The 132,393-nt window shown below is 57.1% G+C and overlaps 6 protein-coding genes across 8 annotated transcripts; 1 reads left to right on the forward strand and 5 right to left on the reverse strand.

The window, feature by feature from the left end:
• Positions 1 to 10,373: 10,373 nt before the first annotated feature.
• On the reverse strand, positions 10,374 to 35,858 carry RPAP3 (RNA polymerase II associated protein 3). The gene is made up of 17 exons (XM_058655918.1): positions 35,491 to 35,858; positions 35,075 to 35,230; positions 33,360 to 33,500; positions 31,038 to 31,160; positions 30,003 to 30,130; positions 25,986 to 26,107; positions 24,795 to 24,865; positions 24,494 to 24,616; positions 22,485 to 22,612; positions 19,346 to 19,467; positions 18,895 to 18,965; positions 18,688 to 18,789; positions 15,454 to 15,686; positions 14,266 to 14,452; positions 13,174 to 13,271; positions 11,803 to 11,903; positions 10,374 to 10,669 (listed from the first exon to the last, which is right to left on the reverse strand). The coding sequence occupies exons 1-17, from the start codon at positions 35,674 to 35,676 to the stop codon at positions 10,584 to 10,586; spliced, it is 2,178 nt and encodes a 725-aa protein (XP_058511901.1). The 5' UTR covers positions 35,677 to 35,858; the 3' UTR covers positions 10,374 to 10,583.
• A 2,011-nt stretch (positions 35,859 to 37,869) lies between these two features.
• ENDOU (endonuclease, poly(U) specific) lies at positions 37,870 to 46,414 on the reverse strand. The gene is made up of 8 exons (XM_058655907.1): positions 45,789 to 46,414; positions 41,231 to 41,368; positions 40,955 to 41,126; positions 40,622 to 40,821; positions 39,599 to 39,712; positions 39,110 to 39,216; positions 38,844 to 38,986; positions 37,870 to 38,043 (listed from the first exon to the last, which is right to left on the reverse strand). The coding sequence occupies exons 1-8, from the start codon at positions 46,198 to 46,200 to the stop codon at positions 37,923 to 37,925; spliced, it is 1,407 nt and encodes a 468-aa protein (XP_058511890.1). The 5' UTR covers positions 46,201 to 46,414; the 3' UTR covers positions 37,870 to 37,922.
• A 4,567-nt stretch (positions 46,415 to 50,981) lies between these two features.
• RAPGEF3 (Rap guanine nucleotide exchange factor 3) lies at positions 50,982 to 63,973 on the reverse strand. 2 transcript variants are annotated; one of them, XM_058656098.1, is made up of 27 exons: positions 63,341 to 63,973; positions 60,259 to 60,312; positions 60,083 to 60,189; positions 59,880 to 60,001; positions 59,624 to 59,792; positions 59,177 to 59,261; positions 58,992 to 59,052; positions 58,841 to 58,917; positions 58,608 to 58,754; positions 58,330 to 58,442; positions 58,079 to 58,167; positions 57,878 to 57,956; positions 57,172 to 57,322; positions 57,018 to 57,100; positions 56,575 to 56,614; positions 56,046 to 56,127; positions 55,791 to 55,937; positions 54,759 to 54,856; positions 54,406 to 54,531; positions 54,148 to 54,329; positions 53,969 to 54,059; positions 53,827 to 53,877; positions 53,169 to 53,256; positions 52,908 to 52,972; positions 52,724 to 52,778; positions 52,562 to 52,614; positions 50,982 to 51,340 (listed from the first exon to the last, which is right to left on the reverse strand). In XM_058656098.1, exons 1-27 carry the CDS (start codon positions 63,419 to 63,421, stop codon positions 51,323 to 51,325), a joined length of 2,514 nt encoding a protein of 837 aa, XP_058512081.1. In that variant the 5' UTR covers positions 63,422 to 63,973; the 3' UTR covers positions 50,982 to 51,322. The 2 variants fall into 2 exon arrangements, with proteins under 2 accessions (XP_058512081.1, XP_004597930.2); XM_004597873.2 differs by having other exon boundaries at positions 52,562 to 52,633; positions 63,341 to 63,971.
• Positions 63,974 to 69,909: 5,936 nt separating this feature from the next.
• Positions 69,910 to 74,145, forward strand: SLC48A1 (solute carrier family 48 member 1). The gene is made up of 3 exons (XM_004597860.2): positions 69,910 to 70,114; positions 72,978 to 73,145; positions 73,502 to 74,145. The coding sequence occupies exons 1-3, from the start codon at positions 69,979 to 69,981 to the stop codon at positions 73,636 to 73,638; spliced, it is 441 nt and encodes a 146-aa protein (XP_004597917.2). The 5' UTR covers positions 69,910 to 69,978; the 3' UTR covers positions 73,639 to 74,145.
• HDAC7 (histone deacetylase 7) lies at positions 74,135 to 92,479 on the reverse strand. Of its 2 annotated transcripts, none has more exons than XM_058656097.1 (27): positions 92,359 to 92,479; positions 84,386 to 84,433; positions 83,847 to 84,029; positions 82,790 to 82,980; positions 82,624 to 82,699; positions 82,423 to 82,537; positions 82,110 to 82,225; positions 81,913 to 82,038; positions 81,544 to 81,635; positions 81,342 to 81,452; positions 81,081 to 81,174; positions 80,836 to 80,993; positions 80,575 to 80,748; positions 79,729 to 79,972; positions 79,337 to 79,470; positions 79,131 to 79,251; positions 79,001 to 79,050; positions 78,027 to 78,134; positions 77,521 to 77,576; positions 77,343 to 77,430; positions 76,965 to 77,084; positions 76,757 to 76,854; positions 75,775 to 75,893; positions 75,425 to 75,558; positions 75,270 to 75,354; positions 74,776 to 74,911; positions 74,135 to 74,689 (listed from the first exon to the last, which is right to left on the reverse strand). In XM_058656097.1, exons 3-27 carry the CDS (start codon positions 83,899 to 83,901, stop codon positions 74,644 to 74,646), a joined length of 2,847 nt encoding a protein of 948 aa, XP_058512080.1. In that variant the 5' UTR covers positions 83,902 to 84,029; positions 84,386 to 84,433; positions 92,359 to 92,479; the 3' UTR covers positions 74,135 to 74,643. The 2 variants fall into 2 exon arrangements, with proteins under 2 accessions (XP_058512080.1, XP_058512079.1); XM_058656096.1 differs by having other exon boundaries at positions 81,081 to 81,261; positions 92,359 to 92,476.
• Positions 92,480 to 102,563: 10,084 nt separating this feature from the next.
• VDR (vitamin D receptor) lies at positions 102,564 to 114,581 on the reverse strand. The gene is made up of 9 exons (XM_058656104.1): positions 114,374 to 114,581; positions 113,780 to 113,927; positions 109,689 to 109,819; positions 107,201 to 107,385; positions 107,009 to 107,117; positions 106,504 to 106,675; positions 104,031 to 104,182; positions 103,820 to 103,936; positions 102,564 to 103,195 (listed from the first exon to the last, which is right to left on the reverse strand). Exons 2-9 carry the CDS (start codon positions 113,923 to 113,925, stop codon positions 102,936 to 102,938), a joined length of 1,272 nt encoding a protein of 423 aa, XP_058512087.1. The 5' UTR covers positions 113,926 to 113,927; positions 114,374 to 114,581; the 3' UTR covers positions 102,564 to 102,935.
• Between the last annotated feature and the right edge of the window lie 17,812 nt (positions 114,582 to 132,393).

Raw genomic sequence — 132,393 nt, forward strand, 5'->3', positions numbered from 1 at the left:
AGCCCTGGCTCCCCGCCTGGGAAGCCAAAGCAGACGCCAGTCCTGCACAGCAGCAGTTCCCTGGGTCTCCCACTGCTGCCATTCGCTGTCCCTGCAGGGTGCCAGGCCTGATCCGTGGGCCTCCTGGGTCGCCCCCGGGCCTGAGCTCTGCTCTGTTCCCATCCCTCCTGTCATCAGCCGTGCCATGGTGGAAGAGCTGTGGCCCCTGTGACCCTCAGGACCCACAGCTCCGGGCGAAACACCCCAGTGCATCTGAGGGACATCCTAGGACAAAAAACAGACACTTTTCCCTCAGACACCAGCGCCACTGAGCCCAGCACTGGTACTCGCCGCACACGTCTTCTCACAGCGTCACAGAGCCCACTACAAGCATGCAGGCCAAGATAGAAAACCTGGAGTGCACAGTCCCTGGTGCCCACCCCCTTACCTCCTTCTGGATCTGGATTGTATCCCTGGGGGCCAGAGAGAAGCTTAGCACTGGCTGGGCACTGTGAAGAGCTGTCAACCCCCAGGCACTGTGAAAAACGCTGAGGAGTCAGATGGGATGGTAGGCAGTTAGGGTCTGTAAGGAGTTATTCCAATATCCTTCCCTGGACCCGGTGCCATTCCTTCTTCCTCACAGCTCATGCAGTTCGCGCCGGCCTAGCTATCCGCCAATCGGATGTAACCTGGCATTCCACCTGAATCCCACCTCCCAATCTTCCAGCCCCCTCCCCAACTCCGCCCACTCGCCAATCATCCCTAGGCATTCACCTGCAGGCGCCAATCCCCTGGGGGCCTGGCCTCAATCCCTCCCAATTCCCACCCCCTACACCTGGCAGACAAAAAGGCCCCCCCAGGTGCAGCTCGCTCTCTTATCCATCTCTTATCCCTCCTTCTCTGCTCTCTCTCTCTCCTCTCCCCTTTTCTCCTCCTGATTTTCACCACCTCTACCCGTTCCTGCCCCGTTGGAATAAACCTCCTAAGATACCTCGTTGCGTCTGGTGATTTCAGCTCACGGTAAAGAACCAGGTTGTGGGAATTAGCTATGCGTAATATCGTAACATCCTATGGACTAGAACTCTCCAATCTTTTTAACTAACAGGGTCCCTGGTAAAATTATCCTTTAAAATGTAAAATTGGGGCCCGGCGGCGTGGCCTAGTGGCTAAAGTCCTCGCCTTGAACGTGCCAGGATCCCATATGGTTGCCGGTTCTAATCCCGGCAGCTCCACTTCCTCTCTGTCTCTCCTCCTCTCTGTATATCTGACTTTGTAATAAAAATAAAATAAATCTAAAAATAAAATATTGAATAAACCACCTTTTTAAAAAAAATAAAATAAATAAACTTAATTGTGAAATGTTCGTTCAGCTATTCGCTGTCCTCTACCGCAAGCAAAATACAGAAAGCAAAGAAAAAGCAGATTAAATCCCTCTGTCCTTCCAATCCCAAATGTTCCCTTTCATTAACAATGGGGGAGAAGTACGATTTTTATATTTTTGAAAAGTAACTTCACCAGAGACAAGAGACCGTAACTGCCTGCTATCCTGTCTGACTCCTCACACACTGTCACTACAACAGGAGTCCTCTTTTTTCCTTTGCTAAATAAATCCTGCTTTGCAAACTAGAGCTGTCTATGTTAGGGTTAAGGTTGCTGCCGTGTTTCACGCCGAATTCCCTACAACAAAAGAACTGGCCGGGCTGGGCTGGAGACTCCTGACTATCCAGCACATTCTGGGGCAGGTCCCAGGCCCTGAGGCGGGCAAGTGTCCTGAATGTCCAGTGATGTCCCAGGCAGACCCCAAGGGCTGTGGCATGTTGTGTGTAAACAAGCAGAAAGAACTCCTGGGTGGTCTTAGAGGACGACCAAGAAGCTTCCCAGATGCCTGGCTAATGGTCAACCTGGAAGACAGCTCTCCCTTCTACAAGCTCTGAGCAAGGGAGTCTAGGCACTTCAGCTGCACCCCAACAGGTTCAGGAAAGCACTGGTCTGTGATGGCCACCTTATTAGGAGGGCTGAACTCTGGACAGACTGGTGAGCACCACCCTCAGTGAAAAACCCCAACCATTTGTTCATGGCTCATTGCTGCTAAGAAACTGTATAAGCTTGCAAGCTAAAAGGCCTATGTAACCTTCAGCAGCCTATGTGACCTTTAGCACTGATGGGCCCCGATTCTTATAAGTCTGGTGGGTGCTTCCCTTAGTTGCTGGAGGCATGGGCTGTCCAGCCGAGACAGGTAGGGAATGTGTGGTATTTCCCCTCACCTTGCAGGCTGTTGTGAATTGCCCCTTTTCAAGCTATTGTGGACTGCCCCTATATAAACCCTATGAATATTCTGTTTGGGGTCACACTCTGGGTAAGGGGTTTTGGTCTGGTCAGTTGGTCAGGCAGCTGCCTATCAACCAAGAACCCAGGCTCAGATGTGCTGAGCTTGAATAAACCATCCTTGTGTGCTTGGATCCACTTCAGACTCCCAGTGATTTCTGGGGATCTCAAAATTTGGGCACCACAACAGCTCATGCAGGGTTCCTGCCAGGGACTCCATGTGGCTGAGTTCTACAGGGGGATGACACATGCCGTCAGGACCCCAGCCTTCCTTCAACAGAAGGCTGCCAGCTCCCCCGGGGGGGCGTCTTGGCATAAGCCTGAGGCTACCTTGGTAACCTCATTGCCATCAGTTGGCAGTGGGGACACAGGAGCTCACCTCAAACAAGAGAAAGATTCCTTCACCCCAGGAGGCCCCTGAGGAACTGGGGACATGGTCAACTGCCTTAACAGTGTAGTTCAGTCATCTCTGAAGCCAGTTAATGATGAGGCGTCTTATAAGAACAGGAGAGCATGTGTTTCCAGCACAGCGTTATCTGGAAACACTGGCCACTCACGCCTGTGAGCCCCCGGACAGCAGGGGGCGCTGTGGTCATTCTGACAGCCCTCCCAGGAACTGCATCCAGACTAAATGTTTCCAAGGCGTACTTACTGATGCATATCTAAAGAGGGTGCACTTAACACTCATGTCTGGAGCCCCTATTTGACACAGGACCCTTCATATACAGGAAAAAGGAGAGCAGAAGCTGCCCTGAGGTGGCTTGAGCCGTGGAGACCAGGTGCCCCAACACGGCAGACAGCAGCCCATTGCCATGATGGAAGTGCTAGGGTGTGGTTTCCACCTTCCTGCAGTTGTGACATCTCAGCATCAGAGAGGATGGTGTTTAATGTAGAACATTTTCTCACAGAAAATGGTTTGAAAGATGATAATACTGCCTGCATAGGTACAAAAAAACATAATGGAAAAACCTGCCATTCAGTCTTGAATGAATATACCTACCAAGACCTTGTCAGATAAAACTGGAACACTCACTTAAGAATTCAGGGGGCCAGCACTGTGGCCTAGCACAGCAGGTTTAGCTGCCACTTACAGTCAGAGCCCTGGATGCTTCACTTCCCATCCAGCTTCCTGACAGCACAACTGGAAAAGCAGAGGATGGGCCAAGTGCTTGGGCCCCTACACTAGTGCAGAAGACCTGGCTGGAGTTCCTGGCTGCTGGCCTCGATCTGGCCCAAACCTGGGAGGTGAACCAGTGATGGAAGGCCTCTCACCTCTGTTTTTATTATTGTTATTATTTAAGGTTTATTTATTTTTATTGCAAAGTCAGAAGATCTTCCATCCAATGATTCACTCCCCAAGTGACTGCAACAGCCGGAGCTGAGCCAATCCGAAGCCAGGAGCCCGGAGCTCTTCCAGGTCTCCCATGTGGGTGCAGGGTTCCAAGGCTTTGGGTCATCCTCCACTGCTTTCCCAGGCCATAAGTAGGAGGCTAGCTGGAAAGTGGAGCTGCCAGGACATGAACCATTGCCCATATGGGATCCTGGAGCGTTCAAGGCAAGGATTTGGTCAGTAGGCCACGGCACCTGTCCCTCCCTCTGCTTTTAAAATAAATTAATTGAGAGTTCAGGTAAGTCTGAGCAGTGGTATGGCACAGGTGTCTGGGTGCCCCAGCAATGTGGCTGTGGCTGGGAGTACCTGTGCCGGCCCAGACTTCCTGCTGGGGATCCTAGCTCCCCATGCAATGCTGTTTGGTGGAGCCTCCTGGGCTTGTGGTTCTGGCCTGGATGCAAGCTCTGGGGCCTTGGGGGTATGGAATTACTGCCTAGGGACATCCATGGATAAGACAATATGCATAGGTGAGGAATGAATCCTAAGAGACGCCCAAGGACAGGGTCACTGTACTTGCAGGTAAGCAAGGGGACTGAGACCTGGTAGTTTGGAGGGGAGAGACCTCAAGATATTTTGGGGTCAGACTGGTGCATCAGCCCACATGAAAAGTCCTGGGTTGCCTATGCCAATCTCAGAGTTAACTGAGGAAGACATTGAGAAAATGGGGCACAGAGAATCCATAAGACTCATTTTAAAGATTCTGATCAACAATGAGAAGCTCATGCAAGAGTTCAAAGAATTTAAGGAAGCAATAAAGCAAATCAAGGCTGGTATATCAGAAATTAAGAACACAGTAGAGCAAATTAAGAGTACAATGGAGAGTCTCCAAAATAGAATGAAGCAAGCAGAAAAAAGAATCTCAGAATTGGAAGGTATTTCCTGTCACCAGGGGGAAGCAAACAAAAAGCTGGAAGCAGAGCTGGATCAGGCCAAAAAAAGTATTCAAGAATTGAAAGACACTATTAAGAGGCCAAATATAAGAGTTATGGGAGTCCCAGAAGGTGCAGAAAGAGAAGCTGAGTTTGCAAATGTATTTAATGAAATAATAAAGGAAAATTTCCCTAATCTAGAGGAAGAATTGGGAAACAAGTTCCAGGAGGGGCACAGAACTCCCAACAGACTTGACCAAAAACGATCTTCACCACAACATATGATCATCAAGCTCTCTTCAATTGAACATAAGGAAAAGATCCTTAAATGTGCACGTGAAAAAAATCAATTGACATATAAAGGAAAGCCAATTAAGCTCACAGGAGATCTCTCACAGGAAACTCTACAGGCAAGAAGAGAATGGAGTGACATATTCCAGATTCTAAAAGAAAAAAATTTTCGGCCCAGGATAACATATCCAGCAAAGCTTTCTTTTGTCTTTGAAAATGAAATAAAATTCTTCCACAGTAAAGAAAAGCTAAAAGAATTTGCCTCTTCCAAACCTGCCCTACAAATGAAACTTCAAGATGTTCTCTTGGCAGAGAAGAGGAATAGCACCTCCCAAAACCAAAGACAAACGGGAAGAACATACCAGTAAAATGACAACAGAAGACTAAACCAATGAACAACCCATTGCTAAAATGACAGGACCAACGTAACACCCATGTATATTAAACTCTGAATGTAAATGGCTTAAGCTTAATCAAACATCATAGAGTAGTACACTGGATTAAAAAACAAAACCCATCTGCTTATTGTCTGGAGGAGACACACTTCAACAAAGATTAGCGGAAACTATATCACATGGGTTTTGTTATTCTCTGTTAGTTTCATCTCTTTAAAACACTTCCTTCGGATTAAATCATTCAATGACTCGTAGATCACACGGCAGCATCATTTCCTTCAAGAAGGTTCTTGATTTTCATTTCTTCAGCTACACATTAGTCATTTAATAGCATGTTATTTAACTTCTTGGTGCTGTTAATTTCTTTTTTCTTCCTGTTGTTGATTTTGTTTTGTGCCTCTTCATTTAAGGGGATGTATAGTAGCTGTGTAATGGAGACTGTCATATCTACTAACATGTCATTTAACTTCAGGCATTGTAAATTTCTATTTGTTGATTTTGTATCATGACTTTTCATTTAAGGGGATGTACAGTAGTTGTGTAATGGAGACTGTCATATCTAGTAACATGTCATTTAACTTCATGGCATTGTAAATTTCCTCTTTTCTTTCTATTGTTGATTCTGAAACATGACTTTTCATTTAAGGGGATGTACAGTAGCTGTGAAATGGAGACTAACATTCCAATGTGAGGATGTAGTGTGGTATGCATTTCTGCTTCCAGACAAAAATGGACTTACAATGAAACTGTTTACTATATCTTGACAATAGGATTCTGGACTCTCTGCCATTGTCCAGGCCCGCAATGATGGACATATGACTGAGTATGAAGAACTATATGTTAGTAATGATATAGAGGAACTGGTGGGGGGAGGGAACTGGGGAGGGGATAAGGGAATATGAAAGTGTACTATAAAATAATAAGAATAATAATAAAATATATTAAAAAAAAAAAGTCCTGGGTTGGGCACGGAACAAGGCTGACCACCACACTCAAGCGCACACGCAAGCTATGGCTGAGGGCCTGCCTGGCTGGGAGAGCACAGTGAGTGTTGGCGCAGGGGATGGGTCACATTAGACTAGGCCATGACACCAACCAGCATGCAAGAGAACCAGGTCTGGGAGTGGATTCTGGGGGGATATGTGGGCCCAACCCTATGGAACTACAAGTCCCGCTGGTTAGCTTGAGAGTTGGGAATAGTGATGGGCTGAAATAGACATGACCGATGTCAACTCATCAATACTGGTACTAGACTGGGAACAAACAAGGCAGGTCCAGGCTGCAATACCCACATGAGCACCTTGAAACAGGGTGTGGGGTGGAGTGGGCCGGGCCACAGAAGCTCATACAAAGGCTGGAATGGATGAGGCAGGCCATGTTGGGTAAGGGCCAAGCACCCACTGACATGTGTGAGACCTAGGTCTAGGAGTGGCCCAAGTGGGGGAACCTGGAAAACGCCCTAGTGGGTTATAGCTCCCACTGATGAGTATGTGTTTCAGGCCTGCGTGTTGGGCAGGCTGGGCAGGGTAACTCCAACCATTAGCAACTGTGTCAGTTGGTTTTGGAAGGGGGTGGACCAGGTGGGCTGAGCAAACCATACCATAGCCCACTGGCAAGTGCATAAAACAGGATGGAGTGCAGATCAGTCCGGGCTAGGTCGCCACACCTACTGGTTTGCATGATAGCAGACTTAACAGGGTTAGGTTACAGCACCTGCCAATAAAGAGAAGGGACTGGGGGCAGGCTGGCCCAGACCAGGCTGCAGCAACCCAAGGCAAAGGCCAAGACAGGGGAGGGAGTATGCTAAGCTGGGTCAGAGCAACCACTGGCACATGCGAGATCAGTGGCTGGAATCAGGTCTGGTTGGGGAGCTAAACGGAAGTCTTGGCTGGGTTGTGGATCGCACTGGTGAGCATGGGAGCCAGAGAAGGGGATGTAGTCTGGTCTGGATATGGATTCAGTCTCCCTTGGTATGGGTGTGGACTGGGTCTGGGGTGTGCCAGGCTAGGCTAGACTCCAGCACCCATTGGAGCTCGTGAGAGGAAGGGTGTATTGTATGATGGGTTGGGCTAGGTCTCTGTCCCTGCTGAGCCATGTGTGAGCTATGTCTGGGTATGGAGTGACCCTATGGACAGTAGGGTTGGGTGAGCATGAGAAACAGGACGGGGGCAGAGTTGCACCTGCCAGCATATGTGTGGGCTGGATAGTGGGACTGTTGGGTTGAATTAGGCTTCAGTGCCCACTGACATGTACAAGAGTTGAATGGGATGTGGGCCAATCAGAACCAATCTGTACATATTGGCAAGCTCAGGAACCAGGCAGGTGGTGGGCCTGGTGGGGGTTATTCTGAGCCCAAGAACATGGCCCACAGGCAAGGCTGATGTCATAAGCTCAGTGGCAGTGGACAAGGGGCATCAAGCAGTGAAGAAAAGGAGTGGAGCCCCTCAGGTTCCCCCCACACCTCCATGGGCAGGGCATGGCTGGAGAGGGGCTTGTGGCCTCTACTGGCAGGATCACCGCCCTGTCAAATCATGTGACCTATTAGGCCTACCAGTATCCTATACCTGTGAAACAAACTCTGGACTTTGACAGAACTACCCTCTGGGGCAGCAGTGAGATGACGGGTCAGGGCCCCGGGGACACCTACACTGCACACCAGTGAGCAGGCTGGAGTCCAGCTATTCCGTTTCTAGCCCAACCCTGCTTAGGCACCTTGGCAGGCAGTAGGTGACAGCGCAAGTACTTGGCTCCCAGCCACCAATATGGGAGATCTGGATTGGGTTGTAGGCTCCTGGCTTCCCCCTACCCAGCCCCAGCTATTGCATGCACATGGAGAACGAATGAGGGATCTCTCTGCCTCTCAAAAAAGTAAGGAAAACTTTAATACGTAGATATTAACGTCAAAAAAGGGCATAGTCTTTGGGGCCGCATGCGTGGTAGATGCCAGGTCCGTGAATCCTCAGGGGGGAAGGGGGCCTGGCAGGGCCTGAGTTGTCTGGTCGTGTCCTTGGGCCCACCTGCAAAAACTTGTCCTCCTCAGTGGAAAAGATGGGAGCAGTGGACAGCAGGCCTGGATACACAGAGGATATGGCAGTTGATTGGAGTCTGTAGGGGAAATCTGGTTCCATAGCAGAGGGAAACAGAGCAGAATGGACAACTACCCCAGTCAAATGATGACAGCAAAAATCTGGGCAAATGGAGATTCTAAGGTTGACTGTGTCAGCCAATGGACCTTGGAAGGGTTCCTTAATCCTTCTACTGGCAAGATCGACAGCATTTTAGGACCCTTGAAACGTGTACCACATTGGAACCCTGGGTTGAAGTCAGGAGGCCATTCCCCATCACTGGGTACTGGAGCACTTGGGAGGTTGGGTAAAGCTTCTCCCCCCAGGCACAAGAAAAAGAAACATAAAATTTGCAAACAGTTACACCCACTTTCTCCTTACCCTTGATTCTTTCCACCCTAATCAACAATGTAAACATCATCAAAAATAAAGATTAAAAAAAAAAGGAGGGGCACAGGCCAATGGTTGGCCAGGAGTTTAGCTCTGGGATGCAGGGTCCAGCAGAGCTCAGGGCCAGAACACTGCTTAGGCTTGGGCTTCTTTGGAACTTGGGCATCTCAACACAACCAGTCTCCACTCTGACTCCCTGACCTGGGGGCCTGAGAGGCTGAGTGACATGACACAGTCATGTGGTCACAGTCCCTTCTGCACCAGGCCAAGGAGCTGACAGCTGCCTGGCAGTGGATGGACCAGAAGTCAAGCCACCAAGTCATTTACATATGGATACAAGAGACAGCAAATGGCCCCAGAGGTGCCATCGAGCAGGGGACCAGCAAAGCCAGAGGCCATACATACCAGTTGGATGTGACTACCTATGGATGCCTAGCCAAAGGAATGGTGTGCTCAGTGCTGGGGACACCTGGCAAGCCTGAAACTGGACATGAGAGAACCAGCACTGTGGTCCCCAACAGCCCATCCTGAGCATACCCTCAGGGCCACTTCCTTTCTGTCCCTGTACCTCTCAGGAACCATCCATTCCAAGGCCTCACCTGAAGACTGTTCATTCCAAACCCAAACCACTACCCCATGGACCATGAGTCCAACAGGTCCCAAGGGGACCTCCTCACAGCTCTGTCACCCACGCCACTTCCCACTTCCACAAGTGGTACCAGTATTTCCAATGTGATGGATGCAGACAACATAGTCCAAAGTGCAGTGGGTTTCACTAACACCTTTGGCTTGCTCAAAATGTGCTAGCTTGCTACTTACCCAGTGTAATTCCTGTGTTGAATACAGCTGAACCCCTACTATTTGCACAGGGCTATGTCAGGCCCTGCATGGGAACTGCGATGAATAGTCCCAACCCCACGTGGAGACACTACAAATGCCACAGCAGCACAAACATGTGATCCACATACCTCATGTAAAGCGTCTAGCTTCACTTGGGACAGCCTGTGAAAAACACCCTTGTAGCATCAGAATGCAAGGATATTGGACTTGTCCCCACGTTCAAAGCCTCCTCCTAGCACACACACCAAGAAGACGCAGCCCACACGCACACACGCTCTGAGTGAATCATGCAGTGACATTCAAAGGTTTAACAGAGAACCCTTCCCACCTGCCTAACTCCTGTTCAAGGACACCTTCGGTCACCTGCTCACCACGGCAGCATGATCACAGGGGCACAAAACTGGACAATTTTAAAAATAAATAAATAAGGGCCCGGTGGCGTGGCCTAGCAGCTAAAGTCCTCGCCTTGAACGCACCGGGATCCCATATGGGCGCCGGTTCTAATCCCGGCAGCTCCACTTCCCATCCAGCTCCCTGCTTGTGGCCTGGGAAAGCAGTCGAGGACGGCCCAAAGCTTTGGGACCCTGCACCCGCGTGGGAGACCTTGAAGAGGTTCCTGGTTCCAGGCATCGGATCGGCTGAGCACCGGCCGTTGCGGCTCACTTGGGGAGTAAATCATCGGACAGAGGATCTTCCTGTCTCTCCTCCTCTCTGTATATCTGACCTTGTAATAAAAATAAATAAATCTTTAAAAATAAATAAACAAAATCTTTTAAATGGGTCACTGGAAAACACCTGAAATGATTTACAAAATATGAATTCTTAAAAATACACTTCACTGCAAACATTTTTATTTCCAGAAAAATATATTAAATAGTTCTCTTGAATACACTAGTCACAAGTCAAACGATAATCACATTAGTTAACCAGCTTATTCCAAAGACAGTCCTTTTTGGTTTATTTTCGTAAAAAGTAAAACACTTTATTTTCCATAAACTATCCATTAAATTCACAAACAGTGACGCCCGCCACAGGATGCTCAGCCCCCATACCTCTTCCTGAGGTCTTCAAGGGGTCGTCCCCCCAGCCCTGCTCCATCCACGTGACAGAGCAGTGCACGCACAGCTGGAAAAGAAGGGAAATGCTCCACTTTCCTCTTGTCACACAAACTACGACACAGCTGAAGGGAGCAACACGACTCTGGGGTAGAGACGCTCTGTGCCCAGCGCAGCAGCAAGCCCCATGAATGCTGCAGCACAGCCTCCTGCTAGGCAGCCCACCAACTCACCACCATATTTTCCTCTGGAAGAAATACTGTCTAATACTGTAAACTGAAGGTTGGCAACAGGAGCTACAAACCATGCTGGAGATGGATTTTTGTATTCTATAACATTACTGACCACGTTCCTGTCCCTGCTGAGGGGGGATCCTCACATAGATGTTCTAAGGGGACAAACACAAGGTTGTGCTAAGATGTAAAAACTAACAAGGACCCCCTGTACAGGCCCAGCACCTGCTCCTGCTGCTGAGACCCCAGGATCCACCTCCTTGCTCTGTTCTCTCCACCCAGCTGCCCATCCTCCCTGGGGCCCTGGCTCAGATGGACACTCTTCCCCGCTCTCCTTCACCTGACTGACATGGGCACTTCTTTGAGATTGGGCTACAAGGAAACCACCTCTCGGGCAGGAGATGTCTCCTGGCCATTGGCAGCATCCTCCACAGGTTCAAACTCAGGGCTCAGCTTCCTGCCATCCGAATCACCTTTCCCTTTACGAAACATGAGGGACACTCACATCCACACCTTCTAATAGCTTCAAGTTCACTGTGCAGTGGCACAGAAGGGTAAGTCACTGTCTGCAACCCAACAGGCCATGTGAGCCCTGGTTCAAGCCCTGGCTTCTCCTGCCAGGAAGGCATCAGAAGAGAGCTCAGGCACATAGCCCCAGCCAGTAGCATGGGGACCAAATGAATGTCCTGGCTGCCTTGGCCTGGCCCAGCCCTGGCTGTCTCTGCTGTAACAGCAGATGGAAGATCTTCTGTCCCGTTCTCCCCATCTCTCTGCCTCTCTCTATAACACTTTCAAATAAATATTTAAAATAATTAAAAATTTTATTGTGCTTAACTGCAACTCTAACTTGATTCTAATTAGCTAATTACAGATACTTTGTATGTAGTAAAAAGTGAGTGACTGCTACAATATCTTCAATGAAAGAACACACAATGAATAGCCCTGAGAAAGCTCTTTTCTTGTAACTTACTCCTTTTCTCTGGTTCTGACATAAACATCACTGCCATCTCAAACCTCTTCAATTCAGAAAGTCTCTGTAAGACTTCAAAGATGAGCGATGGTTTCTCTTTCCTGAAAAGATCCAAGAATTAAAACAAATGATCACAAACAAGTAGCTCACTTAAGTGTATTCACTGACACTGTATTTCTGACCACACATAATTAAGATCTCATTACCTTTCTTCGCAAGATCCTGTCTATGAACAAGGTGATCTGAGGAGAGCTCACACTGGACCAACTTGGTGAGGAGACTTAACAACCAGCCCAGTCACTGAGACAGGGCACCCCACCCAGTGAGATCTCATACCCACCCAATTCAGTTGGCGCTAACAGCACTCACACTGAACCAGGTCAGTGAAGATTTTCACAGTCAATGAAGGTGATCCCCCACCCAAGACGAGCCAGCGCTCCCGGCCACCACGGCCATCCAGTCCTCAGTTTGGAGCTCAGCACAGAAGCTTGCTGTACTTCAAAACAAACCACTCCCATACACAACTTTTCTCTAGGAAAAACTTGGCAGGTTATTTGTCATCTCATTTAATTTTCTCTTTTTGCTGTCTGTATCCATCATCTCTGCAACAGTAGAATTTACTAGAAAGCTAGTTCTATCATCTGCAGGTTACTACTACATCAAGGAGAATAATGCTTGCATCACTGGAAAGGCTATCCCAACATGCCAGTTCAAGTGGCGTATTACTAATCCCAACAGCCAAAACCGGGAACATTTTTAATTCCATGACATCATAGTAGAAAATTACAGGATAAAACTTTGATTTGGAGCTGGCATTGTGGCACAGCAAGCAGAGCTAGCCCATGTGATGCCAGCATCTCCTATAGGTACCTGTTTTGGTCCAGGCTGTCCTTCTCCCTATCCAGCTCCCTATTAACGTGCCTGACAGCCATGGAAGATAGCCCAAGTCCTTGAGCCCCTGCATCCACACTGAAGACCTGGAGCAAGCTCCTGGCTCCCAGCTCTGGTCTGGTCTGGCCTTGTCCTCGCCATCTGAACTGTTTGGACAGTGAACTTGTAGGTGGAATATCTCTCTATATGTATCTGTCTCTCTCCTCTCTCTGTGACTCTACATTTTAAATAAATGAAATAAATCTGTAGGGAAAAAATCTCTCATGAACAAAATTATTAGAACCAATGCATGAAGTTTTCTTGAGGCTACATGTATAAAATGCACATGACATAGACCTGGATTTTGTGTTTAGAATCAGGCGCCATCTCACCAGATCTGGTCACGTATATACCAACAGTCCCAAGTCCACATGCAATATGCCAGTCCTAAGCACTTCATATATAGGCATTCAAGCCAGATAACCCCAGAAGTCAACTTACTCAATGTAGAAATCATGCAGAATCCTAATGATCTGGTTGAACACATCTGGTTCCAGGTTCTTCTGAAACAACTTAGGATACAGGGATGGCTCAATTTGCTTGGGAAAAATACAGAAGATAAATTATGCCAGTGCTCACATATTTTAATTACACAGTTGCTAAGGAGAAAGCTCAAGAGTAACCCCACTGAGAGGCACTAGAGTTCTAAAGGGACAAACACAAGGTTGTGCTAAGATGTAAAAACTAACAAGGACCCCCTGTGCAGGCCCAGCACCTGCTCCTGCTGCTGAGACCCCAGGATCCACCTCCTTGCTCTGTTCTCTCCACCCAGCTGCCCATCCTCCCTGGGGCCCTGGCTCAGATGGACACTCTTCCCCGCTCTCCTTCACCTGACTGACATGGGCACTTCTTTGAGATTGGGCTACAAGGAAACCACCTCTCGGGCAGGAGATGTCTCCTGGCCATTGGCAGCATCCTCCACAGGTTCAAACTCAGGGCTCAGCTTCCTGTGTTATCTGGATCATCTTGACTATGCCTCACCTTCCCCTCTATGAAGTATGAGGACTCCGTGTCAGAGTGGCCACCAGGGAGGTACAAGAGACGGGGCACTGCGTCAGATGGGCCACCAGGAGCCACTCCACCCCCAGGAAAGACACCACCACCTGAGATAGGGACCTGTGAGCACCTCTGAGACAGACTTGAAAATACAGAACTACACAGAGGAATGTAGTTGAAGTCAACTGTGTAGCACCATCATCGTAAGGGAGTGCTATTGTCTTTAAACTCGGAAACACTGTGCTAATCCGCTATTTGCTGAATTTCCTAAGATGAGATTCAACCCACTCATATTGAGGAAGCGAACTCGCCGTGCTTCGGCTTCCTGTCCCCAACTTGAAGGGGATGACACTTACGTCAAATGCAGCTCATATCTGCCTGTTCCCAGAGTGCTGAGTTTTGCCAGAGGTCAGGGTGATGTACACGTTGGATTAAAAGTGCCTGCACGAACCAACCCCAGACACGGCCAACAGAGCACTGTGACTACACAGTGATGAAGAAGTCCTGATCTCTTCATGACAGCAGTCTGCCCCTTACCTTCAAGTATTGGTACAGTGCATCTGGACAAGTTCTCAGTCTCCTGAAATCGGATTCAAGCTGAAAAGAGTTTGCAGGAACCGGAGGGAGAGCAGTCGTGGTCAAGTGAGGAGGCGCTGGCCCCACCTCTGCAGCCGACTTCTCCGTGGAAGGCTGCTGTCCACCTGGCCTCAGCCTGGCCTGTGGGCTGCAACAGGTCACAGGCATCAGTCACTTGGAGATCTCCCATCAATCACGCTATTACTACCGCACTACTGACTTGGCTCATACAGTACTCAATCATCTCAGCTAATAATATCTACACGTTATTATTCACACAGATCATGTCCTTACCGGCTAGGCTGGGCACTCTCACTGTGGGGTGTTGGGCAAGGCCCCCTTCGGGACACAGCAGCCCCGGGCTATACCAAAAAGCAAGCCTGCCTTCCACAATTCTGAATCCTCATGGTTCCAAGATGCTCCAGAAAGGAAGCAGCGCTTCTGACTTCAAACAGCCTGTCCAGTCACAATCCACCCGTCACTTTATGTAAACCTACTCCTGAAGTTCACAGTCTAAACACCAAAAATGTGGCTACATTTAGTGGCTGGCAATGTAAGAATATATCAAAACCTAAAACCCATTCATCTATGTCTTCTATATTATTCTAAACAGTGAAACATTTACATTAAATTCTAGAAAAGAAAATGAACAAATCCAACTTGTTCAAACCTTCATGAAGTTCCCCACAGTAATTACAAGTGCAGAAAGAACCTGAGCCAGGAAGCTCACATAAGGGCAGTGTTCCTTCCCTCAGCCTGATGACCTCATGTACTGCACCATTCACTGCACCATGTCCACTCAATGCACCGCGTCCACTCACATGGTATGTCCATTCACTGCACCACATCCACTCACATGGTACGTCCACTCATTGCACCACATCCACTCACCACAATCCACTCACGTGGCAGCATGTCCACTCACTGCACAACGTCCACACACTGCACCATGTCCACTCAAGCAGCAGTATGTCTGCTCATTACACCATAATCCACTCACCATACCACAATCCACTCACACGAGCATGTCCACTCACACAGCAGTATGTCCACTCACTGCACAATGTCCACGCACTGCACCATGTCCACTCACTGCATAACGTCCACACACTGCACCACGTCCACTCACACAGCAGTATGTCTACTCACTGCAGGCCCGAGGTGTCACTTGTTTCTTCGATTTTCAACACTTTTGCTCTTGGTGTGTCACTGATGGCCAAAGCATCCTCCTGGCTTGAATTATCTTGTGTGGTGCTCGCAGCAGCTTCTGTGCTGGCTAGTTCAGCAGGATCACTCCTTATGGCAGTGGTGGCTGTGCTGTTGGCCCCAAGCAACGTGTCTACATTTCCAGTTTCTTCAATAACAATCTTCCTGAGTTGTTTCTAAATCAATCAGAGTCGGTTCTTCAATCAGCACACAGAAGAACCACAATATGGTGTTGTAGCGGACACACCACTTACAAAGGAATCCAACATAATGTTAATTAGGGCAGAGTCTGTGTAGACACCAAAAGCCACCAGGCATTGGCACAGCACTAAGTGCTAAGGAAATGGGAAGAGCGGCCCAGCACCAGGGAAGGCTACACAGACAGCACGCAGCTCAGTGAGAAGAGTGGATAGGGTGAAGCCTGCTTGTGTGTCGTACCCAATAGTCAGCACTTGCTCAGATGCAATAAAGCAAAGAAAGAAACCCAAAACGGCCCAACCAGAAAACATAGGGGCTGACAGAGGGGGAGCAGGGGTGCAGCTGTGATGAAAACAGCACAGGCCACCATGCTGGGCCTGGCTCCTGACTCCAGCTTTCTACTGGGAGGTGGAAGTGAGGCCCAGGGATCACCCTGGGCCTAATGGGACATCTAGATTGAGTTCAAGGCCACCCCTCTCCCAACCCTGACTTTTCCAGGCACCTTAGAGTGAACCAACACAGACAATTCTGTGTGACCACCCTCCCTCACTGTCGCTCTTGCTCTCTCACTCTTAATTCAAAAAACAAAACCTAATAGCCTTCTCTAAATATATAAAAAGCAGCTCAATAAAACCCTAAGGTTACAGATTGATCAATGTCTATAGTATTAATAAAAGATAACCATCAAAGGTTTTCAACTGATTATATGTCATCTAGTGTTCACTTGGATCACTGTAAGCATTTTCAACATTTTCACCTTATATTCAAGACACTCTCTTATGGAATAAAACGTAACATTCTTCATTATCACTATCAGTGCCAGATGCATAGAACTACACTGAGGATCTATGCCCTACCAAGGTACAGAAGATAAACAAGGAAGATAGTGCCTTCTTAAATGTAAATATTAACAGCAACTTCCGCAGAACAGAAAATGGAAGTTTGCATTCTCTACTGTTGTGTTTGAAACTTGATAAGGTTTATTAATCTATTTGACAGAATTAAGAGAAAGAGAGATGGTCCATCTGCTGGTTTACTCTCTAGATAGCTACACATGCTTGGCCTGGCAGGATGAAGGCAGCAGCCCAAGTGTTTGTATCACACTTTGCTACCTTCCTAGGCATACTAACAGGCAGCTGAACGGAAAGTGGAGTTGTTGGTACTCCAAACTGGGTTTGATACGGGATGCTGGCATCACAGGTAGCAACTAAACCCGCTCCACCACAATGCTGGCCCTGAAATTCAGCTCTTGAAAACAAACAAACAAAAACTTTTCTCTTTAAACTGCTTGTTACAACTGCATATTTAAATTTATACAAAAAACTTACTTCTGACATATATATTAAATTCAATAATTGGGCCCAGTGTGATGGCTCAATGACTAAATCCTCACCTTACAAACGCCTGGATCCCATATGGGCACTAGTGTGTGTCCTAGCTGCTCCACTTACTTTCCAGCTCCCTGTTTATGGCCTGGGAAAGTAGTAGGAGACGGCCCAAAGCCTCAGCACCCTGTAGCCACTTGGGCGACTCAGAAGCTGCTCCTGGCTCCTGACTTCAGATCGGCTCAGCTCTGGCTTTGGGGCCATTTGAGGAATGTACCAGTGAATGGAAGATCTTTCTCTCTGTCCCTTCTGCTTTCAGTAAATTTGATCTGTGTTTCCAATAAAGATAAATCAATCTTTTTTAAGAAAAATCAATAGTTAAAGGAGACATCTATTAAAGCAGCTAAGACCAGAATTATCAGTAAGCTTTGTAGCTTTGTACAAGAATCCAGTGAGCAGGTGTATTTGAAGAAAAGGCAATTAAGCAGAGACCTTTGCTTTTTTTGGGAAGCAAATCTGCAACAGTTTTGTACCCAGATATGGACCTGGATTGGCCAAGTGTTGGTATAAAAAATGCACAATGATTGCTGATAAACAGTGACATTCACCAAATCAATGTGGTCCTATCTGAGACCAAAACCTTGAGCAGGGACCACACTGGGCACTACCATCAAGATGGCACCCAGAACGTCCCATTCCACCTGGAGGTGCCCAGATGCTGAGGACGTGGGCCCCTGGCTGAGGCCTAGCTGTCACAGGCATTCGGCCATCACACCCAGTGGAAATGTGTGCTCTCTTTCTGCTTTTCAAATAAAGTGAAAATGAAAAAGCAAAAACTTGGCAAAATTAAACTGAATTTTGTCATTGACAGCGGACATGTCAATTGAGGGATCGAAAGGCTGAGGGGAGGCAGTGCAGGGCTGGGGTTACAGGTGCTACCAGGCACCAATACCACCACAGAAAGAAAAGATGGAACAGAAGCTCACGTCACTCCCTTTTGAAAAGGAACAGAAGCTCACGTCACTCCCTTTTCATAAGTTTGACTCAAAAGTGTAGGCTCTAATTTTAGCCATTGCAAGAAAACAAACAGGAAGAAGGACCAAGTAGAAAGGTGTTTTGACATGCATAAATAGAAAAACAAGGTAAATGAAATAAAATGGAACACTGAGCCAACAATCTTGACAAGTTTCCTGCAGTGCCCCCAAAGGGTCTCGCCCCCTGGGCACACAGGAATCTGGCTTGGCTTCCCCTGAGACCAGGAGACCTCAGCACCCTGACGGAAGAGGAAATGAACAGTTTCACCAGAAATCACTATAGCCTTCATGCACATTACTTCCTTCGGGATAAACAAATCTGTGAGTTACTCTCAATTTAAAGATTTCAGGGGCTCAGGTGAAGCCTCATGGCTCTGGACCAGGTGACCCACAGGCAGACAAAGGCCCTCCTCCTTCACTCTGAGGCTCATGCTGCTAACCTCAACACAGACCAAGGCTCACAGACAAAGCTGCAGAAGCTGCTCCACAGCACACACAGCTGACTGCCCCTGGCTGTCCCTCGTGCTGTAACCAGGGACTCCACAGCCCTGAAGAAAGCTTTGTGGTTTCCAATGCCATGAGCATGACACAGGGTAGGGATAAAACAAACCACCACTCACAGAGGCTCCAGGCTGTGGTGGCTTCCCAGCGGGCTTCACCTCGTTCTGCCTCTGTGTCGACTCAAGGAAAACCTCATCCCACAGTCCTTTCTCAATCAATTCCTGGGAAATTAACACATAATCACAGAGATCAAAACACTCTCAAGTTAATAAAAGAAAATGCTTCAGAAATGCCTCATTTTCACCCTGTTGTGAAAGAAGCCTTACCTTTTTGATTCTGGAAAGTTCAGTCACCGCTTGCTTATTTCCAGGTTCCAGGAGTAAAACAGTTTCAAAATCTAAAGTGAGAATACATAAAGAACTGAATCATGTGATGGAGGGGAAAATGCATCAGGTGTCTTCCTCAGAGACCAGCAGAGAAGGAGACAAGGCCCGATGAGCCAAGGGCACCTCCGCTGCTCCCCACGGCATCCACGGTCCCCTCTGCAGCCCACTTCACATACGACACAAAGGAGGCCCCGTTACCCTGTCATCCTGCCCTTCCTCATCTTTCCCTTCTCAGCTGTAATTCAAATCCTCCATCAGTTTCTGGGGCCGAGTCTGAGGGTGCCCTGGTGACGCCCCGGGCAGCAAGCACACTGCTCTGGGCTAGGAGGCCCCGGGACCAGAACACTTCATGCACTCTGGGCCAAGCCGAGTGCCACCACAAGGGTCTTACCCTGCCTGGCTTCACTTAGCTTTCCCAAAAGGGTCCGTGCTGTTCCTCTTCTGGCAAAAGCTTTGGAGTACGAGCCGTCCAAGGAGATGGCGCATGTGCAGTCTTCTTCAGCCTCTCGGAATCTATTGAACAAGGCAAAATGCCGCTTGCAGAGACTTCATGCTAACTGATTAATAATATTTTTTAGATTTTTTATTTATTTGAAAGGCAGATTTACAGAAAGAGAAGAGACTGATTTTCCATTCACTTTCCACTCCACAAACACCAGCCACTGACCAGAGCTAGACATTGGAGCCAGGAACTCCATCAAGGTCTCCCCTGTGTGTGCAGGGGTCCAAGGACTTGAGTCATCTCCTGCTGCTTTCCCAAGCACATTAGCAGAGAGCTGGTTTGGAGCAGCCAGTGTCCATACAGGAAGCTGGCACCATAGGTGGAAGTTTAACCTTCCACACCACTGATTACTGGCCTCAAAATTACTCATCTAAAAAGCATATACAGGCCCAGCTCATGGCTCAATGGCTAAATCCTCATCTTGCAAGCACTGCACTTCCATGTGAGTGCCAATTTCTGGCTATTCCATGTCCCATCCAGCTCCCTGCTTGTGGCCTACAACAGTAGTGAAGAAAGGCCAAAAGCCATAGGACCATGCACCTATGTGGGAGACCCAGAGAGACTCCCAGCTTTGGACTGGCTTAGCTCCAGTTGTTGCAGCCACTTGGGGAGTGAACCAACAGATGGAAGATCTTTGTTTTTCCTCTCCATAAATCCGATCTGCCTTTCCAGTAAGTAAAGAAAGAAGTCTTTAAAAAGCATATATAGGGGCCCGGTGGCATGGCCTAGCGGCTAAAGTCCTCGCCTTGAACGTCCCGGGATCCCATATGGGCGCCAGTTCTAATCCTGGCAGCTCCACTTGCCATCCAGCTCCCTGCTTGTGGCCTGGGAAAGTAGTCGAGGACGGCCCAAAGCTTTGGGACCCTGCACCCATGTGGGAGACCAGCAAGAGGTTCCTGGCTCCTGGCTGCGGATCGGCTGAGCACCGGCCGTTGCGGCTCACTTGGGGAGTGAATCATCAGACGGAAGATCTTCCTCTCTGTCTCTCCTCCTCTCTGTATATCTGACTTTGTAATAAAATAAAATCTTTAAAAAAAAGCATATATAAGTCACACCATATCTGGATTTGATGAGCAATTCCAGCCCTGACTGAGCTTCCTGCCAAGGCAAACCTGGAAGGCAGCAGTCATGGCTTGCGTGTGCCCAGGGTGGCCAGCGCTGTGATACAACTTGTAAAGCTTCCGCCTACAACACCTCACGTGGGCGCTGGTTCATATCCCAGCTGCTCCACTTTTGATCCAGCCTACTGCTAGTGCTGGGAAAGCTGCAGACAATGGCTCACACACGTGGGTCATGCCTACAGCCTCAGCTGTTGCAACCATCTGGGGAGCAAACCAGTGGATGGAAGAGCCCTCTCTCTTTCTCTTTGTAACTTTTTTTTTTTAAGATTTATTTATTTTTATTGGAAAGGCAAATATACAGAGAGGAGCAGAGACAGAGAGGAAGATCATCCGTCGGATGGATGGTTCACTCCCCAAGCAGCTGCAACAGCTGGAGCTGAGTCAATCTGAAGCCAGGAGCCAGGAGCTCTTCCGGGTCTCCCAAGCAGGTGCAGGATTCCCAAGGCTTTGGGCCGTCCTCGACTGCTTTCCCAGGCCACAAACAGGGAGCTAGATGGGAAGTGGGGCCGCCGGGATTAGAACCGGCGCCCATGTGGGATCCCGGCGTGTGCAAGGCGAAGACTTTAACCACTACACTATCGCTCTGGGCCCTCTGTAACTGTTTATAAAGAAACAAATCCTTGCGCTCAGCACAGCAGCTTAATGGCTAAAGCCCTTGCCTTGCATAACCCAGGATCCTCTATGGGAACCTAGTTTGTATCCTGGCTGATTCGTTTCCCATCCAGTTCCTTGCTTGTGGCCTGGGAAAGCAGCTGAGGACGGCCAAAGCCTTGGGACTCTGTGCCCATATGGGAGACCCAAAAGAAGCTCTTGACTTCATGCTTTGGAACAGCTCAGCTCTGGCCATTGTGGCCACTTGGAGAGCGAATCAGTGGATGGAAGATCTTTCTCTCTGTCTCTCCTTCACTCTGTAAATCTGACTTTCCAATAAATATAAATACATTTTAAAAAATATATAAAAAGTTACGATTCTTTTACTTTAAAGTATATTTTGCATAGTGTATCGATACAATTGTCAACTATCAAGATAAAATTAACATAATAAATTAGATCTCTCAGATGTGACTATGATCTTTCACTTACAAGAGGGTATTATTTTGTCACTAGTGACACCAAAGAACTCAAGTTTTATGATGCTAAGTCAATGCACATTTCTTGGCCAGGACAAGTCAAACTTTTCATTATCTAGAAAGGGCTGACATGATCTTGACTCTGAAAATCAAGAAGAATGTGTCCGTATTTCATGACACCATAACTGAGGCTAAATACATAACACAGAGAGTCCCGAATCTCATCCACTGGGAGATGCGAAAATGTGGATGAGAAAAAGTGACCATCAAAGTTTCACTGGCTCTAAATGAAACGTTAGCTTTCTTTGTGCACATATCAGGTAGTAAAAGCAGTTTTAGAAGCACCAAACAGCCCATCATGTATCTGTCTACAGTCACCTAACCCACCATGTGTCAGCCTGTGTCTACACTCACCTAGCCCACCGAGTGTCCTGTCTATAATCACCTAATCCACTCTGTGTCTGCCTGTGACTGCAGTTGTCCAGTTAACTGCTGGCAGCACTGCTCCTCCAGAGTCAGTCACCATGATGTCGAGGAGTTAGGGTGTCTTGCACCACACAGCAGACCTTGCCATCTGCCGATATCCCTTCAAACGCGGCCAGTCACAGACGCTTGCTGATCAACACCTTGTATCTGTGCTGAACATCATCTCAAGGCATCCTTATTCAAACCTTCATTCCACATGCCTTTAAACAATTTTTTAACTTGCCTACATTTTAATTATTGCTTCTATTTTGTAGTGTTAAAGGAAAAGGAAACATATGTCAATACCAGTTAACATGCCATTTATAGCACATTTTCATCTTAAAACAGCATTAAGCTATCACGGATACTCACTTCCGTATCTTCAGGTAAGCCATTGCCCTGTTGGCAGGGAGAAGGGCATTCGTGCTGTCGGCTGCCATTCCTTGGGTATAGCATTCAATAGCCCTTTCATATCTCCCCTCTTTGAAAAATATATTCCCCTATCAAATTAAAGTGTAGCATGGAAAGGAATAAAAAAAAAAATTAAATGAATTCAAATCTTCAACACTCCAAGTACATCCATTAGAATCAGATAGCAAGTCAAGCACACAGCACAATCCATGAGACGTGGCTTAGAATGTGCGAGTTCAGGTTACTGCTTGTTCGCTCCAGTGCAAACTACTCTCCTGCTCGTAGTTCTTAATATTATACTAAATGGACAAACACATTTCATAAAGGCTCAGTTAATACACATCTAGTTTCACTAGAAGCTGCACACAAGAATTTCACAACTCAAATAACTTCTGTGAAGAACACAGTAAAGCACTACAAAGCACTCCCCAGCCCCTTCAGTTACACCCACACACCTAAATGTAGAATAAATTTAACTACTAGACTTTGTAGTTCACATTGCATTTTCACATCATTAAAATTAGTTATATATCACAACCAAAATTCCTTAAGGATTTAATAAGGCATTCTCTGTGAGCTCAAGTGCTATAAACATGTTACATTCAACCTCAATTGAGGATCTGTAAAGGAACTTGCATCAGAAGCAGTGCAGTGTGAGTTCATGAGAAAGTACACTGAAGGAGAAACTGCAATTTACTTGCGTGTTAAACTCATTTGTATATCAAACATATGCAAAAATCTGCCAACATTATTCTGTTTCCTAAACTTAAATGTCTCCATAATTATGGAATTTTTTAGAAACCCATTGGGCCCAGCACGGTGACCTAGTGGTTAAAGTCCTCACCTTGAACATGCCAGGATCACACATGAGCTCCGGTTTAATTCAGGCAGCCCCACTTCCCATCCAGCTCCCTGCTTGTGGCCTGGGAAAGCAGCTGAGGATGGCCAAAGCCTTGGGACCCTGCACCCGCGTGGGAGGCCTGGAACAGGCTCCTGGCTCCTGGCTCCTTGCTTTGGATTGGCTCAGTTCAAGCTGCTACGGCCGCTTGGGGAGCGAATCAGCGACTGAAGATCTTCCTCTCTGTCTCTCCTCTTCTCTATAAATCTGACTGTCCAATAAAAATAAATCTTTAAAAAAAAATCCCTGTGGCAGGGCCTGGCGTGACAGCCTAGTGGCTAAACCTTCTCCCTGCATGCATTGGGATCCCTTGTGGGCACTAGTGGTGGCTCCACTTTCCATCTAGTTCCCTGCTTATGACCTGGAAAAGCAGTAGAGGATAGCCCAGAACCTAGGGCCTGCAAATGTGTAGAAGACCTGAAAAAGCTCCTGCTCCGGACTGGCTCAGCTCCAGTCATTGCAGCCCCTTGGGAAGTAAACCAGTGGATGGAGGGTCTTTGTCTCTCCTTCTCTCTGCATATCTACCTTTAGAAAAAAAAAAAAAAAGCCCAGCACCATGGCTTAGCAGCTAAAGTCCTCGCCTTGAATGTGCCATATGGATCCCATATGGGCACCGGTTCTAATCCCAGCAGTTCCACTTCCCATCCTGCTCCTTGTCTGTGGCCTAGGAAAGCAGCTAAGGAAGGTCCAAAGCCTTAGGACCCTGCACCCGTGTGGGAGACCCAGAGGAGTTCCTGGCCCCTGGCTCCAGGCTCCAGAACAGTGGAGCTCGGCTATTACAGCTGCTTGGGGAGTGAACCATCAGAGGGAAGATCTTCCTCTCTGACTCTCCTCCTCTGTATATGTATATCTGATTTTGCAATAAAAATAAATACATATTGAAAAAAAATAAATAAAAAGAAATCCATATGACAGGTCCCTGATTACTCAAATTTTGAGTTAGCTGGCTTCAGAGGTCTCCATGAGTTTCACTTCCAGCTCCTACTGAAGAACGGGATGTGTGAGAGAATACAGAAACCTCAGTCACTGAGCAAGCAACAGCAAAGCAGCACTGTCTAGAGCCGAGGATTACCAGGTCCTTCTGCGCCATGGCCTGCTGCCGCTTCTGTTCTTCCGTGGCTGCTCCCTCTCCCTCGGGGGGCCTCTTCTCCATGGCGACTCCAGCAGGCTGTGAGCTGCCTTCAGACTGAAAGGTCTAGTAAACAGGGAGGATCAGCTCAGGGTCTTCATGCCACACTGCCTCAACTCACAAAATCATTTAGTAAAACTACAATTAAAATCGTATCATCTGCGTACCAAAAAATCAGTGCACAAACTCAGCAATAAGCTCTACTTTGTCAAATAAAGTATCTTACATAATACCTACAGCTTACCTGATTAATCTTCCTCAGTTCATTTGTTGCTTCAAAGTGACCTGGTTCCAATTCTAACACTTTCTCATAATCTAAGTAAAACAGAAAAGTATTTCTGAAAGCTATTCAGAAACCTACATGTATCACTGAGCCTATAGAACTGTACTCCTTATTAAATCCTGAGTAATCACAAAATGATCACTTTTATGTGCAACTGACAGGCAGTTGTCCTACAGCAAGAGGAGGTGGGGGAGGTCCACCACCAGGCCTCTCCCAGGACAGACAAACCCAGGGACAAGCTTCCTCCCTGAGTCCCCCAGAAGACATCTGCCATCTTGAGCCACACCCGCTAAAGCCACAAAGCAGCACAGCACAGCCAGACATCAGCTTTTGGCACACATTCTGATTCACGCTATGCCATCTATTTTATGAAACAAGAGGATTCACAATAAGCACAATCAGTTAGGAGTTCTGCTCAGGCTGCCTCATAGCAGTGACATGACCTTTTATTACAAGACACTGGCCCCACACGGGCACAGGGTCAAGACGAAGTAGAATCACGAGCCTGACGGGGAAGCCTTTCACTCCTCGCAACAGTCTTGCCCTCATCAACATGCTTGGGTTCAACCAAGGGTGCCAGTCCTGGGTCCCTGCCCCCAGTGCCGACAGCGGCACGAGGTCCCAGTCCTGGGTCCCTGCCCCCAGTGCCGACAACTGCACGAGGTCCCAGTCCTGGGTCCCTGCCCCCAGTGCCGACAGCGGCACGAGGTCCCAGTCCTGGGTCCCTGCCCCCAGTGCCGACAGCGGCACGAGGTCCCAGTCCTAGGTCCCTGCCCCCAGTGCCGACAGCGGCACGAGGTCCCAGTCCTAGGTCCCTGCCCCCAGTGCCGACAGCTGCACGAGGTCCCAACTCCAGCGTTAGCTCTAGCCCAGCACCATCTGTCACAAGCCAGAGATGCAGGAGACGCCTCTTCTTCTCTGCATCTCAAATGAATTGAAATTGAAAACAAAACAAAACAAAAAACGCAGAGCTGAATTTCCATTAGCAATATAACATCTATTGTTAAACCATCAAGATATTTTCACATTGTAAAACTGAGCCCTGTTAAACAGAGCTCTCTGAAGGATGCCCTGAGATCACTCAGTTTTCCGCAATCATCACTAAAGCTGCTCAGGATCTTTCAGGTAAAGATGATCTGAACACAGTACTACCTGCTTTGGCACCCTCCATGTTCTGCAAAGCGGCCCGAGCAGCAGCCCGTCTGGCATATGCCTTTGCGTAGCTTCGATTTAAGGCAATCGCTAAATTACAATCAGACTCAGCAACAGCAAACCTGCAATTAAAAATCAAAGCAAACCAAATTTATTAAAACTTTTTATTTAAAACCAAAGCTTCAAAATGTGTTTCTGACTTCTGACATCCTCAAAAGGTCTCCCAAATGAAGGTGTGTCCACTTCCCTTATTAAATGAAGTCTGTGAAGCCGGCACTTTTTAGTTTTCCCTGAAAGGGCAGATTTACAGAGAGGGAAAAAGGGAGAGATCTCTCCCACTCACTGATTGGCTTCCCATGGCTACAACAGTCAGAGCTGGGCCAGTCTGCTGCCAGGAGTCAGGAGATTTTTCCGGGTCTCTCATGTGAGTGCAACACGCCAAGGCCTTGGGTCATCCTGCACTGCTTTCCCAGGCCAAAAGCAGAGAGCTGAATTGGAAATGGAGCAGCAAGACATGAACTTGGCATACTGTTACTGCAGATGGAGGCTTAACACCGCACCACAGTGCCAGCCCCTCAAGCTGTAAGTCACGATTATGGTAGGCTAGCAGCCTTCCTTTTAATGCAAGGATTAAGAAGGGCCTTCTCAGTACCATAAGTCTTCACCAATGCAATCTCACTGGAAAAAAATAGAGTTAAAAAAATGGAAACCAACAAGACTGACATTCTCAGAAGCATCTATGGCCCATGCAGAAAACTAAGAAAATAAAAACCAAAAGACAGGCCTAAAAAACAATGAAGTTTGGCAAAGTGGCTGATTTTCCACAGGCCAACAAAGAACTCATACAGGCTCAAACAGAAAGTGACGTATTGACAAAGACTCTGAGGAAGACGAAGGTGGGAACCTCTCCCACAAACCCACACTGAGACACAAGACTACCTCTCCAAGACAACAGGCAAGTTCAGTACAACTCTGGTCCAAATCTTGATGGGGTACTTAAAGGAATTAGCAAAGAGGAATTTCCACTGATGAGGCAAACACCCAGGACATTCCCCAAGAGCAGCAAGGGAAGGAGTGTGCCCTGCCCCAAATTTAAAATAAATAAATAAAAGGTGTTTAACCTGATCAATACCTGGAGAAATGCAAATGAAGATACGATGAGTCACCCACTGCACAGGCATGAGGCTGTATGGGAAGGGAATGGCACAGGCATCCCATGCACCATTCATGGGCGCCCAGACTTACACAGCTGCTCAGCACCCACCCCATCAGTATGGACACCCAGCCCCGAGACACACACACACACACACTCTCACACAGAATGCTCCAGCATCACTGCCTGAGGTAAGAAAAAAAGGGTGGGGAAAGAGGAGAAGGAGCAAGGAGCCATCCAGTGAGTCACAACAGCAGAACAAATACCGAACAGTGTACGACAATGAAAATGAGACCCGCAGCCAATGAGTCCTGCACTAGTATTCAGAGAAACGGGCAAGCCTCAAGGGCCACAGAGCACGACAGATGTAAAGCTCAGTGAGGCAGCAACGTCCGGGATACGTTATGTAGGAGACACACGTGACGATCCTTCCTGTACTCAAACAGATGGTCACTGTGCTGCAGTGGGCACTGGGACAGTAAGTTAAGCTGTCCCTTGGAACGCCACACTCCACATTAGATGTACCTGGGAGTGTAACGAAGTCGAAGTCCTGGTCCTGGTACTTGGGTTGCTGACTTTCACTGGCAAGAGAGCGCCAGTGCACCCCGCTCCTACCTTCAGCCTGGCAAGACCTGGCTGTGGCTGGCACCAGCAAACAGATCTCTCTCTCCTTCTAAATCAGTCTTCAAAAAACAAAAGCAGACGGTAAACTAGAAGGCAGGCCTGGGACAGGTATGTCAAGGAGCATGATGGTAGCTTCAAAACTAACAATCATTCTTCCTAACTCATCCTGAGGAATCTTCCAAACTTCATGGAAAGTGTGTGCTATGAAGAAACTACGTGTGGATTTCAGTTTTTGCAATCAACTATTCCGTCTTGCATGAACTCATGAAGAACACACCACACAATTTAGATATCAAATACTACATGATGTACACATTCCCCTAGCTTGTGAAGATATCAGTAGCATAAAGCTCGCCACTTCAACTGTCAAGCCTCAAACACCACCATCGTCTGTATTTTTAAACAGGCCCAACAGTGACAAGGCCTTCTTGTTGGCATTCACCTTTTCAAGAGTTTTTGACAGCTCACGTGACTCAGTCACTTAAGTGTAACACCACACTGATGTCTTCAACATTAAATACACACTTAAAGAGTCAATCTGACTTAACGTAAATGCCAACAATTTTTTTATGTTGTCTTGATTATACTGTATTTTCATAAATTTATTTATTTGGCAGACAGACAGTTCAAGAATTAGACAGAGAAGACTTTGTTCTCATCAAGTGGTTCATTTGTCAAATGCCTACGACAGCCAGGGTCCTGCACTAGTATTCAGAGAAATGAGTGTGGCCAAGAGGCAGGAACTCAAGTGCACAGTCAGAGCCCAACCACATGCCCATGGCCTACAGCAGCAGAAAGCTGGAACTGGGAGCTAGAATCAGAATCTTAATCATTAGGCCAAGCACTCATCCCTGGAACACAGCTTACATTTACCAGGATGGGGCCCAGGGTACTGGCCTAGTGGCTAAAGTCCTCACCTTGAATGTGCCGGGATTCCATATGGGCGCCAGTTCTAATCCCGGTGGCTCCACGTCCCATCCAGCTCCCTGTCTCTGACCTGGGAAAGCAGTCGAAGGCGGCCCAAAGCCTTGGGACCCTGCACCCGTGTGGGAGACCTGGAGAAAGTTCCTGGCTCCTGGCTTCGGATTGGCGGAGCACCTGCCATTGAGCTCACTTGGGGTGTGAATCATAGGACGAAAGATCTTCCTCTGTCTCTCCTCCTCTCTGTATATCTGACTTTGCAATAAAAATAAATTAATTAAAAAAAAAAAACTAAATCTTTAAAGAAAATTTACCAGAATGAAAATGAACTAGATTATATAGTAAATAAAAAGTTTTCAAAGTAACGGAAGGAAATTAACTGCCATACATTTTATTCCACAAACTCTTTCCTTCTGTGACCTGGGTCTGAGGACTCCTGAGTAAAGTGAGGGATGGGGCACAGCTTGCGCATCGAGGGCCACAGTGGCGGCCAGGAACTACAGTACAGCAGATAAAGCAGCCAACCCAGGCACTAGTTCCAATATGGGTGCTGCCTCAAGTCCTGGCTGCTTCACTTCCCATCCAGTTCCCAACTAATGACCTGGGATAGCAGCAGATGACCCAAGTGCTTGGGTCCCTGTACCCCGTGTCAGAGACTTCAGAAGAAGTGCCTGGCTTCTGGCCTTGAACTAGCCCAGTTAAAAATATTGAGGCCATTTGGGGAGTGGACCAGCATATAGAAGATTTCTCTCACTCTGTCTCTCTCTGTCTCTCTCTGTCTCTGTCTCTCTCTCTCTCTCTGTATCTCTGGCTTTCAATATAAAGACTTAAAAAAAAAAGGTTCACAATGGCAAAGGTAATTTCACGAAAGGGAGTAGCTAGAAAAAGTTGAATAGAAATGCAACATGTCGATCTGTTCCAGACACTTTTCTATGAAAGAGCCGAGTCAGGCCCCACAGCTGCAGCGGCAGATGCTGAGCTGGCCCACAGCTGCAGCGGCAGATGCTGAGCTGGCCCACAGCTGCAGCGGCAGATGCTGAGTTGGCCCACAGCTGCAGCGGCAGATGCTGAGTTGGCCCACAGCTGCAGCGGCAGATGCTGAGTTGGCCCACAGCTGCAGTGGCAGATGCTGAGTAGGCCCACAGCTGCAGCAGCAGATGCTGAGTTGGCCCACAGCTGCTGAGTTGGCCCACAGCTGCAGTAGCAGATGCTGAGTAGGCCCACAGCTGCAGTAGCAGATGCTGAGTTGGCCCACAGCTGCAGCAGCAGATGCTGAGTTGGCCCACAGCTGCAGCAGCCACCTGCTGGCAACGCCTTACTTTTTCAGCCTGAGGTGCGCTGATGCTCTGTTCGTCGGTAACACAGGATTGTACGGGTCAGCATCCATGCCTTTCGTGTAGCATTCAATTGCCTCATCATATTTTCCTTGCTTGAAGTATTTATTGCCCTGAAAGAAAATCAAAACGGTCTTTTCAATAATGTGTATATATTTTCATCTACTCAAACCAGGAGTAACCAGCAGTAACAGGAGACACGGACAGCCCGAGCTGCAGCTGAGCCCACCCAGCCACAATGTCTGCCCTTCACAGACCTTTGCTGTACATCATTCTGTGGGTGGTAGCCACAGCCCTGGCAGAAAACAAGTAAAACACATCGAGAGGAGGTTTGACCTGAAGAGAGCTAAGCCTTCTAGAAAGCAATGGAACAGATCTGCCTCACCATGTGCAATGTTCCAGGATTCCCAGAGACTGTCTGAGACAAAAAGGACAGCACCTCGCCAGAGACGAGTGGGGCGGGGTGGAGCACAGCACATACACCTGAGACTCCTGGCAGGAGAGCCATGCACTGGCCATCTGCGAAGTCCCTCAGGACTCCAGGACCAGGGCCAGAATTGTGTATACAACAAGCCAGGGACAGTGCCACAGTGCCCAGAGATTCAGTTACACTCTTAGTCACCTCACAGCGTGGACGGTAGAGGGACAGGAGGGTCAGGAACTGCTCACGGACCTGAGCCTAGCTTGCCTGCCTCTGGAATGGACATCCTGATGATGTGCAAGACAGTTTAGGACTGGGTGGCTATATCCTCACGTGCTCATCAAGAGACTGGGACTCTGCAAGTGCAATGAAAGGGAGACCTCACTAGCCGTCCTGCAAGCTCAGGTGTCTAATGGGCAGTTTCAGCCACTAACACCCCGGCACACGGCCCCTCCTGGCTCCACACTGGCAAGGTACTACGGCTGTAACATCTTCCCCAGGTCCCTTCTCTGGGATGGATTCCTCTAGCGAGTTTACCTCATGTCCCATCTGCCTCCCTCTTCCCTGGCCTGGCTGTGGAGTCTACCCCACCACAGTACCTTGTCCTTCAGAATAAGAGCCTTCTGTGAGTCCACGCGGATCCCGTCTTCCTCCGACTCGGACTCCTGAGACCCAGAACCATGGGTGCTGTCCTCCTTGTCCAGCTCCTCGAGGATGCTGTCCTGAGGCCATGGGCAGAGCAGGGCACACAGTGACTCGACCAGCAGGACAGGAACTTAGACAACTGTAGTTTATAGACCTTCAGGCCACTATACCTAGAGGGGCCTGCACTATAGCACAGCAAGTAAAGGGGTGCCCTGGGATGCCAGTGCCCCATACAGGCACCAGCTTGTGTCTTGGTTGCTATAGTTTCCATCCAGGTTCCAGCTAATGGGGCTTGGAAAGCAGTGCAAGATGGCCTAAGTGCTTGGTCCCTGCACCCACATGACAAAGCTCCTGACCCCTGGCTCGAGACTTTCCTCTGGCCCTATTCTGGCCACTGTGGCCACGTGGGGAATGAACCAGATGATGAAAGAGTGGTCGCTCTCTCTAATGTTGCCTTTCAAATAAATAATTCTTAAAAAAAAAAAAAAAAAATCACACCCAGAGGAAAGTGTAAATGACTTGCAGACTCTGACTCCAAGCCAGAGCAGGCTGCATCACTCTCTCCCTACCTGTGGGCAGCGGGGTGCTGAGGCTTCACACCACAAGTCCCACCCCAGAGCACCCCAGCACCAAGCCCTAAGGCTCATGGCCTCACCGCCCAGGGGCAGCGGCAGTGACCGACACTCTCCACAAGGAGACCAAAATGGAAGCCAGATAATTCCTATGTGTCCAACTCAGGAACCCAGGTGGTGTGGCCACCATGGACCCCAGACCACAGCTGCTGGCAACAAAAAGCTTCTCACTTCAGTCTCCAGAGCTCCACTCTCTGACTACAAGCCTCTTTCAGGGTAATAAGTAACTCACAGAAGCCACTGGTGTCTAAGATCATATGCTGTCAAACATACTGAAAGCTCAGGCCAGCACTGAGGCACAGTTGGTTAAGCCACTGCTATAGCAACAACATCCCATACTGAAGCACTGGTTCAAGTACCAGCTGATGTCCTTTCATACCATCTCCCTGCAAATGCACCTGGGAAAGCAGCAGAAGATGGCCCGAGGGGCAAGCGCAGTGGCCTAGCACCTAAGTCCTTGCCTTGTACATGCGGGGATCCCTTATGGGTGCCGATTCTAATCCTGGCGGCCCCACTTCCCATCCAGCTCCCTGTCTGTGGCCTGGGAAAGCAGTCAAGAACGGCCCAAAGCCTTGAGACCCTGCACCCACATGGGAGACCCAGAAGAGTTCCTGGCTCCTGGCTTCAGATCAGGGCAGCACAGGCCGTTGTGGTCACTTGGGGAGTGAATCATCAGATGGAAGATCTTCCTCTCTGTATATCTGACTTTCCAATAAAAATAAATAAATCTTAAAAAAAAAAAGAAGAAAAAAGATGGCCCGCGTGCTTGGACCCCTGCACCCATGTGGGACCCTGAGGGAGTGCTGGACTCCTGCTCTCGGCTGGACCTACAGAGAGCAAGCTCGATCTTCCTCTTTCCTTATCTCTGTCACCCCAACTAGCCAATAAATAAATCTTAGAAAAGGGGAAAAAAAAAAAAGAGAGAGAGAGCACGTTCCAGGAAGATATATTTTTAAACACCATTTTCCTTTTTATAGGCAAGTACACACAAGCAATGGACGTGCTGTGACATGTCAGCACACTCACTCCAGGACAGCTGGGCAGGTGTACCAACAGCAGTGAGGGGACAACTGCAGACAATGCTTAGCCTGAGCAAGTGACAGAGCACAGACCACGGGGCCACAGGTGTCCCATCACAGCTGCTGGACAGCAGCCATGTCTAGAGCTCAGAGCGGCCTGTTTGCCCGACCACTCAACCCAGCCCAGCATCAACACAAGCACATTCTCTTGGCAATCGCTCCACAGGTATCCCTGAAGTAACTGGGGACGGACAGCAGGGAACCCTTCCAGGGTTCTGGAAGCAATGCCCACGGCCCACGTCACCGTGTGACAGAATAGATGAACCTCTTGACACATGGTCCCAACCCTCACTCCTGTCCTGTGTCAGAGCAAGATGCAGCCCTGCAGAGACTATGGCACAGATCCACCCCTCAGAGACCCCTTCTGTGGAAAGAGAGGAAGCCACCCTGACTGCGCGCTGTCCCACCACCAGGAAACATCTCCTCCTCTGCTGCCTCACTGAGAGCAAACTCAGCAGGATGAAACAGTGTATATATAACAGGGAGGCTGTAAAATATTCCCCCAATTCTCCAAACCCCAAGAAATTTCTATCCAAGAGCTGAGACAGGAAGGGCACCAACTCACCACGTCTAGCTTTGCCCATGCCTCGTAATCATAAGATTTTATCCTGTTTTTTGTGTTTTCCTCTTTAATTCTTTTGGAAGATTCTTTAGCTTTCACTTTCTTCTTTCTTCTAAAATTCCCATTTCGAATAGGAGGCAAATTCTAGGAGAAAAAGGAATGTGGTTTTCAGCATTCTGCACTATTTTTTGTATAACTAATGATGTTTAAAATTGTCACCAATTTATATTTTTAAGAAGCAATTTTTAACTTGATGCCTAAGAATATCAATTTTTCATCTGCCATTGTAACAATTGCAGCTTAAGAAAAATGTCTATGAGAGGCTAGTGCTTTGGTGCAGTGGGTTACACAGTGGTACCAGTTCAAGTCCTTGCTGCTCCACTTGGGAAAGCAGAGGAGGATGCCCCAAGTGCTTCGGCCCCTGTACCCACGCAGGAGACCCAGATGGAGTTCCTGGCTCCTGGCCTCAGCTAAGCCCAGCCTCAGCCTTCACAACCATTTGGAGAGGGAATCCACAAATGGAAGATACCACTCACACTCTACCTAACTGCCTTACAATTAAATCAATTAATTAAAAAGGAAAAATGTTGAATATTGTTTGTTCATAAGAAAATATTATCTAGAAATTCAAACTATAACTTTAATTTGCAATCCTAAATTCAAACCTCAAAAACTACCTAACCCTCATACAAAGATGCCTGAGCACAAAGTAAGCGGACTTCCCACTGTGACGCCGCCTCGGCTGGGGCGAGGTCTGCCTGGCAGGGCAGAGGCCCGAATAGCACAGTGGAGCAGCTGGCCCCTGCTTCCTGCCGTCCCCAACGCCAAGAGGCAAGCAGCAGGGACAGCCCCTCCACCTGGGCGACCTCAGCTCCAGACCTGGCCCTACTCCGCCTGCATGGAGTGAGTGTGTGCACTCTCTCTAGTAAATAAACACTTTACAAGGTAAAAAGGTGTTTTCTACAAAAAACCTGAAATAAAAAATTTTTAAATTTCACAGAAATGTAATTAAAAGATAAGCTTATTTTGTGATAAAACAAATTTGAAATTCATGCACACAAGGGGTGTTCAAAAAGTTCACGTAAAAAAAAAAGGGCCCGGCACGGTAGCCTAGCAGCTAAAGTCCTCGCCTTGAACATGCCAGGATCCCATATGGGCACCACTTCTAATCCCGGCAGCTCCACTTCCCATCCAGCTCCCTGCTTGTGGCCTGGGAAAGTAGTCGAGGACAGCCCAAGGCTTTGGGACTCTGCACCCTTGTGGGAGACCCGGAAGAGGGTCCTGGCTCCTGGCTTCTGATCGGCGCAGCACTGGCCATTGTGCTCACTTGGAGAATGAATCATCAGACAGAAGATCTTCCTCTCTGTCTCTCCTCCTCTCTGTATATCTGACTTTGCAATAAAAATAAATAAATCTTTATAAAAAAAAAAAGTTCATGTAAAATGCATATTACATAAATACTATGCATGGATTCTAAAATAACCTGATCCTGTAATTTCATTTTCCCCTGAACTTCCTGAAGTACTTGTCTATGTAAACATCTAAACACATGCCATACGTATTACACGATGTATCAGTTTACCTTTAAACACAACCACAAAGCCATCCTTTCAGCCACATCATAGTACTGTCAGCGCAATTATCACAAAGACCAACTCAGAAGGAGACTCTCCCAACTCTGACGTTCTCACACCGTCACCGTCCCTTGCATCACTCACCTCTTCAGGAACACCACTCTGTCTTCGGAGTTCCAAATCCTTTTGCTTGATGTCTTTTTCCCAGTTCTCTAAATCCCTCACAAAGTCTTGCAGCTCTTCTGCATTTTGTTTCACCTGCAGCTGTAATTCCACGGCTTTACTTGATGTCATTATGACCTACAGGTTGTGAACAACCCATTCCCGATGAGAAAGAGGTTGCAGACAATCCTCAACTGGCAAAGAAGCCACACCCTCCCAAACCCAACATAAAATGAAGACACCGTAAGTTCAAAATGTGCGTGATACCCCAAACCCACTCCATCCCCTAGCTCAGAGCAGCACATGCGCTACAGAGGCTGGGTCCCCCAGCATGTTCCACCAGCAATGAGTGGTCAGAGCAGGGAGCCGGCCCAGAAAACACCAGGTGCAGTTCCCACTGAGATGTGCTCAGCCACCAGCCACAGCATCCACGAGTGGCCCCAGGGCAGCCAGCTGCTGCCCACCAGAGCCAGTGTGGGCATCTGACTGCCTGCTCTACCTCTGGCAGGTGAAGGTAGCACAAGGCCTGAGGCAGCAGAGGGGGAAAGGCAAACCCTCGCGACCACCCGCTCTGCGGGCAGCATGGGGCCACTCCAGCAAGGCCGGCAACAAGTCCCTTCTCTCCTGGCCACACACACCAGCGTAGCCGGGCTGCTTGTCCAGGCTGAGCCAGGGGCTGCTGCAGGGTAAGGGGTCACGGGCCACGAGACCCACCCCTATCCCTGACTCGTAAAGGTGACAGAAAAGGATCAAGTGACCAATCAGAGCAAGGACTCGGGAGCCTGGTCAGATGAGCGACACCAGCAAACAACTCCAAAGGGCACGTGAGCCGAGCCGAGGTGGAGGATGGGATCTGAACCCATGGTGCCCGCGGGGCGCACAGAGTCCACAAGGAGAGCCGGACGGGCCAGTCCCTCCTGGAAGCCAGAGGAGGCTCTCCATACACCACGGGCCGAGGCCGGGGTCAACCCATACCCACTCCAAGGGAACGGGGCCCGGGGTCACCCCACACCCTCTCCGGGGGAACGGGGGCCGGGGTCACCCCACACCCTCTCCGGGGGAACGGGGGCCGGGGTCACCTCACACCCTCTCTCCGGGGAACGGGGGCCGGGGTCACCCCACACCTCCAGGGGCTGGTGGCGGGGTCACCTCACACCCTCTCCAGAGGAACGGGGGCTCGGGCAAAGGCCTGCTCAGCCCCTCGGCCGCCCTCACCTCACCGCGGCGCGTCGCACATGCTCGCGTCACACTTAACGCGTCGCAGTCGCCGCCGTCGCACTCGTGTCGTCACTCCCGCCGCGACTTCACCCTTACAAGTCTGCGCGCGCGCTTGCGTATAACGTCCGTCCGGGATCCGTCTCCGGGGCGGCCGGGTGATTGGCACCTCCGAGCGGTTCCCGGGCTCCCGGTGCTCCGCTGTCTCAGCAGCGGAGCCGGCGGAGCCCTCACTGAGTCGTGCTCCTGGTGGAGCTGAGCTGGCCCCTCTTTCCACTTAGTGGTCCCACTCAGGGGCGCCGGCTGCTCCGCTTCCTGTCCACCTCCATGGCCTGGCCCAGTACACACACCTCACTGGGGGAGTGAGCCAGTGGATGGAAGAGCTCTGTGATCTCCCCAAATTCCACTCTCCTGAGCCCCTCCCTGGGACCTCACAGCCACGCAGGGTGCGGAGAGTCGGGGTGGTTTGTTCCCACTGAGAGTAAACCCCAATCGTCCTGGCACACTCATCTTGGCGAGCCAGTCCTGGTGGTTTAGATGTGCCACACTGAGGGCGGGCCGAGAAGCATGCCTGCTGCTGGCTGCAGCAGTCGGATGCTACAGGTAATGCTATGAGTGCATAGCACCTGTGCAGGAAAGGGGGTGTCCACCTCGTGAGAGTGGCCTCTTGGGGGAGGGGAGGGTGATGCACTGAGCAGAGAGAGCTTGGGCCCAGACACCAGCCCTGTGTGAGCTCCCGCAGCCACGGGGCCCACCTCCCCGTGACACTGTCAGGGAACACACACCAGTGCGGGCTCCCTGTTTGTTCACTCTTCACTCTACAGCTGGAAGCACCCCTAGGCACCGGTTGAGGGGCCACCAGCCACAATTGCCCCCTCCACACATACCTGGCTGCTGCTCCTGGCCACACGGAGCAGCTCCCTGAGGGAGCCAGCTGTCCCCACACCCACACCCAAGCCTGAGAAGCAGAGACCCTGGGCAGAAGCATCAGCCCAACTCCAGGAAGAGAGAGACGTGGCTCAGGTTCCCCTTCGTGTCTTTAATTGGCAATTCAACCCTGAAAATGGTTGTTCCAGGCTGGCCCTATGGGACAGCACCTGTTCTCTTGTGAGGTGGCGCTGAGCCAGCGCTTCACTGTTCCCCACCCAAAGGGCTGCCCCTGGAGAAGCCCGATTGGACGTGTCAGTGTCAGCTGACACTGCTTGTGCTTCCCATGAGGGGACGATGACTTGGGGCAGGAATGCCCACCGGTGGAAACTTCCAGATTAGGTGCAGGGGTTGGGGGCGGGGGGAGCTGTCCACAGGACAGCCCTCAGAGTGAATCAGCATTCCCAGGGCCTGGCTAGAAGACACTGGTCCCAGCCCCACCCGCAGGGTGACCTGGGCCTCTTCCCCGGAGCTAGGAGGACATGTGCCAGCTCCAGTGTCACCAGGCCCAGGCGGGGGCAGATCTCTCCCTAGAGAGTGGGTTCTCAAGCCCTGGCTCCCAGCTGTGGGCTGTGACTCCCCTTATGGGGTCTCCTGGTCAGGGAGGGATGCCTGTCACGGGTTGGGGTCAGTTCTGGCCACAGGCCAGTGCACCTCAGGCTGGCAAGCTGCCTGCCTGCCTGCCTTCCTACTGCATGGAGGACACGATGTAGGCTGTGGCGATGTACTTCCTGCCGTTGCTGTAGGTACTCTTGTCCCAGGTGTATGTCTGGATGGCCAAGGGGTGTCCACCCAGGCTTAGCTGGCACCTGTGGGAAAGACCACGTGGTCACGGGGACACCCTTGCCCTATCTGGGTCCCATAAGCTGCCCAGCACAACAGCACTGACTTGTACAGGGCCAGACCTGTTCCTTCTCTTCCGTTCTCCCAAAGAACACTGCTACCCTCTCATCCATAGGAGCATTCTGCAGCCCTGGAACCCCCAGTATCAGAGCTGAGACACCCCCAGGTGAAACAGGACCTCAGGGCTTTGGAGCAGCAGGAGGAGCAGAGTCTCCTCCAGAGGCTCCAGGCTCGGTGGGGCTCGAGGTCCCTGAGGGTCCCCCACACAGACCCAGGGCCCAGCAGACATGCTGAACGCCCCAGCAAGCTCCGAGTGACCCCAGGTCCCAGGGAGGGTTTCACTTGGTGGAAGCTATTACTCAGCAGCGGCTTAGGATATCAAATCCCATATGGGAGTGCTCAGGTAGAGCCCCAGCGAATCTACTTCTCAGCCAGCACCCTGCTCATGTGCCTGGGAGGCAGTGGAGGGATGGAGCAAGAACCAGGGTCCCTGCCACCCATGTGGGAACTCCTGGCTCCAGGTTTCAGCCGGGTTCAGCTCTGGCTACTGTAGGCATTTGGAGGAGTGTAAACCGGCAGGTAGAAAAGCTCTTTATGTTTCTCCCTCTCTCTGTCACTCTACCTTTCAAATAACAAAACAAATCTTTAAAATCAAAGATTTCCCTTGTGGGGGGAAGCAGGAAATGTTTCTGAAGCTGGTAGATTGACCCTGAGGCCAGTGAGTGCCCCACTCTACCCCAGCTGCCTCCCCAGTCAGGCTGCTCACTCTCGGCCTGGCCTGGCGATGAAGCACAGTGAGTACAACGCAAACTCGAACTCAGGGCTGCTGCCGATGAAAGCCGAGCCAACTTCCTTATAGAAGCCATCCCAGCTGAACTGCAGGGCCAGTACATCTGGGTATGAATTCCACTGTGAAGAGAGGGCAGCAGATGGGTTGCAAGGCTTCCTGCAGGTGCCTTGGGAGGAAGGCAACCCTCTGGCCCCTGCTTGGTGCAGAGAAGACAGGACGGGGGCAGTGGGCCCGGCACTCACAGGCCCATCGTACACGTAGCTGAAGTAGTCAACCAGGCCCTCCTTCTCCTGCAGGTAGAAGCGGATCCAGTTATGGAAACCTGTGACCTTGCCTTTCTTGATTTCACCTGTAAGATCCAGGCGGGTGACCCGGCTGTCCCAGCCTCTCATGGCCCCATACCCTTTAGTTATGGCCTCAGAAGGGTTCCTTCCCTGGCTACCTGCCCCGGTGGCCACTGGGGGATCCTCCTGGCTCTGTCTCAGGGTCTAACCAAGGAGGGACTCAGGGGCAGGACTATAAGCAAGAGGCCACAGATGTGGCCAGGCTGCCTTGAGGCAGATGGCTATCCCAGAGGAACCCATATGTGGGTCTGCCCTGCTCGCCCTCTGAGTTCCTCAGGACAGGCCAGCCTGAAGAATGGCCTCTCAGACCCACCATCATGTCTCAACATGCTCTGAGCAGCCCGGGTCCCCACCCCTCCACCAGGGTCCTCTGGGGCAGGGGCCCACCCGAGAAGACGTGCTCAAAGCCGCTGGAATCCCGTTCCTCGCCACTACGAGAGTACAGCCCGAACCACATGTTGTGCAGGTCATCCACCAGCTCCTGCTCCGAGTCATAGCGGTCTATGGGGAACATGGGACCTTGTACAGGGGAGGCAGAGCTGGGGCCCTCACCAAGAGACGCTGGGTCCAGCCCCCCATGTGTCCAGCCTCCCTTGCAGCAATGGTCATTGGAACCTGCCATGCCAGGCCTTGATACAGAGGCTGAGGACTGAGCAGAGGAAACAGAAGACAGTGGGCAGCCAGAGGACTGGCTCAACAAGCCCAGCATGACGGAGAAGCTTGGGATGTTGCACCCCAAACCTGTCCCCAAGCAGGTGTGTGTTGAGAACCAGATCCCCAATACTGCGATGTTGAGAGGAGACCTCTGGGTCATGATGGGGCCACAAGGGCCTCAGTAAGGGGCCGCTTCCCACCCTGCGCCTGGACCAGGCCCCGTCCTGGCCCGTCGACCAGTCTCATTGTTTTCTGCCAGCTGGACACCAGGGGGCAGCTGAGGACTGTGCTGTGCCTGCAGCATCCCAGGTGCAGCCTTGGCTCTGCCTAGAGTGGTGTGCACCAGTTGCCAGCGCACCCAGCAAGACGCCCTAGCTAGAATGCAGCAGCTCTGGGCAGAGGGCCCTGGATGAAGCCCAGGTGCCTGGAGCTTGGGAGGACATCTGCAGGACCTGACAACAAACCCAGCCACCCTCCCTGGATTTTCTGTTGTTGCCGATTCCCCAGCAACCAGCCCCTCCCTAGACAGTAGGGAGCAGGATGTGGGCTCCATGCTCTGTGCCCTGAGTAGGGTAGGCACAGGGCCTTGCCAGAAAGCCCCAGCCTGAGGCCAGAGGCGAAGCCTGATGACCAGGAGGTGGGGTGGTTTCCACGCCACCAATCTTTCCCTGTGGGCTCCCACACCTGCCCCATGCCCACGCTACCTGGTGTGCCTACTATGCCCGCCTGCCCATTGTGCCCAGCACGCATGCTCACTCTGCTGCAGCAGGAAGTCATAGAGCTCTCTCATGATAGCCGTCTTCATGACCTCACGCAGGAAGGCCTGCTGCTCGGCCAGCTGCTGGGCGCCCATATGCTCCCTGTGGCCAGTGGCTGGCTGGTAGTTATTGAGCAGCTGGATGAAGGCTGCATATGTGGGCTTGGAGAACAGCTCCTCATTGACATAGTTGAAGAGCCTGGGGTGGGTGGAAGGGACCCACTAAGGCCCTCCCTATGGGGTGTCAGGGATGGGTGGTGTGCACCTCACTATGGAAGTTCAGCCCCCCCAACCCCTGCCAGGCCTGCCAGATGTGGGGAGGGGTGGCTCACGGCTCAGGGCAACGGTCTACGCGGTCCCCAGTCTCCGAGGGTGAGATGCAGATCTGGCTGTTGAGCACAATGTCTTCCTTGCGTGCCTTGTTGGTATCGGCCCTGTAGATTCGCTCTGAGATGCTCCGCAGCTCCTCCCGAGAAATGGCATCGCTGCTGCGAGAGAAGCCCTCTGGGGGCATGGCAGGGGCAGGGTCTCAGCCTCCACAGGCCCGTGGCTTGCCACACCCTGGAGGTGCTGCAGGCTAGAAAGCCCTGGGTCTTGGCCTGACTGACCATGGGCCTCACACAGGCGCTGGAAATCCTCACAGCAGTTTCTGAAGTGCGGGCAGCGGGCATCGCAGTGGCAGGGCTGGTGTCTGTCGAAGGCTTCCCGGCAGCGACCCTGGCAGGAGCCAGGAGCTGCATACAAGCCTGAGGGCAGAAGTGTGTGTGGGCCCCAGAACCTGGGCAACGTCCACTAGGAAAGCCCTCCCGATGCCCACACCAGCTCCCAGCCCTGCCACAGCTGGCTGGGCCCCTCCAGGCCCTCAGCATCACCCCCACGCTGTGGCTGAGGAGCAAGCTCACTGCTGGCCGCGGCCGTGCCTGACTTTTCCCCCGGTCCTACAGTTGGCTGTGGCTCCTCAGTGTCCTCTCCACCTGAAGACAAGAAGCAAAGCCACAGTTGAGCTCTCTGAGGGCTTCAGCCCTGTGTATAGGCCTCCATCAGGACACACCAGGAACAACCAGAAGGCATAGGATTCAGGAGGAGACCTGTTGGCAGAAGGCAGATGGCTGGCCACCACCTAGGGGGTGCCCTGCTCTCCAAGCAGTCAGTGGGTGGAGGGTCCCAAGGCACTCCCCACAGCAGGGCCTTCCTGTGGGGGCTCCTGGCCAGAGGCAGAGCAGATTGTCAGGGCAAAGGGCTATTCCTGAGAAACCATATGGGGAAGATACGCCCTTTGCTGGCCCTGAGCAGAGAGGGCCAGCAGCAGGGAGAGAAAGGAGTGCCCGCCGAGTGAGAGTCCCTGCCCCCTCACACAGTGCAGGAACACCCTGCCACCCAAGGGAACAGCGGGGCAATAGCCAGCTCTACTCTGCCCATGTCGCTGCTGCCACCATGGCTGTCCCAGCGTACAGCAGCCTTCCACTCCTGTGGTGCCCTATATAGTGCTTCTAAGGGGAAGGGGTTTCCAACTGTGAAGCTCAGGCATAGGAAGTGAAACACACCAGCCTGGATATACCACCAGCCTGGTGGTCTGAGAGGCCCTGGTGAGGCTGTGTCTGCTTGCTGGGCTGTCCATGGGAATATCTGCCTGCCCTGGGGCGTCCTGCCTCCCATGGGGAGCCCTGCTGCCCATGGCGAGCTCTGCCACCCGTGGGCAGCCCTGCGGGCCCGGGCATGTTCTGTGCAGCTCTGGAGAGCCCACCAGGGTAAGGTACTGCTTCTCTCAGCAGACCCAGACCACCCCAGGTGAAGCTTGGCATGGGGCACAGGTGGCACTACTCCAGCTTGCCCCACAGCCACTGCCCTTGTGCCCATATGGCCTCAGTGACTAGGCTGGGCCAAACCATGGGGTTTGGCAGTGACACCATAAAGCTGTGTGTCACAAAATAAAAGCTGTGTGTCACAAAAGTCTGAACATTGCGACCCTGAGCAAGCGTTTATCTGGCCATGACTGCCGTGGGCTCTAGGCTGGAACTGTGTGTCTGAGCAGGACTAGCCACATGGCCCAGGCACCTGCACCTGCTCTGTCCCATTCTGATGGGGTGTGGGGGCAGGAGAGACAATCTGGAGGCACTGTGGCCATTAGGGCACTCCCTCGAGGACTAAGCTATGTGGGTGGCTGCTGATTTGCACTTCTGCAACTTAAGCCGTGGCAGATAACATTAGCTGATTAGCTGTGTTAAAATGTCAGTGTTTTCTCACTCTGCTCTCATAGAATCAGGGGTTTACACTTTCAAGACTGTGAATCCTGCAAGCTCAGATACTAAGGGAAAATGATGCCTACTATTTTAAGGAGATGCAAGACACGGTGCCCCTGTCCCCATGGGGCCTGCAGTGCCTCCCAGGCCCCCAGCCCACGGGAGCCTCACCGGCACACAGGCACATGTAGTCTGCACAGCAATCCCCATACTGGGGACACCAGCTATCACACTGGCAGGTGGCACCCCTGGTGAATCTCTCCTTGCAGCGAGATACACAGGATCCTGTCTCCCCTGTGAGTTAGAAGGGCCACAAGCTCAGCTCCTGCCTGGTAGTGCCCTTACAGGAGGGGGTCATTGCTGGACAGACACAGTCACACAGCCTCCTCCCGCCACCTGCCCAGTACAGCAGGACTCATCATCAGGCAGAGCAGGGTCTCAGTCCGGCTGCCCCAGCTGGCCGGCACAGCCCCCACCGGGTACCTGAGTACCCAGCTCCAGCCCGGACACCACAGGGCAAGTGGGAGTGGGGGTGCTGGCAAGAGGAACCTTGTAGGGCAGCAGGCACTGCTGCTCCCGCCCTTTCCTGCCCCTGGCTGCCTTCCCATCCCCCTCCCCTGGGGCTCTGGGGACTGTGTTCTCAGCACCACGCCTCCCTCTTCCTTCCAGACTTTGGCTGTGTTGGGACAGCTGTGAGCCACCATGGGGGTGGATTCTGAGGTTGGGATGTTGTCAGCTCAGAGCCCAGGCTGTGTGTGAGGGCAGGTCAAGGTCAGGTGAGGACAGAATGTCTGATGTGAATCAGGGCTGAGTGTGTTTGGGCACAGGTGGGTGTTGACCTTGGTGAAGTGGTCACTTTGTATTGGTGTCTGGGCAAAGTTAGGGGTGGCCAGAAGGTGACATGAAAGCTGGAAGGGGTGTCAGGCTCAGAAGAACAGTAATTTAAGTCCTGCCTGCTCCGCCCAGCTGCATGGTCTCACAGCCAGGAGAGGGCTGGGGAGGCTTGGTGGTCAGGCTAGCCCTGGGGCTGACAGCAAGAAGCAGTGCCCTGGTGCCAAGCTGTCCACGGCTGGAGTTCTGGTTTGATGGCTTCCCAGCTACAGGTTCCTACTCAGGTTGTTTAACCTGGGGTGCCTCCATTGCCTTATCGGGGGAAGTTAATGCAGCCTATCTCATGAAATCTTCATGAGGAGTATATGAGCTAATATTAGTGAAGCACTTAGTGCATAGAGGGGCCCTGGGAGGTAAGGGTTCGATGGACTGGGCCAGCCTCGGCCACAGGCCCCTGTGCCCCCCAGCCATGGATGAGGCGCTGGGCCAGCCTGACCAGTCCTGAAGCATCTTCTCACCAGGGACTGTGGTCCCGTGGACCAGCCACGTTGGTCCCTGGGAACCCAGAAGAACCACTCTGGAATCTTAAGTCGTACTCCTGTGCACTGAATGGTAAGGTCTGGAGGGATCCCCAGTCAGCTGCCCGCCTGACCAGCCTGGCAGGACACCCAGGACCAGGGCAGGAGGCCCAGGCAAAGTAGGGCCAGGCCAGCAGAGGCCCTGGGAAGCATTTACTTTCTTCCGGCGGCTGGCACACTGCGGGCAGCTAAGGTAATAGGAGGACCCCTGGCCCAAGCTCAGGGGGTTTGCTCTCAGTCCAAGCACTGAAGTTCCAGGAGCAGCCTGTGCCAGGGTCCCCAGGGGGTCTCCTGCTGGGGGAACTGGGTCTGCCTCAAGGTGACCAAGGGACAACAGAGAGAGCAGGGCTGGGAGGGACCTGTCTGGGGCTGCCTGACTCCTTCTCCAGGGTCCCTCCTCCCCCCTTACTTCCTGAAGACCTGCCAGGGGTCCTGCCTGGGCTCCCTGCCCCTATCCTCCAACATCCTCCAGTTGGGTTCTATTTTGTCCCAGTCAGATTCTGCCTCCTCCGACTCCACACCCAGAGCCCTTGGTCTCAGGCTGGACGGACTCAGCCCACTGAACTCCGGGAGCGCTGCTGTCTCCACGGAGACTGCATCACCCAGGAGCTGTGTCCGGGCCTGCAGCCTGTATCTCCTCACTGGGATGAGGTCCCCAGCATGCTCGCTTGGCAGCACAGCTCTGAGACTGGCAGGAGCCCCGTAGGACTCACAATCCCGCAGTCCCCTGCAGACACACAGCCAGACTGACCACTGTCCCCACCAGTCACAATTTCTCTGCCTCCCTCTCCAGGCTGCTGCTCCAGAACATCTCAAGGAACACAGGCCCTAGGGTGCTCCCCTCCTCCTGGGTGGGCGCTGAGCTGAGAAGGCTTTGCAAACTCCCCCACTGCCTGGAGCCACCCCCTCTGGCCATGGACAACATTCCTGTAAGGTTTTCCATCTGGGAATCCTGACCTTTGGAGTATGGCTGTTCCTCACATCTCAAGGCCAGATGCTAGTGCCTGGGGTGTTGAGGCAGGCCCGGGGCAGGCAGAGCGGAGTCTGCTAGGACCCCCCAGTTCAGCTCCCACATAGACATGCTTCCCACCCATCAACACGGCAGCTCTGGGGTCTTGTCACCAGGCTCCCCCAGAAGCTGCCCGTCAGGCCCTGTCCTCTGACCCCTTGCACAGCCTCCTGGTGGGGCCTTGTGGTTTCCTCCAGGGTCTACCTCCCTCCTAAGGGGCAGGCCACAACCCCGGGCAGGACTAACCCGCAGCCAGACTACTGGGAACCCCGCTCTGTGCCACATGGTGCCCCCAGAAAGTAGTCTTCCGGAGCGCAAAACCAGCTTGCAAGAAGGGAGGTGTGTGCCCGACCCATCCAGCTGTGAAGAGGGGGTTTCTGGGCTTGCCAGGCCCCCAGCTCCACATGGACTCCACATCAGCCAGCCATCCTCATCCTTGACCCCGCTCTTCAATTCTCTTCCTTGCGGCAGACCCCGACCCCAGCCTGTGTGCACCAGGCTGACTTACCGGCACAGGCCAGGCTGCAGAGCATGGCAACCAGCAGTGGGACACAGGCCCTCATGGTGCTGTGGGAAGCCCAAGGGGGGTGGCTCTTGGACTTGATTGGAGCAGGTGAGCAGCCCAGACTGGCTGAGCTGTTAGAGTCCCCAGGACCTTTGGGTCTGGAGCCTCGGGAGCCTTGCGGGAGAAAAAGAGGGAGGGACCCCGGGTGGGGCCAACAGGAGAGGGCGGGTCCTGCAGCTGTTTCAGTGAGGGCAGGGGGAAGGTGCGGAGGCCAGCAGGTCCTGCCAGGTGTTTGGAACAGGTCCTGCCAGCTGTGATGGCAGCAAAGTGGGTCATGCAGCCAGGAACAGTGAGCAAGTCTGCTGTGGGGCTCTCCGTCCAAGTGAGGGGCATGCAGGGTCAGTCCCAGCCTCATCGCTCCACTCGTGGTACCAGCTCCGAGGGTGGCAGATGGCAGGTGCCTGGGCGGGTGTGGGGCTCATGGGTGTCTCTGTGGCCATGGGTCTGCGTGGGTCAATCCCCAGAAGGGACGCTGATGACTCTCACTGAGTCAGCAGTTCAGGTTCTACCTGTTCCAGGTGCTTACAGCTTCCCAGGTGGAACAGTAGTTCCGGGAAGGGCCCAAGATCCCTTGTTCTCCTGGGATCCCAGGGCCCCTCCCTCCTTGTGTCCCTTCCTTAGTGAGGGCTCTGTAGGTCCACCTGAGATCCTCAAGCGGATGGCAGGCAGAACTCTGGCTCCAACACAACCCAGGGACTTGGAAGACGGTCTCCTCCCTCAGGGACCTGTGAAACACCTGCCTGCCCACCTAAGGCTATACTTCCCAGGTACCCAGGCTGAGCAGTTGCTGGTGCAGAGCGCACAGATGGGATCTCAGACCCAAGAGACCATCGTGGATGACAGCACCATGGGGCGAGAGCCTGGCTCCCTCCCCTGAATCAGGGTATCGTGACTGAGGGGAGGTTGGCAGTTGGGGAGCATGCGGTTGCCTGTGCAGTTAAGTGCTGGCACCATTTTGAAGGAGGAGATGGCCTCTGACCCACAGCTTTGGGGGCTCCCAACCCCAGACTGGCGAGTTCCCTGCTCAGGAATCCAGTGAGGCCAGAGGCAGAAGGCAATGGAGCACAATGCTCACCCAGCAGCCCTGCCCAGGCAGCATATTCCAAGGCAGACCCCATCCCAGGAACCTGAGGTCCCTGCTCCCACAAAACTACCTCCTAGACCCCAAACCAGGAACCAAGTTTCACCTCCCAGCTTGGTTCCTAGGCTCCAGGCGGGCACTTGCGAGGGCTCCCACAGATGTGAGGGTAGCAGAGGAGCTGCTGCTAGAATGTGGATGGGGGGCTCAGCCAGTGACTCCTCAACACGTGTGGCTGCCCACAGGGATTGGGTGTGTGTCAAAGGCAAATCCGCCGCTCAGCTCCCTATTCCTCAACTCATGATATCTTGGTCTCACCATACATACCACAAGTCCCAGAGGGGCCGTCGCTGCACCTCTGCCAGCCATGCCAGGTGGCGGCAATAAGCAGGTTCCAGGCGACAGTGTGGGAGCCAGTAGGGGAGAGTTGTAGACAGAGATATACCTGCCTGGGGCCAGCCAGGAGCCAAGCCCAACAGGAGGTGTCCGGCCAGCCCTGGCCCCAGGTGTGCCGGCCAGCCTGGTGGCTCTGTCTCTCAGGGGCAGCAACAAGTATGGGAATCTCTGATCCAACAGGTGACAGTGACAGCTCCTGCCCCAAAGCCCATCCCCATCCACCAGGTCCCTCAGCAGTGAGTAGGGTGCCAGAGGCTCGGCTGGGCAAAGGGGGTGTGCAACCGCAGGGTGCCTCCGCACCTCTGCTTCCCTAGCAGACATGACCAGAGCAGAAGCTGCTCCAGGATGAGTCAGTGCCCAGCTGGCACTCAAGGAGCCAGACGCGGTGGTGAACTGACTCAGCAGAGTAGTCAGGGAACCTAGCAGCCCCCTGGGCAAGGTGAGGCCCACACAGCTCAGCTGTCCACCCTGGGACAGTCCCTGTAGACGTCAGTGTCATCAGGCCTTGGGTGTTATCCTGCAGGACAGGTGCCTATCTCAAAGGTGGATGTGGCCCAACAGCTGTGCCTGACTCTGGAGAAAGCTATGTCCCACTGGCAACCAGCCCGGGCTCCAGACCCTAGCCCAGTGCTCCACAGACGGGACCACTAAAGGTGCCACAAAAAAGCCACAGGAGATGGGTGCCAGGATGGCTGGTGCCCACCTGAGCATGGGCTTCCCTTCTTTCAGAGTCCCACTCAGGGCAGGGGGAGGTGCTGAGCATCCCTCGCTGAGTTAAACCTGGACCTTGTCCACTGACTGTGTTGTTTACCCTTGCACGGGTATCCCAGCATGTGAACATCAGGGTCTTCCTATACCCAGCAGTGGGCACTTGAGCCTCCTGGCACAGCACCCAGGGCAGGCTTCTTGTCCACAGGCGTAATGTTCAGTTACTACTACAGCTGCTCAGAGCTGACCACTGTAGGCAGTGGAGCCCCTGAGCCACAGACACCACAAACAGGAAAAGGGTCCCCACATCTATGGTACAGGGCCACTTCCCACCTGCAGGCGCCCACCTGGGCAGCAACAAACTCCTTCACCCAGGCACCCACATGGCCACAGCTGCCCCCAACTCACACACACCAGGAGGAAAACCAGAGCCTGAGCAGGCTTCAGACCCAAGTGTGGCAGAACAGTGCCAGTCCTGAGTGCCCAACTCTCAGACCACATATACAAGTGAGCCCGCACACAGCTCACCTTGCTCCTAGGGTCACTGGGCAGTGTCCTCAGGGTCCCATCAACCTGTGAGACCTCTGTTCCCCGTAAGGCCCAGCTGGGGTGGGTGAGGGGCAGCCCAGGAGGAGGCTGAGAATAGTGGCTGATAGAGCTGCACCTGCAGAACGCAGCCCCCTCCTCAGCCGAGCAGGTCGGAAGGACCCTACAGCACTCAGCATTCCTTTGCCCCCCAAACCCTACCTTTACAGCCCCCTGATAAAAACCACCCCTCACGCCCCCAGGCGTAATTTCCCTGCCCGCTGTCTGTATGGGATCAGTGAGCCTAGCCAGGAGTGCCTTCCAATAAAGCTTTGTTTTAAGCTAAACTGTATTCTATGTAGATTTCTGGTTCTGAACATGAATTCTGAGCCTTACAACTCCCAGAGCCCCAGGCAGCAGTGGACTGAGTCAGGCTCACTTCTCCAAGCAACCACCCTGCTCATCATCCTGGGAGGAGTGTAGACTGCCACCCTGGCCCTGCGGCCACAAGCCCCTCCCAGTGCCGTCAGCCTGGAACCCAGCTGAGGCCTTGAAGAGTCTGGAACGCAGGTCAGGCCCTGATGGACACAGACCACTCCAGTTTGAGCCCTCCAGGCACGAGTGAGGGCCCCCCCACCCCAAGCCTGAGGCAATCATGGGAGTCTTTGTCCATCTCAGGACCAGGGCCTGGTCAGGGTGTGCCCCACCTCTGTGTCAGGGTTCAAGGGCCTCCAAGCTGGACTTTGGCAGGGCAAATTCCCTTGCCTGGACACACCCCCACAGCATCTTTCCGTCTCAGGGGTGGCTGCTGGCTCACCCACTCAGCAGCAGGAAATGAGGGGGTGGTAGGAGGTCCTCTTGCAGCTGAGTCAGCAGCCAGCACCCCATCCCTCCAGCATTCCCCCTCCAAAAGCCCTCTACCTCCTCCCCTAGGCCTCCATTATGAGGCCCTCAGGGTAGCCAGCAGGTGACCTGAAACTCCTGCCTAGAGCTAAATGATGCTCTTTTGTTTTCAAAAGGGGAGAGGGAGGGGGGTACCCCCTTCTCTGGCTCTGCCAGAGCAGCTGGGGCTTAGCACAGGGGCTGGCTGCGCTGTCACCAGACGTGTCTTAGCTTCAATGTACTTGAGATGGGAAGGCTGTGAGGGCATCAGCATGGCAAGCACAGGTTCCAGCCCCAGCTGCTGCAATTGCCATGCAGCTCCCTGTCAGTGCACTGGAAGGCAGTAAATGATGGTCCTAGCGTTTGGGTCCCGTGAATGTAGCTCCTGGCTGCTGCAACCATTTGGAGGAGTGAACCAGCAGATGGACGACATCATGTGTTTTGCCCTCAACCCTCTGCCTTTCAGATGAATAACAGTCTTCTTTGAAAGAGAAGTGAGGAGAGAGGACAGGAGAGAAGAGAGCTGTGACATTGAGCGTGGAGGGAGGAGAGCTCAGCTGTTTGCCACAGGGACCCAGCAGCAGCAGCAGTACAAGAGAAACAATGTTCTCTGCTACTCAGGCAAGGTGGGGTCTGGGGCTGCTGGGCACAAAGGCAGGTGTCCCCCAACCTCAAATGGTGCTGGGTGAGAGAGCCAGGACCCCTAGTCCCTACTCAGCCCTTCCTGGAGTGTACCCCAAGGTTCCTGCCTGCACAGAGCAGGGGAAAGTAGGGGGAGGCTGAGTGAAGTTCTTTGTACACACATGTGACATGTGAGCAGACATATAACCGTGCATGCACACACATGACATGCACATGCAGCATATAAAGGTGCATACCCACTCAAGCACAACTCACACCCATGTGTGCACACATACATCCTTAGCTTTTCCTCCTTCCACACCGAGCTGGGCCTCCTGGAACGGGGGTTTGGGGATCCGGAAGGTTCAGTCCTCGGCACTGAGCTCCTGGGGCAGTCTCCCCTGAGCCTCAGGAGGGACCCACACAGGAAGCCAAAGCAGCTGGGCCCTATAGGGCCACTCAAGGTGTGAGAGGTGCCCGGCAGCCAAGAGCTCTGAAGGACACAGGTGCTACACAGAAGCCTGGGGAGGGGCATGGGAAGCTGTGTCCCTGAGGCCTGGTCCACCCTGGGTCAGAGGATGCCAGCCTGGGTCTAGAAGGAACAAAGGCCTCTGGGACTTCCAAAGCACTCTTCCCCTCTCCCACTCAGGGAGGCAGCAGACTGCTGGGGGAAGGATGGGAAGGGTGGCTGGCAGGGGTCCTGGACTCTGTTGCCCCTGGGGAGACTGTGTATGGCCCAGCCACCGGCTGTTTCTGGCTGCTGGGTCCCAGAGGGCAGGGCCTGGTCCTCTCAGCCACGCGTGCAGGTACACACAGCTGTCCTCAGAAAAACAACACAAACCTTCAGGGATTACCCCTCCCACAAGGCCCTGCCCACACCTCCAGGACGCCACAGGTCACACACCAAGCACTCACACAACAGAGCAGAGGCGGGGCCTGGGGCACACCTGCTGTGCACAGCTCTATTGGATAGTCCTGGCCATGCCCCCTGGGCTCGCTCTGCCAGCTCCACTTCCAAGTCCTCTTTAGTCATTCCAGAGCACAGCAGCTCCATGCTGCCCACGCCCAGGACCTCCAGTCCAGTCCAGCCCACTCTGGTCCCCTGCCCAGCAGAGGGCCCCTCCGCCCAGTCATTCTCCTAGGGGAAGTGCCTGCTGCAGCCCTCGTTACGGCTCCAGCTCCCGTGACAGGCGGGACAGCTCCCGTTGGTTGTCGATGACCTTTAGCTGTTGGACGTCTGCCCAGGCGCTGGCTGGATTCCGTGTGCTCAGGGACTGCTCCGAGCCTGGTGGACAAGAGGGGTCAGCAAGGTGCCACAGCATTGCCCCTCAGCTGACACTTGTCACACAGCTCCCCACCCACCGCCTCTGATCTCCCCTACCCCACAACAGACAGGCCTGGAGGTTGGCACTGTGGCACAGAGCATTAAGCAGTTACGCGCAATGCCGGCATCCCATCTGGGCACCAGTTTAGGTCCTGGCTGCTCCATCTCCGATCCAGCGTCCGGGAGAGGTACATGGGAAGACAGTAGAAGATGGCTCAAGTGCTTGGGTCCCTGCACCCACGTGGGAGACCAGGACGAAGCTCCTGGCTTCTGGCTTTAGCCTGGCCCAACCCTGGTCATTGTGGCCATTTGGGGAACGAATCCGCAGATGACAGCCTCTTTCTTTTTCTCTCCCTCTGTAACTTTGCCTTTCAAGTAAAATAAATAAATCTTAAATAAAAAAAGGCTGGATCTGAAGAAAGCAGATCTCTGGGACTTCAAATAACATCAAGCCCCTTACTAGGGCCAGAAAGAGCTGAAAAGGAACAAAGCTTGTTGTCCTACAACTCTGAATACAGTTGCAGGGTTTTTATAGAGGAGGGGTATGTATGAGCAATTAGTTATTTCAATAAACCAAAAATGAGCCAATCAAAATTCAGGGAGCAGTCCGCTGGGCTAAGAGGAGCAAGTGCAATCACTGCCACCCCTCCTGCCCAGGCAGGCGACAGCTGCACAGCACCAGCGGGACAGATGCAGACACAGAGGGCAGGGGACGCTAGCAGCCATGTCATACAGCTCCAGGTCGGGCCGGCTGTGGGTGCCCACACTCAGGCTTGAGCACACACTACAGTTGCCCCCTAATGCAGCCCCTGGGAGGCAGTAGTGAGTGAGGGCTCAAGTGTGTGGGCTCCTGCACCCACGAGGGTGACCTGGATGGATAGAACTCCTGGCACCTGGCCCAGCCTGGGCTGGTGTCGCTATTTGGGAGTAAACCTTGCAGACAGAAGATCTCCTTCTCTTTCTTCACACTGTGTGTCTGACTTTAAATGGGTCCATCCTAAAAAACCCAGAGTGAACACTACACTGGACTTAAAACCAGGCGGGCTGGGGAGGCTGTGTAGCAGCAGCAGGGGAGCCTACTCTGGGCACTGGGCTCGAGGGCCGTGTGTTGGCCGAGGGCTGGGGAGCAGAGGTGCGGACAGGGCGTGCACATGCAGGCATAGTAGCACCCACTTTACTTACATGTGGAGATCCGCGATGCCTGGCTGTCCTCGTGTATGTGGGCAGCTCGGGTCCTGAGTGGGGAGAGGGGCGCTGGGTGGGTGAGAGGTGGGAGTCAGCGATCAGCTGAGCCAGGGCATCCCGGGGCGGTGCGGGGCTCTGCCCAAGGGCCCGTCTTCTCACCATGGCTGGGGCCTTGGCAGTGGTGCAGCACCCGCACGGCTCGGGCCAACATCCGCTGTGGGCAAGAAGGGAGTGAGCACCGGCCCCGCCCTGCCTGAGGCTGCGGTGATTAGAGGCTCCAAGAGGGGCTGGAAGGAGCACTGAGGCTCTGCAGCCCCCAGGTCAGGGAGGATTCCATGCTCACCATCTTCTCGAAGTTGATGAGGTTCTCCACGAGCGTGCGGTTTCCCTCGTGGATAAAGGTCATATCTACAAGGGGGTCTGCTCTCAGTGCCCCCTCCCTGGTCCCTGCTCCCACATGGGCTGCTGTGACCTCTAGAGTGAGCCAGGCCCCAAGCCCAAACCTCATGAGGCCCTCGCAGATCTCCTCTGGCCTTGCCTTCTACACTACTTGCTGGGTGGGTAGCAGGCAGGGGCCAGGGGCGGGGGAGGTGCCCAGCCTTACCTTTGAGAAGGAGAGGCATGAAGGGGATGACTGGAGGGGAGAGTTTGGCGAGAGCCACACGATAGGCCCTGTGGTTCCAGGACGGGTCCTGTGGGAGAGGGACCACAATGGGGTCCTGCCCTTGAAAGGCCCAGGAACACACTCCTTTCTCAGCCACAAGGATGGCCTCAGGGGCAGGCTGTCCCAGGTCACACCGCTGGGGCTTGCACAGGGTGAGGGGCTGATGCCATGACTTCCTGGTCTCCCACCAGCACCCAGCAAGCCCCACAGCGGGAGGTCATAGGTGAGGGTTTCTGGGAAATCCTTTTATTGGCTCTCCCCGGATCTCTGGGCCTCTGTCTCAGTCCTTCTCTGTACACCCAGGGTGGGCATTATACCACCACGTGTCCTATAACACACACACTCAGGGTGGGTATTGTACCATGTGTCTCACTAACACACACTCAGGGTAGGTACTACACCACCACGTGTCCTGTCCACACACACTCGGGGTGGGCACTGCACTACCACATGTCCTGTCCACATCCACACACAGCTTAGTGTGTAACATCATGCCCCATCCCAGAGGCCTGTGTCCCGCTCCTCCCAGCCTGGTACACATGCAGACACCCTGGTAACCCACCCCCGGGCTATGGGCTAGAGGTGGGCCAACACTTACCAGCAACCTCTCGAGGGCTGAGTGCAGCTTCCGGACCTTCTGGGGCAGCCGCTGGAAGACAGTGAAATGGATAGGAGCTGTGGCCTCCAACAGCTGCCCCGCCCTGCCTCCCTGGGGCCCAGGACCTGGTAGGTGACCCTACCTCCCAGGTGCGGGCCAGGCGGGTGATGGCTGAGTTGCTGAGACCAAACATGATGGCAAAGAATGAGTTGAGATTCTTCTGCTCCTTCAGGCTGTGAGCAGAGGAGAAAGAGCTCAGTGTGGTACCTGAGCCAGACGGGGGCAGGGGGAGCAGTGCCACAACCACAGTCCAGGACTCACTGGGCGGCCAGCTTGATGAACTTCCTGAGCAGCTGGGCCCGCGGGCCAGGCAAGGGGCAGAGGCACAGCTCTGTGGCCACCCAGTACTGCAGCTGGTTGAAGCGGCGCATGAAACGCTCCAGGTTGGCGGTGGTGACATTGCGCAGGTGCTGGGGACCCAGCACGTAGTGGATCAGCTCCACCTGGCAGGGGAAGTGAGGTAAGAGCTGCCTGGGGCAGGGGGTTTGTCCCCTCCCCCATGGTCCCTGTGACCCATACCTGGTGGATGCTGTGGAAGAGATCCCTGTCCTGCTCCGTTAGCTGCCCTGCCAGGTCCTTGGCGCTCACCAGCTCCAGTGCCTCAGCTGAGCCCACTGTGGGCCCCAGCTGCTCAGGGTGTGGGGTCTGCAAATGGGAACACATGTGTGGGTGCCTGTGGGATTCAGGGCAGGGCCTGGGGGCCATGAGGGCATGCTGCAGGGGTACAGGGGCTGTTGGGGTCTTCCTGACAGTGTCCCGATGTGGGGCCGACCGCCTCTCCAGGAGTCTGTTCACCCAGGCAATCTGACAGCCCTGGATGCTTCCCCAGTTGGGGCCCCTTGGCAGCCATCCCCATCTCTGCCTGGCCTTACCAACTCATGCACCTGCTGCGGGTTAGCCACAAAGAGCCGCTCATTGAGTCCCAAAGATGTGGCCACACCACGGGCTTCTGGCTGCAGGCCCACGGCATCTGCACAGAGAACGAGGGCTGCACTGGGCGGTCAGGGGCCCAGCCACATACCACCTAGGCAGGAAGGGGGATCTCAGCAGTAGGGAGACCTTGTCCCTCTGAGCATCAGTGTCTAGGGTGGTGCCAGAAGACGCACCTGAACACATGTGTGCTGTGTCTCTGAGTCCCTGACACACATGGGAAGCCTGAGGACACCCCAGTGTTGCTGTCCATCAACCCTGCCCCTTTGCACTGCCATGGACGGGCCTGTGTTCCCAGGCCAGAGTCAAAGAAAGTGAGCTGCTTTGCATTTCTGTCATGTATACAGCCTGACACTGGTGTCACAGCAGTGTAGCAACACGTGTATAAGAGCTAAAAATACCCATGCTCATGGGACTGCAGCAAAATATAGGCTCCTGACAGCTGCCCATCATTGTGGTCTGAAGGTAGGCACCTCTGAGAACCTCAATGAAACCATCCTGGGCAACCGCAACTCACCAGGCGGCCACCAGGGGGCAATGCTTCCTGGGGCGGGGCACAGGTGGCTTCTATGCCCCGCCCCTCCGTAGCTCTCACCAGACTGCCAGCCAAGACTGGGCTCTGTCCAGGTGGCAACATCCCTCATACAGCCACAGCATGCCCCGGCTTTGCGCCAGGCCTGTGTGCCGAGTCCTTGGTTCACTGTCCCACCCAGCAGCCAGAGCAGCCCCTTCTCTAGCCCCCGACATTCAGCAGGTCGCAGAAGTGCCTGCTGCATGCCCAGGTGAGCAGCGACTCAACCCCATGAGGCATGCCCAGATGTCCTGGCTGCCTATCCACAAACCTCTTAGCAGCCTCCAGAGTCAAAGGGTTGCTGTGCCTCTGCTGGGAGGGGTGTGACCCGCAGGCTGTGCCCCCTCCAGAAGTGATGCAGGCCCAGGGTGACTCCTCCCCAGGATCCACCCCCACAGCTCACCGCCTGCAGAGTTGACCTTCACCAGCACCTGACCACTGGTTCTGCCATCTGCCTGAGCCAGGGCCGCCAGCACCTCCCGCACCGAGGCCGTCACGGGCAGCTGAAGGGTCAGCCCCGAATGGTCGGGCCGGTAGATTTCGTAGGACACTACAGAGGAGGACGACAGTGAGCTAGAGGCGCTGCCTGGTCTCCCCACCCAGAAGAAGTGCACGGGGGTCCCCAGTGTGCACAGGGCCTGCTTGGCCAGCCACTCACCTTTGTCCCCTGCTCGGATGGCACAGTTGCTGCTGGGCAGGGGTTCTTCGTGGCTGGGGAGCCAAACAGGTGCATTCCAGGCCTGAGGGGAAAAGGAAGCAAGGCTGGGCAGATAGCAGCCTAGGGGAGGGGCTGAGCACCCCCTGGGTACCCGAGTCCCCCTCCCGCATGCCAGCTCTGCTCTGTGGCCTGGTAAGAGGTCCCCTCTCTGCTGCTCCTTGCTGGCACCTGTGCCTCTGCCCCAGGATTTCCCCTGCTCTGCTCCCTTCTCACTGGCCAGAACATCTACCTGTGAGCCTCCACCCTCCCCCTCCTCAGCCCGAATTAGTCAGGGCTGCACCTGAAGATGTGCAAGAAGCCAGCTGGAGCAGGGGACCTGCAGAGGGGCCCGCAGCTTTGAGATTGAGACTAGACGAAGAATCTAGTCAGGCCAAGCCTCTGAACGAGGGTCTGGGCTGAGTCAAATGCTTAGGTATGTGTGGCGCACAGCCAGGCCCCCAGCAGAGCCCATGCCAGTCCCAGCTGGTACCTTCAACTGAGGAGAGGCATTCCCACAGCCATTTTCCAGCCTGGGGGAGCAGGAGAGCGGGCGTCAAGAGGAAGCTGGCTCCCAGCAGCAGCAAGTCTGGGGGTCCTAGACCCCATGCTGCCCACTTTCCTGAGCCCAGGATAGACAAGAGACCAGGCACAGCAGGGGAGGGAAGGGAGAGGTGGGTTCAGGTGGGTTCTGGACCCTTGACCCCATGCCTAGCCTCAGTGGGAATGTCTGAGAAGGCAGTAATGACCTCAGCAACTCATCAGATGGGGCTGGCATGCCCTGGCACCAAGAGCTTCCAGCAATAAACATGCTGGATGGTGGACATGAGGACAGCAGGGGCGTCCAGGGACATGGACAAGAAGCATGGGTTAGGAGGGGTGTGGCCAGGACTCAGCTGGTCCCGGTGCTATGGGCCAGGGTGAGTCAGGGGTCACCTGTGGAGTCGCCTCCTTTCTGGCCACTGTCCCTTCAGCAGGCCGCTCAGCTGGACATCCCCACTCACTAGCTCAGAGAAACCCTGTGAAGAGCAGAGGTGCTGAGCTGGCTGCAGTCTCGGGGGGCCCAGCTGCACCCTTCACGCCCAGGCACCTGGAGGAAGTTGGAGGCCGCAGGGTCCGCATGCAGCATGGGGCCATACAGGGCCACCCACTGGTTGACCAGCCGCACGATCTGCTGCCTCTTGTTGCACACATACGAACTGCGCTCCTGCTCACTGCCACCTGCAGGCTGCGCGTGGAAGGTGGCGTCGGTCAAGGAATAAGACACACAGCAGAGGGTCCAGGGCACAGCACAGCTAGGGAAGCAGGCAGCTCTCTCTCACACTAACACACTCTCACAATCTCTCTCACACACCATCTCTCATAGTCTCTCACACATTCTGTCACACAGCTTCCTCAGGTTCTCACTTCCTTTTCACATACATTCTGTCACACTCTCAGTCTCCCGCTTTCTGTTACACTTTCCTAGTCTCTCACACTCTCAGTCTCCCGCTTTCTGTTACACTTTCCTAGTCTCTCACACTCTCAGTCTCTCTCACACTCTCAGTCTCTCTCACACACTCTCACACTAGTTTTTCACTCACAGTCCCTCCCATTTTGTCACAGCTCTCAGCCTCTCACATGCATTCTTTCTCATACACATTTTGCCACACACTCACATACTCTCAACACACTCGTTTTCTCACACAAGTCATGCACAGTTAACAGTTTCTTACAGACACTCAGAAGTCTCACGCAGTCTCTCTGTCACACACTCACGGGGTGCCCCATGCCCCCTCCACAGGTAGGAAGGATATTGGTGCAACAGTGCAGGGCAGAGCTGTGCACTGGGCATGAAGACGCTGTGGGTCAGCAGGAAGTCACTGAGGAAGGTCTCTTGGGGGGGGGGTTGGAGGCTTCAGAGGTCAGTGCTGTGAGCAGGACAACCTTCCCAAAGACCCAGCTGAGGTCCTGACCCCTACACTGTGCTGAACACACAGTGCGACTGCCACCCCTACCTGTGGGGTCATGGGAGCTGGAATCGGGCCGCATGGCCTCCAGCAGGAGCTCCAGGATCTTTTCTGGGGTGCCAGACATCACTGTGTACCTGGGGCAAAGGTGGACCCTGAACTGACTGTGCCCCACCCCTACTCCCCAGCAGACACCAGCCGTCAATCATGCCACTCCCGCTCCAAGTTTACCAGCCTGGTCCACCAACCCTGCCCAGGGTGGCCTGAGGCTGACCCAGGGGTGGGGAGCTGCCTCCTACCGCGTCCTGCCTGGCGTCGGGGGACAGGCAGGGCTGGCGCCCTGGGAGGCCCTCTCTAACACCAGCACCACCTTGCCATGCTCTTCCAGCCTCATGGTCTTGGCTTCCACGTCCTGGGGGACAGACCCGCTCTGAGCCCCAGCTGCCCTGGCTGGCCAGGTCCCTGAGCTCTTCCCTCCCAGCACCAAGCCCCACCTGAGCAACCTGCCCCGGTCCCCCCACTCCAGGTGCAGTTCCCGCTCCAGCCCCCACGACTCCTCGGATCCCCAATGAGGCACCTTGATGATACGGTTAAAGTCCTGCTTATCCACACGCAGGAAGTGACAGCTGTCCTCTCGCAGGATGATGGTGGCCGCCCGGGGCGCATCATTCACCAAGGCCAACTGCCCAAAGTCATCTCCCTCATGCAGGGTTGTCACCAGTCCCTGCAGTAGGGACCCAGTTACAGCCTGCCCTCCAGGTGACAGGGGAGGTGGGGGAAGGGGCGACAGCCTTAGGGCTGGGGGCTCACCTTGCCGTGAGTGACCACGTTGACAGACCCCTTCCAGATAATGTACCACGATGTGCCCTTGTCGCCCTGGCTGAACACTGAGCGAGGCAGGAGTCAGACACTCCCCCCCCAACACACCTTGCTCGGGGCCCCAGGGCCCAGTCCCACTTACACACAGTCCCGGCCTTGCTGTGCGGCTCAAAGAGCAGAACTGCTGCCAGCTCCCGCTTCACCTGCAGCCAAAGAAGGCAGTGAGCAGTGATGGGGTGGGGGAACGTGAGGGGATGCTGCTGTTCCCAGAGTGCAGCAGCCCGAGGCAGTTGAGAGGATGTGTGGAGGGCAGGCAGTGGGACTGACCGAGTTGGACAGGTGCGCCACAGCCTTGATATGCAGCAGCTCCTCGAAGATGAGTTCTAGCTCCTCATGTGTGCGCTGACTGGGGCTGTGGCACAGCACAGGAAGCCAGCGCTAAAGTGCGGGCTGGGAAGGAATGCAGGCAGGCCCAGGGCCAGCCGGTGCCTCTGCTGACCTTTATGGAGAGTGGCAGGTGCTGGACACCAGGCCAGGTGCTGGCATGTATTGCCTCCCACACACAGCCCTCACAGCAGCCTAGTGAGGCGGGTACCGCTGTCCCCGCCTACTCCACAGAGGTGGAACCTGGCCTAGCTGGAACTGGAACCCAGACCTGCCCAGGGTTTCAAAGCCCACCCACTCGGGTTGTGCCTGCCCATCAAGGCCTAGGATCCGGCCTGCTGCTCCACTCAGCTCATCCCGCTGGCTAGCAAGGTGGGCTCCCCGACTCACGGCTTGCGAAGGGCCATGGTGAGCAGAGCGTCAGGCCCTCGCTGTGCCAGCAGAGCCATGGCCTCCACCAGCTCCTCTTCTGCCCCGGGGCTCCCTGTGGGCTCTAGCTCCAGCCAGGGAAACCGGTAGAATTGGGCATCACGGTCCTGGAAGGCCCAGTCATGTTTCACTAGGGACAGAGAGGTGGAGGGGAAGAAATTGAGGCTGTGTGGGTCTGGGTCCCCAGTGTAAAGCCAGCCCCTGCCGTGGGGCTCACCGTGGTACAAGGCACCTTCATCCAGGAGCACCTGGCAGATGCCCACGGCCTGGCTACGCGAGTGCACTGCCAGCCCCAGCGTCAGGATCCCATCTACCAGCTCCCGGCCAGAGCAGCACTGCCTGGAGGACAAAGCCATTGAGAGGAACAGTGGCCAGCCCATGCCCAGGTCCTCCTGTGGGCAGTGGGAAGAGCCCCCTCACCGATAGAGCCTCAGGTGATGCTTCCGGTCGCGGATGAGGCCTGGACAGGCAGCCAGGAGGTGCCGGTACAGCTGCTTCCCAGCCCTGAGCACGCGCTCCGTGGAGGCCTTGGGGAGAGCACAGTGGGCTTAGGCCCAGGCCTCCCCATGGCCCCGTGCCCTCCAACCACATCCTACCTGCTCCAGGCTCCCGCTGAAATCCAGGGACTCCTCGCTGGCAGTGAGCGGCGTCTGAGGGCAATGGACAGTCTGGTCATTATGCAGCCTCAGCCCTCTGCTATGCCATCCCCTGGGTGGCCACCTGGCACCGCCTCCCCAGACCCCAGCAGCCCTGCCCCCACAGGGAGCCCTTGAGGGCACCCTGCTGCCAGCCCAAGAGCTCACAGGAGCCATGAGAAGCAGCAGCAGAAGCTGGAGACCAGCTCCAGGTCTGGGGCCTCAGGCACAATCGCAACTGTGCACAGGTGCCTCAACTTCCCCCTTCCTCGGCTTCTGCACCTGCACAACATGTAAGAGACCAATGGGACTGACGCGTGGGCTTTGGGGGTGCAGGGTGACTGGACCCAGGAGGCTGCCAAAAAAGGGAGAATCAGCCCCTCCCTCAGCGTCCCTTCAGTGGGAGTCCTGGAGCCACTGGGACGCTTCTTTCCTTGCCTGCCAGTCGGAGCACATCATAAACACCATTGTCATGATGACAGATCACACATGAGCCAGGCACAGTCATGATTGTCCCTCATTGAGGCTCACAGTAAGCAGAGGCATAGGGGAGGGGTCCTAGAGACTGAGCCCCTGGGGACAATTCCTACCAGTGTCCACTGTACTTGCCCCCTCTCCTTCCACCCAGCTCACTGCCACCAGCTCTCCCTTCCCACCCACTACCTGAAACGCCTGGGAGGACTCTGATTCCAAACATAAACCCACTGACTGCCTGGGCTGGCGTGCACGGGCGCCTGGCCCGAGGCTGGACGGAAGTCACTAGGTGTCTCCAGGGTATTCCTGCTGGGGTCACAGGGCCCAGCCCAGTGCCAGACACAAAGCCCTGGAGACTCAGGGACAGGAAACGAGGAGGAGGAGGAGTCAGGGGAAGGAGGAAGGGCAGGAATGCTGCCTGGCCTGTGCCCCAGAGCTAATGACTCCTTGCAGCCCGGGTCGAAATGTCCAGGTACCCACAGTGCACTGCTCCCTCACACAGGACCCTGGAAAGCAAGTTCTGGCTGATGCTATGTTGCACTGACCCTGGGCCGAGGAAGACAGGGCGGTGGGGCCACGCCATCCCACACCTCTGCTGCCTGTGGGCCCGTCTCTTCCCTCCACACAGCAAAGGGACAGTGGCCTCAGGTGTGTTCTGGGGGCACACAGCCGTGGCCAGCAGCAAGTCACGGCACATTAGGTCTGTGAAACTGCAGAACCTTCTAGGTTGGGGCAGGTCTGCAGGGAGCAGTGAGCTGCAGGGCCAGATCCTGTCCCTCACGCTCCTACCTGGTTGTGACCTGTGCTGCTCTAGTCCTCTGTGCTTCAGGGTTAGTGACCTATGCGTGGGGCCCACCCCATGGGAGCTGACAAGCATCCAGTGGTGCCAGGACACGCATAGTGACCATGTGGAGGACGTCCAGGACCTTGGTCCACCTGTGGAACCCGAGGAGCACCTATGGCCCCCATACCACCCAAGGATGGAGCTGACAGCCTCCCTGCTGGTTCAGCATCAGTGTCAACAACTCAGCTGGGAAGCTGCAGGAAGCTCCCCGCTCACCTGCCCCTCATCCGGTACAGGAGCAGATGCCAGCCAGCCTCTCCTCCCTTGCCCCCGTGCCCTGTTGCGCATCCTCACAACTACATGGTGAGGGGACCCTGCAGACCAGCTGTCTGGGGTTGGACTTAAGACACCAGGTGGGGCTGTGTGGGGAAGGATGGGAATGGAGAAAGGCCAGGGTGCCCTGGGTGAGCACAGTATGGTGGCTATGACCACCCAGGCCTGGGACCCAGCTTTGCAGCACAAACCTGTCACACTTCCCTGTACCTCCACTTTCCCATCTGTCAAATGGGAACAGTGACAGCCCCACACTCACAGGTGTAGGGTGCTGGGTGGAGCCAGCAGGTTGCCGAATGGGGTCATTTCCCCCATGTCCTGCAGAGAGCAGCCAGGTCCTCCACGAGGTCTCCATGACCTTGCCCTGCCTGCCACCCATTCCTGTCCCATTCACCTCCGCCTTTGCCACACTGGGTACATTCTCTCCAGTAGAATCCTTTCCCTATGTAGCTGCCTGCTGGCCTCTCTGAGCTCTCGCAGGCACAGCCAGAGCCTTCCCAGCACTGGACACTGCTGGCCAGACGCTACCTGTTGGGGCCCCACATGGCACTCAGAGGTGAGGGGGCAGGCGCTGGGGACTGCCCAGTCCGGCCTTTGTTCAGGGACCTTCTGGACACATTGCAGCCAGCTGCTTCTGGCCCTGAGCATCTAAGCTCCCTGCAACACCCCCTCCTTGCTCCTGGCAGCTCAGCAGCCCACTCTCCCACTCTTCCCACCTCCCCACACAGACAGGCGCCCTTCAGCTCCAAGGGCCACTGGCAGCCAGGAGACAGCCTGGCGGCCTCCTCCAGCCCCTCCCAGAAGCTGGGCCCCAGGAGGCTTGCCTGTGACCTCACAGTCCTCCGCACCTGACCTCCCCCCACCCTGCCTTGCCTCCACAGCTGGAAAGGGGACAGGAGATGCACTAGTAATTATAGCTTGAGAAGGAAGGAGGCAGGCCTGGCTCCAGCCCAGTGGCTCCCAGTCTTACCAGGGCGAGGGGGCTGGGGACCCTTCATCCTGCTCAGTTTTCCTGCAACTTCCTGGTGTGTGTTGTGGGGGGTGCCCTACACAGAAGGGGATCCCGTGCCATGTTGGTGGGCCAGCTCCCTCTACCCCCTGGTTTGCCTTGCAAGACCCACCACAGGGCCCCTCAGCCTGCCCGCAGCCACCGCCTTCTTTTCCCTCTGGCCAGCTCCTTCCTTCCTCAGGCTTCAGGGAACTTTTCCACTGGCAAACCCTGGCAAGCTTCACACAGCTCAGAATCTACACCAGCCCCTAAAACTAGGACTCCCGCAGGACTCCTTATCCCATGCCAACGATGGGAGTCCAGGCGCCGAGCCAAGCTCACCCACCCTCACCTGGCCCTGCCCACACCTGAGTGAACATGGCCCTGTGGGCACGTGCACTCGGCCGGCCGGTCGCAGTCCCTGCTCCCCGCCAGCAGGTTAGACACCGCACGCACTCGCTCACCCAGCGAAGCCCCTGCACACGGCCGGGGCGTCCGTGCGGCGGCAGCAGCAGCTGGTAGGAGCAGCTCCGGGGCCGGCGCATCCTCCGCACCGCGACCAGCAGCTGAGCCTCCGGCGGCAGGTCAGCGAGACCGCCCACCTTCGCTGAGGGGCCGGGTCACCTGCTAGCGGCGCGCACCTGGCCAGCCCCCCTGGGATGCGGGGAGCACCTTAAACAAGCCGCGCGGGCAGGGGCAGAGGGACCGCGGCGGCCTTCCCGCCCGGCCGAGCCGCCTCTTGCACGCGCTGGGCGGGTCTGGAGGAGGCGCCGCCCCTGCGCGCAAGGGGTGCGGGACGGCTCCCCCAGTCTCTGCCACCGCCTGCGCACCGCAGGTCTCCCAGGCTCAGGACTGCCCGACACCCGAGGCCCGGCAGCCCCGGCTGCGTCCCACTTCGGGCTGTGGGCGTCCGCCGCGCCCACCCCTGGACCCTACTCACTGGGACCCCTGCCACCTCTCCCGAGAACACGCTGTGGCAGCCGGGCGGGGGTCCTACGGACGAGGCGGGGCCGTGACGGTCCAGGGCAGAACTCCGAGTCTGGGCGCCCCGCCCAAGTGGGAGGGGGCGCGAGAGGGGGCGGCCGGGCGCGGTGGGAGTGGGGTGCTGGCCCGGCCGCCACGTGGCCCGGAGGAGAAACGCAAACAAGGAAACGGGGCGGGGGTGAGTCACGGTGGCCCCACCCGGGGGAAATCCGGGCCGGGGCCGCTTCCCGGCTGCGGGTCCCCAGTGCAGGGGCGGGCCCAACGCTTCCCGTTCACAGCGGGGAAGTCAAGGCAGGAGGGGGCGGGTGCAGCCGCGGTGGGCTGCGGGGAGGGCTTGGGATTGTAGCCTCCACCTTGGCAAGTACCTGGCCCGTCCCGGAAGGAGCTGGGCCCACAGCTGCCCTGCTTGCTGAGCAGCTGTTGGAATCCAACTCTAATGCGGACCATCCCTTGTTAGCGCAGGTGCAGGCCCTGTCCCCCACGTCCCCTTGCAGTCCTGGAGGTGGCCAGGGTGGGCAAGCACCTGGCAGAGGAGCAAGATCCAAACCCACGGCCAGTTTTGGGATTGGAGGGTGTGTGGACTGTGTGAGAGGAGGAACAGAGGCTGCTGGGATAGCCGCCTGGGCAGAAAGAGTGTGGGTGTCTGGCCGTGGACAGCAGAGGCCCCTGTCTCGGTGCCCTGGCACCTGCTCACCGAGGCTGGGACAGCTGAACATGGAGCTGCCATGTTCCTGCCACTGTGCTTGGAGCCATCCACATGTTCCATGCTTGCTGCAATCTGAGGAAGCAGATATTGATGTCATCCACCTTACCTGTGAATAACTGAAGCTCACTCACCTCACAGTAGATGGGGAAGAGGGCTGGGGCTCAGCTGGGGCTGCCTGCTCCAAGTGGCCCTAGACTTCTGACTGAAGGGGACGGGGATGCAAACCTTCAGAACCACAAAGTGTGCCATGCCCATGACCCAGCCACCCGAATGCCCTCCCTGTCACTCCTACCCACCTCTCCAGCCCCTTCTCAGGGGGTCAGGGAAGGCTTGATGGGGATGGAGTAGAGGCCTGGGGCATGGTCTTCAAGGATGACATCCAGGCCACATGGACACGTCCCAGAGGTATGAAAACACTGTGTCCTGGTCTCAGAGGTTGGCCGGGTACCAGGACAGGTAAACGAGGAACTGATGGGCATTCGCAGGTGTAAATCCTCCCAGCAGTCCTGGTGGCAGGCCCCATGGTGGCCAAGTGTACCCCCGGGCCCACGAGTAGAAGGGGCAGAGCCTGAGCCCTGCTCCTGAGTCTCTGTGTCCAGACTGTGCAGCTCCTGTGCAGGGCACAGACCACACAGTGTCCTCCACCACCCTTGGTACACCAGCTCCTGGCTGCAGCGAGCAGCAGGCAACAGAGCTCAAGTCTGTGAGACGGTCTGCCAGGGAGCCACTTAAAGCCCATCCCATCCCGAAGATGGGGGCGAGGCCCCTGGGAAGTGGAAGGAGTGGCTGGGGGGGATGTTCTCTGAGGTGAAGACTCCAGCTGAGGGTTCAACCCCTTTAATGCACCTGCAGCTCCCTGGGATTCCACAGAGCCTGGCACCTGTGCCAGGTGTGGCTTCCTTGCTCCCCAGCCAAACTAGGCTTGCTTAGCTTCAGGAACCCTACCATGGCCTGGGTAAAGGCTTAACCCTAGGTGCCTGGTCCCAGGTCAGTTAGATACCCTCTGAGGCAGTCTCTACCCCACACACTGTTCCTGCTCCAGTGTGCCCACCTGTGATGTTCCCTATACACCTTTATATCCTCAACAGTACCTGTTGCACAAGAGGGTGGGTGTTGGAGTGGAGGCACAGGGAGACACCTGAGGTCAAACAGAAGGGGATATGGTCTGTGCCCACCAGTAGTCTCATGTGGAATATCACAGCTAACACTTGACCCAGGATCTACACAACACAGCGAGTATACCTGAGCCCACACCTGCCCTGTGTGCACCACACAGTGAGTGCACCTGAGCCCACACCTGCCCTGTGTGTGCACCACACAGCACGTACACCTGAGCCCCACACCTGCCCGTGTGTGCACCACACAGCGAGTATACCTGAGCCCACACCTGCCCTGTGTGCACCACACAGCACGTACACCTGAGCCCACACCTGCCTGTGTGTGCACCACACAGCGAGTACACCTGAGCCCACACCTGCCCTGTGTGCACCACACAGCACGTACACCTGAGCCCACACCTGCTCTGTGTGTGCACCACACAGCACGTACACCTGAGCCCACACCTGCCCTGTGTGCACCACACAGCACGTACACCTGAGCCCCACACCTGCCCTGTGTGCACCACACAGTGAGTACACCTGAGCCCACACCTGCCCTGTGTGCACCACACAGTGAGTGCACCTGAGCCCACACCTGCCCTGTGTGCACCACACAGCACGTACACCTGAGCCCACACCTGCCCTGTGTGTGCACCACACAAGTACCCCTGAGTTCACACCTGCTTACACTGGGGAATACAGCTGCCTACCTGGTCCATACTCTCGGGGTTTTTTGCTAGTTCTGTTTGTGTGCTTCAGTTTCCAATCCTCCTTCTCCTTTTTGCCACCCCGTCTCCTACGCTGCCCTGTTGGCTCCTTTGTTCTCCACATCCCTCAGTGTCAGTCTGTTGGAGTTGTGGGGAGTGTGGAGGAGAGACCTGAAGTTGAGGCCCTGGGCAATCACACAAAGTGGCTTCCCTGGGAACCCTGAAATCTGGCAGAAACATGAGGGAGGTCCGGTCCCAGGGCCTGATGGACAGGAATCAGAGACAGAGTCGCAGGCTCTGGGGCCCTTGACTGGACGCTGCTCAGCTGGGCCCTGCTTGATCAGATGCTGCTTGGCTCTGCCTGCTGTGAGGCTGCTCTTCTGTATGGGTTCCAGTTCAGTTCCCCCATCCCCGCCCTACCCATTCCTGGGGTTGGAGGGCAGAGGCGGGGAACTGGAATGTCCTTGGGCATGGCCAACCTTCCCTGGGACAAACAGGCCCTAGCCACTCATGGCAGCACTGTGAGGCCCCGGCTGGGTGTGGGCGGCAGGGATGAGGACACAGCACAGGGCACTCTGGGCTGAGTGTGCAGCCACGGAGGCAGGCCCTCAGTGAGCTGTAGGGACACCCAGTCTGCTTCCACCACTGCCTCTGGCACTCAGGAAGCCCCAGGTCCACGTGGCCCTTATCCTGGCCCACACCCCAGCCCAACACCTGAGCCTGCCCCGCTGTGCTCCCCTTCCTCAGCCATGCCTACAGCTCTGCCCTGGCCCATTCTGTGCTCACCTAGCCCTCTGCTCGCCTTCCCACACTGCAGGATTTCCTGCTAGAGTCCTGCCATCATTGGAGCCCAGGCCTATCCTGCCCGGGGTCTCTTTGGTTGGACCCAGATCGGTGGCTGGGGCAGGGGTAGGTACTGGGCAAGCAGGCCTGGCCTCACAGCAAACCCCAACCCCACTTGTGAAGGCCTGGGGCCATAGCGAAGGTTGACTGCCTTTCTGGAGCTAGCCCCTCTGCTCACTTCCTCCCTCCAGACAGGACCTTGGGAGGGCACAGAGACCATGAGGGCCAGGGCTGGCCCAGCTCCTCCTGTCAGCTTCTGAGCTCCAATCCCCTGCTGCTCCTGCTGTTTCTGCCTGGGTGCACCCAGGCTGGGAGGAGAGCGCCCTCTGGGGGTGGAAGTATCCAGCCCTGGGAAATGTATCCCCAGGCTGCACCCGGAGGGTCAGCTGCCTGTGTTTGCCCTCCGGGTCAGGCCTGGCCAGGGAAGGGCACCAAACCTACCAGGTACAGCTTCGGGGTCCAGGAAGCCGCTGTGTACACATACCCCAGAGGTCAGCTACAGCACAGCTGGAGGAGGCTGTCCCTGGAGCTGGTTGAGTACCTGTGTGAAGTTCTGCCCAATCCCTGGGACCGCAGCAGCCCCCCAACTCCCTCTCACCTGCCAGCACTTGGCTTTGTGAAGGATAAACATGGAGATGCTCCAGGCAAATCAGCTTCAGGGGGGTGGCAGGTGCCACGGGGCAGACCAGTGGTAGGGAGGGGTTGAGGCGCAAGGTGGAGCTGAGGCCTGTACCTGGTGGAGTGTTCCAAAGAGACTGTTCCTGGGGCCTGGCACCGTGGCCTAGCAGCTAAAGTCCTTTCTTTGCATGACATATGGATACCATATGGGTGCTGGTTCTAATCCCGGCGGCCCTGCTTCCCATGCAGCTTCCTGCCTGTGACCTGGGAAAGCACTGGAGGACGGCCCAAAGCCTTGGGACCCTGCACCCATGTGGGAGGCCCAGAAGAGGATCCTGGCTCCTGGCTTCAGATTGGCTCAGCTCCAGCTGTTGTGGCCACTTGGGGAGTGAATCAACGGACGGAAGATCTTTCTCTCTGTCTTTCTTCCTCTTTGTATATCTGACTTTGCAATAAAAATAAGTAAATCTTAAAAGAGAGAGAGACCGACCCTCCTGAGCGGGGGCAGGTGGTGGTTGGTGGCCTTGAACAGTTTGGCTAGAAGCTTCAGGAAGCTTTGGTGGGACTGAGGGGTCTCTGTGTCCTGACTGCTGTATTAGGGTCACACCGCTGGGGCCTGCACCCTGTGTGGCAGCTAAAGCCATTGCTTCCAAGTCCTGGCTTTTCCACCGCTGATCCAGCTCCCCACAAATGGCCTGCGTGGCCCAAGTGCTTGTGTTCCAGCCAGCCCTGCCAGCTTCTGGCTTTAGCCCAGTCCAGTCTCAGCCATTGCAAACATTTGGGGAGTGCACCAGCAGATGGAAGATACCTATTTTTCTCTCTAACTGCCTTGCAAATAAATAAAATACATCTTTTTTAAAGATGTATTTTATTTTTACCACAAAGACAGATATACAGAAAGAAAGACAGAGAGGAAGATCTTCCATCCGATGTTTCACTCCCCAACTGAGCCGCAATAGCCAGTGCTGCATCGTTCCGAAGCCAGGAGCCAGGAGCTTCTTCCAGGTCTCCCACATGGGTGCAGGGTCCCAAGGCTTTGGGCTGTCCTCGACTGCTTTCCCAGGCCACAAGCAGGAAGCTGGATGGGAAGCGGAGCAGCCGGGATTAGAACCGGCGCTCATATGGGATCCTGGCATGTTCAAGGTGAGGACTTTAGCTGCTAGGCCACCGGGCTGGGCCCAAAGAAATACACCTTTAATTTTAAAAAAGAAAAGAAAGAAATGGAGAGCTCCCTCCAGCTTCTTTGTGGAGGAGATGGGGTTGGGGGAAAGCAGCGTTCAGGAGCGGGGCTGTGGGCAGTGGCCGGTGGGCAGTGGGGGTGGCTGCGGGGAGAGGGAGGACAGGGCAGACCCTCCCATCCCAGGGCTGTTGAATTGAAGGCAGGCCTGAGGGAAGAAGCCAGCTGGAGCCGCGTGCCCCTGTGAGTAAGGGGCTGTCACTGGGCTCAGGAACTAGTGGGGGCCACGGCAGACGGGAAGCCACTGGTCCACAGGGAGCTCGGGGTGGCTCCTGTGGGAGTTTGAAGGCAGTGTCCCAGGAGTGAGGCCCAGCCCTGAGGGCACCTGCCTGCCCAGCCCGTGTGGAGGGGCCCTGGGTGGGGGAGCCTGGGTGGCCGGCCCAGGCAGAACAAAGTGTCTGTTGGAGTTGCAGCTCTGGAGGCAGTGGCCATGGGAGGAGGACTGCGTCCTGACCCCACATACCGCCCCTGGGAGGGGTTCCAACCCTGGTGAGGCCAGGCTTTGCTGAGAGAACCGGTGGTTCGCCCTCGCTCTCTTTGCCAATGAAAGCAGATAAACAGCTTCTACCGGGGCCTGCAGTTGCACGGAAGTCTTTTTGCGGCTCATGTTGAAAGTTACGGTGGGTGTTGCCTAACACGCACTTGCCAAGGCCGAGTCAGTCAGACACCGGGTGAGCCGGGGCGCCCAGAAAACCTCGCCCCGCCAAGTTGGGACGCCGCGTTCCGCGGAGCGCCTGCAGGGGGCGCGACCGACAGCTTCTGACGTCGCAAGAGCGGGCGGGGCCAGCGGGAGAGGGGCGGGGCCTCGGCCGCCGCGGGGGCGGGCACTCGGAGAGGGGCGGGGCCGTCGCGCTCCGCTGGGCCTGCACCTGCGCCCGCCGCGCTCGCCGCCGCTCGCAGCCTGCAGCCCATGGCCCCGACGCGGCTGCAGCTGGGCCTTCGCGCCGCCTACGCCGGCTTCAGCTCGGTGGCCGGCTTCTCCATCTTCGTCGTCTGGACCGTGGTCTACAGGCAGCCGGGGACCGCAGCCATGGGGGGACTCGCAGGTACCCCGGGGCGCCAGGGGCGCCGGGCTGGCTCCGTCTGCAGTCCTGGCGCGGGGTGGGAGTTTTTGCCCGGCCTGGCCGGTTGACAGCGAAGGCTCCGTGCGGCCGGGGACTGCTGGGGCCCGCCCAGCGGCACCTCAGCCCCGGGCGTTCTCAGGCCGCCTCTCCTATCCGCGGGGCGCCCCCTCCACCGACAGGGCGCAGACCCCGGTTTTTGGGAGCGTCGGGGGCCCTGGGGAGCCCCGCGCGGAGCGGAGCTCTCCGTGTCCCGCGATCGCAGCGCGCGTGCCTGCACGGAGCCCTGCAGCAGGACCTGGGCGAGTCCCACCTGGTGGGTGTCGTCAGCGTGTCCACCTTGCAGACTGGAGGCTGAGGCTCCGAGTCTGGGCCAGGTGGAGTGATGCATGCTTGGGGCTGTCGCTGAAGGAGCGCTGTTGGGGAGAGGGCTCCGAAAAGGAGTTGCTAAGCTCCATTTGCTGGGCGCCCTCCCGAGGGGGGGTCTTGCCAGGGGAATGCCCAGAGCTGTCTCCTGGGCAGCCGGACAGCCTGTTGACTGCCCTCATCTGGCCCCCACCCCGCCGTCTGGACCTGAGAGATAGGCGGGTGGAGCCGTCCCTGAGCAGAGGTGGTGGAAGGAGGAGGGAATGACAAGAGTCCCCAGTTCTGTGCGTCTCAGTCCCCTCCTCTGGGTAAACAGGGTATGTGGGGGACAACTGGTGGAGGTGTGGGCCCCGGCAGCCCAGCTGGGGAGCATCTCCAAAGAGGCTTGGGGTGTAGCTGTAGGGGAGGGGCCACAGGTCAGCCAGGGTCCCCCCTCCCCACCACAGGGGTCTGCAGCGGGCTTCCCCTTTTGAGACGCAGATTCAGCAGCTTGTGGGCTTGTGAGCAGTGCCCTATGACGGGCACGTCCTGCAGAAGCTGCTGAGTCACGGCTGTGTCGGGTGTCCTGGGGTGGGGGGCAGAGTGCTGGTGGCTGGAGACACAGTCCCCCCCCACACACACACCGTGAGGAGCTAGGGGAAGGGCTGTGCAGGGTGGCAGGTAGCACACATGGCCTGTTGCTCTGGGCAAGAAAGAGAATAATAGTAAAGTTAATCAGTATCTCCTGGGGGACCTGGGCCTCTCCTCCCCTAGCTTTTGTGGCTCCCTCACCTCCCACCATCTCTTCCTTGGTCAGGGTAGGGGGACTGTGACCACCTTCGCTGCACTCAGCCCCCCACCCCTGGGGTCTTTGGCTTTCCAGCTGGGATCCCAGAGCCAGTGGTTGGAAGGGGGCCCAGACCAGCACCTGATTGCGCCCCTGGAGTTGTGCGGACAGGCGTCCTAGTTAAGTGGGCAGTCCCTGCACCTCCCTGCCCTGGGAGAGTTGGAGGAGGAAGAGGGTGTCTGGGAAGGGGCTGAGCAAGGCAGGGTACCCAGGTGACTTCCCTGGACTGCCATCAGGCCATCATGGCCTTGTCCCAGGCCTGCTGCCCTGTGGGGATCAGGTTGGGGCAGCCCCTGGGCCCTGGCCTTTGCGGGCTAGAAACTGCTGAGTCATGGAGGCTGCCTCTGACCTGCCCAGCTGACTTGCAGACTGCGAAGTGGGAAGTATCTCAGGGCCCCTCTAGGCCAGCCCTTGTCTGGGAGGAGAGAGGGAGGAAAAAGGATGGCCATAGACAGTGCCCACAGAGGTACTCGTGGCACTAAGCCCAATGCCCAGGGCCCTGGGGTGCTGGGAGAGGACAGGGGTGGTGGCCGCAGGGGCGCCAGGAGCCCAGCTGCTGCCTTCTCTGTGGTTGCTGAGGAGGAAATGCCTGTTTGACACTCCTGGCCCCAGGTCAGGGAACCCCTGTCCAGTCCTCCAACCCCAGGGAAGCTTTGGGGTGGGCAAGATTGGAGCAGGGAGGGAGTATGGGCTGCAGGGTGGGCCACCACCCTCCTGGGGCAGAGTCTGGGTCAATCTCAATGCTGAACCCTAACCCTAACCCCTGGGCCTTGTGGGTCTGTGTTCCCAGTGGGCCCCATGGTGGCTGCCTTCCCAGCCTCACCATCACCCAGTAGTTTAGGCGTGGGGAGGACGGGTGCTTTCGCGATGCCCTCACCCTGGCTGGCCAGCCTAAGATGACGGAGCAGCAGCCTGCCTCAGGGCACCCTCACCATGGATCTTGTCCCCCACCTGCCCAGGCACACTGGAAGCCTGACACCGACTGGGCCTCTTGTAAGCCTGTTGCAGTTGCTGGCTACTGAGCCCTGCCCCGGGCCCTGGACAGTGGGGTTAATGTTTGTCCCAGCCTGTGGGCAGTGCCATCAGGCACTGCCTTTCACAACAGTGAAGCTGTGCTGCACTGGCTGAGTGACATCTGTGCCTACCATGCCCGGGTCAGGCCCAGACAGGCTCAGGGTTCTGGGACGTCTTGTCTGCAAACCAGAGGAACAGTGTGAGGTCAGAGAGCCACAGTGGTGCCCCATGGAATTGGGAGACTCCCAGGGTGGCAAGGCCACTGTAGGGAGCTTGGAAAGAACCTGCTACCCAGGGCACGGCACAGACTTGGGGGCTGGGTGGGTATGACCGTGTCACCCAGGCATGCCAGCCCTGGTGAGGATACTGTCTCCCAGGTGTGCTGGACATCGCATGTCAGGTCATGTCTGTGATGTGTGCTGACCTGGTGAGTCTGTGTCTCCTCCACATACTGGCTCTGGTAGTGTGGCCAACTCCCAGGGTGTCCTGGGTAATCCAATTGTGTTTCCCAGTACTCGGTGTCAAGAATTGCTGGCTCTAACATGTGTGACTGTGTCCCAGGAGTGCTGGCTGTGGCAGGTCCGACAGTGTCCGTCCCCAGGGGTGCTGTCTGTGGGAGGTCTGACAGTGTCTGTCCCCCAGGTGTCCTGGCGCTGTGGGTTTTGGTCACGCACATCATGTACAAGCAGGACTACTGGAGGACCTGGCTCAAGGGGCTACGTGGCTTCTTCTTCGTGGGTGTCTTCTTCGCCACTGTCTCCATAGCCGCCTTCTGCACCTTTCTCACGCTGGCCATCACTCAGCACCATAGTGAGGCTCCCTGGGTACTGGGGTACAGGGGAATGTCCAATGATCCCAAGGGAGGGGGCAGTGATCTTGAACCCCTGGGGGGAGTACAGGGAGGAGGCTGTAACCCTGAATCCTGTAGGGCAGACAATGAGGGGAGAGCAGTGGGCTGGAAGGATGCCAGGCTCCTTTAGTCCAGGCAGGTAGCCCTGCGCTCTGGTGGCTGTAGAGAGAAGTAGGAGGGTGCCTGGATTTTTGGACAAGTGGCCAGGTTGCAGGTGGGAGAAGTGGACGCTGGGTAGCCAGCGTTGCCCTCACTCGCTCTGCGGCTGACCACCTGCACTGCCCTGGGGAGGCTCTGACAGGCACTCTACCTACAGGCCTCATGGATCCCAGCAGCTACTACCTGTCCTGTGTGTGGAGCTGCGTGTCCTTCAAGTGGGCCTTCCTGCTGGGCTTGTATGCCCACCGCTACCGTGCAGACTTCGCCGACATCAGCATTCTCAGCGACTTCTGACCTAGCCCTGCCCATGCGGACCCTGGGAGAGGGCTGGTGGGGGCCACTCACCCTCAGGGTGGGCGCTGGCAGGCAGCAGCGCTGGTCCCATAGGAGGTGATGGGAGAGGGCTGGCGGGGCCACTTGCCCTCGGGGTGGGTACAGGCAGGCAGCAACACTGATTTCTACAGGAGGTGGGGCAGGAGGGGCTGTCCAGACACTGGACTGAACTGTTGTGGGGCTGAGGAAGCTGGGGTCCACACAAAGGTCCCCTTGGCCTGGCCGGAGGCTCCAGGGCTGAGAAAGTCAGGCAGATGCAGAGCCTCAGCTGTGGGTGCAGGAGCCGTCCATGGACTGCATGCACGGGGACATGGGGGTTCCAGACCTGGACCCCACCCTGGGTTTTGCTCCCTGGAGCCCAGGGCCAGGTAGGTTCCAACCAGACCCCTCGGGGCCCATATACATAGCCTGAGCTGGACACTCCTCTCACAGGCATTTTTAAAGCAAATAAAACATCTATTGTTCAGATTTTTCTTTTTTTCTCTTTTTTACAAAAAGATGCGCGGGATATAGTGGGGGGACATACACGGACATACACACACATGTGCTGCCACACACACACACACACACATAAGCACACACATGCTCTCACACATCTTCCTTCTGGGCCCAGGCCTGGGTCCTGCAAGCCAAGGAGTCGGCATAGGAGGCCCCCTCACCCTCAGCGGAGCCAGCTGGCAAAAGAGGCCCCAGGTGAGTGGGACTGGCAGAGGCCGAGGGGTCCCTGGGGGCTGGGCTGTGCCCCTGAGGGGAGATGAAGGTTCGGCACAATGGAGTCAGAGCCCACTGAGCTCCCAGGGCACCTGCTGGCTGCAGGGGGAGGGCTCTCAACTGCAACCAAGCTCACAGTTGTGCATAGGGCCTGGGACTGTATGCAGTGTGGGGGCTGCCGGCCAGGACTGTGGTCACAGGTGGGCTGTGGCGTGCCAGGGTCCTTTGGAGGACAGAGGTTGAGCCAGGGAGGCCTTACAGATGCATGGGCTCCTCCTCTTCCACCAGCTGCTCTGCAGGCCTGGCGGGGTGGGGCGAGGAGGTAAGGCTGCAGGGAGGGGCCAGGGGCTCCGGAGGTGGGCTGGTAGGCGGGGTGCTGGGTGTTACCTGTCTTCTGCCAGGATGCCCACAGACAGAGACGCCAGTGCAGTGACAGCCTCCACCTCGGCATCAGTGCCAGGCGGCCTGGGCTCCCAGGTATCAGGGCAGGCGGCCAGACGCTTCATACAGACCCAGTACTTACCTGGTGGGGGAGTGGCAGGTTATGTCCCCTGCGGGGGTCAGTGGACCACCTGCCCCTGCTCTACCGTCTTCAAGTGGACCTCCTGCCCTGCTTCTCCCCCAGCTGTCATGGCTGATGGTGTGGAGGGTCCTAGGTAGGGGAGGCTCATCCTGGCTGCTGCTGTGGACGTGGCAGGCCACTCTCCCTTCCTACACCCTTAGCCCAAACCCTGGGTCCCTGCATAAAGTGCAAGGACTTGGAACCATGGAGTAGAACTGGAGCTGTAAGGAGCATCGCAGGCAGGCAGAGGCCCCTTCTCTCCTCCAACCCCCATGGTGGCCAGGGCTGCAGGCAGAGTGGGGAGGCTGGCCCCACTCACTGTGCACGCGGATCACAGCCTCCAGGGAACGGATGGCACTGAGGTTGGGCTTCTGTGTCCAGCTCTCTTCTGAGAATGGGTCCACCTGTAGAGAATGGCCCTTCAGCCACCCGTCCTGGCCTGGGCACCCAGGAGTGAGGCCAGGGGTTGCCCACCTTGTTGCCCAGGAGGGCGGCCACACAGGCCTCGGAGGCGTCGCAGATGGCCGTGAGGTCATGGCCGCCTTCCAGGGCCAGCACCACAGCACCTCCAGCCAGACTCATCAGCTGTTGCGTCATGCACCCGAAGCCTGGGGCGGGGGGAGGGAGAGATAGGCAGGTGGCATGTGCATGGAGCCAGCCTCAGCAATAGCTGTGCCTGGGCCTGCAGACTCCCACCTCAGCCTCATGCCAAGGGCCCAGGGGTGCCTGTCCCGGAATTCCCATGTCCCTCTCCCGGAGCCTTGCACATTGGGGATGGAGGGAGAGCCAAGGGCGAGATCCCAGTCAGGATCCAAGTCACTCACATTTGGCAGAAACTCGATAGCCACCCAGTGGGGCAGGATGCCCTTCGGCGGCATCGAAACCAGCCGACACAAGGACCAGGTCTGGAGAGAACTCGCGGGCGACAGGCATCACCACCGTCCTAGAAAGGAAGAAGCACTAGTGCCTGCCCCAAGCGGGAGGCAGGGCAACCCCAGCCCTCTCTGGCTGGCTAGCTGGGGGATGACCACTCCTCACAGGACAGTGGATCTCTCAACTACTTCCTGGGAAACCCAGGTACCTGCACACGGCCTGGGGACTTGGTTGGAGGTAGCCAACAGGCAGGTAGGAGCCAACCGAAGGGAATCCTTCATGGTGAGTGGGTATGTGCAACGTGTGAGTGTGAGGTGGACAAGTGTAGGATGTGGTGGCAGATGTGGACAGAAGCAGAGTGTGTGTGTGAGGTGGACATGAGCAGGGTGCATGTGTGCGAGGTGGACATGTGTAGGCTGTGCGTATGTGAAGTGGACATGGGCAGGGTGTATGTGTGTGATATGGGGGTGTTTCATGTGTTAATGTGGTTTCTGTGGCTATGTGCAGCTGTTGTGTAATGGGTCTACCTGGGGTATATTTTCGCCTGGGAAGACCTGAGCAGGACTGCTCATGCCCACCAACTAGAACCATGGGCCTCTGGGACTGTGCCCATTTTAGACCATGGCTGCAGCGTCTGACAAGTGACCAGTCTGTTTGTGCTCCCAGCCAATCCGTTCCCACAGCCTCTCCCTGGCCTGCCAGGCTTCATCCACACCTAGGTCTGTGTGTATTCTCCAAGCCAATGCCTCCTATACAGAACTCTAAGTGGCTGCCTCCGAAATATCTTCCCAGTTCTCTCCCAGCCACTCCAGGGCCAAGGAGGCCATCCGCTCCAGGCAGCTCCTCCCCACGCTGCCATCTGAGACCTCAGTACTCTCATCCCCCTCAGGCAGGCCTCTGTCTAGTGATAGCTGGGACAGGCAGGCCCCTTACCTGAAGGCAGCCAGGTACTCGGGGTCCCCCATGGGGAGATCCAGGCCTCCCGCCCAGGCCACATTGATGTTAAAGCCCTCGCCATTGCCGGCTCCCACCTGGAATACAGGGCCCCAGGGTAGGGTGGAGTGTGAGGCTGTGGCCAGGAGCAGAGCAGCTCACTGGGTTCTGCCGGGTGTGGTGGCGGCAGTGGTAGCAGTGGCAGTACCTCGTCCACGGCCCCACTGCCTGGGAAGAAGTTGCCATCGTCGTGGCGATGCAAGGAGATGTACAACACACTGGGGTCCTGGTAGAAGGCCTGCTGCGTGCCATTGCCATGGTGCACATCCTGCGTGGAGGCCATGCTGAAACTGGGCTCCAGGGCCACAAGGTAGAGGGGTCCTCATGATCCCAGCAAGGCACCAGTAGGAATGGCCAGAGATACCCCCTCCCTGCCCCAACAACAGAGTATGGGGTGGATGTGGTAGGACCAGGGCTGTCCCCTGGATGACTCCCCACTGGGGAAGTCAAGGCCTGCAGGTTCATGGAGAATGGGACACTGAGTCCCAGCTCCAGGCTCCTCCCATGGGGCAGGAGGCCGACTCACCCAATCCACAATGAGGACCTTGCTGGCCTTGCCTTGCTGTTGCAGTTGCTTGCAGGCGACCGCCACCGAGTTGAAGAAGCAGAAGCCCCTGGTAGGGGTCAGAGGGGGGTCAGGCCGGCTCCCTCTCCAGACCCCTTCCCTAGGACCCCGCCCCGCGCCCAGCCACCCCGGACCTCACATGGCTGTGGAGTGGTCAGCATGGTGTCCCGGGGGCCGCACCACAGCAAAGCCGTTCTGGAATCAGAGCAGTGTGTGGAGGCAGGCAGCTGGGGGCTGCACCTGCAGGAACCAGTTCCCCCTGCTCCTTCCCTTCCTCGCTCCCCAAAGTAGGCCCCTCCTACGTCTCTCCACTGCAACCGCTGTACCCTGGCAAAAACCAGTCCCTGCCCTCCCATAGTCTGTCCCCTGACCCCTGTTGGCTGCAGAGGCAGTGCCCAGGCCTGAGATGGGGCGGAAAGCCAGACCGTCTTCCTGTCTATATGGCGCCTGGGGTGGTGTGGCCTCAGGGTGGGTTCCAGGGAGCAGAAGTGACTGCATCGAATGCAGGCCTGTGGGATCCTGCATCCTTACACGCCCAGGGGTCCAGGGTCATGGATGCTATCCAGACCCAGACCCTGGACAACCCTTGTTCACCGGAGGCTGCAAACCAGGTAAGGGCTGGGGCTGGGCCTTGGCGCTTCTTACCTTCAACTCCCGGGAAGCCACCTTGAAGGCCAGGTCGGTGACGCTGCCCGCCGCCCAGCGGGCGGCATTGGAGGAATGCAACTCGTTCCAGACAGTGTCAGTGTCCACCTGTGGGGCCAGAGCCAGGGCCTGCATCACACCAAGCCTTCCCTGGGGCAGCGCCCACCCCGCAGCCCAGGACCCTAAGGGCAGGGAGCCAGGCAGCTACTGCTGCCTTCCCAGGGTCCCACCGCCCCAAGGCAAAGCCTCCTGGGCCCCCAGCCCCAGCAGGGTCCTTCCCAGCTGTCCGTCAGCTTCCGAGGCAGCATCATGCCTGCCTCCCAACCTGGGGGAGGGGCATGGCGTTACCTGGGCAGGACGTGGGGTTTGGGCCTGGAGGGGGTCTTAACCCCCGCAGACTCTGCTCAGGCCCTGCCGACGTCGTAGCACCACTGTCTTCTGCTGGGGGGGGCCCCTAGCCCAGGCAGGGAGGCCCCCCAACCTAGTCCCTGAGCCTCAGGGCGAAGGAGGGGCCTGGGGCGTGATGGGGAGATGGGGAGGGCCAGGCGGACCGAGAGAGGCCAGGAAGGCAGAGACAGTCGCAAGAGGCTGGAGGGAGAGAGACAGAGGGAGCGGGAGGGAGACAGAGCAACAACAGTCGGGAATCAGAAAGTATGGGCACAGCTGAGCAGGACCCTGCCAGCGGGCTCCAGGCCTGAAGGCCACTGCGGGAGCTGCTGGGCCGGGGCAGCGAGGCAAAGCTGCTGGGGCTGAGTTCCTAGGGCGTGGTGGGAGGCAGTGTTCCATCCCACTGGGCACCACCCTGGCCACACCAGGTGGTCCACAGTCCATCAGGGAGGGGCCCAGCACCTGGGGTCGAGGCCAGGCCAGCCCCGTAAGTGTTCTCCCTCTCTGTGGAAAGGGGGCGAGGCCACCAAGGGGCTGAAGGGGAGCATGGTGTCAGGAAAGAGCTCACAGGGGCTGGTCACACTTACCCCAAGCCCGCCACAGGGCAGCATAACGAACATGCGCTGCTCCAGGAGTTCTGGGGGTGGAGTGGAGACAGGCTGGTGAGGGGGCGCAGGGCCTGAGGCAGGGTGTGGGAGGCACAGGGCAGGGTCCTACCTGCTAGCTTCCCGTCGTCCAGCTTGAGGCGGCTCAGTGGGTTGGTGCCATACAGCAGCACATGCCGCTCCGAGTGCACGGACTGCAGCTCCTCCAGGGAGGCCTTGCGGCCCCGCAGGCACTGCGGGAGGCAGGGCGCTGAGCCCCCCGCCAGCCCGTCCCTCCCCGCCACTCCAGGGACCCCCTACCTGACCCAGCAGTCTCACCTCGCAACGGCTCCGCAGTCCCCGCTCCTGCAGCCGTGACCAGATGCTCTGGATGCGGCCTGCGTGCTCTGGGTGGCGGCTGCTGTCACCGCATGGGCACTGGTGCTTGAGCATTACCGAGTCGTAGACCAGCCCTGCCAGGCGAGTGGGAGGCGGGCAGTGGCGGGGAGCAGCCAGCGCACCCCATCCCTTGGGCCCCAGGAAACCAATCAGGGATGCACAAGGCAGCACGTGACGTCAGTTCACAGCACACTGGGCAGGCAGGTAGTAGAACCAAGGAGGCACACAGCCCAGGGTGCTGGCTGAGACACTGCTAAAGCCAAATCCCTATGCAACCCAGGAGCTCACAGCCCAGAAGGGTCCCAGGGTTTGGGTGCCCCAGCCCCTCTCACCTGTGGTGAAGGGCAGGGTCCTGGCGGGGGGATCTGAGCTGGATGGGGGCCTGGCCTGGCCAGTGGGCTCCGGGCTGGACAGTGAGGCGGGTGCCGCAGGGGAGGACTGAGCCCTGGACAGGGGGCGGTGCCCGCTCTGGGCCCGTGGGAGCAGCACACAGTCCCCAGATCCCTGGGTCAGCGGCCCTGGCGGGCGCTTGTGCTCCCACAACACCTGTGGGGCACAGGGCTCCTCGAGCAGCTTCTGTGGAGGCAAGAGGAGCTTGGGTCAGCCCTAATTGGGAGACTCCAGGGACCTTCCTTTCTGCAGCCTGCCCCTGCTCAGGAGCACAGCAAATACCAGGGCCCCCTCATAACCCCCAGGGGAAGGGCCTGGGCAGACTTGGGGCTAATGTGAGGGGCCCAAGATGCCCACCGAACAACAGAACTAAGGGAGACCCTTAGCCCACACCGCTCTTGCCGAATGTGTTTTCCTGAAAACTGGCCTAAAATACCATACATACCAGGGCCTGAGTCTTACAGTGGGTGTTCCAGCCAGAGGCAGGGACATGATCCGTCCCACCTCCTGCCCTGGTCATCTCTGACCAGTCCCAGGGTGTGTGCTTCCCAGGAGGAACCTAGCTGCACACTGTGTGTGCATGGGTGTGTGTGTACCTACATCTGCAACATGCATGCAGCAAGCACATGTAACATGTGTGGGCATGGCAGGGTATAGTCCCGTATGTGCAGACATGTGAACACATGTTTTAGATGTGGTCCCTGAGTGTCTGGAAGGCAGCCTGAGTTCTAAAGCTGTCCGTTAAATGGCACCCTCTCCCCACCCATTCCCATCTCACATGACCATACCTGCGGGGGCCGCAAGGGAGGAGGTACACCTTTGGACTCTGGCTGCCTGTGGCTTGACTCCCGATGCTCCAGACCGTTGTTCACCACCTGCCGTACCCCACCACCATCCGACTCTCGGCCCTCAGCAGAGGGGATCTGCCGCAGCAGGGGCTTCTCATTCAGCTTGGCGGGCCTCTGGGGAGGGAGACACAGGCTGAACACTGTAGGCAGGGGCAGGAGCCAGGGGCCCAGGCAGGCATCTGTTCCACCCACTGGGCTCACCTCAGCCAGCTGCAGGTGAGGTCTCAGCTGCTCCAGGTGTGGTTGAAGGGGCTCCGAGCGGGTCCAACTCAGGGGCCAGTGCAGGCCTGACCCAGAGAGGCGCTCAGGGGTCAGCAAAGACTGGGCAAACTGGAATGGTAGAGGCCCAAGGCCAGGCACTGCAAGAAGCAAGGGTTGGGGGGCATAAGAGGAGAAAGCTGGGATGGGGTATAGGATTGCCTTCCTCAGGCCGGCAGGGGACTCACCAGTCAGCAAGGGGCCATGAGAGGCCGCGGGGTCCAGTAGGAGGACGGGCTGCAGGCGAGAGGGCAGGGAACCCCCAGCCTCCTGCTCCAGGCCCTGGGATAGGAAGAGGGGGCAATGGGCGCTACCCAGAACAGGTCCCCGAGGGCCCAGAGGCTGGCGGGCTCTGCGTTCGCTGTCAGCCTGGGGAGGCGCACAGAGGCAGTCAGTGTGCAGGTCCCTGCAGAGGAGGGGGGAGGGAAGGAGATGGGGGTGGCACTCACCCTGGCAGGAGCTGGCAATCCCAACGTGATGGCAGGCAGCAGGGACACAGTGGGCAGGGTGAAGGGCGCCAGAGTGGTCTCCTGCAGTCGCAGCCGCTGGCCTAGGAGCACCTGTCACAGGGAGCAGGCGAGGAGTCGGTGCAGCTCTGGCCTGACACACCCCTCAGTCCCCACGCTTCCTCGAGGGCCCAGCCAACCTTACCTCAGAGCCCAGGCTGGCACTGGGGCTGTGCTCGCTGCCATTGGGAGAGCTGCAGCCGGATGCAGGTGTGCTACTGCTGCTGGGGGAAGAGTCTGTGCTCAAGGAGAAAGGGAGGGGCAGTCAGAGGCCAGTGTGGGCAGCACATGCAGCAGCATCCTTGCCCAAAGTGGTCTCCACTGCCTGGGGCTGTGCAGAGAGGAGAATAGCTACCACTGGCCACAGCACCTCCCAGTAGTATTAGAGTCAGCACAGGGCCTGCCCCCTACACGGCCCTCTCCTGGGCAGCTGTCACTTGGCCAGGGCCTGCCTGAACCCCATGCCCAGGAGCTTGGGAAGGAGATGAGGGGGTGGGCAGCCAGCTTCCCTCACCTCCCAGGGTCTCAGCTGGCCGCCTCCGCAGACTGGGAGGAGCACTCTCCTTTCGCAGCAGGGGGTTCTTCCTGCGTTCCAAGGTCTTCTTGGGTTTGTAGCGCAGTTTCAGGTTGGGCTCAGAGACTGCAGGTCAGGGAAGGGTTTGAGAGTGCCCAGTCTGCCTCCCAGCCACCCCTGCCAGACACCTGACTCACCTGTCTTACGTAGAGGAAAGTGCTCAGGAGGGTCAGTGGGCAGGCTAGAGACAGGGGGCAGAAAGTGGCCAAGTGGGCAGCGAGTGGCTCTGTCCGTCTCCAAGGGCTCCAGTGTCCTATGGAAGGCAGTAGGGCTACCTCAGACCCCATGGCCCCCAGCCCCACACAGCTGCCCAGACAAGAGTCCAGCAGCCACCACAGGTCCCAGAGTGGGCCAGCATGGGCCAGGGTGAAGGCCTGCGGGGCACTGCCCCGCCCTGAGCAGGGACCAAGATAGAGCAGCTATGTGGGCAGAGGGACAGCATGCCGTCACCTGTAGGCTGTGCCAGGGCCATTGGGGTGGGTGGTCCTCTCTAGCGCCGCCTGCTGCTGCTTCTTCAGGATCACCTCAGCCAGTTTCTGCTTGACCACACTGCTAGCCACAGCACCTGCAGGTCAGGGTTGGGCATGAGCCAGCTGGGCACAGGCAGGTGTGGGGGTCCGCCAGGGAACCAGAGCCAGTGCCCGGCCTTACTCCGCCGGCTCTTGTCCTTGTGGAGAAGCTGCCGCAGCTCCTGTTCCTGACGCACATGCGACGCTGCTGCCGGCACCTGCACATCATGGGGCAGCTGTGGCTGGGGCTGGCAGCTCAAGGGGCATGTAGTAGGGTGAGGGAGTGGGACTGGGGCCTGCATCTTTACCCTCAAGGGCTCTGTTTCATGCTGCTGCTGCAGGCCTGCAAGGAAAAGTTGATGTCCCAGGTGCTGGGGCGGCTGTAGCGCCAGCAGTGTGGCAGGCTCTTGTGGGGACTCCATGGGGGGCCGCGGGCCCAGTCGCAGGTCCATGGGCTGCCGCTGAGGGCCGGGCATGTCCGTGCAGGGTGAGGGACAGCCTGGGGACAGGTAAGGGTAGTATTCAGTTGACCTGCCAGGCCCCCCTCCCTGGCCTTTACCCCACTGGTCTCCTGGGGCCTTGCAAGGTAGGTGGCTGCTGTCCACCCATCTTCCTTGAGGGTTACTTGATGCCAGGTAATGAGCCTTGCAAACAGAGCAGGTTGAGTCCAAGTGAGAGCCAAGCTTGCCTGCCATGGCAACCCTCAGCCCCGGGGAAGGTGGCCACCAGTAGTTGGCAGGCAGACTGCTCAGTCCCTGCCAAGCACGGCTGTCCTGCCCATCTGCCCCAGGTTACAGGGTGCAGCCACTCAATACAACCACGTCCATGTTGGGGGCTTCACCAGCTCAGGGACAACTCAGTGATCACCAGGCCAGTGTCCGGCACCATCCAGCAGTGTCAGTGACACCAGGAGCAAGAATAGGCCAGCAGTGCCACAGCACAGGCAGGCAGCTCCCAGGAGGCCTCCCTCAGAATCCCAAGGGTAAGCACTCTGACCAGGCAGCTACAGGTCCTCCACTGTGTCACGACACACTCTGCCAGACACGGACACCAAGGGCAGCCAGCACAAGGGACAAAGTGAGCAATGCTGTAGATTACCCAGGCCAGGGTCCTCTCTGGAGGACAAAGAGTCTGTGGGGCAGCCCCAGCTGATAATGGGCAGCATCCAACCCTCGGCCCTGGGGAAGGTGGCCACCAGGCGACCCAGACCCTCCCTGTGGTTGTGTCTGAGCCTGGGTCCCCCTGCGCAACAGGCTCCAGCCCAGCAAAGGTCTCTGTTCTCTGAGCCACACTGTCCCAGCACCCTGCTTGGTCCTCTTCTGGGGACTTGGTTGTGCTCCTGTGCACCAGGCATCTGACCCGCACCTGCCTGCAGGCTCCTGGGTGGCCCCGATGGTGGCAGAGGACACCGGCCTTCCATGCTGTCCACTGCAAGGGATGACCACTTGCCAGGCTGGGGATCTCGCGACGAGCTGGCCCTTTGGGGACATGAGCTGCAGGGAATGTGGGCGGGCTTTGTCCAGTCCAAACCTAGCCCCCTGGCATGTCCTGGGCCAGCAGGGGCTGGGGGGAAGAGGGGGACTCCATGTCACCAGGGGGTGTCACCTCCAGAGAGCTGCTCGGGGATGCTGAGGCTGTGGACACACCACACACCTGCAGCCCATCCCCTCGCTCTCTCCTTTCCTTCCCGCTTTGCTGTCCAACCAGGACAAGAGGACCTCATCTAGTCCCTGCTGTGCCTGTGAGCAGCTGGTGGCCTGGCCCATCCTACCCCTTCCCATGACCCCAGCTCACTCCTCCCAGCTCTGCCTGAGAACAGCTCCATATTTCCACAGCTTCTCACCATGTATCCTTCATCCCTCTGCTTCCTTTCCCACCTGGAGCTCCCCTAGGCTGTCTCTTACCTGTGCTGGGGGTCTGGAGTGGTGGGCCCTGACTCACTCAGTTCCCATCTGCAGAAGAGAGAAGTGGAATGGAATGAGGAACTACAGGTGGGGCAGGGCAGGGGAGAGGCAGAGCCTGAGCCAGGACCCCTCATTTTTTCAAATGTCCCAGAGCCCTCCTCCATGTCCACAGGGAAACTTGAGCTTGACGGCAGCCCACAACATCCCAATGTGGTCAGACTCAGTCTCCAGTCAGCCAGAACCTGGATGGAAGAGGTAGTGCCTGGGCCCAGGCCAGGGGAACCAGGGAGCAGGAGCAGTGACCGAGGGAGAGGGGCCAGGAAATGCTGGCAGTCCAAGGAGCTCCATGCCCCACCTGGGTCCTGCTACCTCTATCCCAGGACAAGAGACGCACACAGCCTCCCAGCAGACCCCCACAGCCGTCTAGGGACCTAGGACAGCACCCTCGACCACCCAGGCCAGGCTGGAGCAGAAGGACCACTTCACAGGCAGGAAGGGGCTGCAGAGGCCAGGGAGACGCCTGTGGACTACATCAGGCCAATAGACCCAGACTGGACAGCACCCAGCTGCAGACAGACAAGCATGGCCACAGATGCCGCTACCCAATCCAACTGTCCCACCTGAGGCCCCCACAGATGGGTCCCCTCTATTGGGACAGAACCCCCTCTACCCAGGACAAGCACCTCCTACCTGGGACAGGGACCCTCTACCAGGAATAGGTGACCTCTATCCGGGACCCTCTACCCAGAACAGGTCCCTCTACCCGGGACAAGCACCTTCTACCTTGGACAGGTACCCTCTATCCAGGACAGGCCCCCTCTACCTGGGACAGGTCCCTGGATCCCTCAGCATCTCGTTTGCTCTGCAGGGTTGGTGCACCAAGGAGGCTCCTGGCCTTGGTTCCAGGTACAGCCTGTGGTCCTCTCTGGCCTCCGTCCCTGGTCAGGTGCTTGCAGCAGCGACCAAGTCAGGGCCAGTTTCTCTATGCCTTGTCCCCGTGGCCCAGGCCCTGTACACCAAGCACTACACAGCAGAAGGTCCCAGGGCCCCAACCAGGGACACTCCCCGCCAGACCCCAGGGCACACTGGCGGGAGAGCCCAGCCCTGACCATTCAGAAAGCCACCTCCTGCTCCACCTGGCTCTAAGCCCAGGACCCCAAGTTCCACCACGCCTGGAGCAGGTGTCAGCACATTCAGAAGTGGCCGCCAGCCTCAGCAACTGCCCAAGGATGAGCCTCAGGGCACGTGGCCCAATTTCTGCTGCTTTTGTCAACTACCACAGCTTGGTGGGAAGCCGTGTCCCCAGCCCTGGGCGCCTGGACCTAACCAGAGCCCACTCCTGCCCACTTCCAAGAGCTACCACTGCCTTGCCCAAGCTCCAGCAGGAACAGGGTCCCACGGCTCCCTGCTCAGATGATGCAGGGGCTGCCTTCCCCACACCTCATGTCCTGGCAGCAGGATACCCTGCTGTTCCTTCCCATGGCAGAACCTGCATGAGACCAGCAGGAGCTGTAAGATTCAACCAGGGTACCAGGACGGTGAGTAGGCACCAGGGGTGGGCACACACTCTGTTGAGGGGGATTCAGAGGCTATGAGGCCCAGGCTCACACAGGGCCCAAAAAGGATGGTTATGAGCAGGGACTGGCCATCGCCACCCAGTAGGCTGGCATCCAGCCGGCCAGGCCAGATCAGCACAGTGAAGCCATAGGCAGGAAGGAAGGCTCCAGAGGCAGGGACATGAATGACACCATCTCTAATATGTTCAAGAGTCATCTCGCCAGAGAAAGCACAGAGCAATTCCCAACAGGTCCCCAGAATCCACTTCCCACAGCCCTGCCAGCTATTTCTGCCGCAGTGGGGGCATCACAGGCAGGTATGGGCGCCTCCTGTTAGCAGGTGGTCACTTCCTTTCCTGGCAGGGGCTGGTGCTGCCCCCTTGGCTGTCCTTCGTCTCTCGGAATGCAGCCCCAGCCCACTTATCGCCACCCCTTCCTGCTCCTATGAGCTCCTGTAAGCTTGCACACCCATGCACTGCACGCTTCCTCACTAGCCCGATGCCAGCAGTGAGCCACTGAGGTGGCTCCTGCCTCAGCCCTCTGCTCACAAGATGACACCATTTGTCAGGGCTCCCCAGCAAGGCCACCCCAGGACTCACCAAGTCCCTGCTTTGGGCCTGGGGCTCTGCACCTGCAGCTCACAGCGTCTCATGGGAGCATTATGATGGCCCCGCCTCCTGGCACGGGCAGAGGTCAGTGGGCAGGTGAGCTGGTCGGCTGGCAGGCCAGGGCCCACGGGGTGCTGAGGCGGGAGGATAGCTGTGTGCCCCAGAGCAGGCTGTGAGCACAGCCCTCGCCCCCGCCAGTGCAAGACAGCTATTTTTAGCTCTCCACACCTGGGTATTTTGCAGCCGCAGGATGTCCGGTTTGGAGTCTCTTTCTGGGAATCCCACACTAAGGGCTGTAAACAGCTTCACGGAGCGGGAGCCAGGGCCCCCTCCTGCTGTTTGAGACAAATGAAACAGGAAGTAGATGTAACCATGACAGCGGTAGCTCGAGTTGAGGGTGGTCAGGGGGTAAGGCGGCCCCCTCCCAGGCCAGTACTACCGCCTGGGCACTTGCCACAGCAGCTTGGGGCACTCTGGGCAGGAAGGCTGTGCCCTAGGAGAGCCGGATCTGGGTGTGCCCCTAGTCTTCACAACAGGAAGTCTACCACATACATCCCAAGCAGGTGAGGCCCACAGTCCCACAGGTAGCAGCAGATGCATCTGAGGTCTGCTGGACTCTGCCAAGCTGCCTTCCCCCTGATACTCCAGCTGGTCTCCCCAGGGTGTCCAGCTGAGGCACAGCACCTGCCAGCCAGGGCTGCCTCTCTGAGCCGCCTCCCACTTCCCTGTTGGGCCATCCTTGGCAGGGCCCTGCCTCCCTGCATCCACTCCCAGCAGCCCCGAGCCTCGGCCTCCCTGCTATGGGGTAAGCCAGGGATGGGCCAGAGCAAGGCTCATAGTGGCTATGTTATCTCCATGGGGGCGGTCATGGCACTCACCCTGACTAGCTTGTGTTACCACAGCAGATGTGGGGTCCACCCTGGCCACCCAGGATGGACTCATGGGGTGGGAAACGGCTGAAGTCATGGCCAGGGTGGTCAGGACCCAAGCCTGCCCTTGGCTCTGAGTGATGGCCCTGGGCTTCCCTGTGCCTGCAGGGACAGACCAGAGCAGCATCCTTCACCTGCCCTCATGCCCAGGAGGCACCCCCAGCACACCTGCACTTCCTTCCTCATCCCCGTTTTCCCTGACTTTTGGGTATGTTTGTCCATGCTGCCATTTCCCATAAACTGCTTCCAGTGGGTATGGCAGAACACACATACCTTCCCAGGGCCAGGCAGGGAGTGACATGGCAGAGTCCCTGGGCAGGCACAGAATGGGTGCAAGGGCAGAGGAGACACTAGGACCTGCAGGCCAGCAAGAGAGGGGAGCGAGTAGATCCAGCCAGCCCAAAGCCTGGAGGTAGGGCCCTCAGCTTGGACCCGGCAGATAAGGATGGTCCAACACCTGGCTAACCAGGCCCTGAGTGAGATGAAGATCCCCCCAACATGGAGGGGCCACCCTTGAAGAGCAGTGAGCACAGGGTCCTGGCAGCAAGCTCTCTGACTACTAGCCAAACCGCCTCTTCTGGGACCCCTGCCTGCACCCACAGAAGGCCATGCTCACTGGTGGTCTCCCCAACTTGCATCCTGGGTTGTCCCCCTGGATCTGAGCAAGGGCCCTGGATTGGGCCAGGTATTAAATGAGGGCCAACTTATCTCTGACACCCACTGCCATCTTCTCCCAGAGCCACCATGCCAGGGACACTCACTTCAGGCACCAGTGACAGCCTAGCCTACCTCTGCCTCCTGCTCCTCTTATAGCCGGCAGCTGGGGCGGGAGTCTAAAACACCCCCTGTGCTGGCAGCTTGCTCCTCAGGATCAGCAGGGCCCCAGAGCTGGTCAGGGTCTACCCCGTGCCTCCTGGCTGCAAACCACCCTGTTCCAGGCTCTGGTGGGTGAAGGCCTCTGGAGTAGAGGTTTGGTCTGTTTCTGTGGACAGTGGGGCCAGACACTCTGAATCCTCACCACTGTGAACAGTGGTCACCCTGCCCACAGGGAGCTAATGCAGCTGGATCCACCTCCTTCCAATTCTTGCATGCTGCAGGTGAACAGCCTGAGGCCTGCTCATAGTCACCTGAGGATCTGCAGGTAGGCTGGGGAGTGGGGAAGGAGCCTTAGTACCCCAGGGTCTGAGCTCAGGATACCCAATAGCTTGAGCATCCTGGGGTCCCCAAGCCCAACTCACTGGCCCAGTAGGGTGCTGCCCTGGCCCTAGCAGCTTCTAGGTGACTCAGGGTACCAGGAGAGGTGCGGCTCTGCTGAGCAGCCGTGCCGCCCACCTCCCGCTCCCGCCTCCACATTTGCCAACCGAAACTGCCGCTGCTATTTTTAACCCTCCGTTCACCCCCACCTTGCATGGGACTCCCCCCTTGGGCCCCCACGGCTGCGCCACCAGGGTGCCACCAGTCGTCACTCAGGTTCAAGGCACGCAGCGGTCACGTCTGCAGGGTAAAAACAAGATGCCAAATTCCCCCACCCGGCTCTTTCCGAACCTGTCCCTCCCAGCCTGCCCCACGGCAGGCTCCCTGGAATGGGCAGGCGGAAGGAGTGCGGGGTTCCCCTGCTGACCCCCAGGACTGATGCAGGCCCCTCGGGCCCATAGCCTCTGACCACTGGGGTTTCCAATTCCTGTGGGCACCAGGGAAAGGAAGTGGTGCAGATCTGAGGCAGGGGCCACCAGTTGGAGCCACCCCTCCAGCCCTGTGCAGCAGGTAGGAGCACAGAGTGGTGGCCCATAGGAGCCCAAGCAGGGGCAGCCAGCACGTGGGACTCAGGCTGCTGGCCAACAGCTAAGGGTGGAGGGTGGTCTAAGGTAGCTTCCTACCAGCTGACATGAGCAGGCACCTGACCCAGCACCCAGCGACCCTCTGGTCTAGCCCCAGCCTGGCACAAGCTCAGCTCCTCTCACCTCCCTCCCACCCCAGCCCCATCTGGCTCCGTCTTCCCTGCCAGGGCCCATGGCACCATGAAGCTGGATGCCTCATCCTTACCAGTGTCCACAGTGGCAGCTAGGCCAGTGCCCAAGGGGAGTGGAGGGCCAGGGCTGGGGCCCTGGGGGCTCCCCGTGCCCAACACACAGCAGTCATGGGCCCCAAGCTCAATCCCCAGTGACTTGCCAGCCTGGGTGTCAGCCTGAGAGGGCGCAGCTACCATTGGCATCAGGCAAGGCATCTCTGTCCTTCTAGGCACAGGTGCCCCTTCTGGAGGTAGGTGGCTCCCCATGTGGTCCAGGGGTGGGAGTGCCAGTCCACCTGAAAGGGCTTGCGATAGCAAGGAGCTAATCACTCCAACCCTAGCGCCCACCATCTGGCAGAACAGAAGACCCTGCTCCTATCTAGTCCCTGCTTCTGCAGGCCCATGACCAGTACCATGTGCTGAGTGAGAGGCCACTGCTGGGGCTTGCTGGCTGCTGGCACCGGCCTTCAGGGTTGAGGCTTCACAGCCCCAAGATTTCCCAAGCAGCAGCCTCAGCAAGAGCAGGGTCAGGGGGGCGACTGGGACCCCAGGGAACAACCACATCACACATATCCCAGGTAGATCTGGGGTCTGTCCTGGGCCTCCCTGTTTAACACCCTGTGGCCTAAGCCAGCAGGTCTCAAAGGAGAAATGACAGGATGAGGTCCCCACTCCCAACACAGTCTCCAGGGCAGGCACTTGGTGCACTAGGCAGAGCCAGTGTGGGACACAGGGCTCGACTCAAATCATACCTATGTCACCCGCATGGGAGACCTCCATGTAGTCCCCAGCTCCTAGTGTTGGCTTAGCCCAGCCCTGTCATAACATTGTGAGTGATTAGACTGAAGATCTCCATCTCTCAAAAAATAAGTGCAAACTTAAAGGTCAGGCCCCAGACCCCACCCTGCAGACAAACGGCCTGGATGGTGTAATCTCTACTGCCTTCCCAGAAAGCGTGTTCAGGGATCACAGAGACCAGCTTTGCTGGCATCACTTGCACAAGGAAACCATGCCTGTAGCCCATGGCTCACGCGGCACACACAAGATGCGGCCTGCCTCACAAGCACACCCACACAGAGCCCCTATGTGTGCACATGCTGTTCCCTCCACACCGGCTCCGCTCCACTGGGAGGACTCCCTTGGCCTCAGCTGCCAGCAGCAGGCAGAGCACACAGGCAGGCCAGTGCCCAAGGGGCCCCAGAGCGTGGCACCTCACCTCTCCCTCCTTCCCTCACGGCCACACATCCACACCTCAGGGCCACACGTCCACTGAGGTCCCAGGCCCTGGGAGCTGCAGGACTCAGCAACTCTTCCTAGACTGCCCAGGCCTCTGAAGGCCCCCAGGGGAGGTTACCACAGAAACAGGGAAACACCCAAGCACACACAATGCCCGGCAGGTCACCTGTAGACCACGCTTCCTGCCCAAGGACTATCCTGGCAGCCTGGGCCCCTCCACCAGCGTCTTCCTGCAGCCCCAGCGTGGCGGCAGCAGCCTCAGGCAGGAGCAATGCAGGCTGAGCCCCCTACTCCCAAACACTCCGACCCCCACAGGAAATCCAGGCTTCCTGCCCTAGAGGAAGTGCCCATCCAGTGAAAGGAGCCCTGCCCACATGCACAGCCAGCCCTGCACAGGCTCTGGGCTCCTGGGCCTGGACCCAGCCTCGGGTCCTTCCTCAAGACCAGCAACTCTTCAGCAAAGCCTGGAAGGCAGGCACACCCACAAAAGGGCCTGGCCTCCCACATTCACCACGAGGAGCAGCCTGTCTGGCCCAGGGACCCTTGTCCAACCCAGGAACACCCTACCCCTCACACATGGCCAAGGATAGGGCCAGGGATCCCCCACCCCAACGCACTCTGAGTGCTGCCACACACAATGCCCAGCAAGAGACCCTGAGGCCAGAGGGATGCCACTGCCAGAGGCCCTCTGCACTGGCCCACAGGCCCAGGACCTACCACTGTCCAGGCCTCCTCCACCATGACTGCAGAGCAGTGCATTTAAGGGCTGGGCCCCAGGGAGCAATCCCTGTGTTGGGAACTGGGTGAGGCTCTCCAGGGGCTGGGGCAGAAATTGGCGAGCTCCAAGCGTAGCTGCTAGGATGCTGCCAGGGGCCCCACGCCCAACTCTAATCCAAATTCTGACAGGCACATCCCACTTCAAGCAGAGCAGGGTGCTGAGAGGGCAGAGCCAGGGGGCCAGGTGTAGGAAGCCAGAAGGGAGGGGGAGTGGAGGGCAACAGCTGTCCAGAGGCAAGGAGTTTGGTGCTGGCGGTCGCCAGGCCCCAGAGGAGTGTCTCCCAGCCCAGGCCTGGAATTGCACGCCAGGGGACAGCCTCTGCAGCACGCACAGCCCTGGCCGGAGGTGCTTCCTGCTCCTCCTGGCAGGGCTTGGCCTCACTTTCCCGCGCTCCTGTGCACACTGCCTTTCTCGGCTCACCTGGACACAGGTGTGTCTTCATCCCGGTGGGCGAGCAAGAACGTGGGACCATGCTCGAGATCCCTCCCCGCCCCAGCATGGGCCGCGACAGGGCACAGCTCTCGCAGCCCAAGGATGCGGCAGGCCGGCCCCGCCCGGCTCCAAGGGATGCCGCACTGAGCTCCCGGCCTCAGCTCAGAGGCTGCTGCCCTGCGCCCTCACGCTGCCCACCTCCTGCCGGGACGCCGCCCTCCCGGGAGCGCAGCCCTCAGCCGTAGCCTGTAGCCCCTCCCTCGGGCCCGCGGCCGCCACCGCGGCCGCGGGGCGGATGTGGGCGCCCGGGGAGGCCCGCGCCCCGGGGCCACGGAACCGGCCCGGCCTGGGCCCCAGCCCCGGCCCAGAGGGAGCTGCCGGAGCTCGAGCTCGGCGGGGCGCGGGAACGCCGGGCCCGGTACTCACCCGCGGGCCGTGCGTCGGGCCAGGCGCTCAGAGCGGGGGGCGCATGGCGGGCGGGGCCAGGCGTGGAGGCCGCAGCAGCCAGAGGCGCGAGCAGGGAGGGCGCCGGCGGGCGGGCCCTGGCAGCCGGCGGCCGGGCGCGGTGACAATGGAAGGAAGCGCTTTATCTGCGGCTGCGAGCGCGAGGGGAGGGGCGGCCCGGGACGCTCCGGCCCGCGCGGTCCCGGAAACCCGCGCCCGCGCGGCGCCGCCCCACGCGCCCTGCGCCCTGCGCCCCGGGCCCGCGCGCCGGTCACGCGCGCCCCCTGCGCCCCCTGTGGGCTGCCCGGCGGGTCGCTCCGCGCAGGGCCAGCGGCGCGCCGAGCCCATGCTCCGACGCGGGGTCCACAGGGTTCCCCTGGCGCGCCGAGCCTCGGCCCAGTGACCAGGTCTGATTTGAATCACGGCTGGCTTGTCCCCCGTCCGCACCGCGGCCAGCCAGCACGTTCAGGGGAGCAGGGGGTCCCTCCAGTTCCCGTTAGAAGGAGGGCTGAGGGTGGTGCGGAATGTAGTTTCCTTTTCTTAAAGCAGCATCTCCAGGGATTTCCTTTCCTCCCCCTCCTTCCTCCCTCCTCGGCCCTGTGAGTCAAACTTTAGCAATGCGCCCCGTGTCCCCCAGTGCATGATGGCCATTCCAGCCACGTTCCAGTCTGATGCTCGGAATGCAGCCGCCTCCAGCGCTCCCTGGCTGAAACACCCGGCCAGGGGCTCCGCTCCCGCCTCCCCCACCCTCCTCTGAGTTAGGGAGAAGGTCAGAACCAGGGGTCAAGGGCTGTAGGCTGCATGAGGCTTCCTCGTGGCTTCCTTGGCCAGAGGCAGCCTGACCCCGAAGGCAGGGAGCCCAATCCAGGGACCCCAGGCATGCCTCACCGGAAGGAGAAACAGGCCGACCCATTGGTCAGCACAAGCCCAGTCCTCCCAGGGCCCAGAGGCCCAGCTCTGGCCTCTCCATCCACCATCTTGTGTCTGAATCTGAGGCGGCCACTGTGTGCATTTCCTGAGTCCTCAATGGACTGACTAGGGAGGTCCTCCAGGGCCTGCATGTCTGGTGCACAAGGTGCGCTGCCCTGAGGCCAGGCAGAGAGAGGGTCCTTGGGCAGTCTGCAGCTGGAAAGCCGTTATCTACCACAGGTCTTCACGCATTTGCAAGTCACCAGCTCCCTGCCAGGGAGTGTTCTGGAGCCTTCAGCAACACTTACACATGGAGCATGGGGCTCCAGCAAAGACACCTGCCAGGAGGGGCCCCTGGGGGGGCTCCTTCCTCTCCTGTCTCCCAGGAATTCTAGGGATATCTGGCCTCCTCAGCTTCTTCCCCCAGCAGGTGGCTGCCTGTCACCCACTGTGTGTGTCCACATGCCCATAGCAACATTGCTTGGTGCCACTGAAGACGCTGGCTGTAGCTGCACCAGGCTGGTGGCAAGTGGCATGACTGAGGCCTGCTCCAGGCAGGAGCCAGCAGCTTGGGGCTCCCCACAGGGTCAGCCAGAAAGTGTTTGCTGCCCAAGGGCCTGGCGAGAGCTCTGGACAGCCCCATGTGCCACTGCGCAAATGGGAGAATGAAGCACCAGTTGTGCTGCTCGGGATGTGTGGGTACTAAGATTGCCAAATGAGGTCTGGCACAGTGGCCTAGCAGCTAAAGTCCTCGCCTTGAATGCTCTGGGATCCCATATGGGTGCTGGTTCTAATCCCAGAAGCTCCACTTCCCATCCAGCTCCCTGCTTGTGGCCTGGGAAAGCAGTTGAGGACCCATGGAACCTGGCCTAAGAGGAAGGTGCGAAGGCAGCCTTTTCCAGGCTTCCCTGTGTTCCTCAAGGGCCTCGTGCTGTGTCTCACTGTACCTGCTTGCTGCAGAGAACAGAGAAAAAAAATCATTCTAGGTGACTTCGCCTGGGTGTCAGATGGGAGCCACATGGTGGAGGGCCCTGCTGTCCCCACAGGGAGTCCCTGTGCAGGTCTCCTGCACCTCCTGGGAGGGCGGGGCTCTGGGTGCAGGCAGGCAGATCCCTGCCTAGAAGCCTGCGGCTAGAGGTGGCAGACCCTGCAGGCCCAGGTGGGACGGGAGGGGGGTGCTGAGTGGGGTTGCAGCAGGTGGGGAGCAAGCACCCCCAGCCCCCCAGCAGAGCAGCTGTGGTTTCCCCTGTGGTTGGCTGCCCTACACACCTGCAGCCCGAGCACGTCTGTGGTGGGGGTACATATGGTGCCAAGATTGGGGGCAGGAAGCCCAAGATGGGGGTCTCCTCCTGGGCCCAGGACAAAGAGGGCAGCAGTCCACAAGAGCTGAGGGAGGAGCTAGAGGAAGCAGGTGGGCTCAGGTTCTCAGCCCCACCACTGTCAGTTCCTGGCTCTTAAAGGGATAGCACCTCATGTTGCACCTTCCATCGCAGTGCTGGTCTGAGACCAGGGCACCAGCACAGTGGGGCACAAAATTGAGGCTGGAATGACCCTGCTGACCGCAGGAGAAGCAAGCACTGCTGCTGTGTACACAGTAGGTTGGACACCCCATGTGCTCAGGGTCCCAGCCCCTGCCCATGTGAGCTACAGGGCCAGCACAGACTGAAGAGTCTGGCATAAACTCAGGGCTGAGCAGTTCATTGGGACTGCTACTCCCCAGAGCCAGTGGGGAGGCAGCCCAGGAGCCCTGGAGAGGAGACTCAGCAGTATTGGAGGACATTCCAGGTGGGGGGCGAGGAGAAGTCTGGGAAAGAAGGGCTGATGGTCAAGTGCAAGGGGAGGAGAGAACACAGGCTACATGCACCTGTCCCAAGCCCAGGGTAAGTTTGGAGTCCTTCATGTCAGGGCTGGGGGCACCCATGCCTCCTGTACCTGCCCCACCCCCGACCTGGCCCCCTTAGCAGCCGCAGCCGCTTGCTGCCACCCCAGACAGGATCCCATACCATACCAGTAGGCAGGCCCCAGAGCCTCCCCAGAGGGTAGCGAGCTCCAGGACTGCCCCATGGCAGCAGACACCCATTCAAGACTTGCCAGAGCAGCTGCAGTCCTGTGATGGGGCAGGCAGATTCAAGCCCATGGCAGCTAAGGGCCGGACCCCAGGGCCAGCAGTCTAGTAGCAGCAGGAGGCATCCATGGGCCACGCATGAACCCTGAATGAGAGGACCTTTGTCAGGTGGCCTTGCTGCATGGTTCGTGCTGTCTTATTTCGGTGGTCCCTGTAGGGACATTGTGTCCACTGCTGGCCTGAGGCCTGGACGGGCCACCAGCACAGACACTGCTGCTCTTGGACTCTCCCAGGAGGCATGCAGGGGCTGAGCTGATTGGGTCCCAGCTGAGGACACCACTCCATCAGCTCAGTCTCACTGGGCAACCTGCTGTGGGTTGCCCAGGGAATCCCTGGCCCAGCATGGAGGAGGCCTGCAGCTTGATGGCTCTAGGCTGAGATGGTCCCATGAGCATTTGCAGAAACTACATCCAGACACCTGACTCCCCACAATTTCCCAAAGAGGGAGAGGGCAGGGGAGACAGGAGACCCACATTCACATCTAGTCTGAATGCAGGATGGGCCCTTGGTTCCTTCCTGAGAAAGAAGTCACCCCCTTCCTTATAACCTGGTCACCCTCTGGCCTAGAGGTGTCCCCTCCTCACACACCTGGTTACCTCCTGACCTAGAGGTGTCCCGTCTTCATTGGACTTGGTACTTTAGTTACCATTGCTCTGTCTCGTGCCTGAACTTTCTTGCACCAAGACAAGAACCTTTGCACACCCAATCTCTGAGCACCGAGAGCTACTGGGTGCCAGCTGGCAGGGGCCTGCCCCTCCACACTGTACAATGGCATATCATGGTGCTGCCATTGGCACGGCCGCTGCTCTGCTCTGACCTGGACAATGCTGGCTCCTGAGGACACCTGCAGCAGCAATTCTAGTACCCGTTCCTGGCACTTGTCTGGTCTGTGTGTCCAGGGAGGAGGCTGGGCACTCTTTGTAAGGGGCTGTTCAGAATGGAGGAGAGTGAGCCCCAGCCCTCGGGTCAGCTGTTTGGGCAGGGGCTTATGGCTGCCCTGGTTCCTGAGGGGGCCTGGCACACAGCCTGGAAGGAGTGTACTCACCCCTCTGGCTCTGCACACTACGCCTCTACCTGGGCCCTGACCTAATTCCTGCCCACACATCCAGCTGGGTCCCCCACCCAGTGCAGTGTGCAGAGGGCCCACCTTGCTACCCTCTGGAGCCCTCAAAAGTGTCCTGTTGCTGCCTAGGGTGGCCTGGACTGGGCTCCTGGGCTGACATCTGCCTGAGCCACACACTCCACAGCTGAGACAAGTGAGGGAGGAGACGGCTGGGCCATAAGTGACCCCTGGCCATCCTCTGCGTGCTGCTGGGTGAGGGCCACCAGCAATGTCCCCTCCCCTAGCCAGAGATTCAGCAAAACAGGAAGAGGCAGCCAGCGGCAGTGGCTGGGAAAGTAGGAGAGGCCCCGCCCCTCGCCTGGGGCCTTCAAGATCCCAGCCAAGACCTGAGAGGCGGAGTTTGCCAGGCTAGGACTGGGAGGGGCAGCCAGGCCGGCCAGGGCTCTGGCAGGAGACAGCAGCCCACAGCCAACCCTAACCACCCCTGAAACCCCAGGCTTCCCATGTTCCCTTACTAGGCAGCAAGTAGGAAGGAGTATAGACTGTGTCCAGACCCTGGCCAAATCCCCGCCCCCAGGCTGCAGGTGCACAAGCCACACCCAGCTGGTGGAGGAAGGAGGGGTCAGTTTGCCCACCAGAGCAGATATGGGAGCCCTGCACTGCTCCCAGGACCAGGTGGACAGAGTAACAGCAGTTCAGCAGCCAGTGACTAGGGCTGCAGGAATGGTGCAATGGCCAGGGAGCCAGCAGGCGGCTGGCTGGACTGGGCTGGGCTGGGCTGGGCAGGCCCAGCCCCGCGGTAGCTGAGATGGCTTTGCTCCTGTACTGGGTGGTGTGCGCCTGCACCGTCCACACCCAGTTACGTTCTCTGGTAGCTGCACCTACAATAGGCAATGCAGGGGAAACTCAACCTGTGACCTCGGCTCATCATCAGAATGAAAAAGCTTTCACTGCTCCTTCTGCACTGTCTGTGAGGTCCACTGAGGGCATGCTTGGACTGGTCAGCCTGGGTCAGGCCACACAGGGCTCAGATGAACCCCTTCCTCCCCTCCCCTCCCCTCCCCTTGATGTTCCCAAGGCCAAGCACGTGGAGAGGTTCCATGGGGTCACTGTGAAGGTCAATGGCCCTTGACCTGATGAGTCCTGCAGCCCAGGCCAGTCAGGAAACCAAGTTATGGGGCTCCCTGCACCCCCACCTTTCCCCCCTCACCCCATTCCTAGCTTTCTGTGCTCTCTGCCTCTCCCAGCCCAGAGCATTCAGAGAGCAGAGCCTAGAGCACACAGGACAGGTGCCGTCTGGGATACTCAGATTGGGGGCTCCCCAGTGTGAGGCCTCAGGGGCAAGGTGTAGATAGCATGGGGCTGCAGGTGGGAGGGGCTTGCCCTGGTCCCCTTTCCTGTGCCTGCAGCAGAATCCAGCGCTGGCTGGGACACACCACACGGGGTGTTGGGGTACATGCCCACGGAGCTCATTCCATAGGCACCTGGCTCCACCTGGGCCCCGGCCAGGCAGCACCAGGCAGGTTTGTCTTGTCATGCTCCTTGCTGCCAGAGTTCAGGGTTTGCAGATCCCTGGCCTGCAACTCAGTGGCTGCAGGAGGCTACAGGGCCTTGCAATGCCTGCCTCCTCCTCTCCCTCCGAGTCTCCAGCTAGGGGACTTCAAGGTCCTGAAGGAGCAGGGAGCTCCTAACCCCTCTTCTTCCTGGCGCGCGTGTGTGTAAGAGAGCACTGTGGAGGGACTGTGCATGTTCATGTGTGATGGCAGGTGTCTCATGTATATTGTGTGTGTAAGCTGTGGGCACACATGTGTGTATAGTACACATGCTACATATGAGAGTGTATGAGCTGGGGCATGCATGTTGTATAAGTACATGTATTACATATGAGAGAGTGTGTGAGTGTGGGCGTGTGTGTAAGTACATGTTTTACATATGAGAGTATGTGGGCTGTGGGCATGTGTGTAAGTACACGTTTACATATGAGAGTGTGTGGGCTGTGGGCATGTGTGTAAGTACATGTTTTACATATGAGAGTGTGTGGGCTGTGGGCATGTATGTGTAAGTACATGTTTACATATGAGAGTGTGTGGGCTGTGGGCATGTGTGTGTAAGTACACGTTTACATATGAGAGTGTGTGGGCTGTGGGCATGTGTGTAAGTACACGTTTACATATGAGAGTGTGTGGGCTGTGGGCATGTGTGTAAGTACACGTTTACATATGAGAGTGTATGGGCTGTGGGCATGTGTGTAAGTACATGTTTTACATATGAGAGTGTGTGGGCTGTGGGCATGTGTGTGTAAGTACACGTTTACATATGAGAGTGTGTGGGCTGTGGGCATGTGTGTGTAAGTACACGTTTACATATGAGAGTGTGTGGGCTGTGGGCATGTGTGTAAGTACACGTTTACATATGAGAGTGTGTGGGCTGTGGGCATGTGTGTGTAAGTACATGTTTTACATATGAGAGTGTGTGGGCTGTGGGCATGTGTGTGTAAGTACATGTTTTACATATGAGAGTGTGTGGGCTGTGGGCATGTGTGTAAGTACATGTTTTACATATGAGAGTGTGTGGGCTGTGGGCATGTGTGTGTAAGTACACGTTTACATATGAGAGTGTGTGGGCTGTGGGCATGTGTGTAAGTACACGTTTACATATGAGAGTGTGTGGGCTGTGGGCATGTGTGTAAGTACATGTTTTACATATGAGAGTGTGTGGGCTGTGGGCATGTGTGTGTAAGTACACGTTTACATATGAGAGTGTGTGGGCTGTGGGCATGTGTGTAAGTACACGTTTACATATGAGAGTGTGTGGGCTGTGGGCATGTGTGTGTAAGTACATATTTACATATGAGAGTGTGTGGGTGTGGGCATGTGTGTGTAAGTACACGTTTACATATGAGAGTGTGTGGGCTGTGGGCATGTGTGTAAGTACATGTTTTACATATGAGAGTGTGTGGGCTGTGGGCATGTGTGTGTAAGTACATATTTACATATGAGAGTGTGTGGGTGTGGGCATGTGTGTGTAAGTACACGTTTACATATGAGAGTGTGTGGGCTGTGGGCATGTGTGTAAGTACACGTTTACATATGAGAGTGTGTGGGCTGTGGGCATGTGTGTAAGTACACGTTTACATATGAGAGTGTGTGGGCTGTGGGCATGTGTGTGTAAGTACATATTTACATATGAGAGTGTGTGGGCTGTGGGCATGTGTGTGTAAGTACATATTTACATATGAGAGTGTGTGGGTGTGGGCATGTGTGTGGATGCATGTTAAGCATGTGAAGCTGAGAGTGCATGTTAGTGTGGGTATATGTGCATGTGAGAGTGAATGCCTGTATCTGTGCTGGGGTTGAGGTGTTGCCTGTCCCCTCCCTGTCCAGTCACCCTCTGGGCTGGCTCCCCAGACTCTGGGAGCTGGATGTGAATGGGGAGCAGGGCTGTCAGGGTCAGGTGAGCTGAGGTGAGGGACTAGGGGTGCTGCTTTAGGCCCTGGGAATACAAGGCAGGCCTGGAGCCTGCCTGGTCCCCGGATGCCGTGGGGGGCTTGGCCTACTCCCTGAATCCCAGTGGTTGGAGACAGTTGTGGGTCTGTAATCTCGGTGGGGTTGCCGGGTGCAGAGGGCTCCCAGGAACAGATAAGCAGGTAGCACAGTGCCTGGCTGGCCCAGACGCCTCAGGGTGGGCAGAAGAGTCCACCCCAGCTGCGTGGTACCTGCTCTACGTGCCTGTGGAGGCGGGAGGTGGCATGCCTCTAGTTCTGCTATGGCCCCCTGCTGCTTGTGTGTGCCTAAAGACAACCCCCCCCCCAGTCCCTCAGGGATGATTGCTGGAGGAAATGAAGCCGGTGTTGGCCCAGGGGACTGAGGACTCAACGGTCATTCTGAGGGCGAGTGGGGCACAGCCCTGCCGTTCCCTCCTGTGACAGGGGTGGGTCCCTATCAGCGAGGAAGTGCTGCTGGCCTGGCCCACGCTCTTTATCTCTCCTCCTCCATCCTCTCTTTATCTCCCAGGGCTGCTTCCCAGGACAGGCCGGGTCCTCTGTGCCAGGGTCACTTGGGATCTCCAGGCCCCAGCGTGGGCTCTGCTGTCAGGCTGTCCTGGTGGGCAGTGGGGAAGGGGGAGCTGGTGCAGCTGTCTGCCCACAACTGCCTCCTTGCTCCGCGAGCTTGCAAGTGCTCCAGGGGTCTCGGTTACCTGGGTTCCAGGTGTACGGTGCAAGGAGGTCAGCAGGGCTCTGAGGGCGAGCCAGGTGGGCAGGGCTGGGCCTGCAGTGCTACAGTAGCTCTGAGCCAGGGCCAGGCCTCCCATGTTGTGAAATGACCGGGCTGTGGGCTGGTCCAGCTCCACCAGAGCTGGTTTAGAGCTGGGTGAGCACGTGCCCTGTGGCCCCAACTCCCTCCTGCCAGCACCCAGGCCCTCAGGCTCCCTTCCCTTTCTTACTCTGGAGATCCCAGCTACTGCGCTTGGCCCACTGGCAAGAGGCATATCTGTCAGCTCAGTGAATGCTGAGTGTGGGCCACAGGCTGAGATGGGCCTAAGACAGCAAGGAAATCCAAAAGCCAGGAACGATGGTAGAGGACGCAGCAAATCAGAGCAATGGGAATAAGGAAAATGGCCAACTTGGAACTCGAACTGAATCGCAAAATGCAGCTAACACTTCCAAGACAGGACCTGTCAGGTGGTGAGGACACAGGAACCAAGCCCTTAAGTTTCCAGTCAGGGCAGGAGAGGCAATTATGAGGATGTTATTAATTTCTCAACTTTTGTTCTCTCACACTTTGTAGGATGCCCCATGTACCTGGGGTGGAGACGCTGCGCAGACTGTAAGCCTGGGACAGAGATGCTGCACGGGTCAAGTGCTTGTGTATCTGTCAATCTGATTTGACTGTCACACAGTGAAGAAATGTGCAAAGTAGAGTGAGACTCTCATATTACTAAAGCAGCTTTGCTTTGGAAAAACCCTGGCCTGGGCACCTCGTAGTAGGCATGGGGCAGACATGCCTATTGCTGGGAAACCAGGTGGCAGGGGCTGAGGGAGCTCAGCACCCCAGGGGACCTGTGGACATGGCCTTGCGCTAAGTCCCTTTGCAGGGTGACAGCACCACCTGGTGGCGACAGCTGGAACTGGGCTCCCTAGCCCTGGAAGAAGGTATCTGATCAGGGTCCTATGCAGGCCACCCTCTGTTGTGTGGGGGATACCAGCAGGACACCAAGGATTTACATCCCTATCAGCTCAGCATGCCCTGGAGCCTTTGCAGCACCCTGTGCGCACCTGAATCTAACTTCTGTCTGCCTCTGCCAACCCTGGCTCCTGCATTGTGTTGGTGCTGGGTGTGTTTATGACTACACCATGGGGAGAGGGCTGGCAGAGCCCTTCTGGTAGGCACAGGAACCAACAGGTGACGTGGCCACTCTGAGCAGACCCCGTCTGCTGTCCCTAACACTGAGGGAACCAACATTTCCCAGCACACCCTTGACCTCCGTGCTTCTCAGATGCTTTATAACACCTTGCAAGACAGCCCTGGCAGCAGCAGCTTGGCCTCCTGCGTCCTCGTTATGAAGCTCAGGGCTGGCACCCACAGGGAATCAAGACAGCGAAAACCAGGACGAAGGGCCAGGTGAGAAAGGGGCCAGGTGAGAATGTAGGCCCAATCAGGGTCCCTCATACCCACCATGCTGTCCCTTTCCCCAACGCCCCAAGTCCCTGGAGGAAGCGAGGGCTTGGAGAGGGCTGAGGAAACATGTTTATTGATGAGGTGAAAACTTTGAACAGGTGGAGCAGGGCTGATTCACATTGAGACAGAGATGGGGGCAGGGCGCAACAGCCCCAGGAGGGTGGAGGGTTCCACCAGGAACTGGGTCAGCCTTCAGGAAGAGGGCTCTGGGCAAATGTGGAGCAGAGAAGATGGCTGAATTGCAGGGGTGACCTGTCCAGACATCTGCATGTTCTTCCTGGGTTCCTGCAGCCGAAGCCTAGCAGGGATCTCTCTGGGGCAGTGGGAACCAACATAGGGCTGTTCCCAACAGTATGGCCAGGCCTGCCGCTCTCCACACTGGACATAGCCTGAGGACAGCGATGCTGGGCCTGCCGCCCTCCACGCTGGATGTTGTCCAAGGGACAGGGACACCGGCTCGTGGCAGGGTGCTGGGATGTCTCCCACAGGAGGGGAACTGCAGGGCCAGGCCTCCAGGCAGGAGTGGTAGTGTCCTTTACCTTTCTCCAAAGCAGAAACCCCCTGTGTTGGGTACATGAGTCAGAGTCTCCCCTGCCACCTCTTCAGACTGGCCTCCAGCCCGCCTGGGCCCCCAACCCCTTCCTTAGACCAGGTGACAGAGGGCGCGCATCCAGGCCCTGCACCTGGACAGGTGAGCAGTCAGAGATACAAGAGGTGGTACTGGACACTCTGGCTGGCCATTTGGGGTAAGGGGCCAGTGGGGTGCAGGGGAGGGTGGGCGAGGTCAGGAGAGCTCATTGCCGAAGACCTCGAGCACCAGGGGTGTGAGCTTGATGCTGCTGCCTGGCTGAAAAGACAGACAGCGGTACTGCTTGGAGTGCTCCTCGTTGAGGCTGCGCAGGTCAGCTAGCTTCTGGATCATCTTGGCATAGAGCAAGTGGCTGCCGGGCGGTGGGTGGTGGCAGCGGATATAGGTCTGCAGGGTGGTGGACAGGCGGTCCTGGATGGCCTCCACCAACTGGGTGTCCTGCACTCCAGGACGATCTGGCCACAAGAAAGGTGAACACACAGAGGCTCAAGCTGAAGCTCGCCCACTTGACAACTCGCTTGGTTTGTCCCTCGCCTCCGGACTGCCAAAGCCACCCCACTGCCCTCAGTTGAGGCTCAGGTCATCCAGGGGCCCTGCCATGTCCTTTCCTGCTGCTGCTGTCCATCTGTCCACCTGTCCTGGTACTAGGTGTTCACACCCCATTTGTCTGTCCTACTCCTGGGCTGCACCTTCCCCTCTGGGTCTCCTCTGCCTGGTTCCCCAGCTGGGCCCTGCCTCACAGAGACGCTCACTCAGAGGTGCCCTCTGCTTGCCCAGGGCCCATCAGCCTTCCTCCCTTTATCACACCCCTGGCAGCATCTGGGGAAGGCCTCCTCCCAGACTTCTGGGCCACCCTTCTGGGTGCTGCCTGGTGCTGTCCCCTATGCCTGGCATATCGTCCGGACTGAACCCTCACTGCCGAGGGTGCTACAGCATTTGGTCACACAGACCTGGAGCGCATCTGAGCCCAGGGCTCAGAAATGTCTTCCTCAGCTGTTCCCTGTCCTGCCCTCAAAGCCTGCTCCAGCCTCCTCCAGCAGGCTCAGCCAGCAGCCCCTGCCCATGCCCGCTTCCCTCACCCGGTGACACAATACAGATGGCCATGAGCAGAACGTGCTCCTCCTCATGCAGGTTCAGCTTCTTCAGCCCCACTTGAAACTTGACAAGGGGCTCAATGAGCTCCAGGCTGTGTCCAGCTGCAAGAGACAGGGGTGGGTGCCATGGGCAAGGCTGCGGATGCCCAAGTCCCCTCCTAAGCCGCTCAGCCCCGCCTTCCGTGCTCGCACGCACCTTTGGTGACATCGTTGATGTTGTACTTGTAGTCCTGACTGCCACAGTCCCAGGACATGTCATCCATGGTGAAGGACTGGTTGGAGCGTAGCATGATGACCTCGATGGCGCTGGACTTGAGCAGCACTATCTGGTCATCGGAGGTCAGGTCCCTGTGGGGCGTGGGGAGGGCTAGCACAGGCTGCTGAGTGCATCTGCCAGCAGCCGGGAACCCATGGGCCATGAGGAACCCGGGCCGGGCCACTGGGCACGGAGGAGGAGAACTTCCTGTCTGGCTGTCTGCGGGGTCCTGCTTGTGGCATCCAGAGCTGGGTCCCTCAGTGCTGAGTCACTGGGCAGAGGTGCGGGGATGGTTCCAGAGCATGGCCAGAAGGAGCTGGCCCAGGAGCCAGGGCCAGCTTCTCCGCCTCCCCTCTCGGAGCACCACTGGGTGCCAGGACCCGAGTTCTTGGTGTCTCGGCGAGAAGCCCCAGTGAGCCTCGCATCCTCTGTGAGCCCCCCAGTGCTCGCCCCAGGCTCAACCCTATGTTCTATGATGAGAGCTGACTGTGCCCCTCAGGCCAGCAAGACAGCCTTCCAGAGATCTTCAGAAAATTCAGAAAACAAACAAACACAAAAGCAGACTTCACTCAGTGCTGGGTGGGCTCCCTTTTGCCGTTCTGTGAGTGAGTGAACGAGCACATGCATGTTTACGACTCTGCAGCCACTTCCTGCACCAGCCAGGCCTGGGCAAGTCTAGCACTGGACATTTGTCTGTGGACACATGGCCCCCTGCAGTTCCTGGTGTCACAGGCCCAAAGCGAGGGAGGCCTCTGTACACTGCCCACCTGCAACAGATCGCAGACATGCGTGCTGTGTGGGGCCTATGACTGTAGCGTGTCTAGATGTGGCTCGTAGAGGGTGGTGACTGATACATGGTGGTGTGCAGGCATGATACATGTAAATGGTGAGTATGACACAAGGCAGAATATGCAGATGTCATGGGATATGTAGTGGCATGACCTGTGGCAGTATGTACACATGTGGTGTATGTGCTGTGTGGGGCATGTTCAAGCATGGTAGTATGATGTGCATGGTAATGGTGATGAGCGTAACATGTGGGATGTGTGCCGTGTGGTGATTGTGACACATGGTGGTATGTAAAGGGATGGTGAGTGTGACGTGTGGTGGTGTGACATGTGGTAGTTGTTGTAGTGGTATGTGTGCATGGCAGCATATGCAGGTGTGGTGGTGTGACATGTGGTAGTTGTGGTTGTGGTGGTATGTGTGCATGGTAGCATGTATAGGTGTGATGGTGAGTGTGACATGTGGTGGCATATGCTTCCCATGACCCAGACAAGCCAGTGCCACGGAATCACAGTCACGTGGGCCGGTACTACCACCCACAGCCTGCATGCACAGGGATGGAGCATGGCCATTGTGAGTGGGAGGTGGAGTTCCAGGGAAACCAGTAGGACAGCTCCTTCTGCCAGGCCTGGCGCCTGCCCGACCGCTGCCTAAGCTGGTACCTCCTCCAGCAGGCATGGCCCCGCCCACCACCTGTGCAGTCAGGACAGCCAGAGGCCTGAGGGCAGGGGAGTACTGGCCTCAGTGTGGAGCAGCCCCTAGGGAGACTGGTGCAGGGCCTATGACCACCGCCTTCGGCGGCCCTGGGCCTGGTGCCAGCTGCAGAGGAAGACTATGGGAGCCCAAGGCTGGGGATGGGCAGCAGCAGGCAGAGCTATGCCCACACAGGTGCCCACCTCTAGTCATGAGGTCAAAGCTGGGGAGGCAGAGCCAGGCCAGTTCCTGCTCACAACCATTCTCCTGCTGGCTGGCGGGTGGGGGGGGCACATGCACAAGAGCTGAGAGCCTCAAACCAACAGCAGGTATTTCAGTCAGTCCCATGAAGCTGGCTAAGTAGAGCAGGGAGTGGCCACACCAGCAATCTCCCACTGCTCCCTTCCAAAGGCTACATGACTGTAAAGACACACAGATGTACACGTGTCCACATGAGGGGTAGACACAGTGTGCACAGATGTAATGCAGTGATTTCCTGTTTTTGTTCAACGCATTAATGCAAAAAAAAGAAGGCGTTGAAATGGAGAGAGCACTTCTGGTGCCCTCACATGCTGGTCCACCTGGCTTGGTAACAGCCTCACACTGTCAGCGCGGTTGGAAGACAGCCCTGTCACACCTTCCAGGACTTCTTCTGGATTCCTGAGTGGTTCTACCCTTCTATGCCTGACTTTTTACTCTCTTTACTTGGTCTTGGCCTTACAACTGGGCATGGAGGAATAATGTGGCATTCACAACACACAAGGTGAGAGTGGGAATCAGCATGGGTGCCTGGAAGGACCCCAGGGTGCCAAACTGCTCTGGGCTCTAACTCAGTCACGCAAGCGTGGGGACACAGGAAGGCCTGCACTTCCAGAAGTCCTGTCCCTGTGCCTCAATGGAGAGCAGTGTCTAAGGCAGTGGGAGGACATCTTACCTGAACCCCGGGATCATCTTGGCAAAGCCAATGACCTTCTGGATGCTGTAGCTGACCAGGTCTGCCAGGTGGGGTAGCATGGAGAGATGGGATAGGTCCAGCGTCATTGAGGGGTCATCTGAGTCCTCCTGGCCCAGGTCCAGGCTGGAGAAGCCGGATGGCTCTATCAGGTCTGGGGAAGAGGAGGGAAGAGGAGGAGCTGGTCCCACATTCTCTCAGGGATGCCCTAGGGTCTGTGTGCAGGGTCAGGAACTAGACGTTCAGGGCAGCATTCTGAGAGTGTCAGAGCATCTTCCATGGAGCACCCTGCTCATGGTGAGGGAGCCGAGCAGGCATGTAGACTCTGTGCTTGCAACCAAGCTGAGGGCTCAAGCTTGCACAGAAGGGGAGAGCTGAGGGCACAGTGCTGGACAGGGACATGTCCTGAGGGGCAGAGCTGAGGGCACAGTGCTGGACAGGGGCATGTCCTGAGGGGCAGAGCTGAGGGCACCATGTGCCTGCATACCTGAGAAGGTGCTGAGGTGGTCTGAGCCCAAGCAGCTGGCATCCCCAGAGCAGCTGGGTGCTGGCCTCCACAGGTGGCTGTTTACACACGCAGCCTCGCGGACCGGAGGCTGCAGGAGAAGAACGCATCTTGAGGCTCCCATCCCCCAGGGAGGCCTACCCGCCTCACTCCCAGCTGGCCAGCAGCACACACCCGGAAGTGGCTGAAGTCAGCATAGGTAGGGTCATAGGTCTTGTGATGGGCATCCAGCAGGACAGCGATGATGTGCTGCTGCTCTTCAGACAGCCGGGGCCTCAGACTGTCCCTGAGGGCCTCCTCCTCCTTCCGCTTCAGGATCATCTCCCGCTTCCGCTGCACCTCCTCGTCCGTCAGGATGACTGTGGGGAGCACGGGGGGTGGGGGAAGTAGTTGGCAGGAGGAAGAGAGGCACCCAGCACACAGTGCCTACATACCTAGCTGATTCTATTGCAATGAAAAGATGTTTCCATGACAGATGGTCCAGTAATGGAGTATCTGTGATCTGGACCCCTTCCTGGCAGCTCTCGGAGCTGCAGGACAAGGCGTGTGTGCCTCTATGGCCCTGTCATGCATGTGGGCCTCCTCCCCCACGTTGAAGGCCCTGTGAGATCTCCACAGTGATGGGCATGAGGGGTGACACTGGTCACTTGCCACACTTTCCACCCTGTAGGGCAGGAACCACTGGCCCTCCCATACCTCACCTGGTCACAACCTGGTTCTGAGCCACTGGGCTCAGCCATGGTGTGTACTGCCCACCCAGGGCTTAGCCTTGGCCTTCAAGTCCTGATAGATGCTCCAGTATGCCATTGTGAGTCTGCCAATGATCCCTGGTCATCTGGGGGCCTCATGCCTCACATTGCTGGCTTCAGACCCAGCACTCTCACAGGGCCACAGGAGGAGAGCTGAGATGTGCCCACTCACTCCAGAACACCCTGCACGGCTCTGGCACTGGGTACTCAGAGTCCATTCTGTTCAGGGAACATTGAGGTCCCTTGAGAAGCAGCTGTGCCCTTCTCCCAGGGGATAGACACTAAGACCGCGTGACAACACACAGGTGTGAGATGGTTGTGGGCACCAGACCCCAGCAAAACATGGCCCTGCTTCACAGAGTCTCAAGTCAAGCTGAGAAATTGAGACTTGCTCATGACTACAGATGGGTGCTGGGCTCCCTTAGGTCCCTCTCACATTGCAGGCTAACGGCCACCTTCCCACCATGCACGGGGCCGTGGTATGGACATCAGTCACCAGGACACACACTGACATGATGGTCACCCTGGTCCTGAGACAGGAACACACATGAAGCACCTGCCAGATGCCAGTCTCTGCACTTCCCAGAGACTCACACCCATGAAGGTCAACCAGGGCTGGCATTGTAGCACAAGGTAAAGTGTCCACCTGCAGCTTTTACCAATGCAGGGACTAGACCGTCGCTGGGAGCCCAGATGACCAACAGCTTACCCCCAGGGTTTGGAGCCAGGGAACTCAGGCCTGGTCACATGGCCGCTTTCCCACCCTGGACTGACCAGAGGCCAGTGTATGCCTGCACAACTCTCTCTGGGCAGCGAGATGAGCCAGCAAAGGCTGTCCAGGGTGCAGGCACACCAACATGGCCGTGTGGACACCTTCTGCTGGATGGCTGCCCCTTTGTGCCTGAGTCCCTGGTGGCGGTCACATGGACCTGGTGCCCTGGGACGAGTTCAGAGAGGTCCCAGACCTGGACTCAGGTCCTCACTTGGCCAACAGTCCACCTCTGACCCATTTCTGCTCATTTTCACCACTGGTGGAGGGCCTTCCAGTGCTGCTAGCATTCAGAGTCAAGGAATCTTTGAACTCTGGATCCCATGAGCTAGTCCCTTGGTAGGACCTCGTCAGCTCTCTCCTGACCCAGCCCTGCAGAGTGTGAACAGAGCCCAGAGCCTCACGTGGAGCAGAGTTCTGCAGCCCAGCCAAGGAGGCCGTGTTCCCACTGTGTCCATGCGGGAGTGGGCAGGCAGGGGCAGCAGAGCATGGGCCTGTCCAGGCCTGCGAGGCCCGTGGGGTGAGGCAAGACGCAGACTGGCTCCTCCCCTGGGGCAGCCATGCTGCTGCTGGCAGCTAGTTCCATGGGGACTGGCTGGCAAGTCTCCATTCCCTCTGCTTTGGAAACTCACAGCTTCTCCCACAAAGGATGAGCTCCTCTCTACCCCAAGTCCCATGCTGTACCTCCTCCACACTCTCACCCTCTTTGTCTCCTCCTCACAGGAGGCCCTCAGGCCAAGCTCAGCAGGCTGGGCCCTGACTAGGTCCAGAGTACCCAGTTTTGAATCAGGCAACAGGGCGGAAATGGCCAGGCTGATGACTCTGGTGTCCACTGAGGCCTGTTGGCCATGCTGAGTCCCTGGTGATGGCCCAGGGCCCAGGCTAAGTCCAAGTGTTGCTAGAAGCAGCAGCCAACATAGCCTGCCCCAGAACCACACAGGAAATCCTTCGGGAGTCATCTCTCCTATCCACACCCTCAAGGTCAGAGGTCATCCCTCAGACCTGCGCAAGGGCCGAGTTGTTGGAAGGCTGCAGGACAAGGTCCAGGGCACCCTCTGCCCCCACCCTAAACCTGAGTAACAGAATACTAGGAGTCCAGGCCTGCTAACCCTTCTGCCCACCTGTCTGCCAACCCAGCACTCACATTCCTTCATCATGCCGATGTCTATGCAGCGCTTGAGCCGGCAGGCTTGGCAGTGACGCCGGTTGTCCTTGGTGATGCGGCAGTCCCCATTGAAGGGACAGGTGAACAAGGCCTTCCGCTTCATGCTGCGCCTGCAAGGTGGCAGGCAGATCTGGGTCAGGGCTCCCGGCCTGGGCAGGGCTCCCTGCAGATTGGGGGCCCCCCCGACCACGAGGCCATCAGGCCTTTACTTTCCCATGGCCTCCGAAGCAGCCTCTACTTGGCTTGCTGGTCTGTCCCACACAACCAGCAGGAGCACACTCTCCAGTTGATTCCTGCCTCAAGGCCAAGTGGCCCCAGGGGAGTGAGGAGCCGCCTGGCTCTGGGCACACTGGTGGTACTGCACTGGCACACAGTGGTTTGGGGCCCAGAGAGAGGCCCAGGCCACAGCTCTAGACATACCTGGCCTCCCAGGAACAGAAAGTAGCACATGTGCTGGGCTCTGAGCCCACTCCGGGTCTCCCTCTCCAGCAAATCCACCTGGGGATTCCCTGTCAGGCAGTCCCTGATTCCCCCCAGCCCCACAAAGAAGACCCGCTTTCGTGCCCCAGGGCAGGTGACAGATGTCAGCAGATCTGGCTGGGTGAGGGTACTGACCCGAGAGGTGGTCAGGCAGGGCTCCTGCTGGGACATATGGGAGACTCAGTTCTCTGTGCCTGGCCCCAGGTGAAGGGCCTAGGCGCTGGCCTGGAGAAGCCACGGCTGGGCTGGCCCATGTTGTCTCACAGACCTCCTGTGCCACCCTAGTCCTGGACATAGGAGATAGAGTTCTAGGAGAGTTGCCACAGTGGCCATTGGCATCTCAGCACCATGGGCAGTTGGCTTGGAGCAGGCCTGGGTGACAGTAGCTGCTCGGACACTCAGCGCAGGCCTCGTGGAACTGGAGCTAACAGGAGCCTGCTTACCCTTCACTGCCACGCTGCTGCTGATTTCCTGAGGGGCAGCAGAGACCACAGGCTGTGCTGGAAATGAGTCTTGATCTGGCACGGCACAGTGTCTGCAGGCCACTCCCCAGGGGCCTGAGGCTCTCAGGCGGCACCAATACCCGAGACCACAGTGTGGAACTCAGAGCAAACCCTCGCTGCTGGGCCTGGTCTGGCTCAGGGCTCAGCCTGCTCAGTCCACGGGAATACGGATACCAGAAGGAGCACACAGTGGAGGTAGGGCCTCCACTGACCCCCTGAGATGCTGGCCAGGCCAGGATGAGTGCCCTCGGTGCTCTCCTGTCCCAGGTTGCTCATCACCTGAGCTGCCACTCAGCCAGCTCTGATACCACATTGGCATCAACAGATAAGCCACCTGTGTGTCCCTAGGTCCCTCTGGACACAGCCAGAGAGAGGTACAGGGTAGAGGCCAGGTGGAGGCTGCACATCAGAGGGCAGTGGACTGGGGGGATAGCATGGCCAACGCCAGGGATAGAAGCTGTCGCCAGCTGTGACAGCCAGCCTGAACCATTCCTGGAACCCAGCTCTGGGCCGAGCTGGCACTCAGTGGGCATATCCCTTTGGGCCCAGAGGCTCTGACCCTCCCCTGCTCTCATCACCCCTGATCTGGGTGGGTCCTGTGGCTGGGCCTGAGCCCTGTGGTCCTGGAGAAAACACCATCACATCCAGCGGGGTGGGCGGAAGGGGGGGGTTGCCAGCTAAACATAGACACAGTTTCTAGAAAGCCAGGTCAGAGAGGACACGGATCACCACTCAGGCCAGAGACCAACTCATCAAAACATGGGGATACAGGAAACCACAGAAGTTGGTGTACTGGGCCAGGGCCAGGGAATGGGCAGGGACAGGAGGGGGACTCCCCAGAAGACCAGCATGGGGTCAGGATCAGGCAGGGACAGGAGGGGCTCCCCAGAAGACCAGTGTGTACATGGTACTGTGTCACAAGGCCCAGTATTCACACATTGGCTGGGCCAGCCTCCTGCTCACACTGTACACATATTCTCTCAAGGTGCCTGAATCCAGAAGAGCAGGAAGAAGCAGATCATGCAAGGGTCCGTGGGAGCAAGTGACCAGCAATGGCCTGCATGGCTGGTCACGGAGCAACAGAACAGAGGTCCTGGGCCCCTATCAGCCTCTATGGATCGACTGATCCCTGATGGCCAGCTGCTCACTATAAGGCAAGCATGGTGACTAGAACCCAGGGCTTAACAGGAAGCAGCCCTGTTGGAAACTGGGTCCAGGGACAGTGAGGGCTTGTGACCCTCACCCATCCCTGTACACCAAGGCCACAGCACACAACACAGCAGCCTTGCACCTCCTGCCACAACCAAATTTCACAGACGGAAGTGACAGCAGGATCACCAAGCCACATGGAGTGGACAACAAAAGGACAGAATTCCAATGATGACAGTGGCAGGCAGGATGCAGGGGTCCCAGGACTCAGGGTCATGTGAGTGTAAACTCACTGTGAGCTCTATCAGTGGGCAGGTGGCCTCTTCATCAGGAGTCACACCCAACGTTACTCACAAGTGTCCACCTATCAGAAGTCACACCTGCACACCTGGCGTTCTTCACACATGTTCCCCTGTCAGGAGTTGTGTCCAGCCTCCTTCACACATGTGCCCTGTCAGGAGTCACACCCAGTGTTCCTCACTAGTGTCCTGTTAGGAGTCATGCCTGGCGTTCCTCACAAGTGGCCCCCATCAGGAGTCACATCCGGTGTTCCTCAGAAGTGGCCCCCATCAGGAGTCACATCCGGTGTTCCTCACACGTGTCCTACTGTCAGGAGTCACGCCTGGTGTTCCTCAGAAGTGGCCCCCATCAGGAGTCACATCCGGTGTTCCTCACACGTGTCCTACTGTCAGGAGTCACGCCTGGTGTTCCTCAGAAGTGGCCCCCATCAGGAGTCACATCCGGTGTTCCTCACACGTGTCCTACTGTCAGGAGTCACGCCTGGTGTTCCTCAGAAGTGGTCCCCATCAGGAGTCACATCTGGTGTTCCTCACACGTGTCCTACTGTCAGGAGTCATGCCTGGTGTTCTTCACAGGCGTCCCGTCAGGAGTCACATCTGGCATTCCTCACACTTGTCCCCTTGTTAGAAGTCACATCCAACTTATTTCACATGTGTCCCTTATCAGGAGTCGTGCCTGTGTTTCTCATGCGTGTCCCTTTCTCAGGAGTCATGCCCCTCCTCCCCTCGCATATGTCCGCTCATAAGGAAACACATGTTTATCTCTGTATGTGTCTGTGCTTGTGTGTCTGCCCATGTGTGATTACTTGTTTATTTTTTGGATCAAATGAAGCCTGAGCCAAACCACAGACGTGTTGGTTCCTGAAAGGGTGCAGCTGCCTCCGTCCCCAGGCTAGGAGCAGTGAGAACACTTGGTAGGCTGAGAAGGGTGACAAAGGCAGCTCTGGCCTGCAGGCCCGGGCCTTGCTGACCATGGCTATGAGGTTCCCAGGGAGGACACTCAGCTGCACCTAATGGTGCTGGCATGTGGATGGGAACACTCCTGCCTCCCCTGCTGGCCTTGGACATGACAGGGCCTGCCCTCTTGTAAGGCCCTCCCACCACCCTGTTGTGTGAGGAGAGCTGCAACTGTGGTACTAGATGGAGCGTGGCTCCAGTGTTGCGGAGTCAGCAAGTAGTCCCCTGAGGGCCATGGGTGGGAGGCCCAGGGACAGAAGGGTGTGCAGTGACCCCTGCTTGGCCCAGTGCCTAGATGTCAGGCACACTCAGGCCTGGGAGGCAGCAAGTGAGGGCAGCTGGGACTTCCCCAACAGGCCCCGCCCAGCCTCTGCACTGGCCCATCAGGCTCTGAGAGGCACTTGTTGCCCTGAATGGTTTCCAAACACCTTTGTGCTCATCTGCGTCACCTCCTTAACCTTCACACTGACTGTGTGTGGGAACACAGCGAGGTGAGCCATGACTGAGTACATGTGTGTGGGAACACAGCAAGGTGAGCCATGACTGGGGACATGCGTGTGGGGTCCTGGTGAGGTGAGTCATGGCTGAGGGCATGTGTGTGGGAACCTAACCAGCTAAGGTCAGTCCTGGGCTCCACTCAGGGAGCACCTGGCCACCCCTAACCCCCTGGACATGGCCTTACCTGAAGAAGCCCTTGCAGCCCTCGCAGGTCATGGCATTGAAGTGGAAGCCGGTAGCCCGGTCACCGCACACCCCGCAGATCCGCGGCGCATTGCGGTCCAAGTCGCCAGGGTCAGGCAGGGAAGTGCTGGCTGCCATGGCCTCCATCCCTGTGGGAGCCACGGGCTGGCATCAGGTAGGCCATGGAGCAGGCCCCTGGGCTCCCGTGGGAGTCGTGCGTGGTGGTATGAGCGCCTGTACATGGTGGTGCTGCTGGCCCTTTGGGAAAGTCCTAAGCCAGCTGGTGTCCCCGCCCCCAGGAGCCTCAGCTCCTGGCAGCAGGGTGGATCTCTCCCATCTCACACAGGGCCCAGGATCCTTGGGAAGCAGCCAGCCCCTCCACCACCAGGGCCCCCCAGTGCTCCCTATCCTCCAAGCTGCACCCCCGTATGTGACATTAGCAGATTCCCTGGGGTCCCAGCCCCTGCACTGCTTCGCAGGTCTGGTTGGGGTGTGGGTGTCACTTCTATTTTGCAAGGCCACTTTTACCCCACCCCACCCCACTCCTCAGAAGTAAAGCCAGGGTGGTGGTGGTGACTGCTGAGGGAGCACATACCTGAAGGAGCAGTGGTGAGCAGTCTGCGGACCTCTGGGAGCCTATGTGAGGAAGGAGAAGTTGTGTTAAAGCGGGCCCAGCCCCTCTCAGCAGGGGTCAGAGCCTGGTAGAGGGACAGGCCCAGGGTGGGGTCTCCTCTACCCACTAACACCTGAGGTCCTGGTGCCAGCAGGGAGGGGACTCTCACTACAGGTGCCCCACTGCTCACACTGCCCCTACCCCTGGTTCCAGAGATGGGGAATATGGGAAGAAGATGCAGGCCTGGACCTCAAGAACACCTGTGGGAGCGAGACATGCCTGGGACAGGGCCAGGGCCCGGCCAGCTGACCCTTGGGGAGGTCTGCAGGGGTGGGTCCTGCTCCCAAGCAGGCCCCTCCCAGACCTACCCAACATGGGCTCTGGAAAGGCTGATCCTGTTGACGGAATCTTGCTGACCAATGTGGGGTTGGCCTTCCGACAGGTGGACACCTATGTCCTCCCTTCCCTGATGCTGGGGATACGCAGCCACTTTGGTCCAGGCTGAAACCCCAGGTGTGGCTTGTCAGGTCCCTCAACAGCAGCCCCCAGGGAACATGTGAGGAAGAGGGTATGGTGTACCCAGAGGGATGGCCCGGATAGGTTCAAGGCAGGCAGGGTGTGTGCCCACTAGGACAAGCCAGCCACCTGCGTCCTTGATCAGGGCTCCCAGCATGTGATGTGCAGGGCCCCGGGTTCAGGCTCACTGCACCTTGGGCTAGACCCTCGTCGGAGCCCCAGGCAGGCCCAGCTGGGACGCAGAAGGACCAAGGAAGCCTCCCTGGCTCTGCAGAGACACAGTCATGAGCCCAGGAGGGAGGAGGGTCCACTTTGAGCCTCCTCCAGAGCCCAGAGCAGTCCATGATGGGCTGGGCATCATGGGTGCGAACCAGTAGGACCAGGATCCTGCCCCCCACTTTCCCCCTGCTGAATCTGTCACAGCCTGTGCTTGTTCTGCCTTCCTCTGCTTGGAGTGGCTTCGGGATGTGGGCAGGGACCATGCTCACCCAGACCTCCCTCACCCTCACCACCTCCCAACCCTCATCAGGTGCACTGAATGCCGATGAGTGTGCTGCAAATGTGCCCAGCCACACCCGGGATGCAACAGACACCTTAAGCACCCCATGCCCTGGCGGGGGTTTCAGGCAGTTCTGCAGCCCTCCCACAGAGATCCACCTCCATCCCACCCGCCCTGGGTAGAGCCTGTGTTGGGCACAGGCTGAACTGCCTGCAGCTCCCATAGCCCCAGGCCAGCTCTGCCTACCTGGGCTGGCTGGGCAAGGTCACTCACTCTCTCACTGGGGTTCCAGGGGCCAACACATGGCCCCATTGTTAGAACACACACACACACACCCCAGTAGAACCCAGGCAGCACAAGGGATGGATTCATGAAACCATCGCTCACTAGTTGCACCTGTCCTTCCCTGGCGGCAGAGGCAGCCAGCCACAGTCACCTTCCTGTGAGAGCCATGTCTAGCCTGGGGACATGTCCTGGGGAGGGCTGCTTCCAGGCAGGTGTGGAACACGGTGTCTCCACGCTTACCTGGATGGCCATGCCCACAGTGTGGTCCACAACCCACCACCTGCAATAGTATAGGGAAGAGCTGATGACCCCTAAATGTGTCCAAGCGTAGGAGCTGGAGGTCCTGCCAGGGGCCCAGGCTGTGTGTTCCTGTTCACCGGACCTCCCTCCTGGCTGACTCCCATGCTCTGGGATCTCAGGGGAAGGGGTGGCGTCCAGGGTCCGGGCAGTAGGCACATGGCTTGCTTAGATCAATTTCCACTCCTTATCAGCAACAATGATTCCTGCAAGCTGCTTTTTCCAGTGGAAACTCTGCCCCCAGCTTTGTCAACAAGATCCTGGAGCTGATTAGCGTTCCTAGGTAGTAAATGGGTCCTGCCCATCCCTGCTGGACTGGCCGGAGCCCAGGAGCTGCCCCCATCCTTAGCTGCAGCCCTGGCTCCTTAGCTCGAGAAACCAATGCCCCTGGGGAAGGGATTCATCCAGGGCCACATGCAAGGGAAAGTGCTCCCCATCTCTCACTTGCACCTGCAGCCTCCAGTGAGCGTGTTATGCCTGGGAGAGGGGCCAGGGCCCTGAGGCAGTTTCAAGGGGCAAAGCCAGCAAAAAGACACAGGTCTGGCTCCTCACTGACCAGCTGAAGCCCTGGCTCCAACCCCACGGTCAAGGACTCACAAGAGGACATGGTAGGGCCCGGCGGCGTGGTCTAGCGGCTAAAGTCCTCGCCTTGAAAGCCCCGGGATCCCATATGGGCGCCGGTTCTGGTCCCGGCAGCTCCACTTCCCATCCAGCTCCCTGCTTGTGGCCTGGGAAAGCAGTTGAGGACGGCCCAAGGCTTTGGGACACTGCACCCGCGTGGGAGACCCGGAAGAGGTTCCAGGTTCCCGGCATCGGATCGGCGTGCATCGGCCCGTTGCGGCTCACTTGGGGAGTGAATCATCGGACGGAAGATCTTCCTCTCTGTCTCTCCTCCTCTGTGTATATCTGGCTGTAATAAAATGAATAAATCTTTAAAAAAAAAAAAAAAAAAAAGAGGACATGGTACAGGCAGAGGATATTGTAGAGGGGAGGGGCACATGGCTGACCCGGTCTTCCCACTCCATTTGGGCTTTCTTGGAAGACTAGGTGGGGGATGCTGTCTGCAGGTACCTGCTCCAGGTGAAAGCTGGAACAAACAGGCTACCGGTTCAGTGGTTAGTTACTGGGGCAGTTCAAGAGTGGGAAGGGCAGGCCCTGCCCCTCTGGGGGGCCCAGCCTCTGCAACTGCTGGTGCACCTGACGGCTGAATGTCATGGTACAGTGGGTAAAGCCACCACCTGCAATACCAGCATCTTATGTGGGCATTGGTTCAAGCCCTGACTGCTTCTCTTCCAATCCAGCTCCCTGTTAATGGCCTGGAAGAACATTGGAAGATGTCCCAAGTGCTTTGGTCTGACACCATTCTGGCCCCGGGTGGGCTCCCACTTAGCAGACCTGGCCAACTGCCCACTGTGGCGGCCCCAGCAGACTGCTTGTTCTTCCTTGTCATGGGCCATATACTCTGCCAGTGGTACTGTGCCTTACGAAAGGTGGCTACCCCAGCCACAGGTAACTGTGCAGCAAGTGCCCCCAGCTCCCCATACATTTTCCAGCTTCCCTCCAGCCACTCCTGCTTCCTCAGGGTCGTGGTCCCAGGGGCCGCTGCAAGTTCCTGGATGAGCCTATCCTTGCTGGAACCATAGTGGTTGGCAGTGGCACCACCAGGGAAGCCCTGGGAAGAACAGAACGCCCATCTCAGTCTCGAAGTCTCCACACCAACTGCCCAGAAAGTCACACCTTCACTGACCTCACCTACCATGGTTGTCAAGGCACAAGCTTCCTGTGGTGGACGGAAGTGGATGGTTTTCACATGCTCCAACTTATAGTTGCTGAGCCACAGTTCAGACACAAGCTACTCCCAGATCCCCCATCAGCCCACGGGGCCCTGGCAGGGAGAACCCAGGTGCGTGGTAAGGGGTAGACACTTGTCCTAGATCTGCCCTGGATCTACAGAACTTCTTGAGGTCCTTGCTTACCTTGGAGGATGTAAGTCCCCTGCCATTCTACTCCGAGAAGCAGGGGTAGAACTGGGGTGACACAGCGTCCCTGGCTGCTGTGCTACCTCTGGCCTCAACTGGTGGTGGGCTCTGGCTCTGGCCCTGATGCCTTTGCTGAGAGAGTGACCCCTGCCCAGGTTTGGACCCCAATACAAGGCCAGGCCCAGAGCACACATGATGGCTCGCACAAGCTGATCCCACTGTCTGGACCTCCATTTTGTGGTGACTGTGGGCATTAGGGGTGGCACGTTGGGGGCTCAGGGGTCTTGGGGGAGGCCCTGGCTGTGGTGTGCTGGGAGCCAGAAGCCCTCAGGCCACAGCCATGGGAGGGGTTCTCCTCTCCTCAAGCACTTCTCCAGTAAACCCACAGGACTCATGAAACACTCATAGATCCTGGCCAGACACTGGGCAGCCCCCGCCCTGACTGTGAGGAAAAGAGGAAGGAGGCCTCCATGGGGCGAGAGTGTTGGGAAGGGGCGAGCTGGGGAAGGGGCTCTGGAAAGTCCAGGATGTCTGAAGCCATGGCAGGCAGCACCCTGGATGTCCAGCCACACAGCATAGCCTAACTATGCCCAGACCATGTCCAGGGTCAATGCTCACATCTCAGTGTCTCAGGCCAAATGTCACCATATGTCTGGAGGATTTTCCTGGGGCCAGGAAGTGTAGGAAGTGTGGAGAACCTTGCCTCGGGTGGCCTCTTTCTGTTGACCGGGGTTGAAGCCAGGCTGGCCCTCAGCCTGGGGTGGCTCGGCAGGTAGAGGTAGGGTCTCAGTGGGCGCGCCCCCCTCCCGCTGCGGTGTCTGCATACACCTGCTGGGCCCCTCCACAGGTAGCCCTTAGGAGAGTAGCTTGGAGTCCAGTTCTGTGGAGGGGCCTAACTGGGCAGGGCTGGGTTGCACCAGGTCAGTGCTAGGTCCAAGGGAGGGGCTGAGCTCCTGTGAGCAGACAGAGGCTCCTCCCCTTGCTGTTCCTTACTTCTCCAGGATACCCCCTGACCTGAAAACACCCACAGCTGGACTTGTCAGGAGCTGGATTGAAGTTTAACTGGAGGGAACAGCTTGCACTCTGCCGAGCAGCTCAGGATGACAGGTGGGGCAGGACAAGGGGCTGACCCCCCACCCCCTACCACCTGGCAAGTTCCCATATCCACTTACACGGCCCCCACCACGTTGGCCCCAGGTGAGGTGGGGAGGCACATGGGTGCTAGGGCCACAGCTCTCTGCCCACTGAGATAAAACTCCTAAAACATGTTAGAAAGACTGCAACAACCATAAACAGGGGCTGGGGTCTGACAGCTGCCTTGCACCCTTGAGAGCATGAGGGTCGGCAGCAGCCCTCGTTTGGCCAGCACGAGGTGTTCACAACCCAAGAGCCACACACTTCAGGGGCTCAAGGAGCACCCAGCCTGCTCCAGAACTTTCTGTGGTGTTCTCTTTTGTGCGCAAGTCCCATCATCTGTCCCCTCCTTCTGGTTTCTCACGCTTGCTTCTCCCCTGACACCCACGAGGCAGCACCCGACTGGCAAGGCAGGCATGAAAGGAGGAGGTGGTGTGCAAGTGGCTGTACACGCCCTGCTATGTCTCTAGCCAGCCCCTGCCCCTTGACACAACTGGTGTCTAAAGACGCACCGCCATGACCACCACCACCGAGGACACGAGGACACAGTCCAGGCACATGGAAGCGTTCCTTCTGTCCCTCTGTGTGAAAAACCAAGCCTGTCCTTGTGTGAGACAGAGAGGTCTGGAAAAAGACATCAAGGTGAAAAGACAGGCTCACCAGGCCACACGGAGCTGCAGGGGCGAGTGACCCTTCCAAATGCCCCTGCTCCTCTGGCCCTTAGGGTGGAGGGTCCAGATGAGCTTTTCCCTGCAAGACCAGCACCCATCACCTGTGCCCTGGCTTGCATGCACAGGTTCAAGTGGTAAGGCCCACAAGGGGCATTACCAGCGGAGCCCAGCCCCAGGCATGACCGCAATCAGGGCTGCACAGGATATACTGCCTCATGAACATCTGAGCACATCTGACAGGGCAGCCCCCAGCAGCACCGAACCCTCCTAGCTGACCCCACCCAAATCTTGGGGAGCTTGGTGTTGGGAAAACAGGTGGTGGGCTCCATCCTCCTCTCCTTCCAGGCTCCAGGCCTCAGGGGGGCTCTCCTGAGACACACCCCACTACGCACTTGACCCCTGGGCCACATGCTTTGCTCCAGGGTGGCCAAGCCCCCATGAATTTCACAGCGATGGCATTTCCCCGTGGTGTCCCTTCCCCCACTCCTCTACTGCCTGGCACCCGGTAGGTGGGTGTGCTTGCCAGGGAGGTCGGGCAGCAGAACCTGCCCGCCCCAGTAGCAGCCGTTGGTAACATAGAACTCTGCCCCCAGAGCTTCTGCCCGCTTCTCCCCCCTTGGCCTGGGACCAGCAGAAGAGGAAGCTGGAGCTGGAGGCAGTGTCCATGCCAGGGAGTGGGGAGAGTTTGGGGCTCAGAGACCTGAAAAACAGCTGGTTCTGCCTCAGCCATGACTCCAGTTCAGCTCTGGGGCCTCTGGGCATCCTTCACACAGGGGGATGGTGATGCCCACTGCCTGGGTGGCTGAGAAATAGCCAGCAGTCATGTCTACAACATTCACATAGCATTTCTGTTAAAGTAACCTGGGCTGTTAGGGTTTTCAGTCACGATGTAACATGGTAGCGTCATGGGGTCAAAGGTTGCTGCAGAGCCACTGGGTGGGGCTGGGGGCTGGGTGGTGCCTACGCCCCACCCCTCGCTGTTGAGCCCTTTGGGGCCTGGTGGCCAGGCTGAGGTTCAGGCCAGAGGCTCTCACCTGCCCCAGGCCTGACAGGTGCAGACTGGCTGGACCAGGACTAACCTGAGGCTGAGCGGCCCCTGAGACTGGCCAGATTGCCACATGCTTCAGGCTCCGTGGTGGCTGGTGGACACAAGGGCAGTAGCTAACTCCTCTGTCCTCAGAGTCTGTATGTGGTGTGTCCACCCTTGAGGAAGGGGAGGGATTGTCCGCGGGGATCCTGTTCTTTCCCCAGACTTCCCAACCCCTAACGGGGATTTGCTGTCTACACCCTCTGCCCAGGGAACCTATTCCCTCAAGGTCCTTAGTTGGAGAGGATGCCTTGGGCAGACATGAATCCCACTGCAATTCAGGGAGCTAGGAAAGGAAGGGCTCTACCTGTCCCCAGAGGCTGGCTGTGGAAGGGATGGGCTCATTGGACAGGCCAGCACGTGAGCTCCCACTCAGCCTTGGCCACCAACAGCACCAGTGCCACAGCTGGCAGGCCTGTCCAGGCCCATCCCAGGCAATGTTGTCATTTCAGGAATGAAGTCTGCACCCAGTGTCGAGAACAGGGAGCCACAGGTACTGTCATCTGTAGCCAAGAGGGGTGACTTTTGGCAAAGATGCCACAGAAGGCATGGTGGTGGATGCAAAAACCCTGAGTGTGGGACCACACAGGACCCCAAGGAGGAGGTGGGATTGAAGCAGCCATTGCACACACCCCAGGAGACAGACAGAGCACCCTCATACCATACCAGCCTGAGACTGTGCACCCACAGCACAGCACAGCACAGAATGCACCTGTGGCTGGGGTGCTTTTACAAGGAGCAGTGTGCCACGGTGTACCCATACACCCCATGCCAGGTTCATGGTGGTGATTGACATAGCAACATATTCCAGTTCCCAAGCTGATCAGAACTCCCCCTGGGGTGGGGATGAGGACACCGATGGCAACAGCAGAGGGGCCCCACAGGCTGTGCAGTCACCCGGTGAGGCTCCAGGGCACTGCCAGTCCTCAGTTTACATAGAGCACCACACAACAGCCACAGTGTGAGAACCACACAAGACCCAAGTCCAGGGGGCCCAAACCTTCCCAGCTTATTGGCCACAATGACAAGAAGAGAAATCATCAGGCAGGTTTGTGAGCAGTGGGGGCAAGGGACACCCCTGAATTCCAGAGGCGCTTCTGACAAAGACAGCTTTCTGAACTGTGGACCCAGAGACTTCAGACCCCTTTCCCCATTGTTGAATTTGAGTCTTGAATACTGCATGACGCTCAGTAGGTCTTATCCATACCTGCACCCAGTCCTGTAGGATGTCTGGCACACAGTAGGCTCTGTTTGTATCTGAACCCAGTCCTGAAGGGTGCCCAGTGCACAGTGGGCTCTTGTCCATATTTGAATCAGTCCTGAAGGGTGCCCAGTGCACAGTGGGCTCTTGCCCATGTCTGCACCCAGTCCTGAAGGGTGCCCAGTGCACAGTGGGCTCTTGCCCATGTCTGCACCCAGTCCTGAGGGGTGCCTGGCATGTAGCAGGTTCTTGGCCTGCTTCCGAGTGACTGTTGGAACTGTTTTCAGGGCCTGTACTATGCCAGGCACCTGACTAATCCTCACACAATCCAACACAGGAGCTGTTATTACCCCCAGTCTACAGATAAGACTAGATTGGAAGGATTAAGAAACTTGCCCAAAGTCATGTTGGAAACGAGGAGCCCAGGAGGTGAACCCCACTGTGCCTCCATCAGATCCGGACTCCTCTTGTGGACCCAGCGTCAGGACAGCCCCTTCTGCGGTCTCAGGATTTATCTGTACACCTGTGCTGGGCAGAGTTGGAAGGATTCACGCAGGCACAACCAGAGGAAAGACATCAAAGGAAGTCAGAGGCCATTACTCCCTCCAGGAGCCCTGAACAGGGTTCAGTCGCTTCCCCGTAGGGCTCAGCACACAGTAGGTTCATTGCCAAGTGCCTCGTTCAAAAGGGAAAATGCTTGCTGGTCTCCATATACATACGCCCTGCTTGGTAATGCATCTCTCAGGGTCCATGTGGCACCAGGTGCAGGCAGAGGGGCAGGCACCCTGGCAGCCGCCCCTGCGGACCCTGAGTCTACTCTCAGCTCAGCATGTTCAGACTCATCAATCCTTCTGCTGTGCCAATTACAGGCCTTTCCATGGGCCTGAAGGTGCCAGGCACAGCACCTGTGCTTGTTGGCGCCCCCAGAGGCCATGCCCTGGCCACCCTTTGGTTTCCCCCTTGTGAACTGCAAGCTGTAGGGCTCCCATCTCACTGGTGTTGGGGTGGCCATCCTCTCACACAGGGCCCAGCACCAGTAAGAGCTGGTGAGCCTGGGTCCTGGAGCTGTGTGCCCAGAGCCAGCAGACAGCATACATCGAGCTCCCAGACACCCTGTAGGTTTGGACTGTGTGCATACCCAAGGTCTCTCTATGGTCAGAGGCCATGAGAGGCAGCAGCTGCCTGCACTCTGGTGGGGACCAGGGCTGCCCCCTGTGCAGAACATCCCTGGGTGACGCCTGGCCTGGGAACACTGCTTGGTTTGCTGCTTGGCTCAGGGCCTGCTGGGCAGGTCTGTAAAGCATGACACAGCCTCCCAAGCGCCCACGCTGCCGTCACAGCCAGCCTGAGCTGCCTGCTCCCCATGGGCTGTGGGATTTCCCCCAGGTCTTTCCCGGGAACTGCTCCTCTGGGGTTGTGTCCTGTCCCCACAACCCAGGGGAGCTGTCCAGAGCATGGGACCACAGGGAGACACAGACAGGGCAGCCCCTCTGCTACCTGCCTTCACCCTACAACACGTCCCTAGAGGGAAACGGCTCCCACCTTGGGCACCACTGCCCTGGGACCTCCCCACAGCAACCCGTGTCCTTTATCTGTGTGGACAAGGACAGCTTGCCCTTCCCTTCCTGGGTGCTGACCCGCCTCGCAGCCACCTTCCTGTGAAACAACTCAGCGAACTAGGCTCTGGGAAGCTGGGCTGACAAAATGCAGAGGCTGCACATGCTCGGGACAGGAAAGAGGAAGTGTGGGGCTGGTTGTGCCGTCACCCCGGATCACCAGGGCAGTGTGGGGGTGAAGCCAGGCCACACACAGGGTTGGTGCTGCCCAGGGCTGAAGACCCCAGAAGCAGCTTCAGTGCCTACAGCTCTCACTGTGGGCCCTGGACAGCCTGGAATGTGACCCTGTCCCCGTGCCGGTATAGCCAGCACATGGCCCACTGCTGCTCTCACAGATGTCCCAGTCTGCGCACCTAGGAGGGCCCAGGGAACTCAGCAGAGCGCAGATGGAAGCCAGCATAGTCCCAGCCCCTGCTCATGCTGACCACTGCTCTGCTTCCCAAACGGCAAGCATGGGGCATGGAGCCTGCCAGCCTCCTCCCAGCAGTGGACTGGAAGGTCACTCAGGCTCCCTGGCCTCCAGTCGCTGCCTGGACTCTCCCCAGTCGGCCCTGGGGTTCCTCCACCCAGGCCCTGGGCTGCATACACCTGCTCTCGGGGCAGAGCCCAGGATGTGCTGCTAGCAATTCCTATGGTATTTGGCCCCAAAGCTGATCAGCTTTGGTACTAGGTGAGGTGAGAAGATGGCGCTCCCAGCACCAGCCCGGCCTTCCACAGCCTCCACAGGCTCAGTTGGGGGCTTGCATGGCTGCTTCTCTTCCACTCCCGACCACCTGTGAGGGCCCTCCTTCGGTTAACCAGGGCCAAATGGACCCCAGAACCAGGCACAGCCAGGCTTAGCTCACCACCTGGGAGTTTCCTGCAAGGCCTGGCTGGCCTCCCCAGGTCCTCCCCCAGCAGCTCAGACAGGCTACAAGAGGAGGCCCCTGGCACTCGGGCCCCCACATCTGCCCGGCAATCTCCAGAGAAAGCTGTAGGCTTCCTGCCTCCTTTCCTGGCTGTTAGACAGGTAGGGGATGCCCACACCCCTCCAATACAGGTGTACCAGGTTGAGGCACAAGGGTCCAGAGGACCCACCCTGCCTCAAGAGCCACACCCAGCCTAGGTCTCAGCTCTCTCTCAGATCCAGAGTCCCTGAGAAAAGGGACACGATGTGCTGCCCCGACCCGGCACCAGTCACATCCTTGGCCCTGAACTCCTTCTGGAACCAGCCTATGGCAGCCGGCACGGAGCCGGCCAGGGAATGGAGGGCTGGAGCAGGACTGAACTCTGCCCGAGGCCTCTGTGGGCTCAGAACGAGCCTGCCCGGCTGCCTGCCTGGGCCCTGGCCCCTCTGGCTGCAGTGAGCCCAGACAGGAGGCTGACTCACTCGCGCATGGAGGAGGCGGCGGCTGCGGGCAAGGAGGAGGCGCGAGGAGGGCTCAGGCGCGGGAGGGCAGATGGGGTCCCCGCCTCTGGCCCCCGAGGAGGGGGAGCAGCTGCCCCTGGCCCTCCTCACCCCGACCCCTCACCCGCATAGAAGTTCCTGGCCCGCGTGTGGACAGGCGGGCCTGAGAAGAGCAAACCCAGCGCATGAACCCACTGAGCGCGGTTAACAAGTGAGGAAAAGTGTCCCCAAAGCCCCGCTGCACGCTCGCAGGGGCCCAAATGTGAGCTCCATCGGCTGCAGTGAGGCTTCACGGGGTCCCCGCGCGCGCCCCTCCGCACCGGCGTGGCTCCCTGGAGGCCCCGGCCGTCGGCCGCCGCCGCGCCAACTTCTGCCGCTTGCCGGGGATACCCCGGGAGCCGCGGTGCCGTCCCAGAGACCTTCTGGGGAGCCGGCCTCAGAGGAGCAGCCCCTAGCGCGGTGCCAAGGCTCCCCGGAGACAGGCTCTTGGTACGACGCCCCAGCGCCCGCAGGCCCGCCCCCTGCCCCCGGCTCCCACCTGTCCGTAGGTCCGTCCGGTGGGCTCGCAGCTCGCGGTCCCGGAGCCTTCGTTCAGCAGCTGCCTTTTGACAAGCGGGGGCTGCGGGGGCCGCCCGGCCCCTGGCCCCGCCTCGCGCTCCACCCCGTCCCGGGCCCGCCCCCGCCGGTTCCGCCCCGACCGACCGGTCGCCAAGCGCTGCAGCCGCTGGACTCCGCCTCGCCAACCCTCACCGCTGCTTGGTCCCCGCCCGCGGCGCACCTGGTCGACCCACGCTCGCGGCGTGGTCTCCGCTGGCGCTGGGCCGCAGCGGTCCTGCTGCCTCCCTGACCCAGCCTGGGTTCTGGCTAGACTTGGTCACGAAGGAGGCGCGTCAAGGCAGGTGTGGCCCAGGGATGCCCGCTGGATCGCCTGCAGGCGGCCGGCCGGGAAGGTAGGGCTGATTGCCCACCTCCGAAGGCCCTGGAACCCCGGGCACCCCTCTGTGCCTTGTGGGCTGCAGATGGACAGGTTCGGCCGTCCCCCGACCTGCAGCGCTCACTGTGGCCCCACGGCGGTGCCCAAAGTCAGCTTCTCCAGTCCCTGGCTCCGGAGCCCACCTGTGTGCTTCCAGGTCTTGTCTGGAAGTTTTAAATTCCTGCCTTGGGCCAGGGGCTGTGCTGACGCGACTGCTTCAACCCAGGCTCCGACTGTGCCTGCCAGCCCAGGCTGGCCACGGTGAACACCCTGGGGCCTCATGATGGCTTGGTTATCCGCCACTGTAGCCTTAGCTGCCAGATTTGCTGTGCCTTGTATATCCAGTCCCAGGCTGCTCAGACCCCTGGCCTATTCCCAACAGGGCAGCAAGGCTCCTAGACCAGTGCCTGTCCTAGGGACCTGGTGGCACCAGTTCCTGCAAGCCACCTGCTCCAGGCTTGGTTCCCACAGCCCAGTTCACACCCAGTTGCAGCTTTGGGCCTGTCTATCCCACCTACTCCCAACTACCATTTTCCCTCTGCCCCCAAAGGCTGGCCCACACGCAGCGCCTGTTGGCAAGGAAAACAGACCCTGGGGCCAGAGGATGCAGGGTGCTGGCTGCTGCCTGTGCCTCCAGCTCTCCCAGGTGCCCGAAGGTTGCTGTCTGTGCCGTAGTAGGCTTGTGAGGATCTGACCACCCCATGGGAGGCCAGGCATCCTCCCTGGTGCCCTTCTGGGGGTCTTGTGTTACTCCTCCAGGAAGAGCCTGGTTATGGGACAAGAGCTGAGCTCTGTGGGGTGGGACCGTGGCGTTTTAGAGGCCTTGGGGTGTGGCTGGCAGACTTCCTGGGTGGCCCCGCCCCAGGAAGGCTGCCAGGCCCACGTCCAGATGACCCTGGAACCTGCTTCCAGGCCTGACCTTGCCGGGCCTGCCTACATGTTTGTGCAGGATGGAAAGGAGATTCCTCAAGCTGCCCAGGAATGCACACCACAGCTCTCCCTGGGGGTCCAGGAGGGAGAGTGCCTCATTCAGCTGCCACAGGAGGGGAAGAAGCAGCTTGGCTGACCTCTGGGAGCCACGTGGGGAAGGCTCACACCCTGGAGTGTCCACAGCCTCTCCTGAGTCCACCCTCTCTGGCTTTTCCTTCCTGTGCCCTCTGCTCCGCCCCCCCGGCCTCTGCTGGCCCCAAACTTCTTGTCTGGGAGGCAGTGACTGTTCAAGGGTCACCACTTGGTGCTGAGGTCTGTGGGTCCACAGGGCAACTCACAGGGTGGGAGTTCCCTGCTGCCCACACAGTCTGCAACCCCTTCCCGACAGTGAACAACAAATCTGCTGGAGAGGCTGGGGGCAGGTGTGAGTGGTGCAAGCTCCCAGTGGCTCCAACCTGGGGCAGAGCCATGACTCCTGCAGGCCTGTCTATTTCTACATCCCTGATGGCATCTCCTACCCTGGATTCCAGCTTCCTCCTCTCCTCTGAGAACTCTGTGTGCAGACCAGACTGGGCATCAATCCCAGAGGGGCACATCATGGTGTCTATGTAGCTCCCAGAAGCTTCCACTGTCTCAGTTGTGTGTGATTGGAAACAACAGCTCCTCTCCCTAACTCTTCCCTGCCATCCTGTTTGTAACAGCTTCACCAATCACCTGCTCTGAGCCACATCCAAATGAAAAGAACTTTCTAGAATCTTATGTTCATCATCGTGGTGGTCAAAGGAACAAAACCCAAGATGAGCTGGAATTAGAAAAATGGGCTGGAGAGTCTTGGTGAGTGACTGGAACTGCCAGCTTGGAGTAGATGCTTAAACCACGAGAAGAGGGCACTGGGTCAACTGCCCAGGGCTCGGCCCCTGGGTTGGCCAACGCAAGACACATGGGCAAGGAGAACATCCAGCATTACTCAGGCTGGCATGAGATGGGGAGCCAGAGGGGCTAGTTGGGCCCACAGGGAGCAGTGCCTGCTCTCAAGGCCCACAGGAGATGGGTTTGGTCTCCCATGCTGTGAGAATAAGCAGACCCCTGCCTGACCCACGATTCATATGCATGGTGTGTTTCTTCAGCCAGTCAGCTACCATGACTGTGAGCAAGGACCTTAAAGAGAACGGAAGTAACCAAGGCTGAATTCCCAGGGTCTCTATCTACTAGGAAGGCCATGGATGCCCCTTCCCTTGTAGGAAGTCCCTTCCCCTCATCACACAGCTGCGATGTTCACACAGGTGGAGCCAGCCCCCTCTCTCTACGTGCCCTCCTCCCCATTTGCCATTCTGCACCTCAACCCTGAGCACCTTCTGAAAGAAGCTGAGTCGTCTCAGATTTCCCTGCATAGGGCTCCACCTGGGTTTGTGGTCCAGATTCAAACCACAAGTTGGAAAATGACCTTAGGTCCAACTAAGCTCAAACTCCTCCAGCACCCCAGAGCATGACAGAATTCCACGAGTGGGGTCCCTCACATGGTAGGTGCAGGTTTGAGGGAATGTAGCCTAAAATCTGGAATAAAATCACAAGCGGATGAGAAGAAGAAGAAGTCATTAGTGCAGGCAGAGATTTGAAAGCACAAAGCCAGGGAGAAAGAAGAGTAAGGGAGGCGTAAGTGAAGGAGGGGGACCATCACTCATGGCTGGCTGCATGTGGTGGCTTAGGCTGCCTGAGTGTGCCTGTGGCCTTCCTGCCCCATGGACAGGCAGGGCCAGGTTAGTGCTCCCGCTCTGCCCACAGTCCAGCCAGGATGCACTCCAGGATCCCTTGGATGCTGCTTCTCTTAGAGGGCAAGGAGGAGGGAACTGGAAGCCCTGGCAGGAGGCATACAACTAGAATCCAGGAGAAACCCTGGTAGTGGGAGCTAAAGCATCCTTGTTAAGAACAGACCAACATACAAGCGAAAAGGCTTGACAATGGCAACACTCTATGCCACGCCAGGAATGGAGCTAAACTAGTACATAGAGGCAAAGATGGAACACATTGTGTCCTGCGCTCTACACACTTCATCCACTCTGTTCTTCTGGAAATCTTTGAGGCAGGTAGGAAAGAGCAGACAGCAGTAGGGCAAGGCTGCTGACACCATGCAGCTGGTGTGAAGGGTCAGGAGCTGGGAGCAAGCACATGCTCCAACATGGTCAGACATCAAGGTAAGCATGTGACATCTCCTGTTTAACACATTAGCATAAAAGCAAAATATCAGGAAAAGGTAAGAATATGGAAATTAAAATACACATGGTAAAGAGGAAGTCAGGAGTTGGTTTACTGCAACCGTCACTACCACAGGCAAACCCACAGCAAGACTGATTAAAACAAAAGAAGTCGAGACAGGAACAAGCATTAGGAATTAAAGAGCATTTGCGCAGAGGCACTGTGCAACATGACAGAGAAAATACTGCAAACACACTTATTTCACTAGATACGAGGTTGTGGAAGCCGAAAATGCTACTAGGAATGAAATCTGCATTACTGAAGCCCCAGCAGGTGGTCAGCGTTAGGGGTTGTGCTGGGACAGTAAGGTGCCCACAGGACAGCACCTGACAGTGTGACTGCAGCAGAGGGCACAGTTGGACCCCCAGAGGATAGGGGGTACAACTGGGGCTCGGACAGGGCTGGGGCCAGGCTGGGGAAGGACAGAGCAGTGGCCGGGGCAAAGAGGCCAGCTTCTCCACTGCTGCGGGGCAAGTTTTCTGAAACTCCAGATCTGCCAATCTTCCAGTGCAGGTCAAGGGGCAGGGCTGGACTCCACACTGTGCGTAGCGAGGGATAAAAACGGTGGGTTGCAGGCACAGTGTGTGCTGACATGTGTGCTCTGCACATGTAGACTTACAGGTGTCCCATGGTTCACCTTATGTAACGAACCCCAGAGACGAAGCTGACAGGAGCAGTGAGAAAGGGATATCATACCTCCTCACACACAGATGTTCCAGACAAAGCCAGTGCCCAGCTCCATGATGCACACCAGCATGCAGGCTGTGTAGCTCAGGGCCTGGCCACACCGTGGGCTCCTCCAAATGAGATATTCTCAGCTGCACATCCTTTACCAGCCTCCAGAATGCTCTGGCACCAGGAGCGCTGGCTCAGCCACTGCTGTCCATGGCTGAGGAGAGGGGGTTGTGCTGGGGGAGTCTCTCAACCCTTGGGGTCTGAGAACAGAACCTCCACGCTGGACAAGCCTCTCTTGCCACAGAAGTGACCTTGGCTACTGCCATGATTTTCACCCAAGGAGGGCAGATGGGGAAGTAGGTAGTGGTAAGAATGAGTTCTGGAGACCTGGGAAAGGCTGGGGCTGCCACTGTTGACTTTAGAGTGAGAGCCAACAGGGAATGAGGGATCTTCTTCTACAGCCCTTACCCTGGGTAGCAGTCCCCTGGTTTTCAGCTCAGGGTATGGGACACATGTGGAGTGGTTTCAGGGCACAGTGACAGAAAGGAGAGAGCCAGAAGCATGAACAGGACTTGTAGAGCCTCAGCCTGGGGGCAGCAGGGTGCTGGGGAAACAAAGTAGGACAGGGGCGGGAAGCCTGCAGGATGGGTCAGCAGGTACAGAGCAGGGCAGGGGGTGAGTGGGGTGGGGTAGTGTCCAGGCACAGAAGTGAAGGAAAGAAGACCCTAATCCCAGGAGCAGGTGCCAACTGAGGGCGCGAAGAGGGGGTGGCCTGGCCAAGCTATGGGGAGGAGCAGGAGGGACGCTGTGGCCACTTCCTGGGGCACCAGGGCAGGAGTAGCAAGCCTGCCTGAGGGCCTGGGGACCGGAGGGCCTGGCACACAGGCAGGTGGTGGGAGGCTAGCCTGAGCCCTCTCCCCCCACCGGGCCAAGGGCTGACTTTGGAGAGGGGGCAGCGCCTGGCACGGATGTGGTCAGGCCTTCTGCAGAGGCACAGCTGTCATCCTTTGGGTCAAGAGAATTACAGGGGCCAACAGATTAGGACAGCAAGAGTCACACTCTTGTTTTCCTTCAGCATTAAATGAGAACATTCTTTTCCCAAAATACCCTCTGTAGGTTTAGAAAGATTCTAGGAAAGCTTTAACCAAGCACCACTTCACAGCAGTTTTGCTAAGTAGCCACAGCCATGCCCTAGGGAGAGAAAGCTCTCAATCAGCAAGCGCCTGGACACCTTGCTCTGTGAGGAAGTGCCAGGGACACATGTGTGGCTCCCCGAGAAGACCCCAGGGGCCTGGTCCAGGGCACTGTCCCCGTTGTACCTGGCACAGGCCTGGGGCTGTTCTTTCCAGGAACTGGGTTTGTTTCCCTTGTGGCCCAGATGCCCTGTGACACCAACACAGCGGCTGCAGGGGGAGCCTGACTCCGAGCTTGCACAGTCCCCAGAGGGGGAGGGAGGCCAGGGTTGGTATGGCCAATGGCGAGGGTGTAAGAGGGCTCGGGACCACACTGCCCACAGGACACCACTGGCAAGATGCACGGAGATGCTGTGGCCCCAGACACTGGTCGCTCTGGCAGCTCAGGGAACTGGGGACAAGGGTCAAAGCCCTCTGCAAGACTTCTCCTGAGTGCAGGGAGGAGGAGAGTGGGGGCCTCTACGGAAGATGCCCTGTCAGACCCTCCCTGCTGTGATGGCCTAAGGACCAGATGTGACTTGGCATGTCAGCATGACTGTGGGCATCTTGGGGCAAGGCACAGCTGCGGGCCTGGGATAGACGAGGTCAGCTGTGGCCAAGAGGGCCAGACCTATCAGGTTCCACATCTGTTTACCACAGCAGTCACCCTCACTTCCCACAGACACATTCAGGTTGCTCAGGGGCAAGACCAGGTCCCAACACTCAGCCGGCATCTAGCATGTCCCACACTGCCACTTCTCAGGCCCCAGCCTGAGCTGCTCCCTGAGCAGTACATGCCCAGCTGGACTCTGTCCCCTAGGCAGGGGCTGCTCTGCAGGCTCGGTGACCATTGCTCACCAGGCCAGGAGTGTGTGGGAGCAGCAGGCCCCGCTTCTCAGATGTGCACAGTCTCCTAAAAGGAGATTTCACTGGGTATTTTGAGCTGAGAGCCATATGAATATTGAATGAGCAGGGGTGGGGCTGCCCTCCCTGGCAGGGGCAGTGGGAGGATGGGGAGTGGATGCAGAGAGCTGATCTGCGCAAGGGCACGACCCTGGGCAGTCTCCGACCATCATGGGTCTGACTACAAATGGTCATTAGATGCAATGCTGTGTGAGGAAGCTGTTTAATAGCCAGGTGCAAGGCACACCCACGTGCCAGCAGGATGCAGGCCACCCAGGACAGCAGCAGGACTCTGCCCATCTCTAGGATGATATTCAAAATAGATGCCAAGCCAGATGTGAGCCCAAGAACCCTGGCTCAGCCATCTGTGAAGTCAGCCTGACGCTTGTCAGCACACCGTGCACTTGCTCTACAAAGGTGACAG

The sequence above is a fragment of the Ochotona princeps genome, chromosome 27, assembly GCF_030435755.1.
Source record: "Ochotona princeps isolate mOchPri1 chromosome 27, mOchPri1.hap1, whole genome shotgun sequence".
Classification (NCBI taxonomy): Eukaryota; Metazoa; Chordata; class Mammalia; order Lagomorpha; family Ochotonidae; genus Ochotona; species Ochotona princeps.

What these genes read in the sequence shown, in the direction of transcription:
- RPAP3 (XM_058655918.1), bottom strand. Translation starts at nt 35,676, where the DNA reads ATGCTGCCCGCAGAGCGGGTGGTCGCGAGGGTTTGCCTTTCCCCCTCT. An exon ending in CATGGAGGGTGCCAAAGCAG is followed by an intron (nt 24,866 to 25,985) that starts GTAGTACTGTGT and finishes TGTTTTACTTAG; the next exon opens with ATTATGAGAAAGTGTTAGAA. An exon ending in AGTGACACCTCGGGCCTGCA is followed by an intron (nt 14,453 to 15,453) that starts GTGAGTAGACAT and finishes GACCTGTTGCAG; the next exon opens with CCCACAGGCCAGGCTGAGGC.
- ENDOU (XM_058655907.1), bottom strand. Translation starts at nt 46,200, where the DNA reads ATGAGGCTGGGACTGACCCTGCATGCCCCTCACTTGGACGGAGAGCCC. An exon ending in TGACTTCCTGCTGCAGCAGA is followed by an intron (nt 39,713 to 40,621) that starts GTGAGCATGCGT and finishes TGTTCCCCATAG; the next exon opens with ACCGCTATGACTCGGAGCAG. An exon ending in ATCGCCAGGCCAGGCCGAGA is followed by an intron (nt 38,044 to 38,843) that starts GTGAGCAGCCTG and finishes TCTTTCCCACAG; the next exon opens with GTGCCAGCTAAGCCTGGGTG.
- RAPGEF3 (XM_004597873.2), bottom strand. Translation starts at nt 63,421, where the DNA reads ATGCGCCGGCCCCGGAGCTGCTCCTACCAGCTGCTGCTGCCGCCGCAC. An exon ending in CATCCGAGCAGGGGACAAAG is followed by an intron (nt 55,938 to 56,045) that starts GTGAGTGGCTGG and finishes CCTCCTCTGTAG; the next exon opens with TGTCCTACGAAATCTACCGG. An exon ending in GCCTGGCCCGCACCTGGGAG is followed by an intron (nt 53,878 to 53,968) that starts GTAGGGTCACCT and finishes ACTGTCTTCCAG; the next exon opens with CGGCTGCCCCAGAAGGTCCG.
- SLC48A1 (XM_004597860.2), top strand. Translation starts at nt 69,979, where the DNA reads ATGGCCCCGACGCGGCTGCAGCTGGGCCTTCGCGCCGCCTACGCCGGC. An exon ending in AGCCATGGGGGGACTCGCAG is followed by an intron (nt 70,115 to 72,977) that starts GTACCCCGGGGC and finishes TCTGTCCCCCAG; the next exon opens with GTGTCCTGGCGCTGTGGGTT. An exon ending in GGCCATCACTCAGCACCATA is followed by an intron (nt 73,146 to 73,501) that starts GTGAGGCTCCCT and finishes CTCTACCTACAG; the next exon opens with GCCTCATGGATCCCAGCAGC.
- HDAC7 (XM_058656096.1), bottom strand. Translation starts at nt 83,901, where the DNA reads ATGGAAGGCCGGTGTCCTCTGCCACCATCGGGGCCACCCAGGAGCCTG. An exon ending in GCCAGCTGAGACCCTGGGAG is followed by an intron (nt 81,636 to 81,912) that starts GTGAGGGAAGCT and finishes CCTTGAGCACAG; the next exon opens with ACTCTTCCCCCAGCAGCAGT. An exon ending in TGCCCTGTGGCGGGCTTGGG is followed by an intron (nt 78,135 to 79,000) that starts GTAAGTGTGACC and finishes CTGGCCCCACAG; the next exon opens with GTGGACACTGACACTGTCTG.
- VDR (XM_058656104.1), bottom strand. Translation starts at nt 113,925, where the DNA reads ATGGAGGCCATGGCAGCCAGCACTTCCCTGCCTGACCCTGGCGACTTG. An exon ending in GGCTGCAAGGGCTTCTTCAG is followed by an intron (nt 109,820 to 113,779) that starts GTAAGGCCATGT and finishes GCCACCTTGCAG; the next exon opens with GCGCAGCATGAAGCGGAAGG. An exon ending in CCACCTCAGCACCTTCTCAG is followed by an intron (nt 106,676 to 107,008) that starts GTATGCAGGCAC and finishes CCTCTTCCCCAG; the next exon opens with ACCTGATAGAGCCATCCGGC.